General features: G+C 41.6%; 5 protein-coding genes across 7 annotated transcripts; 3 read left to right on the forward strand and 2 right to left on the reverse strand.

The window, feature by feature from the left end:
* Nucleotides 1–12,167: 12,167 nt before the first annotated feature.
* Nucleotides 12,168–35,452, reverse strand: CMC2 (C-X9-C motif containing 2). 2 transcript variants are annotated; one of them, XM_058155061.1, is made up of 4 exons: nt 35,321–35,452; nt 29,422–29,563; nt 15,098–15,169; nt 12,168–12,367 (listed from the first exon to the last, which is right to left on the reverse strand). In XM_058155061.1, the coding sequence occupies exons 2-4, from the start codon at nt 29,500–29,502 to the stop codon at nt 12,299–12,301; spliced, it is 222 nt and encodes a 73-aa protein (XP_058011044.1). In that variant the 5' UTR covers nt 29,503–29,563; nt 35,321–35,452; the 3' UTR covers nt 12,168–12,298. The 2 variants fall into 2 exon arrangements, with proteins under 2 accessions (XP_058011044.1, XP_058011045.1); XM_058155062.1 differs by having other exon boundaries at nt 29,422–29,523; nt 35,321–35,346.
* Nucleotides 35,453–35,508: 56 nt separating this feature from the next.
* CENPN (centromere protein N) lies at nt 35,509–49,874 on the forward strand. The gene is made up of 11 exons (XM_058155060.1): nt 35,509–35,707; nt 39,508–39,688; nt 40,408–40,453; nt 41,251–41,307; nt 42,973–43,052; nt 43,594–43,770; nt 43,969–44,070; nt 44,887–44,944; nt 45,545–45,657; nt 47,823–47,943; nt 48,652–49,874. Exons 1-11 carry the CDS (start codon nt 35,655–35,657, stop codon nt 48,774–48,776), a joined length of 1,113 nt encoding a protein of 370 aa, XP_058011043.1. The 5' UTR covers nt 35,509–35,654; the 3' UTR covers nt 48,777–49,874.
* A 1,567-nt stretch (nt 49,875–51,441) lies between these two features.
* Nucleotides 51,442–68,079, forward strand: ATMIN (ATM interactor). Of its 2 annotated transcripts, XM_058154927.1 has the most exons (5): nt 51,612–51,751; nt 60,436–60,552; nt 61,194–61,319; nt 62,027–62,226; nt 63,976–68,079. In XM_058154927.1, the coding sequence occupies exons 3-5, from the start codon at nt 61,215–61,217 to the stop codon at nt 65,807–65,809; spliced, it is 2,139 nt and encodes a 712-aa protein (XP_058010910.1). In that variant the 5' UTR covers nt 51,612–51,751; nt 60,436–60,552; nt 61,194–61,214; the 3' UTR covers nt 65,810–68,079. The 2 variants fall into 2 exon arrangements, with proteins under 2 accessions (XP_058010909.1, XP_058010910.1); XM_058154926.1 differs by lacking the exon at nt 60,436–60,552 and having other exon boundaries at nt 51,442–51,751.
* A 6,863-nt stretch (nt 68,080–74,942) lies between these two features.
* Nucleotides 74,943–102,488, reverse strand: C12H16orf46 (chromosome 12 C16orf46 homolog). Its single transcript, XM_058154928.1, has 3 exons — nt 101,770–102,488; nt 85,142–85,387; nt 74,943–78,457 (listed from the first exon to the last, which is right to left on the reverse strand). Exons 1-3 carry the CDS (start codon nt 102,265–102,267, stop codon nt 77,336–77,338), a joined length of 1,866 nt encoding a protein of 621 aa, XP_058010911.1. The 5' UTR covers nt 102,268–102,488; the 3' UTR covers nt 74,943–77,335.
* A 44-nt stretch (nt 102,489–102,532) lies between these two features.
* Nucleotides 102,533–108,869, forward strand: LOC131184031 (protein phosphatase 1 regulatory subunit 3E-like). The gene is made up of 2 exons (XM_058154930.1): nt 102,533–104,500; nt 104,631–108,869. Exon 1 carries the CDS (start codon nt 102,533–102,535, stop codon nt 103,574–103,576), a length of 1,044 nt encoding a protein of 347 aa, XP_058010913.1. The 3' UTR covers nt 103,577–104,500; nt 104,631–108,869.
* Nucleotides 108,870–133,763: the final 24,894 nt, after the last annotated feature.

The raw sequence follows: 133,763 nt of genomic DNA on the forward strand, positions 1-133,763 counted from the left end.
AAGCCTGAACATTTTCTTTGGCAGACAGATTTTTTTTCCAAGATATCCATACTTAGACTGCAAAAGTCCTCTTCAAATTAGGTTATGCTATTGCTGTGGGTATTGCTATTTTTATCCAAGGCCAAAAGGGTGACTTTTTAAGAGGTCCTTATGTCCCTAAAATATTGCAGCATTCAGCTGAGTTTGTTATCTAGGGCAGCTTTCCCAATTTCACTGCTTCAAATGTGATAGACTACAACATCCACAGTTCCCAGTTTCCATAATCCAACACAGCTGGAGGTTCTCAGTTTTGGGTGAGTCTGATCTAGGATACTTCATTTGCTGCAATGTGGGAAAAATACAGGATGACCTATTATTATGTCGTCTTCTTCCTCCTCCTCCTCCTCTTCCTCCTTTCTTCCTCTTCTTCTTCTTCTTCTTCTTCTTCTTCCTCTTCTTCTTCTTCTTCTTCTTCTTCTTCTTCTTCTTCTTCTTCTTCTTCTTCTTCTTCTTCTGCCATATCCATCATTGGATGTTGGCAATCATGTTGGCAATCCTATTTTTGTCAACAGTCGCATGAAAAAGCGCTGCTGAGTTTGGTCCAACCCAGTTCCTTAGGTTTTGAAGCCATGATGTTCTTCTTCTACCTGGGCCTTGTTTGCCTTCAATCTTTCCCTGGAGGAATGCATGAAATATGCCTCATTGTTCCAGGTGTCGCATCACATGTCCAAAATATTCTAAGTTTCACTTTTTAACGGCTTTGATGATTTTTCCTTGGCTTTCCCAGGCGGCTTATCACCTCCTCATTTGTGATTTTGTCAACCCAGCTTATCCCTAACAGCCATCTGTAAAAACATATTTCAAATGCTTGTAGTCTCTTCAAGTGGCTTTCTGTCAGAGATCAACTCTCCCCTCTGTAGATCAGGATAGAAAAGATGTAACATCTGACAAGCCTGATTTTCAGTCTTAGACTTATGTTATGACTGCAGACATAAGTTATGTTATAATAATAATAATAACAACAGAGTTGGAGGGGACCTTGGAGGCCTTCTAGTCCAACCCCCTGCCCAAGCAGGAAACCCTATACCATCTCAGACAGATGGTTATCCAACATTTTCTTAAAATTTTCTAGTGTGGGAGCATTTACAACTTCTGCAGGCAAGTTGTTCCACTTATTGATTGTTCTAACTGTCAGGAAATTTCTCCTTAGTTCTAAGTTGCTTCTCTCCTTGATTAGTTTCCACCCATTGTTTCTTGTTCTACCCTCAGGTGCTTTGGAGAATAGTTTGACTCCCTCTTCTTTGTGGCAGCCCCTGAGATATTGGAACACTGTTGGAACACTGGTCCTTCTTTTCATTAAATTAGACATACCCAGTTCCTGCAGCCGTTCTTCATATGTTTTAGCCTCCAGTCCCCTAATCATCTTTGTTGCTCTTCTCTGCACTCTTTCTAGAGTCTCAGTTAGTCATTGTTACGTCTATTCCTATTAATCCTCAAATCTCAGAGGGTGGCTGTTTCAATGGATTTCCAAGCGCCAAAGATAATTGATTATCTTCCCCAACCTGAGAAGATGGAATATTGTATACCAATACTACCCCTGATTCCTTTAGCTCTTCCATGAAAAGGTCAAATTTTAGAGGGAAATGAGCCCAGGGTCAAAGCTCAGAATACAGATATTTCAATCCACTTGCTATGAGAAAAAGACCAACGTTGAACTCTCTCCTAACCATTTTCGGGTTTTTTTTTCCCCAAACCTTTATTGTCTGAGTACATGTGTACTATGAGATTGGCTGTGCCTCCCTTCGTGCACCCCACCCCCAACACAATACAACTCCCAGTGAAAGACAAAAATTCCCTATCCCAGTGAATCCTGCTATCAAAGACCCGATCCTACCGTACCATGTGAACTTATTGCACGTTGCACCAGCCCCGCAAGTCAATCGTACTTTATTTTATTGTATTTATTTTTTCAATCATATATAACAGGGGTCTCCAACCTTGGTCTCTTTAAGACTTGTGGACTTCAACTCCCAGAGTTCCTCAGCCAGCTTGCTGGCTGAGGGACTCTGGGAGTTGAAGTCCACAAGTCTTAAAGGGACCAAGGTTGGAGACCCCTGATATATAAGATAACAGGCAAAAGTATAAACATAATTTGAATACATGAAAAGAGTAAGTAAAAAGGAATATTAGGACAGGGACGGTAGGCACGTTGGTGCTCTTATACATGCCCCTTCCTCTTAGGAATGGGGTGAGGTCAACAGTAGATAGTCTTTGGTTAAAGCTTTGGGGATTTTGGGAAGAGACTATAGAGTCAGGTAGTGCATTCCAGGCATTGACCACTCTGTTACTGAAGTCATATTTTCTGCAATCGAGTTTGGAGCGGTTTACCTTGAGTTTGCATCTATTATTTGCTCGTGTATTGTTGCGGTTGAAGCTGAAGTAGTCATTGACAGGTAGGATGTTGTGGTAGATAATTTTATGTACTACGCTTAGGTCAGGCTGAAGTCGGCATAGTTCTAAGTTGTCTAAGCCCAAAATTTGGAGTCTGGCAGCATAAGGTATTTTATTGTGAGCAAAGGAGTGGAGGAATCTTCTCGTGAAATATCTCTGGAGTCTCTCAATTGTATTTATGCCCGATATGCAGTGCGGGTTCCAGACAGATGAGCTGTATTCAAGAATTGGTCTAGCAAATGTTTTGTATGCTCTAGTTAGTAGTACGATATTACCAGAGAAGAAGCTACACAAGATTAGATTAACAACTCTTAGTGCCTTTTTGGCAATGTTGTTACAGTGGGCTCTGGCACTTAGATCTTTAGAAATGAGTACCGTATATACTCGAATATAAGCCGATCCGAGTATAAGCCGAGGTCCCCAATTTTACCCCAAAAAACTGGGGTAAACTGGGGACTCGAGTATAAGCCGAGGGAGGGAAATGAGGCAGCTACCGGTCAGGGAAAGCCTCCCTCCCTCAGCCGAGAAGGCTGGCGGCTCCCCCGCCCCGCCCTCTCACTGCACCGGCAGGGCTTCCCCGCGCTAATGCAAAAGCCCGCCAAGTTTGCACCATCCGGTATAATGTGAAAAAAAGAAGAAAAAAAAAAAACTCGAGTATAAGCCGTATATACTCGAGTATAAGCCGAGGGGACGTTTTTCAGCACAAAAAACGTGCTGAAAAACTCGGCTTATACTCGAGTATATACGGTACTATGTTGTTGTAGTTATTTCTCATTAAAGAGTCTTGACAGCCCACGGATAAAAACTGTTCTTCAGCCTATTTGTGCGGCTGGCTATACTTCTATATCTCCTTCTCCATGGTAGGAGAATAAAGGAGGGCTGACCGGGATGTGATTCATCCCTGAGGATTTTCCTCACTCTTCTAAGGCTCCATTGGAGCTTTACAACAAGGCTCCATCAGAGTTTAGGTGGCTTAAACCAGGAGTTGACGACTCATAGCTTTTGGGATAAATGCAGTCTTCAGCCTATTTCAAAAGCCCTATAGAAGCTTAGACTACTGCGAGGATTTGCCTCGCTTTCCCTGGGAGACCAGTATGTGGGAGTTAATAGTGAACAAAAAAGAACAAGAAATGAGATAGCAGCATGAAAAGAGAAAAGTCATAAAGACTTCCTAATCTGGTGCTACCTATGACTAGCTTTTATTTACATGGATTTGCATGTAGCCCTCAAAGCAGGAGTGGGCTGCTAGGGGTTCGCAGGGGTTCGGGAGAACCTCTAGCTAAGATCCTGTGCAGTTTGGAGCACCCCCAAATCCCACTTCTGGCTGGCCCCACCCCGCCCACTCCTCCCCTCCCAGGAGTCCCCATGTGGCTTGTTTTGGATGCAGGTAAGTGCAGAGTGCACAAGGAGGCTCTGGGAGGGCAAAACACGGGCCTACCGGAAGTTCGAGAAGGCCGGAAACCTCCAGAGGGCCTCCAGAGCCTGGGGAGGTCGTTTTTGCCCTCCCGGAGGCTCAAGGAAATTACTCGCCTTCTAATTTTGTACACCACCCAAAGTCCACCAAAGCACAATGGGCAGCCAAAAAATGTAAGCAAAGAAATACAAATAAATTTACAGCCTAGTTTGCTTGGGTGTGTGGCATGAATTCAGACAACATGGTTTGCCGGATGTGTTTTATGTGCCTATTTTATCTGAGTCTCCGAAGCTTGAGTCTCCGTACACTGTTTCAAAGAACAATAGTTCTGGGAGAAATGCTCCAATTATAAACAAACCAGGTTTTCTCTGGAGCTCTGTTCCTCCCTAATTAGATCAAGCTGAAACCCAAGCGACAAGAAAAGTAAGGGAACCCCAGTAGAGTTTCTCCTTTTTATGATTTTAATAGGCAGGGGAGTACGGGGAGTAAGGAACTAGGAACTAGTATTGCTAGTGGCAACGAGCAATAGATAATGGTCGATGTTAACAATTTTGGGAAAAATAAGAGGCAGGGGATGAATGCTAGAATGTCCCGAGATCACTGGTGAAATGCTCTGAAGTCTGCTACTGGTTTCCTGAACACGCACATGCACAGTGCACAGCAAACACGCGCTTTTGCACACAGGTGCATTGTAGGTGCTACCACGCAGTGCTGAAAAAAGAGGCTTAAGAAGGTAAGTAGAACAGCAAGGGGGAGGAACAGCTGTCATATGATTTAGATTCACTAGAAAGCAGGTAATCCTGCTTTCTAGTGAATATAAATCACGCAGCACAGCTGTTCGTCAGAAATACCAGCTCATTAGAACCAGTAGCATTTTTTTACTACTGGTTCGCTCGAACCAGTGCGAACCGGTAGCATTTCACCTCTGCCCTAGATCCTATGTTCCTAATCTATTCTCTCTTAGAGATTACATGGAGTAACAATCGGAGCACGGTCCCTTTTATGTATTGGAGCAAACTTTCTCTTTGGAGCATTCCCCTGCCCAGAAAATAGGTCTGTCTCCATCTACTCAATAAGCTTTCAGGTTGAAGTTTGAGCAAATTTCAGAATTTGTCGATAAACAATTAAAACAGGACCATACACCTGATTCTATTCAATTTATATCTTCAGAGCAATCCCAGGAGGTAGATTAAGACACTTCAACGGCTAGATAAGGATCTCAATGGATCTTCCAAATACTAACCGCATTGAAGCCAGTATTATCGGATTAAGGAAGTGGCTTATATGACCATTTAAAAGCATCACAAGGTGGAAAGCTTCCTGAAAGGTATAAGATTCTGCATTGCCGTTCCGAATAAGGATCGGCCAAGTTACCGCTCTGAAAAAAAATTATATTTCTATTTTTATTCATTTAAACAATTTCTGTGGCTGCTCTTCCCATAAAAGAAATTTCAGGAGGTGTACAAGGGTTAAAGGCTACAGCAATTTAACAACAGCCTTAATGCCGAAGGACACAAAGACAACCCAATTCATTCCAAGTAACATTAACCAAGATTATCATCAGAGCTCACCTAATCATCCAGCCCAAAGTCCACAAGTCTTTGAATGCTGCGTAAAAAGCTAATAGGACCGGAGTCATCTTCATTTTATGTATTTGTTTTATTTATATTTCCTCTTTCTAAACTGCCCATCATTTTCTGAGACTGAGGCTGTCCCGTAGGGCAGGCGCTGATCCAAAGAAGGATTAACTCTGTGTTCAATAAAATCACAACTTATGTACAGATAGTCCTCAACTTATGACCCTCCTTGAGCCCATAATTTTGATTGTAAGTCGTGACTTGTCATAAAGCAGATCATCACATGACCTATGTCCAATTTTACAACTTACAACAATCACTAAGCAAAGGTGGTGTCAAAAAAGCAAATCCATTGTTCCCTATGGAGTCTATTTAACAGGAAATCAGTAGTTATGGACCAGTTTCTGGGGGGAAAATGTCGTAAATTGTGGCCATGTGTGCGAAGGATGTTGCCAATCACCGTAAATGTTGGCTAGTTGCCAAGTGCCCAGAATGAGGTAATGTGATCGTGAGGAAGGCAGATGTCAGAACTTTGAATTTGGGTCGTAATTCCCTTATTTGGGGGTCCGTTGTAAATTTGAACATCTACTAAGCGAACCATCGTAGGACAAGGAGTGCTTGTACCTTCTTTAGATCATTAGAAATCTATTACAAATGGAAAGTAGTTATCATCTTTTGTGACATGTTTCTCAGGCCACTTTTTAAAAAAAACAAAATTGTAATGGTAAAAGCAACTTGATGCTTATCTTTCAGGTTTTCAAAATGTAAATAGCATAGGGTGGCAAGAAGAGAGGGCTAATCAAGTAGATTGGAGCATTTAATCCGATTAAGAATTTTCTCCCAATTTATGTATGACCTTCTGATAGAGCGGCATATAATGGCTTACAGCAGCGGTCACCAAATGGTAGTCCGTGGACCACAGTGGTCTCCTGCACTCCTGCAGGTCTTCCTTCTGCTTGGAAAGCCTATGCTCATATTCCTCAGTGAGGCGCTTCTGCTGAGCCTCCTTCTCGGTCAGATCCAATTTGAATTGAGCTGTTTTGCCAACTCTTTCTCTGGCTGCTTAGCTCCAACAACTGCTTCCTGTTGGGGCCCTAAGGAGCCCAGGCGGGGAGGCAAGGAGTTGGCCACGCCCACCCAGTCACATGACCATTTAGCCACGCCCACCCAGCCAGTCATTAGGCTGATCATATTAGTGGTCCGCGGGATTTAAAATTATGAATTTAGTGGTCCCTGAGGTCCAAAAGGTTGGTGACCCTTGGCTTAGAGACGGAGCTTATTGCCTCACAATCACAATAGGTAGCAGCAGGTATTTCTGTCTCTGGGTGCAAAGAGAAATATTTGCTGCGAACTCCACATAGGCGTCAGGAAGGGCATCCGGCCAGTAAATGCTCGGCTCCATTCAGTCACCCTGACTCCCCCCTGACCTAAGCTATTACACAGTCATTAAAAGAAAGAAAAATATGCATAGCCTTCTGATAACTCTTCGGATGCCTTCTTTCACCTTCAGGTTTGTTCAAGATTGAACTTTTTCCGTCTCGTTGGTGAAGATATTTGCAAAATTTGGTAAGTTCTTAACTGAAAATTTAGCCCAGTGTAATTTTCACCCACCAGTCTAAATCAGTTTGAGCAGCTGTTCCCAACACAGAAGATGGTATAACTGTCAATACTTCTTGGGTAACAAAAGCCAACAAGCTAATTCAGCCCCACAAAATATAGATGAACAACAAGAGCTTCAAGGCTGTCAAAAAAAACCAAAAACACTTTCAATTCCCTGTAGCTGGATGGGAGTTTTGCTTTCTGACACCATTTAAAAAGAAAAAAATCTCATGCTCTTTCTGTCTCAGGAAGAAATCTGTGGATTCTCACAAGTTCTAATCAGGAAAAGAATAAACAGAGTTCACATCTGTTTTCCCAATCTCACTCTGAGTTATACGTGTTCCCATTTTAAATAAGGCATGTGTCCAATGGTAGGACAAGTGTTTGCAAAATGAAAGCCTGATTGAATCAAAACGTTTATTGCTCCACAAGCTTTACTCAAAAGAAATATCTGCAGTAGAAATGGAGACAGAGGGAGGAGGAGGGAGAAGGAAGGAGGCAGGACTAGGAGAGGGAGAAGGGGCAGAGGGAGGAGGAGGAGGGAGGTGGGAGGAGGAGGAAAAGGAGGGGGGAAAGAAGAAGAGAAGGAGGAGGAAAATTAGGGGAGGGAAGAAGAAGAGAAGGAGGAGGAAAAGGAGGGGAAGGGAAGAAGAAATTAATTGATTTAAAATAAATTTAAAATAAATAAATTGACAAAGAAATTAAAGAAGAGGAGGAGGAGGAAAAGGAGGAGGAGGAAGAAGAGGAGGAAAAGGAGGGGGAGGGGAAGAAGAAGAGGTGGAGGAAGAAGAAGAGGAGGAGGAAAAGGAGGGGGAGGGGAAGAAGAGGAGGAGGAGAAGAGGAGAAGGAAGAGGGAGGAGGAGGAGGCGGGAGGAGGAGGAAAAGGAGGGGGGAAAGAAGAAGAGAAGGAGGAGGAAAATTAGGGGGAGGTGAAGAAGAAGAGAAGGAGGAGAAAAAGGAGGGGGAGGGGAAAAAGAGGAGGAGGAGAAGAGAAGGAAGAAGAAGAAGAGGAGGAAGAAGGAGAAAGAGAAGGAGAAGGAGAAGAGGAGGAGGTGGAGGTAGAGGAAGAGGAGAGGGGAGGGGAAGAAAAAGAGGAGGAGGAAGAAGAGGAGGAGGAGGAGGAGGGTTACACAGGCCACCTCGACTTTGTTGACGTCCTCCAACCTCTGATGCCCCTGACTCTTCATGATTCTCCCCCTCCCCCATTTTGGCTGCTTCCCATTTTACCTTCAATGAACTTTAACAGCCTCCACATAAGATAAATAATTTTTTATTATAATTATTATTTGAATGACTATGTTGTGTGCGCTTATGTCCTCTATTGGTGCCAATAATCGGCTTTTTACCCGAAATCTCGATTCCACCCCAATAAACTATTTTTTTAAAAAAATAGGACAGCGTTCCCCAAGTGATGTGAGTTACATGCTTGCATTGGAGGCGATGATGTAAAAAAGATGTGAATATCCAAGTTGTAACGTGTACACGGTGAGATCAATGGCACACAGCTTGTAATGTATTTTGCTCAACCAAATGTTAAATAAAAATACAGATATATAGAGGGCGCTAATTCAAACTACCTGCTATTGCATGCCATCTATAATAATGATTCCTTCTTACCATATTCCAGTTTTTTACTGTGCAGGTAGTCCTTCACTTACAACAGTTCGTTTAGTGACCGTTATAACATCACAGAAAAAAGTGACTTATGACCATTTTTTTTTAATACCAATGGCCGTAGTAGCATCCCCATCGTCACATGATCAAAATTCAGACACTTTTATTTATTTATTTATTTATTTATTTATTTATTTATTTGATTTGATTTTTATACCGCCCTTCTCCCGAAGGACTCAGGGCGGTGTACAGGCATAATAAAAAACCGACAATACAATATACAGATTTAAAATACGATTTAAAAAACTTATTTAAATTAGCTCAGTGATTAAAATTTACCATACTAAAACCCCGTTTAAAATTAATAAATTTAAGATTAAAGTCCCGATTTAAGCCAGCCCCGCGCGGATAAAAAGGTGAGTCTTGAGTTCGCGACGAAATGTCCGAAGGTCAGGTATTTGGCGTAAACCCGGGGGAAGCTCGGGAGTCCTTCGGGAGATAGGGCGGTATACAAATTTGAATAAATAAATAAATAAATAAATAAATAAATAAATAAATAAGCTCGTTCCAGAGTGTGGGAGCCCCCACAGAGAAGGCCCTTCCCCTGGGGGCCACCAGCCGACATTGTTTGGCGGACGGCACCCTGAGAAGTCATCTTGACATCTGACTCACATTTATGATGTTTGCAATGTCCCGGGGTCATGTGATCCCCTTTTTGTGACTTTCCAACCAACAAAATCAATGGGGGAAGCCCACTTCGCTTAACAACCAGGTTATCAATGGCAGCGGTTCACTTAATAACTGTGGCAAGAAAGGTCGTAAAATGAGCCAAAAGTCACTTAACAAATGTCTCACTTGACAACATAAAATTTTGGGCTCGATTGTGGTCGTATTGTCAGCCTCCGCTTGGTACTACTTTATTACTCTGTGTAATCTGTCTCCTGATTTTTGCATTTACTGCTCTGCTTGCTACGGCTGTCATGGTAACGGGGGGGGGAGGAGTTGTCTTTGCTTTGAATAGGGGGAAAGGAAGAGCGCTGGAGGAGATGCTGTGTAAGGGATTGAATTAGAAGAAGTTTCTCTTCAAACTTTCTTGGCAGTTGGGAGGCGGGCTGATAACAGCCAAGGTTAACCACCCGAACATACCAGAGGGATGGAACCATCTGAAGATGTACCCCACGTGTCCCTTTGAGGGAACGTGGATTGGACAATGCTGGCTGGACCAAAGGGAGGAGGGCTTCGGGGATCTTTCTTATATGCATGTCTCAGATCTTGCTTTCATTTTGGGCTTTCAGTTCATATCTCTAAAAACAATGGAGTTGGGGTTTTTCTTTCTTGAGTATTGAAAAGGAGGCACACCTGACACATACGTTAAGGAGCACTACCTCTGTGATTTTCCATTCCAGGTAGCACCTCCCAACTGCAACCCGATAGGAGAACATGCAAATGGCAACATAAAATGTCACTGCCTTGATTTAATGCGATCGTCTGGGGAGCACGATATTACAAGCGTCATAATTTGTCATGTCAAGCCCCCATCACTTAGCACAGCTCCCTTATGACAGGGTTTTTCGTGATCAGCAACGTTAGAATCAGAAGCGAGAAACAGAGAGGTGGTGAAACAGGGCCAGCAATCCAAAACTGCCAGAGCAAAGAACTCTTGTAATCGACCCACGAAATCAAATGAATTTGTTTTATTTGGACAAAAGAAAGGTAGAGCCGCAAATGGCATCTGATCGTCTCTACCCAGGAAATCCCCCAATGGAACATATAGAATAATAGAATTGGAAGGGACCTTGGAGATCTTCTAGTCCAACCCCACTCGAGCAACCCCCTATAATATTTTAGACAAACTGTCTCTTTTTGAAAGCCTCCAGCAATGGAACACCCACAACTTTTGGAGGCAAATGGTTCCATTGGTTAACTGTTCTCACCGTTAGGAAATTTCTCCTTAGTTCTAGGTTGCTTCTCTCCTTGGTTAGTTTCCATCCATTTTTTCTTGTCCTGCCTTCAGGTGCTTTGGAAAATACTTTGACCCCCCCTCATCTTCATAGGAGCTCCTCAAATATTGGAACACTGCTATCATGTCATCCCTGGTCCTTCTTTTCATTAGACCAATTCCTGTAACCATTCTTCATATGTTTTAGCCTCCGGCTCCCTGATCATTCTTGCTGCTCTTCTCTGCATTCTTTCCAGAGTCTCAAAGTCTTTTTTTTTTATTGTGGTTGATTAAGAAACCTTTAGAAACCTTTAGCTTGGGCATGTCGTGAGAATGGCTGATGGTCGGATTCCGAAAGATCTCCTGTATGGAGAATTAGTGCAGGGAAAACGCCTCAGAGGGAGACCACAGCTGCGATATAAGGATATCTACAAGCGGGACCTAAAGGCCCTGAGAATGGACATTAATAATTGGGAAATCTTGACCTCCGATCGCTCAACTGTACTGTTATTGCTTTAACTTTTTTACTTTATATTGTGGCTGTTTTATTGTACTTCTATTATATTGTTGATGGCTCTATTGTTCTTGTTAGCTGCTGAGCGGTATAAATCTGATAGCTCAATCTACCAGTATGTTGGAATCAAGCAGGTAGTTTGTCAAAAAGAATCTAGTCTAGAGCTCACGTCTTAAAGTAAAAAAATATATATAATTAAATCAAGGTTCTGCCACTGAAAAGACTTCCTTGTAATATTTCATATTCTGTTTAACCATAGCCATGAACTATATTGAACATACCGTGTTCAGGCACAAATCATAGTTTACAAACCACAACAGCTGGATGAAAACATAATTCCAATTTTTTGTTGTTGTTTTGGTTTAGCTGATGAACAAACCAGGCAAAGGTGGCCTCTCAACAACCAATGGTTAAGCCAACTATAGCTGAAAATGACCCTTTCTATCTATCAGTGGTTCATTGTTCTATGGCAAGTTAATCAAGATTTTGCATCCATGGTTTGCTTAACAAATTATAAATAACTCTTTAACAAAGTATACTAAACCATAGTTTGTAAGCCAGAACAGCTGCTTTTATGGCACACTAACTCTTGTTAGTAGGTTCAGTAGAAGCACCTCACTGAGGACTATGAGCATAGGCTTTCCAAGCAGAGGGAAGACCTACGGGAGTGCAAGGCCAGGTACCAGCACCTGGGGGTTCAGCAGGCTGAGATGGTTAGCCAGTTCCAGGCCACGATGCAGTCCCATTGGAACAAAGTCCTCCGGCTCTTTGCCACCAGTGGCACTTCCCTCCAGCTTTACCCAAAGCCCTGCACCAGGAGGCCGAAGCAGACTCCGTCAGAATTTCTGTCCCCCTCCAACCAACTCAAAAAGACGCTGAAGGGGGAGACTCTCTGCAACAACACAAACGTTCATTGCACGTACTGTATCTGTCCCAGGGGCCATAGTTTGGGGACCCCTGATTTAGTGCAATATCAAAAATGCAAATAATTTTTCTGTGGACCACCAAAATTTTCTTGTGGACCACCAGTTGGTGACCACTGATTTAGATCATTCTAAATAAATGGAAAACATCCTGATCTATTAGTTGCAAGGCATTTTTATTTCTGCAGGTTAAATACGTTTTCAGTGTCCAGGAGACAGTAGAAAAGGTACTTCTTCTATCGACCTCCTAGTGTCTGAATAACCACTTCACCAGTTCTAACCCTCTGCTCAAGTCTCCCTCAACCTCCGGTGCATCTCCTTTGCATGCTGGTGGCTCTTGGCTCGGTTGGCTTCATACTGGAAGGAAAGGAAATGAATCACAAATAAGCCATGGCACCACATTTGAAATGCAGCAAGCTTTCCTCATCATGCAGGAAAGAAAGACACGTGACTTGAAAGAAATCGTATACATGAACTGGCAAAACATAAGCAAGCAAAGAAAGATAAAAAATTTACACTTCGGTTATTATTTGATTTCCGCGATTCATTGTTTCACTCAGTTGAGGTCACTCTAAGCATCAAAAAAAAAACAGGCAATAAATTTGCTCCTTTCCAAAGCCTCCTTTGCTCCCCTAATGGTAGCACTTAGACTTATATACCGCTTCTCAGCCCTCTCTAAGCGGTTTACAGAGTCAACCTATTGCCCCCAACAATCTGGGTCCTCATTTTACCGACCTCGGAAGGATGGAAGGCTGAGTCAACCTGGAGCCGGTCAGGATTGAACTGCTGGCTGTGGGCAGAGTTAGCTGCAATAGTGCATTCTAAAAGAAAGGAAGGAAGGAAGGAAGGAAGGAAGGAAGGAAGGAAGGAAGGAAGGAAGGAAGGAAGGAAGGAAGGAAGGAAAATAGCATTTAAACATATACTGCTTCATAGTGCTTTACAGCCCTCTCTAAGCGGTTTACAGAGTCAGCCTATTGCCCCCAACAATCTGGGTCGACATTTTACCGACCTCGGAAGGTTGGAAGGCTGAGTCAACCTTGAGCCTGGTGAGATTTGAATTGCCAAACTGCAGGCAGCTGGCAGTCAGCAGGAGTAGCCTACAGTACTGCATTCTAACCACTGTGCCACTGTGGGTCTTCATGTGTAATGAATTCGTATGTTTTTAAACCAGAAGAACTAGGACTCTTCACTGCAAACTGAAGTATGCCAGATAAAATGCCAGAGGCAAAAACAGGAAACGTTTAAAGCTACCAGGTTACTAAAAATCATACCCAACTAATATTTGTAGAACCAAAATGTAACAGCAGGGTGAGAGGTTATCTCATTGTAGTCTTAGGCACAGGTGGCCCACAAATCCTCTCCCTAAATGATCCAAATTTTGGAAAAGGGGGGAAATGATTACAGGTAGTTCTCACTGTATGACAGTAATGGAGCCTGCCCATCATGGTCATAAATTGTGAGAGTTATAAATCAGGCCACCCACGTTACCAACCTGATTTTGCAATCTTTTTGCAGTGGCTGTTAAGTAAATGCTGCAATTGTAAGTCACCCCCAAGAAGTCTCTTAGAAGTCTAAACCATTGCTAAGTGACTGGTCATAAGTCAAGGACTGCCTTTATACATATGGGACAGAGTTCTAGTACCTATAACGAACAAATTAATTACATTTATATAAGTTGGCATTTATTGGAAAGTAAATAAATTGGAAAGGAGAGGTGTTGCGGTCCACCAGCAGCCTACGGAGCTGGCAACGGAGTCGGACAGCGATGAGGCTGAGGTGGGGCCAGGGTCATCGGGGAGTGAGGTGAGGACTCCAGAGCCTCCAGAGACTGATAGTAGTGAGGCAGAGGAACAGGAGGAGCCTGTTCCTAACGCACACATGAGGAGAACTGCCAGAAGGCAAAAGCAGCTCAAGCAAAGAGGACGACTTGGGAGTAGGGCCAAGAGATGATTGGCCCCTCCCATAAGGCTTAAAACAGACCAGCAACGGCGTTTGGGCTTTGCTGGAAAATAACGCTGGTAGCTTCGTCTTCTAGCATTTATTTTGTATCAGTGTCTTCTGAACGTTTGCCAAGAAAGGCCTTTGGCAGTTTGCCTAATTGGACCAAGGTCTGCAATAGGACTGAGGAATTTGTGTTGGGAGGAATTTGCTTTAATTTAGTTGAACTATGCTGAGAATGAAATAATTCTCAGGTGTTCAAATAAAGTTTTCTTGTTTTTTCACTGACTGGGTTTCCTACTACCTACCTGAGCCTGGGTCACAACAAGAGGAAACCACTTAAACATGACCCAGTCAGGTGCTGCAGCTGCCAAAAAAGCCACTGCAGTCCTGGGATGCATCAAGATCACGAAAAGTGATGGTGCACGATAGTGGACGAAAAATGCACTAGTGCACTTTCTAATGCACTAGTGAGGCCACTCATGGAATATTGTGTGTAGTGTGCAGAAAAGAGCAACAAAAACGACACAGAGGCTGGTAGCTAAATCGTATGATGAACAATTGAGGGAGCTAAGTATGCCTAGTGTATTGAAGAGGGGAAAATAGATGAAAGGCTTGTCAGTCATGTCCAAGGATGCTCATCCCTATTTCTTGGCCAAGGGAGCCAGCTTGTCTGAAGACAATTATCCATGGTCCTGTGGCCAGCATGGCTCTACGCCAAAGGTGCACGGAACGCTGTTACCTTCCCATCAAAGTGGTACCTATTTATCTGCTTGCATTTGCATGCTTTTGAATTGTTAAGTAGCCAGGAGCTAAGGCAAGGAATGGGAGCTCACCCCATAGCTCCAAGCTCGGGTCTCAAACCCAGGCTCTTCAACAGGATCCCTATTCCTACTGGATACCAACTGCAAAACAATAGCATCTAGAGGTCTGAGAGATCTGACCGACATCAGCTCAGTTGTCTGATACAAACTACAGGTCTATACTGCTGCTGTGCCAAATAATTACACAAGTTGCTTCATTTGGGTGACAACATCACAATGCCTATGATAACACCTGGCCCTCAGCAGATACACTTGTCAACTTGTCAACTGACAAGTTGACAAGATTATCAATATCCCTGTTCCCAAATTTTTAATAGTACCTTACCTCTTTCCTTAGGCATTTCCTCATTTCTCTGTCAATATCATTGCAATGGCCAAAAAATTTCAAGAAGGAATGCTGGAAGGGAAAAGAAAAACAATCACTTTGATATTGTTAAAAAGAAAAAAAAATCCAAAAAAGTATTCTAGAATTTCCAGTGTTACTACTCCCTATGCCAACGGGGTACTTTTTAAAGTCTTCAGTTATCAACCAACAAGAGAAGCAACATCCAACATTAAATTATTTACAACATATGTATTTTTTTCTTGCAAGAAAATAATAGCAATTGCTAAATTAAAAGGTCAATTGTTTCATCCTATTGTCTACAATGGTGGAATGTTGTTTTGTTATATGTTGAATTTTCGCTTTGGTGACATCAGCTGTCAAAGCTTATTCTTGAGCTGCTAAACTAAAGCCTTCAATTTCTTTCTTTAATATGCTTGATCTTAACCAGCTTCATGTGGGGTTTTTACTGGCTTTCCCTTCCATATCCTTCATGTATTTTATTATTATTATTTATTATAGTATTATTACTATACAGTATTATATTTTATTATAGTATTATTACTATACAGTATTATATTTTATTATACTTGTTGTTGTTAGTTGCGAAGTCGTGTCCGACCCATCGTGATCCCATGGACAACGTTCCTCCAGGATTTCCTATCCTCTACCATCCTCTGGAGTCCATTTAAGCTCACACCTACTTTTATTATTTATTTATTTATTATAGTATTATTACTATATTATACTTTATTGTAGTATTATTACTATATTACATTTTATTACAGTACGTGGAGGATGGGGAGTCTGGTGTGCTTTGGTCCATGGAGTTGCAAAGACTTGGACATGAGTTAGCGACTGAACAAAATTATAGTATAGTATACAGTATTACTACTACTACTACTATCACCACTGTTAATTTTATTATAGTATTTACTACTCCTAAAATTATTAGCCACCTCATTCCAAAAGATTCTGGGCAACTTACAAATTCCAATACACAATTAAAAAATCAAAACGTAGAACAGCCTGGGCAAAATCAAAATTACCAGGGCTCCATTCACCTTCAACACTGCCCTTCAAATCTGACTCTTGGCACGGATCTAATAATTAGCTGCATAATTTCCTTTCAGTACACCTGTAACTACCTGGAAGGGCCACGTGAAACTTGCAAATATGCTGCTTTTAGATGGAGGTGAATTCCTGCTGGAGCGCAAGTGATTCTCAGGTGATACTGAGCTGGAAATAGATGTACTCCAGATAAGCTGGAGAAACTATCCAATGCATGACAAATAAAAAATAGACATTATTCTTTTGGAAGACATACTGTCAGCGGTGGGATTCAGCACCACTTCGGGAGAACCGGTTGTTAACTTTCTGGAGTTTGGTGAACTGGTTGTTGGAAGAAATCATTAGGGCAGAGAACCGGTTGTTAAATTATTTGAATCCCACCACTGCATACTGGTCATTTTTAAGTCAAACAAAAAGTCGAGTTGGTTTTATCAGATTTGGGGAAAATAAAAGAACTGCAATTTATTTGCAAGTGGTAAACATTGCAAAGTACAGAGAAAATGCGACTCCTGTTCTACAGCGTAAAGACCCTTTTCCTCGCATTGTAATTTAAAATATGGCTGAGAAAGATGTTTAATCGAGGATCTACAACTGCACAAATAATTCCAGAGGCTCAGGAAGGATTTTGGGTTTTTTTGAATATTGCCTATCCACCCTCAAGTCAAAGGACCTTTAACTAAAGAGCCATTTTTAGCCAATACAATAGAGGAATTTGCTTTTTTAAAAAAAAAAAAATCTCAGTGAGAATTTGGGAGTTTCTGAAGTTCTGTTTGAATCCTTTGTTTGGTCCAGAAGACAGAAGTCATTGAAAAGACAGGAAGCGGTTGGCAATTCTATTGCCTTGTCTGAATAGGCTAACATTTATGCATGCATTTTCACAATGGAAGACACAATTCGTGGAAACAAAAGTTTTCGTTGGTTTCAACCAGCCCTAAAAAACCACTGGTACCAAGAACATAAAAGCCCGAGCAAAGCATTCCTGTTGAGAATGGGAAGTGTACAGAGGATAAAAAGTTTTTTTTTTTTTACGAAGGGAAAGACAAAGAAAAAATATTTTCCTACTCTCTTCTCCCTTGACCCTTCAAAAAATATTTTCACAAGTGCTGTGGGAGGTAGATTACATGTCATATTTCAAGCATACGCTCCTTTTTCAAAAGCCCAGTTCTGGGCGTATGTTAAGATAATGGAATGCTACGAGTCTTACTAGACCAGCCATTCCTCAAAAACTGATCCCAAATATGGTTAGAAAAAAATTGCCTTTGGTTCTTCTAATGCTGCCAGTGGAGAGGAAAGTAGCGGAAGAATTTCTACAGCAATCGGAAGAAATGTTAGGGGCTGGATCTGCCTTTCCACCCCGTGGAAACAAAGGACTCTTAAGACTCTACGCTCACTTCCGTTACGAAACGGAATCAAAGACTTCAAGGACTTCACAAGGGTGCCTCACCTCATGTGACTTCCTGGTAAACGTCTGGGGCAAATCTTGTTTATAAGCAACAATAAAAAGTCACACTGTTCAACTTCTATAAAGAAGTTGCAACAGGGGGAAGCTCTTTTTGTAAATTATGGAACGCAATTTACGTACAAAGGAATACAAATTTACAAAGGGAGCAATCTCTTTTTAATCACATTCACCTTTTTTTTCAGGAAACCCTAAGTAATAATAACTCTGTCTTCGTGTTTGTCTGTTGGTCTCTCGTCTGTCTGTCTGTCTCTTTATCTATCTATCTATCTATCTATCTATCTATCTATCTATCTATCTATCTATCTATCTATCTATCTATCCATCCAGCCAGCCAGCCAGCCAGCCATCTCTTATATCTCTCTCTATCTAGCAAGCTAGCTCTCTCTCTCTCTCTCTTTCTATCCATCTATCTATTTATCTATCTGTCCATCTATCTCTTATATCTAGCTCTCTATCTAGCAAGCTAGCTCTATCCCTCTATCTATATCTATCTCTCTATCTCTCTATTTCTATCTATCTATCCATCCATCCATCCATCCCTCCCTTATATCTATCTCTATCTACCTACCTACCTATCTACCTATTTCTTTCTATCTATCCATCCATCCATCTCTTATATCTATCTCTCTATCTAGCAAGCTAGCTCTATCTCTCTATCTCTATCTATCTATCTATCTATCTATCTATCTATCTATCTATCTATCTATCTATCTATCTATCATCTATCTATCCATCTATCTATTTATCTGTCCATCTATCTCTTATATCTAGCTCTCTGTCTATCTAGCAAGCTAGTTCGATCTATATCTATCTCTCTATTTCTATCTATTTATCCATTCATCCATCCATCCATCCATCTCTTATATCTATCTATCTAGCAAGCTAGCTCTCTCTCTCTCTCTCTTTCTATCTATCTCCCTATCTATCTATTTCTTTCTATCTATCCATCCATCCATCTCTTATATCTATCTCTCTATCTAGCAAGCTAGCTCTATCTATCTCTCTATATCTATCTATCTATCTATCTATCTATCTATCTATCTATCTATCTATCTATCTATTATCTATCTACTATCCATCTATCTATTTATCTGTCCATCTATCACTTATATCTAGCTCTCTGTCTATCTAGCAAGCTAGCTCTATTCCTCTATCTCTATCTCTATCTATCTATCTCTCTATTTCTATCTATCTATCCATCCATCCATCTCTTATATCTATCTCTCTATCTAGCAAGCTAGCTCTATCTCTCTATCTCTATCTATCTATCTATCTATCTATCTATCTATCTATCTATCTATCTATCTATCTATCTATCTATCTATTTATCTGTCCATCTATCACTTATATCTAGCTCTCTGTCTATCTAGCAAGCTAGCTCTCTCTCTCTCTCTCTTTCTATCCATCTATCTATTTATCTATCTGTCCATCTATCTCTTATATCTAGCTCTCTATCTAGCAAGCTAGCTCTATCCCTCTATCTATATCTATCTCTCTATCTCTCTATTTCTATCTATCTATCCATCCATCCATCCATCCCTCCCTTATATCTATCTCTATCTACCTACCTACCTATCTACCTATTTCTTTCTATCTATCCATCCATCCATCTCTTATATCTATCTCTCTATCTAGCAAGCTAGCTCTATCTCTCTATCTCTATCTATCTATCTATCTATCTATCTATCTATCTATCTATCTATCTATCTATCTATCATCTATCTATCCATCTATCTATTTATCTGTCCATCTATCTCTTATATCTAGCTCTCTGTCTATCTAGCAAGCTAGTTCGATCTATATCTATCTCTCTATTTCTATCTATTTATCCATTCATCCATCCATCCATCCATCTCTTATATCTATCTATCTAGCAAGCTAGCTCTCTCTCTCTCTCTCTTTCTATCTATCTCCCTATCTATCTATTTCTTTCTATCTATCCATCCATCCATCTCTTATATCTATCTCTCTATCTAGCAAGCTAGCTCTATCTATCTCTCTATATCTATCTATCTATCTATCTATCTATCTATCTATCTATCTATCTATCTATCATCTATCTACTATCCATCTATCTATTTATCTGTCCATCTATCACTTATATCTAGCTCTCTGTCTATCTAGCAAGCTAGCTCTATTCCTCTATCTCTATCTCTATCTATCTATCTCTCTATTTCTATCTATCTATCCATCCATCCATCTCTTATATCTATCTCTCTATCTAGCAAGCTAGCTCTATCTCTCTATCTCTATCTATCTATCTATCTATCTATCTATCTATCTATCTATCTATCTATTTATCTGTCCATCTATCACTTATATCTAGCTCTCTGTCTATCTAGCAAGCTAGCTCTCTCTCTCTCTTTCTATCCATCTATCTATTTATCTATCTGTCCATCTATCTCTTATATCTAGCTCTCTATCTAGCAAGCTAGCTCTATCCTCTATCTATATCTATCTATCTCTATCTATCTCTATCTATCCATCCATCCATCCATCCCTCCCTTATATCTATCTCTATCTACCTACCTACCTACCTACCTATTTCTTTCTATCTATCCATCCATCCATCTCTTATATCTATCTCTCTATCTAGCAAGCTAGCTCTATCTCTCTATCTCTATCTATCTATCTATCTATCTATCTATCTATCTATCTATCTATCATCTATCTATCCATCTATCTATTTATCTGTCCATCTATCTCTTATATCTAGCTCTCTGTCTATCTAGCAAGCTAGTTCGATCTATATCTATCTCTCTATTTCTATCTATTTATCCATTCATCCATCCATCCATCCATCTCTTATATCTATCTATCTAGCAAGCTAGCTCTCTCTCTCTCTCTCTTTCTATCTATCTCCCTATCTATCTATTTCTTTCTATCTATCCATCCATCCATCTCTTATATCTATCTCTCTATCTAGCAAGCTAGCTCTATCTATCTCTCTATATCTATCTATCTATCTATCTATCTATCTATCTATCTATCTATCTATCTATCTATCATCTATCTACTATCCATCTATCTATTTATCTGTCCATCTATCACTTATATCTAGCTCTCTGTCTATCTAGCAAGCTAGCTCTATTCCTCTATCTCTATCTCTATCTATCTATCTCTCTATTTCTATCTATCTATCCATCCATCCATCTCTTATATCTATCTCTCTATCTAGCAAGCTAGCTCTATCTCTCTATCTCTATCTATCTATCTATCTATCTATCTATCTATCTATCTATCTATCATCTATCTATCTATTTATCTGTCCATCTATCTCTTATATCTAGCTCTCTGTCTATCTAGCAAGCTAGTTCGATCTATATCTATCTCTCTATTTCTATCTATCTATCCATCCATCCATCCATCCATCCATCTCTTATATCTATCTCTCTATCTAGCAAGCTAGCTCTATCTATATCTATCTATCTATCTATCTATCTCTATCTATCTATCTATCTATCTATCCATCTATCTATTTATCTGTCCATCTATCACTTATATCTAGCTCTCTGTCTATCTAGCAAGCTAGCTCTATTCCTCTATCTCTATCTCTATCTCTCTATCTCTCTATTTCTATCTATCTATCCATCCATCCATCTCTTATATCTATCTCTCTATCTAGCAAGCTAGCTCTATCTCTCTCTCTCTCTATCTATCTATCTACCTATCTATCTATTTCTTTCTTTCTATCTATCCATCCATCCATCTCTTATATCTATCTCTCTATCTAACAAGCTAGCTCTATCTATCTCTCTATATCTATCATCTATCTATCCATCCATCCATCCATCCATCCATCCATCCATCTCTTATATCTAACTCTCTGTCTATTTAGAAGCTAACTCTATCTATCTATCAATCTATTAATCTATCTATCTACCTAGCTACCTATCTACCTACCTACCTACCTACCCACCAACATCCATAGCATATGAGTTGGAATGAATAATGTTAATATATTGTTGCCAGTGTGATATCACAGGCAGTCATTCTCTCTTTAACCAAACTGTTTTGTGTCCTTCTAACAAGCCAAAATACTATGTAATGAGGACCAATGTAAACCACTATCCTGGTTAGGTATAATTATGGCTAATATTGTACTTGTTGTACTTAGTCTCTGAATGCACGAAAGGATTGTGGCTGTGCATGAATATTAATTCATAGAAAGGTTCTCTCAGAATCAGGGACAGGCAAAGATGTTCCCACAGATGAAATCCTCCCAAGCTGGGGGGGGAAGGGGTGAGAAAGCTCTTAATTATTGACCAAGGCGTAATTAAGAAGACAGAAGAAGCATCTCATTGCTCAAAGAGAAAAGCTGCAATCAATGAGACTTGAAAGTGAGACAATGGCTTCAACAAGCATGTGAAAACAAATCTTTAGTGACAACTTTACCATATTTGAAAATTTGGATTAACAGGCAGAAAAGAAAAGGAAGACAATACTCTCATCGTTTGGAAATCTCTAAGGAGCTACAAGGGCATAAGAGTCATGCTACTAGGACTCAAGACTGAAAAAAATACTACTTCCCAATTCTCTCTATCTTAATTTTTAATTCTCTCTTAACTAAGGTTGAAGCAATGTTCAACTATCTAAACCAGGGGTCTCCAACTTAAAGTTGCCAAGGTTGGAGACCCATGATCTAAATCAGGGGTAGTCAACCTTTTTATACCTACCGCCCACTTTTGTATCTCTGTTAGTAGTAAAATTTTCTAACCACCCACCGGTTCCACAGTAATGCGCCGTGTATTGTCATTTGTGCATGCCTCTCACGTATCATGGATTGGGTTTTGGGGGGGGGGCGCCGGCTACCAGCTCTGCTTGTCTGTTACAGCTGGGTGGTGTGAGGGGAGATGCGCGAGCTATTCTGGGATGAGGCTCTTTTATTTGCGATTGCACTATAGCACCATTTGGGTTCACTTGCGTAACGTGAACTAAACTTATGCGCGGGCGATACAAATAGCATATTTTCAAAAATTCAAATTGTCATGGGGAATTTTATGAAAACCTAATGAAAATGTTTTTAAATAATGCTATGAATTTTTTAAAAAAAATTAATTAAATTAAAAAAAAGAAAAGTGTTTCAGTATCGGACAAAACCCCTACCGCTCACCATGAAAGCTGGAACGCCCACTAGTGGGCGGTAGAGAACAGGTTGACTACCACTGATCTAAACCATGGCTATCCAACCTTTTGGCTTGCCTGGGCCCCACTGAGTGAAAACAAATTGCCTTGGGCCACATATAAAATATATACTTAATGTACATAAACTATAAGCTTCCTTTATTCTTTAAATATTTTTATTTGTATACAGTATAAAGGTAATAAAAATATTAAATATTTAGTATCTTTATACCATGGGGCTGCAGTAGTAGCTGTCCAGAGTTGCATGCAGCCTCTGAGCTATGGGTTGGACACATCTAATCTAAACTCTGTATTGGCTGGGGATACAAAGAAGGGGAGACTGTATCATTAAAAAGTATTTTACTTTTCTTTTTTGCTGTTTTTAAACTTTAAATTTATCCATGGGCTGTCAGACTCCTGAACGCAAAATAACATCATAACTACGTAGTTATGCACAGAATTTAAGGGAAAATTTTTATAAGATGTTTTATAGATGGCACTTAGATCCCAAAAAATTATCATGTATGTATCCTAATATCCAAGCGAAATGTTGGAGGTGTGATTGTGATGATGCTACATATTTTCATATTTGGTGGACTTGCAAGAAAATTAAGGTCTTTTGGATAAGAATTTGGTGGATTATTCAAAATGTACTGAAGAAGAAGATAAAGTTCCTGCCACAATTTTTCCTTTTGGGAATTATAACGGATTGTACAGGGATTGAGACTAAATTGATTCTGAATTTAATAACAGCAGCAAGACTGTTGATTGGACAATACTGGAAGAAAGAAGAGATACCTACAATAGAAGAATGGATATTGAAAGTTATTAATTTGGCTGAGATGGCTAAAATCTCAGCGTTTTTAAAAGACAATACGCAGGAAAGATATCAGATTAAGATATCAGATTAAGAAATATCAGATTGCCTTTGAATAATTAGAAAGTTATTTTATGTAATGGGGAGGGGGTTGGGAGATGAAAAGCTTTGGATGTGGTTATTTGGATTGGAAGGGAAAATTTTATTCTATGTTTGGTTTATGTATAACAATACCTTGTGATTGACCCGGGAAGCCGGGGGGGGGGAGGGGGGAAGGGGTTTTTTTTTGTTTTGTTTTTTGGGAGGGAGGGGGAAAAAAGGGGGAAAAATGTTTTTGTTTTTTAAAACTCTTTCAATAAAAAAAAAAAAATAACTACGTAGTACAAGGGACTTGCACAGCTGGGCGCAATGTGTAACATGTTCACACTGGTGCAATAGGACTGGGTGTTTTGTTAATATGATTTATTGGGTTAGGGATTTTCTGTCTTCACTCTGAGTTGTATTGTGTTGGGGGAGGGGTTGCACTGAGGGAGCTCCACCAATTTCATTCTACATATGTTGTGCAGTGACAATAAAGGTTATTATTATTAAATTAGGTTTTTTTATTTTGCTCTTTTTTCCTACTTTGTATTTCAGTATTTTAATATAATGTATTTCAATATTTAATATAATTCCTCAGTCAAAAAAGAGGAACCAACTTCTTCCCTGGTCCAACACCTTAAAGCCACAGGATACAATATTGACTTTAAAAAGACCAGAACTATCGCCAAAACTGAACACTTTAACAACAGAATAATCAGAGAAGCCATCGAGATAGAAAAATGCCCACACAGCATGAACAAACGAGATGATACCTCCCGCCTACCAGCCATTTGGAAACCCGCCCTTATTGACAAATGAGTCCCTAACACGAGGAATGACACCAGACCCACACTCACGAGGTCCACACAGGATGTCACCACCACACATCCACCCAGAAAGCAGACCCAAACCCACACTGATCAGGAAGCACGACCAAGGACCAGAAGCCAGACCGCAGCTGCAACATTAGCCATTTCAAACCCCTCCAATCCATATACAGCAGACAGACACCCACTATGAAGATGTAGCACGACCACAAACACGAAGCCAAACAACAGCAATGCAGCTCACCAGCTCAAATCCCCCTGCAACTCAGACTAATCTGAGCACAACCAAGCCCCCACCAACACAGGACACACCCCCAGCCAATCAGAGCACAAAAAAAACCCCATCCAATCAGAGCACAGCCAAGCTCCCACCCAATCAGTTCAAACCCCCACTAGCAGTTAAAAAGGAAGAAACAGCTGCAATCACACATTGCTTCCAGAAGCACGAAGCTGAAGCCTGAAGATGACGAATGAGACTTCGCCGAAACGTCGCCAAGACACTTCCAATTTTACGCGGGAGAAAACCCGAATAACCAAAGACCTATACATATATATATATATATTTGTTTTCTGAGGTTTTCGCGGGTGTTTGTATGTAGATCTTCAGGTGCTTCTGGGAGCACGAAGCTGAAGCCTGAAGATGACGAATGAGACTTTGTCAAAACGTCGCCAAGACACTTCCAATTTTACATGGGAGAAAACCCGAATAACCAAAGACCTACATATATATATATGGTAATATAATCCTGGCCATAAACTGTTTCAACTCCTACCATCAAAAGGACGCTGTAGAGCACTGCACAACAGAACAACTAGACACAAGAACAGTTTTTTCCCGAAGGCCATCACTCTGCTAAACAAATAATTCCTTCAACACTGTCAAACTATTTACTAAGTCTGAACTACTATTAATCTTCTCATCGTTTTCATCACCAATCTCTTTCCATTTATGACTGTATGACTGTAACTTTTTGTTGCTATCATTAAGGGTTAAATTGCAACCTATGACCATTATTTGTGTTGTAAATGTTGTACCTTTGATGAAGGTATTTTTTTCTTTTTCTTTCTTTTATGTACACTGAGAGCATATGCAACAAGACAAATTTCTTGTGTGTCCAATCACACCTGGCCAATAAAATTCTATTCTATTCTATTCTATTCTATTCTATTCTATTCTATTCTATTCTATTCTATTCTATTCTATTCTATTCTATTCTAATATAATGTATGGGGAAGGAAGGAAGGGAGGGAGGGAGGGAGGAAGCAAGCAAGCAAGCAAGCAGAAGCAGTATTTAAATTTGAGAAGAAAAACTAAAAGCAGATATAACCGTCTCTAAACACAGGCAGTGTGTTCCACAAACACACAGACACACATATACACGTAAAGGTTATAATTCTTTTATAATCCACACCAGACAGGATTGAGAATAAAAGTTTTAAATTACTGAAAGGCTTTTTTTCCCCCCTCCCTTTCAGAAGAAAGATTTCTCAATGTTCCAGTCCAAGAACAATTTTGGCCATGCCCCTTAAGGGAAATAGAAACAGTTTTGTGTCTCCTCCTGCAATGCCAGTTTTTATATGACATTGAATTAATAACTCCTGACTCATAACCAGCCAAAGATCGGACAAGGGGCTCACTTGTTTCCTCTTAGCCGGCAGCTCAGCAAAGATTTCTTGAAGAGTTGTCAAATTTCTTGTGATGATTATGGCGGGAAGACAATTAATTGTTTAGCAATCATTTCTTTTTCCTCAAAACATTTATAATAAGAATCTGATCATCTATCTGTGCCCCGGCGCTTTTTCTGGTTTAATCTTTTTTTTTTTTTAATAGCTTCAGAAACTTCCTCTATTGTTACAGGTCCATTCACAATCTCTCTCTGCTCTCGATAAATTGTGTTTATTTAGATCTTCATCTATTTTCTCCACAGAGGTATCACTTGCTTTATACAAATTAGAATAAGATGATGAAAACGATTTTTCATGGCCACACTATCCATTACTACTGTGTCTCATAGTCTAGAAAAAAATTATTTTTTCTCCCTTTTGTCATTTATATGCCAAACATTTCCCTGGCTTCTTTGCAACCTCACAGAGGTTATCTGTTAACATAGATAACTGTTGTAAAAGCTTAATTTGGTAAGCAATATTTATCTTCCCTGGGAATTCCTTTAACACTTCCATTTTTCCTGTGTATTATCCACGATAGCTTGCTGTTTCTCTTGCCTCTTTTTAAAATCATTATTATGCTCTTTGAAATAACCTCTGATAAAAGCTTTACAGATAATCCTCGACTTGCAACAGTTCATTTTATTTATTTTATTTATTAATTAAATTTCTATACCGCCCTTCTCCCGAAGGACTCAGGGCGGTGTACAGCCTTATTTAAAACACATAAATACACAATATAAATCCCAGATTTAAAATGCATTTAAAACGAAATATTTAACAGGCCTAATTAACTAAAACTGTCATAGACCAATATAAAACCCTTAAAATTTAAAATTATAAATAAATACATTAAAATTAAGTTAAAATTAAGTTAAAACACTTAGGCTAGTCCCGCCCGATTGAATAATAGAGTCTTCAGTTCCCGCTTGAAGGTTCAGAGGTCGGGGAGTTGGCGTAGCCCTGGAGGTAACTCGTTCCACAGGGTCGGTGCTGCCACAGAGTGACATTTAGTGACTGTTCAAAGTTACAACAGCACTGAAAAATGTGACTGATGTCCATTTTTCACACTTCACACCACTGTGGCATCCCGGTGGTCATGTGATCAAAATTCAGACACTTGGCATGACTCATATTTATGATTGTTGCAATGTCCCGGGATCATGTGATCACCCTTTGAGACCGTCTGACAGGCAAAGTCAACGGGGAAGCCAGATTAACTTAACAACCGTGTTACTAATGTAACAACTACAATGATTCGCTTAACAACTGTGGCAAGAAAGGTGGCAAAATGGGGCAAAACTTACTTAACCAATGTCTCACTTTAACAACAGAAATTTTGGGCTCAGTTGTGGCCATAAGACGATGACTACCCATACTTTTACATCCCAAACCATTCTTAAATCAGTAGCTTTTTTCCCCCCCACAAAATAAATCTTTTAATTTCTTTTTCCAGTCCTCTATTACTACTTCAAAGACATAGTAAACAGCCATCACAACCAGTTACTGACAATCCAAGAACCCAGTGTGAATATAATCAGGCCCTTAAATGGAAGCCGTCATGTCTGACGGGAGCGCATTCTGGGCTTTAAATAAGCGCTACCTAAACAAATACCAGTTGCAATGTATGGCTGTGAAGGTTGGACCATAAGAAAGGCTGAGCGCCAAAGAATTGAGGCCTTTGAACTCTGGTGCTGGAGAAGACTCCTGCGAGTCCCTTGGACTGCAAGGCGAACAAACAAGACAGTTCTAGAGGAGATCAACACTGACTGCTCTTTAGAAGGCCAGATCCTGAAGAGGAAACTCAAATACTTTGGCCACCTAATGAGAAAGAAGAACTCACTGGAGAAGAGCCTAATGCTGGGAAAAATTGAGGGCAAAAGAAGAACAGGTCGACAGAGAACGAGGTGGCTGGATGGAGTCACTGAAGCAGTAGGCATGAGTTTAAATGGACTCCAGAGGATGGTAGAGGACAGGAAGGCCTGGAGGAACGTTGTCCATAGGGTCGCGATGGGTTGGATACAACTTCACAACTAACAACAACAAAACAAACCCTTCTTTTAACAGGCTTTAATTTTTCTGCACAGGGTTTCGAAAGGCAACCCCAAATTTGTACAATGGAAAAGTGGCGGGGGGGGGAGAGGGAGGTTTCCTTTTTGAGCCATGGTGGGGCAGTGGTTAGAATGCAGTACTTCAGGCTACTTCTGTTGATTGCTGGCTGCCTGTAATTTGGCAATTCGGATCTCACCAGGTTCAAGGTTGACTCAGCTTTCCATCCTTCCGAGGTAGGTAAAATGAGGATCCAGATTGTTGGGGGCAATAGGCTGACTCTGTAAATCACTTATAGAGTGCTGTAAAACGCTGTGAAGCGGTATATAAGTCTAAGTGCTATTGCTATTTTTATTTACTTTATTTATTTGCATCCCACCTTTATTATTTTTAGAAACAACTCAAGGTGGCGAACATATCCAACATACCTTCCTCTTCCTATTTTTCCCACAACAACTGAGGTGAGTTAGGCTGAGCCACTGGGCTGTCATGGTTGAGGTGAGACTAGAACTTGCTGCCTCCTAGGGATTAGCTGAAAATGACCCAGCAAACTTTCATGGCTAAGGCAGGACTAGAACTCACCGCCTCCTGCTTTCTAGCCCGGTGCCTTAACCACTAGACCAGCCCTGATTTTATAGACCTACTTATGCCCTCCGCCCACATTCATTTTAGAACGGTGTACATTTTCCTTGCACAAGGAAACCAAGTTAGCACCTAGACCCGTGATGGCGAACCTATGGCGTGTGTGTCCAAAGGGGCACGCGAAGTCATGTCGCCCGATACTCACAGCCTTGTCTATTTATCTTCTGGGTTTCGGGCGCACATGCGTGCACGATGATCAGCTGTCCTTCGTGCATGCCGAAAACTGGTGTGTGAAAGTGTGCCGGCCAGCGGATCGTTGGGTGCGCATGCACGCTAGAACCCAGAAGTTAGGCTTTTCTGGAGCGCGGCCGTGACGAGCATGCGCGCAACGTTTCTCCGCGACCATCACTGACCTAGGCATTCTGGTTTGTAATACAGGCAATGTGTAAAAAAAAAACACCACTTTGTTGTAAAGATATTCCTAGTAACATTCTGTGTGCTCTTGAGGGAGTAAGGGACAGGCAGAACTCTTTAGGAAAAATTATCTCTACTATGATATTACCAACAAGAGTCAGTCTTGTCTAAGAACAGGATCACAAGATAAGCCTCTTATCGGTGGAGATATCGCAGCATCCTCTTGAAGTCTTACCTCCTTGTGGCACTTTTGAAGTTGACGGATGATAACATTACACTCTTCAGTATGTAGGTGAGGTGACAGGTTCGGATGCATCACGAGTTAGGAACCGCTCATCCAAAAGGAAAAAAACAAAACAAAACATAGATTCTTCCTCCTGTCAATATTGTGATATAAATAATGCTTAACATCATGCTGTCTTATTCTGAACACGTTTGTTGAGAAAGAGCAATGTTATTGGAACCAAGACAGGACTGTAAAATAGTGGATGTCAAACTTGATTTCACTGAGGGCCCCATCAGGGTTGCGTTTGAACTTGGGGGGCCGGGGTGGGCATGGCCAGCTCAACATCACTCGTGTCAGGGGTGCCTGTGGAGGCCCGAGCGCTCTGCCAGCGAAAACGGGTTCCCGAGCTCCATTTTCGGCTGCAGCAGCCTCTTGCAACCCTCTGCCAGCAAAAACTGAGTTTGGGAATGCTGCCCATGGCCCTCGCAAACTCCGTTTTCAGCTGCAATGACTTCCTGCATCCCTCTGCCAGCGAAAATGGAGCTTGGGAGGGCCACTCACAGCCCTCTGGACCTCCGTTTTCGCTGGCAGAGGCACCACGGGTCGGTTCTTTGCTGTTTCCAGGGAGGCCTCAAGGGCCAAATCTAAGCACCTTGTGGGCCGGATCTGGCCCCCCAGGCCTTGAGTTTGACACCCCTGCTGTAAAGCATTTCTGCATGCAGTTGATCTGGACCCAACTGCATGTTCTACCAGCTTCCTGCCGTATGAAGGGTGCTCCTCAAGTTGATTCCAAAGCAGTGAAAAAAGTGGCCTATGAGCATTCAGGAAATAGAGACAGGTTTTCAAATGGGATTGATTTAAAGGGTGACCTAATCCAGCCAACCTTCTGGAAAGTCTCAAAAATTTGCTGAAACATCAGCTCTTCCTGGAGAAGTTCCAGCCAGAATTAACCACTATAGCAGTGGTCTCCAACCTTGGCAACTTGAAGTCCACAAGTCTTCAAGTTGCCAAGGTTGGAGACCCCTGCACTATAGTATACTGTATGGCAGGATCTGTCCAAGGTCCTGATAGTCTTCTTTTAAAGACCACATAACAAAGCCCTGCCCTTCCAATAAGTTTCTGTATTGTAGACTGTGTCCCTTGAGATATTTGAACCACCTAGTACAGAATACAGCTACAAAAGCCCACATCATGAGATTGGGGAACCTGTGTCCTCAGGGCCAGATTTGCTTGTAATCTTAGAAGCTTAAAGAGTTCCATAAAGAAAAGACTCCAAGTCTAGCTTGATAAACATGACAACAGTCTTCCAATATTTAAGGATCTACCACAAAAAAGAAGGGATCAACCTGTTTTCCAAAGCACCTGAAGGCAGAACAAGTAGCAATGGATGGAAACTAATCAAGGAGAGATCCAACCTAGAACTTCCCTGAGAGTGAGAATAATTAATTCCCCCCCAACTTGGCAGTAATATATGAATTTTTGAGGGGGGAAAATAGCTTGTTTCGACTGAGTGGGCTCTGTGACTATGAAATGCAGATAAAACAAATCAACTGAACCCATTATAGCTAAAAGTATGTTTTCTAATGGTCTTTGAGAAGCTGGTTTAAGTATTAGTTCTTTATGCAGGGATGTAAAGTTACTTATAGATTCCAGTGATTGTTTTAAGTGACATAGGCCATTCAGATGGCTGAAGTTCTATATGTGAACATAAACTAGGTTGTGGTGTGCGATTGTATTAATTTCTTCCTGCGCTATTTTACTATTTTGTATTACAGCTAGTTACCAGCTCATAAAAACTAAAATTGATAGTGTTGTTATTCCACGTTGCAAGCTTTGTTCTCCCTCATTACAGTTTTAAATAAGGAAATGATGCCTTGATTTACACTCAACCACTGAGCTGCTCTATTTCCCAGTGCCAGGTTCCATTGTCATGCCTGCTTGAAAGGAGAACAAAAAGTTGAAGGAACAAAACCGTCTTGTAAAAAGAAAACACAGATTATGTGTTTATGTTATGTATGGTTGTGTTGTGTTGTTGTAATAAAATCAATAAAAAATTTTAAAAAAAGAGAGAACAAAAAGTCAGCCTTGGAAAACTGACTTAAACTGATGATAGCCAACAACAGAGGGTTTCAAGATACTCTCCGCTTCCTTTCTCCCCGAACACTGATGTTGAACCAACCTAATGCAGGATGACCTTAAACAGCAATCATATCATTGTAGGGCTGAGCCATGCTTTGGATTCAGTTCCAAGCTGATGCTTTGCAGCCCGCAAGGGTGTGTGTGTGTGTGAATGTAACTCCTGTCTACAATGTACTTGAAAGCGGGTCCCACTTGCATTCTTAAATGGCAGCTGGATGCAGCCCAGAGCATTCATTTACAAATGGGCCCCCTGCCTGAAATAGAAAGCAAATCTTAGCTGGGATAATAGCATCCTGAATTGGGAGGGGTGGGAGCGGAGAACTGAGCTTAACTCCTAGTGATGACATACATATATCCGTTTGATTTTCTTGCCAACAGTACGGAAGAGGATTGCCATTACAGTCTTCTGATTTTTATTTTTATTTTTTTACTTCCAGTCTAGTCTGTGGCCTTGAAATTCTCTGATAATTTCCTGTCCATGCCCGGTTCTGTTTAGCTTTGAAGCCGAAAGGTTCTGCTGTCCATTAGGAGCAGCTTTGGGAAAATAGGAAGAGCAGTTCCCAACATGTCTGCTAAATCTATGGATTATGGCTGTTAAAATTATAGCACCTGCAGACATTGGGAGACATTGGGAGCATTCAAGCTGCTTTTGAACCAACTGGCAAGAGTCTTCCATCTGCTTTTAAGGCTGAGGAAATCATTTACCCCAGCAAAAGAAGTTCCTGTGAGCAAGAAAAAAGTTATAGCCATTCTCTGGGGAGAAAATTATTTCTGTGCATATTCATTTTTTTCTTATTGTCATCACACCTGGCCTGGAAGTTTATTCACCGTGGCTGAGCATTCCACTAACAAATTAATATACAAATAGCCACAAGGTGGCGAGGCAGCAAGCAGAACAGATTATCTACTGCCCTTTTCTTCTAAGTATTAGTATGTAAACCGTGTAAGAATAATAATTCTGTTTGAATAAGAAGCTTAAAATGCCAGTTGTCCTGTTTTATGCATAAATGCATTTTTGCCAGGATCCCTTACAAAGTGGTATCATATTAAGAAGTTTATGTTCAGTTATAGCATAAGGCTATTTATGACCTAAATTATGTGACAAAAATGACATTTTCACGGATGCTTCCCTACAGCATGCTGCACTGAGTAATCAGGCTTTTTTTTTCTGGGATATATGATTCCTTCAAGCTTTATTAGTAGTAAGCATCTTAGAGAAAAATGTCTTTCTAATTCACAATGGAAATATAACAAAGCGTTAATATGATTCAAATGATGCATGAAATCTTTCTCTGCATTTGGACAAACAGAGAATGAAAATAGAAAAAGTACGGAGTGCTTTTCCTTCAATTTATTTGGTGGTTAACACTACTTTTAGGATTCAATATTTCTGCTACAAAGTTGTATATTAATAATGGAAGAAATCTACTCAGAAATTTGAAATCTAAAGCTGCTTTTCTTAAGTTGTTAATTAAGAAGTGAGGAAATGGTGCTGCTTTAGGAATCTAACGTGGAAAGCCAAATTATCCTATTCCCAGACTTTTTAATTGTAGTAGTGGCTCTTCACAATATGGTCAGGCTCTTTCTAAAATCTACGGACTGCAGGACCGAGTTCAGAATTAGCTATAAGCAAAGCATGTAGGGGTCCTCTCTACCAAAAACTGTCTACTATTGACCTCACTCCATTCCTAAGAGGACTATAAGGGGCGTGCATAAGAGTACAAAAGTGCCTACCGTTCCTGTCCTATTGTTCTCTTCATTATAATATTATATGCATACTTTTACTTATACTTCTACTTATATATACTTTTCTCTCATGATGAGTTATTTTTATGTTGATGATTGTATATACTGTTGTGACAAAAATAAATAAAAAAAATGGCCAGTTGCTTAGTGACCCTTCAAATTACAATGGACACCAAAAGGTATCACCCCAATGGTCATTATGTCGCATTTCAAGTGCTTGGCAACTGGCTCTCCTTTACAGCCAGTTACAGCATTCTATTTTTACGTGACAACATTCCAGCAAAAACACCACAGAAATGCACTGATTCGTTTAACACCATGGCATTCCGCCACCAAAAAAGATTGTAAAATTGGGTCACTCATCATAGCTTATGATGGAAAATCTGGGCTCCATTACCATCACTAGTCAAGGACCAACTGTATATGTTATGAAAAACGGTTTCTCCTTCTGAGTAAATTTGAATAGGATTGCTATTACAAATCCGTCCGTGTTGGTGAATGACAAGCAAATTTAAAGTTCCTTCATCCCAACTTTATTCTCAGTTTAACATCTGCTGCCTGCCTGAAAGATACATTACATTATTAATATTACTAAAACAGATGAATATAATGACCAGCATGCTTTGTTCTGCAATTTTATATACAGTATCTTCAGTTGATTGATTTAGATTTCCACCTTTCATTTCAAGGGTGCCTCCTACAGTATCACAATACACTACACTTAAATGTCAAAACAATTGTTCTACTAATTCAGCTTTCAAAATATACAATGATCAACATAGCTTATGAATGGGTCCAAATCTCAGAGAACAGACGACTGCTTTTAAACTCATTTACACTCAATAGATTATTAAGAATCTGTGTTGTTAGGCTTGTGCCTGAATTTACAACCTTTTTGTTGTTAAGTGAATCAGAAGAGATCAGAATGACAGAGTTGGAAGGGACCTTGGAGGTCTTCTAGTCCAACCCCCTGCTCAGGCAGGAAATCCTATACCATTTCAGAAAAAAAAATGGTTGTCCAATCTCTTCTTAAAAATTTCCAGTGTTGGAGCATCCACAACTTCTGGAGGCAAGTCATTCCACTGGTTAATTGTTCTAGCTGTCAGGAAACTTCTCCTTAGTTCTAGGTTGCTTCTCTCTTTTAAATTTTAGAGTCTGGCTTTCAAAGTCTGTCTAAGCATCTGACATCCAGATACGATTGTCTGAAAATACAACAAAATACCCAGGACAGAGGAAGGGAAAATAATATCTTACTTAAGAGAAGAAAACCCACAAAGGCTACACTTATTTAAAATTTTACCTCCTGGTATTATTTAATACTGGTGGCTGCATGTAATCAGGTCCACCAAGGCTCAATGACAAATATGTCCAATTACCCAATTTTATCCATGTATTAATAGATTAATCACTAAAAACAAGAAAATCAGTAGTATCTAAATCCAGTTAGCACTTGACTGCATTGTTTCTCTTTTAGGAATGACTGTGATCCTTTAAAACAGCATTAATTTAAAAGAAATATCATTATCTTCCTGGGAGGCCATTCTCTCTATACAAAACTTTTCTTTTTCACTTTAATCAATGCAGGTATAAAGGGATCTTCAACTTTTTTCTGTTAAACTCTACATCCCCTAATATATATACATTGAGGATAAGCAACCTGATGCTCTCCAGGAATCCAGGACTACAAATCCCCAAATTCCTAGCTTGATTATGACTGGGGATGATGGGTGTCATAATGCAAAACTCTGGAGGAACAAGAGAAATTTTTAGAACATTTATTCAAATAGATTCGACGCACAAACATATAATTTGGTTGTATAACTTCATTTTATATGAAGTTTTATATATAGATATAAAACATTACTATTTTTCTTCCCCCTCACATTTATATCACTGTATAAATCAATACTATTTTTCCTCTCCCTCACATTTATCTCCCTCAATTGAACTTAAACTCCGGCTTTTCACCTCTAGTTAACAACTAGTAAAAAATTCCCTCACGCTGAAAGTTAAAATATCTTACCAGGAAGTGCATAACCCGGAAGCGAACCTTCACCCATCCGGAAGTTATTCTTGGTTAACCTTTCGTCACGTGCCGAGGTTCTCACTCCCCTCCCCGCCCCAAATCGGGCGCAAGCAGAACGGCGGAGGCAGAGGCTTCCAAGAGCTTCGCACCAACACGGAAGGTCGCCGGCTTGGGGAGGAGTCGCGTTGTGATTGGCTGATTGGGCGTGGCCTAGGCAGCCGATTGGCCAATTTGAAAGGGAGGGACCTTTCAGTCTGGAGGCGACGATTGGGTGATTCGAACGGACGTTCGGGCGGTAAATGTCCTGAGGAGAAAGAAGGGGGCGTCAAAAATGGCGCCGAAGAGGCGGCTGCGGAACAGCGGCGGGCAGGATCCCCCGTCGAAGTGAGTTGGGCGGGAGAGTAGCAATGTGAGGGAGGGCTACCGCCTATTCCGAAATGGCTGAAGTCTTTTTTTTTCCCGTGTACATTGCGGGTGGGGGTGAGGTTCTTCTCACGACGACCCTGCGAGGTCGACCGCTGCTGTTGTGAGAGAGGCCGGCCTGAGCCGCGACTGAGAATGAAGCGGCGATGGCGGTTCGTCTCTTTTTACGAGGGAGACAGACGTGGAAATGCAGGGGGCCTCATCCCGGCTCAGAAGGTTCTTTGCCTGGATGGAAGATCACCAGGAAATCCCAGTCTTTGACAGGGAATAATGTGTACATTTTTGCTAAGAAAATGGCCTTATTGTTTTCAAGTAGCCAGGAATAGGGCTTATCAGGAGCCTTTGATTCTATGTAGATTTGTTTGAGGGAGGTCTCTGTGTATATATATATATATATATATATATATATATGGAAGTATGGAAGAGAAGTGAGGAAGGGTAAGGAAGAAAAAAAACAGAAACGTTGACTTCCGACTCTCTCTGTTGCAGTAAAATAAGGCATTAACATCACATCACAATTTTTTGCTTTTTCGTAATAAAATGAACCAGCTATTTTGTCATTCCTCGTGTTAGGGACACGTTTGTCAATAAGGGCAGGTTTCCAAATGGCTGGTAGGCGGAGGTATCATCTCGTTTGTTCATGCTGTGTGGGCGTTTTCTATCTCGATGGCTTCACTGATTATTCTGTTGTTAAAGTGTTCAGTTTTGGCGATAGTTCTGGTCTTTTTAAAGTCAATATCGTGTCCTGTGACTTTAAAGTGTTGGACCAGGGAAGAAGTTGGTTCCTCTTTTTGAATGAGTTCTTGTGTTCTTCAATCGTGCACTTATTCTTCTGTTGGTTTGTCCAATGTATGTGGTGGGGCAGGCGGTGCATGGGATTTCATATACTCCTTGATTTTCTAACTCAAATTTGTCTTTGGGGTTTCTTAGGATGGTGGATATTTTTTGGTTTGTGCAGAATGCTGTCTTGATGTTATGTTTGTGGAGGATCTTGCTGATTCTGTCTGTGGTGCCTTTTATATATGGGAGGAGGGCTGTGCCATTTTCTTGCTCTCTGTCTTGGGTTTTAGTGGGGGGTTCTTTTTGGATTAGTTTGGTAATTTTATTTCTCTGGAATCCATTGGATGTTAGTACGTTTGTGAGAGTGTGTAGTTCGGTTTTTAGGTGTTGTTCGTCAGCTAAGCATTTTGTTCTAGAGATGAGTGTCTTGGCTACGGAGTTGATCTGTGCTGGGTGGTGGTGTGAGAGTGCATGCAGATATATATATATATATGTGTGTGTGTGTGTGTGTGTGTGTGTGTGTGTGTGTGTGTGTGTGTGTGTTTTCTGAGGTTTTCAGGACAATATATATATATTGTCACAACAGTATATATAAGCATAAGCATGAAAGTAACTATATAATATATAAGCATATATATATAAGTATAAGTATGTAATAACTATATTAATTGGATATAATGAAAGGAAACTATAGAACAGGAACGGTAGGCACGTTTTTTACTGAATTATAAAGTATTATAAAATACAAAAGAAGCAACTTAGAACTAAGGAGAAATTTCCTGACAGTTAGAACAATCAATAAGTGGAACAGCTTGCCTGCAGAATTTGTGGATGCTCCAACACCGGAAGTTTTTAAGAAGATGGTGGATTACCATTTGTCTAAAATGGTGTAGGGCTTCCTGCCTGGGCAGAGGGTTGGACTAGAAGACCTCCAAGGCCCCTTCCAACTCTGTTATTATGTTATGTAAAATTAAATAGAAAAGCAGTGTGGAAAAGAAGTGAGGAAGGGTAAGGAAGAAAAAAAAGAAACAGAAACGTTGACTTCCGACTCTCTCTGTTGCAGTAAAATAAGGCATTAACGTCACATCACAATTTTTTGCTTTTTCGTAATAAAATGAACCAGCCATTTCTGTAAAGCAGGGGTCTCCAACCTTGTCAACTTTAAGAATTGTGGACTTCAACTCCCAGAGTTCCTCAGCCAGCAAAGCAAAGCTGGCTGAGGAACTCTGGGAGTTGAAGTCCACAAGTCTTAAAGTTGCCAAGGTTGGAGACCCCTGCTGTAAAGATTTTTTATTTTATTTATTTTTTTATTTTAGTTGTCACAACATTATATATAAGCATAAGCATGAAATAACTATACGATATATAAGCATATATATAACCATAAGTATGTAATAACTATATGAAATTGTATACAATCAAAGGGAACATTAGGATAGGAACGGTGGGCATGTTGGTGCTCTTATGCACGGCCCTTACAGACCTCTTAGGATCTATCAATCTACTTGGTAAAACCAGCATTCTATGCAAGGATCAACCAGTTGGATATGCTAAAAACTCAACATTTGGATAGGATGCACATGCCATATTTTCGCCTATGTACTTAGTATCTGGTCTTCCAAAGTGCCTCTTTGCACAGCTGCTCTACGGGGTTTTGAAAATAAATTGAAAGAGTAGCTAGCCCTTGAGTTTCTTAAAGGAAAATCATGTTAATAATAAGGATATGGGTATACTTTATCAATAAGGGGCGTGGTGGCTCAGTGCTAAGATGCTGAGCTTGTTGATCGAAAGGTCGGCAGTTCAGCGGTTCGAATCCTTAGTGGTGAGCTCCCGTTACTTGTCCCAGCTTCTGCCAAAAGCACATAAAAAATGCAAGTAGAAAAATAGGGACCACCTTTGTTTGGGAAGGTAACAGCGTTCCATGCGCCTTTGGCGTTTAGTCATGTCGACCACATGACCACAGAGACGTCTTCGGACAGGCTGGCTCTTCGGCTTTGAAACGGAGATGTGCACCACCACCTAGTGTCAGGAACGACTAGCACATGTGCGAGGGGAACCTTTACCTTTATACTTTATCAATAGATGAATAATTCTAAAAGCACTTTAACTTCTGCAGGGTATTACATCCTGGTAATACAGGTAGCCCACAACTCAGGACCACTGCTGAGCCCAAAATTTATGTTGCTAAGTAAGAAACTTGTTAAGTGAGTTTTGCCCCACTTTACAACTTTTCTTGCCACATTTGTTAAGTGAATCACTGAAGTTGTTAAATTAGTAACACGGTTGTTAAGTGAATCTGGTTTCCCTATTGACTTTGCTTGTCAGAAGGTCGCAAAAAGTGATCACATGACCTGCAGCCATCATAAACGTGAGTCAGTTGTCAAGCAGTCAGATGTAAATCACTAACCACTGGGATGCTGCAATGGTCATAAGTGTGAAAAATGGTCATAAGTCACTTTTTTTCAGTGCCATTGTAATTTCAGATGGTCACTAAATGAACTGCTGTAAGTCGAGGACTACCTGTAAAGTATTAATGTGCTATTTTCTGAAGCAGAAAAATGCTGCAATTCCTTTTCCAAACCTTAAAAGGAATATACTTTGTAAAAAATTAATCCCAAAACTGAAATTGGTTGTGCTCACTTTATTAAACCAGTAAAATTTACTGTCTATCAGTATCTTAGAATTACTCATTCCATAATTGCATTCTGTAGTTTAAGTAGAAATGTACATACTTTGCTGTAACATTTATAACAGTATAGATGTCCTTTATTAGTGTTCACTGCTCTTGCTTTTAATACATATGTCTTTAAATTGTCTTGTAGATTATTTTAGGATGAGCTGTCCAAAGTCCTTATTATACAGCACAAGACTTTGTTAAGAACCCTTTATTTCTATTTTCATTGTCCACTATTCATTGTCCACAGTATATAAAACTAGAGTGTTTGTTCTCTGAACAAAATTCCTATCTTATTTTTTGGGAGGGTCTTTATCATGGATGAAACAGTAGCTGAATATATTAGAAGAACTGTGCTGCGAATACCACGTTCAGAAACATCAAAAATGCTGGCTTCATGGGGGTTTCTGTCCGAGACTCAACTTCAATCTTTAAAAATTCATCATTTCAAGGAAAAAGTATCTGAAGCAGTTGTTGAACTTTGTGAGGTAAGAGCAAAGTACAAATGCTTTTATGTCATCTCTTTGAAAATATATATAAATATATATTCTTATAACAAAGCTTCCCTTTTTATTGTGATAAAGATGAATTTTGGAAAACACAGAATTGCATATGTTTATAACTGCTCTTAATAAGATGTTCATAAGAGACACTGAACAATATTATTGTTAACCTCATTTTTGCCTAATATTTCTGCAAAGTCAACCTAAGTTATTTAGCTTATACTTTATTGTGTTGAGCAGGGTGGCTAAGAATTTTTAAAAGTTAAACACGTTTATTATTGGTGAGTTTTTTGTATAAATTATTTTCCATAAAAATAATAAACTAAATTCTAAACTGAGTGAATGAAAACAACTTTCTTGAAGTAGACAGGTAGTGATACAGTATCTTACAAACTTTTGAAGTCCACAAAGTACGATATGTAAAATGGAACCTCATTTTTAAGGAGTAATTGCAATGAATGGATTCCATTATTTGCAACATAGGTTGTAAGCATACTTTATTTCAGTGTCATTCACATAATGTCTAATACAATTCTGATTCATTTCACTCAAAAATTCATTAGATTGTGACAAGTTCAGTGACATTCCTTTATTATATAGTTAACCAGTTTAATGCCTTATAATGCTCAATATTGTTCCACTCTCAATAATATTGTATTACATACAATTGTAATATTGTTCATAAGTTACTTTTTGTGTTAAAGGAGAACCAGGCAACTATCAGTGATGCAGCAGAGCTAGACTTAATTTGTAAGTAGAGTCTTTTATTTAAAGAGAGGAAGAGTAAACAGTCTTTTTTTTCTTTGGTCTAAATCAATTATATTATAAACTAACTTCATTTGATGGAATTGATATGTATCCTTCTGTGATACAATTTAAAAGGAGTTTCACTTTTTTAAGAATAGAAAATTATTCTTGTTTCACTGCACAATATTCCATTGTTAAAGTAAACATTTTGGCAGAAGATGGAATAGACTCCTCCAACCCATTGTTGGTAATTAAATTTATCAAATAAACAATCCCAAAACAAATTGTTATTGCAATTTAAAATCCAAATTCTTAATAGATAAGAGGAATTGTTTTAATTACATCGTTTATTATTCATTGAGGTTTGTCTATTCCCATATAATAATAGTCAGGATTACAGTGGATTTGATACCTGCATTTTATATAGTTCATAGTCTAAATCTGGATTTTTAGCTAACTGAGGAGATAATTCCCTTGGATTTGATTTTGATTTACAGCTTGTTAACGTTTTCAAAAAATTGCACCATCTCTAATACTATTTTAGTCTTCTGTTGGATATTACCAAAACTTATTTATAAGAAAGCATGGACTGTTTATATCTTGAAAGACAATGACTAAAAAATAGAGATTAACTCAAATTAATGTGAAAATTAGTTAAATGTAAAAATAATAATACTGATATTCCTGAAATTCATTTTATAGAGGAAGGGCTTTGTCACAATATTCATGGAGTTTTTATTAAGTTACTATATTATTAAATTAATAGACACTCAGTTTGTGAGTTGTTGTTGTTTTTTTAGACAACTACACCTATCAAGACAAAAACACCTGGATTGTTTACCAAATGAGTAGAGAAGGTAAGTACCCACAACTTACCTTTATTCTAAAACTAATTGACTATATTGAAATGTCTTACGTTTTAAATTAATATAGTAGAACTTTCCATCATGTTATTTTGGAACCTTTACAGTTAGAACAAAAGTTTTTTCTTAACTGAAATAACCACATTTTCATTTGTAAGTTTGATTCATCAACCTTCTGTATTAATTTTCAGTTAAATTGATATTAAATGAGTTAAATGATAAAAATGGAGTGAATATCCTTCATTTACTTGAATACTTTCCTTTTAGTATTTCTACTGCTCCTGAGAACCAATGTAGTCTAGCGGTTAAGGTTTAGAATTAGGAGGACAAATTTCAATTTCTTCTTCAACCAGTCACATACACATAGTCCTTGATTTACAATCATAATTCAGCCCAAAATTTCAGTTGCTAATAGAGAAGAAGTGAGTTTTGCCACATTTTACTACTTTTGTTGCCACAGTTGTTAAGTGAATCACTACAGTTGTTACGTTAGTAATGTGGTTGTTAGGTGAATCTGACTTCCTCGTTCACTTTGCTTGTCAAAAGGTCGCAAAAAGTGATCACATGACCCTGGGCACTGCAACTATCAGAAATACGAGCCAGTTGCCATGCATCTGAATTTTGATCATGGGACCATGGGGGTGCTGCAATGGTTGTAAGTGTGAAAAACGGTCCTAGGTCACTTTTTTCAATGCCATTGTAACTTTGAACAGTCACTAAATGAATGGTTGTAAATTGAGATTATCTGTATTCTCAATCCAGCCTACTTGACAGGCTTCTGAAGCAGGGGTGAAATCTACTTACCTTCCTTACTGGTCTGGAAATGTGCGTGCATGTCACATGTGCACGCAGACCTGTGCATGCGCAAAACCTGCGCATGCGCAGAAGGTAAAAGAACACATTACTTCCTGGTTAAAAAACCAGAAAGTAATGATACCTGGGCAGGTGGGCGGAGCCTTGCTCCGCCATCACTACCGGATCGCCGAACTACCAGTCACGATCACAACCGGATTTCCGGGAGCATTTCACCCCTGTTGTGAAATTACAATGGATATTTTTGTTTTCCAAAACTTTTATCTTCTGGGAAGTAAGGGAATATAAATCAAATAAAGAAATAAATATTATTGTGATATTAAACTGAAAGAAAATGCATAGCACAAAAACCAATGCATTTGCCAAAACATAAAGTGAGATAAAAATACTCCACTTTAAATCAGGTTTTTTTTCCCCTATTAATAAAACTGCCTACAGACTTGTATTTAGTTTTCTGGCCAAAGAATAAAAAGCTTGCCCTGCAGTTGCCTTATCCCATGCAGTTTCAGCTGTGGCAGCCTGTTTGTTCTAAAGCAACATTAGCTGTTGTGTGATACTTCAAAGATTGAGTTATGTCATACATCAGCAGTCGTCTGCTTTGCAACCTCCTGATGTACTGACAGTTTTGGAGGCTCCTCAGAAATATGCAGTAGTCTAAAAACATCTAGAAATCATCAGGTTGGTGAAAGTTGGTTTCTATAAACATGAATGGTCTTGAATTGCCTTTATCATTGTTAAAAATAATGAAAAATTGCAGCCTTCAGTGTAAAAGTAACCCTTTACCTTATTTTGTATAAAATATATGTGTTAAATGATACCCATTTTAATATCTTTTATTATTTGCAGATGATGAAGATGCAGTCATTTTTAACTGGACAACTTTCCAAAAGAAATTTAAATGCACTCTGCTATCTGTTTTGAAAAATGTAAGACTAATCCATGAAAATATTTACTCTCTAAATTAAAAAAATTGTACTTAATCTAATCTAAATCGTTTAAATGTAAAAGAACTTGATATTAAAGGGAAAATACCTTCATTTTTATTTTGAAGTGATCCTTATCTTCTGAATTGGCTATTTCTGCAATGTAAGGAATAGGTTGACAAACTAAAATGAACTTGATCATAACATTCAGAAGCTAATCACCTATGAAATATAGCATATATCATTCTGTATGTGACCTAATAGAACTGATATTTTAAAAATAATTTTACTGTTCCCGATATCTGTGCTGGATACATTGCCTTAGCACTTCTTAAACAGTTGCATTAGCTATAAACAGGAGTGCATATATTATCTTAAACTAAAAGCAAAGCCACTATGCCTTTGTGTTCTGTGTAAGGTAGGCTGTTGTGTTTGTTTTGTCTGTGATGCATATGTGAGAAACAGTTTTGTCTTATTTATTTTTGCAATATTTTACTATGGTTTAAACAAGCCACTGTAATTTTTCCCTTTCTTTTTACATCAGGCAACTATTAGCTTTAAAGAATATGAAGACAATGCAGCGTGGATTCGAATCGCATGGGGAACTCAGTATACAAGGCCTAATCAATACAAGCCAACCTACGTAGTTTACCATTCACAAACCCCTTATGTCTTTATAACCAATTCTAGGGTTAAGAGAAATAACACTTTGCTTTTTCAGGTAATTATATTCTGCATTTAATTATTTATCTTGATTTTCTTTCAAGGTCATTTTTTTAACAAGGTTCAATTGATATTTTGGTTTTCTCAACTAATGTATAATGTATACATACTTAAATATCATAACTGTAAAATGGGCAGATGGGAAGAACAATACATTTCCGTTTCAATTAAAGATTGCCTCCATTTTTATTTGAAGGCTCTGTTGGCTGCTACCAGTTACAAAGACATCCATGAAATGGGTCTTCGAAGCCATTCCTTAGACTCTCTTAAAGTTATTTTGTTTAAAAGATTTTCCCAGGTGAGCTACTTCTCTTTTCTAAGCTGAAGTCGGGGTTGTGTTTTGTTTTGTTTTGTTTTGTTTTGTTTTGTTTTGTTTTGTTTTAGGCCTGTTTCTAAAAGTCCCAATGTGGTGAATGTGACTTCTTCAAAGACCACATTATAATCCTACAAAGCCAGATAGTCTCTCAACAAGGTAAATGTAACCCTGTGGATAGAACTAATGTTTCACCTTTTGCTTTTTGAAAAACCCTTAAACACTCAAATCAGTAGCATAACAATACATTAAATGTTTATACTACTATTATTCTTAATTTAGCAATTGACAAACATTACATTTTAGTTTTAGCTAGCACCACAACCTATGTACGCTTCACATACTATTCTTGAAGAGGGAATTCCAACATGTATATGCAATACAGAGCCATGTGTGCTTCCTTGTTTCTACCTTCTCCACTTCTGCCCTTTTTTTCTGCTAGTTAAAAAGTTCTTAGTAGCTTCTATGGGTATTCAGCTAAATGCATAAACATTTTTCTAAATTCAGAATTATATGTATCAGTGGAATAAGATTGGGTACTAAGAAAAAAATGGATTTGCAGGTACAAAACCAATGAGTGTGAGGGCACTCTACGGGTCTTGCACATTTTGAAATTCCGTATTTGGTCATGAGATACAGAGATTAATGGATAAACTTACAGTACAGTATTTCTGCACTAATGTTTCCTTTTTTTAAAAGGAAGTTGCTACACAGTTTTCTTAATATTTCTAAACATCACTCATGCAAGAAAATGTACTAACTTAACATTTTGGTATTATTTGTCCCTTATTTCTTTTTTAGAACTTTCAGACACATCTCCCTCGACCTCTGCAAGAAAAAAACAGTGCCCTGGAAAATGGTATTTAAGCTAACTTGTTAATTTGTTTTAAATCAAAATGATTACTTTAAATTAGAGGTTGATGGACCATGCTCAGTGCACAGCCATCCCTATGGAAGTATATCCCAAAATCTATGGAACAGATTTTATGAGTGGTTAGAGATAAGAGGTAGAAATTAGAGGAAGGAAGATTGTTATGTATGAATTAAAGATAAAGATGGTTTATAACCATAAATATGTCAACATATTTAACAGAATTATAAGTAAGCCAATATAAAGAGGTTTAGCTAGATTACACTGTTATATTATTACTGTTACCAATATGTGTTAATACTTTTTAGTGCCTTTTCTTTGTTTTTCTTTTGTAAATGATATACTCTGATAATACACTATTCAAAATGTTTATGAATAAAAAATTATATATATATATTAAAAAAGGAAGTTCCCTCGGCCCCACTGAGCATGTGCCTTAGGATGTCTAACAGAGGGTGGTTCAGTTATCCCATGGGCTGATTTCTTAACATTTTGGCAATTGGGAGCAAATGGAACGTAGAACAATATTGCAGTTTGTGCTAAGCATGTTTTCAGAACATTGATGTGTTTTTAACATTTTTTTTCCAGTTGATCCAAGGATAATTCTTGAAGATAAACATGAAAGGGAGAGAATTCAAAAAGTTAATCAGGAAACTTTTGGCGATGGTCCTCAACCAAAGTTAGAACACGCACAATACAAGGTTAATTTCTACTTTATTTACAATTTCTACAAGGGGCTGGGAAGTGGCTCACCAGGCTATTGCAGCCTGTTATTAACATACAGCTGCCTGCAATTACAATTACTGCAGGCTCCAGTCCCACCAGGCCCAAGGTTGACTCAGCCTTCCATCCTTTATAAGGTAGGTAAAATGAGGACCCAGATTGTTGGGGGGGCAATAAGTTGACTTTGTATATAAATATACAAATAGAATGAGACTATTGCCTAACACAATGTAAGTCGCCCTGAGTCTTCGGAGAAGGGCGGGATATAAATTCAAATAAAAAAAAAAACTTTACATAGACATTGGCAATGTTTCTTTTGGCCTCTTTACTTATATCCTGGAGATTCCATGATTGTTCTAATTTTCTATTAATTAAATTGATTTCCAGAGGCTCTGAGCCACTTACAGTGTTAATGTCAAAAGAGTAAAACAAAACTCAGGTAATACAACTATAACCAATCAGTCCAATGTACATGGTTGGCACATAACAGCTGATTATACAAAGGCCTTCATGGCCACAACCTCCACTTGCTGTTCAAACAGAAGCGGCAATCCCCTCAAATTGTAAGGGTTTATCCCTGAATTCATTCAGCTACTGAGCACATTGTGTTAGTAGGATTGAGTAGCTATTTCACACTATTTAGGCTCCAACTGCCTCCAATAACCAGGATGGGATCACCATTGCATCTCCTTCTCAGCCAAGGAAAAAGATACGTTGTTGGGTATTATTAGCATATTGATAGGAAAGAAAGGGACTCAGTGGCTAAGACGCTGAGCTTGTCGATCAGGAGGTTGGCAGTTCAGTGGTTTGAATCCCTAGTGCCACGTAACGTGCTGAGCTCCCATTACTTGTCCCAGCTTCTGCCAACCTAGCAGTTTCGAAAGCACGTAAAAATGCAAGTAGAAAAAATAGGGACCACCTTTGGTGGAAGGTAACAGTGTTCCGTGCGCCTTCAGCATTGAGTCATGCCGGCCACATGACCACGGAGACGTCTTCGGACAGCGCTGGCTCTTCGGCTTTGAAACGGAGACGAGCACCACCCCCTAGAGTCGGCAACGACTAGCACGTATGTGCGAGGGGAACCTTTACCTTTAAAAAAGAGACTGTCATGCTGAATCAATACACTGCAAGGTGAAAGCGTCTTCATTGAAGATTATGGACTGGAATCTACACCCAGTGTTTCTCAACCTCAGTAGCTTTAAGATGTATGGACTTCAATTCCCAGAATTCCCCAGCCACCAAGGTTGAGAAACACTAATCTATATGCTGCCAGTGTGAATTGCTACATATATGTCTATCTTCCCAAGTTTAGGACTTTTAATAAAATCAATAACAATGCTGAATAAATTAGTGTATTTAAATCAAAGTTCTGCTTGTTTTGGGTTGTGTATTAGAACTAGGTATTTTTTCCACAAGAGGGCCCCCTTTGGTTTTTCATGTGCATATTTCTTACAGTTGTATTTAATATTGTAATAATAAATTATTCTTGAATAAAATAGTTACAGCATATGAAAATGAAATCTGAATAGATGCCAAGGAGCTTTTGTTAATCAAATTAATTTTGCAATGATTGTTTTGAAGAGAAAAAAACATTGCAATTTTTGGGAATGTTGAGTAGAGTTATGTAAGAATACTACCGATACTTTTTAAAATGTCTTTATAATGAAGCAGCTAAGATATTTGAGTCAGGTCAGGAAGGTTAAGGTTCATGTTCCCATTCTGTCATAGAAATCACAAGTAATTTTGGGGTCATTTTTTTAAAGCTCATCCTAACTCACACAATTGCTGTGGGGATTAAATTGGGATAACCTAATACATTGGGCTCTCTTCCATATTGGGACAAGATGAAGGGAAGTAAATTTAGGGATTTGTGGCCTAAATGTGATTTATTGTATTGTATTGTTTTGTTTGTTAGTTATATGTATCTCTTAAATCTGTAGGGATTTTCCTGCATTTTATCTCCATGACAGCAACCATATGAATTAGTTTGGGCTTAGAATGGGGCCAGTCCAAAGTCATCCAATGACTTTTAATGGCTAGAAGAGGATTTGAATGTGAATCTCCCTGGTTTAGGCCAGAACCTTAACAGTCATACCACACTGATCTATTTACAGTTTCTGGATTTTGTTTGTTGTTATTACAGCTTGAAACAGTGTTTAAAAGTGAAGAAAGAAGCATCCTGAATACTGATGAGCCATTTAGATGTATGATCAAGTTTTCTAGTCCTCATCTTCTAGAAGCCCTTAAGTCTCTAGGGCCTTCTGGTAAGTATTGCAATTATGGTAAAACCTAAAAGCCACTATTATATAATATTTTTACAGAATAAAATTGCTATAAAATTAGTGATTCATAGGTCTTTCCATAATGATGCAAACTACTCTTTTGAGTTCCTTCCTTGCCAACCAATTTAAACTATTTTAAAAACTAATGTCAGAGTGGTTGGGCTCATCCTAATTAAGCATCTGATGAAATAAACTACTATATTCAAATACAGATATTTGAATTCTGTAGTAGTTGGTTCATTCTAATATGAATTAATAACGGAAAAGTCCCTCTTAGGCTGCTCACTATAGTAGCCTCTTTTAAATTTCTCATGTAAATGAGCAGCTTTAATGCATACAGAATTGTATTTTAATTCAGGATGGATATAGTACCTGAGTTTTCCCATTTTGATTTTGCATCTTGCCAAAATCTCCCAAGACTTAAACAGCTTTTAGGCAAGACGTCAAGCATAGTTTTGGACATAAAAATCATTTTAAAAAAATCATGAGCATGGTAGTTGAAAATGTCACGTTGCCAACCCTTGCCAACCCTTGCCTGAAACAGATTTTGATCCCAAGCCGTTGTGACATGCTGTTATATATGGATTAATGCAGTGCTATTAAAAGACATCAAATTCCTGAACTTCCAGGTTTACCCACACAACTGTAAGTGATCATATATTGATTTTTATTATGTTTTTTTTATACTAGGGATAGCAGACGCTCCGCTTTCACCACTACTCACCTGCATCACTCGAAAAGCCAGAAATTACTTTAAAATCAGAGAGAAAAAAGATGATCTTTCACAAACCAATAATACCTTTCAACTAAATTAAAGAACAAACAGAGACAAATATGGACTCCTCTCTGTCAAGCTTCCTGCGTCTTTAATATTACTGTATGGCTTGCAGAAAATAAACTTTATAACTTAAAAGGATGAGACACTCCCTGTATTACAACCAGTAACTCTTCATATGCATGCCACATTCTTCTGAAGCAAACCATACAAAAAAAGGTTTTAGAAATTGAACAATTCACGGTATTAACTTTGTGAGATTTTGTAAATAATTATCAGTGAAGTTTTGTATATTCTTACCATGTAATTAATAAAAGCACCACTGAAAATGACAATTTGATTTTAAATATTTTAGTTAACTGATGCATGTGAGATAAATAAGCCTATAGACTTATTTATAAAATTCTAATGACGGCATGTAATTTTCAGACAAGGATAGATAACAAAGTTGTTAAATTTAACTGATAGTCAGGATTACAGCATTCTCTGCTGAAGTCAGCCTCTTACAAAATAATATCCGTAGGAGATCCATAAGCAAAGGAGGAGGAAGAATCTTTTCATCCATCTTTCACTAATTCTTCATTCCACTCTGATCTGTTGAACATAAAATTTACTTTTCATACTATTTTGAAAGATGAGTAAATTGTATTCTGTTTGACATTAAGGGAAAGACACTGGCCCTTTTCCATGGCCAACATCAATATACAGGCTCACATGTTTTAAAAGTATTTGGGTTATTTTAGTAGGCTTATTTATACACCAGTGCAGATGTTAAAAATGCTCAATCAGTATTGTCTAAAAATTAAATGTTAATCTGGTGTATATAATCCAGTTATTGTAATTGCTTGTTTTGGAGAAATTGCTGTGAAGACAGAATGCACTCTCTAAAAACATTGACGATAAATGTTCAATTATACTAAGTTGAATTTTAAACTGAATATTTTAGCGAATCATGTATATATTTTAATAGTATGGCTTTATACGTACTTAGATGTCCATGACAAAAGGAATATATATTAGCCAGATACTTCAGAACACTGTTAACAAATGTCAGGGTTCTTTCTGACAATGCAGGTAGCTATTTTAAGAGGTTTTTGATTCTCATACTTGTAAAAAATAAACTATTTATAAAATCTCACTGTATTGCTGTTACTGTATTCCAAGTTTATTCTGCTGCTTGATAATAAGTGTGGCTTATTAGCCCCTTATCAGTTTTATAAGCACTTCACCTTAACCATAATTTAATCTGTAGTTGGCAGACATTTACACTAAATCTAATTAGTCCATGGTTTATTATATTCTGCAAGCCCCTATTTGAATTTAATTGAAGCCTAAATTACGTATAATTTTTAACCAATTATGCAACATCTGAACAATTAGTCAAATAAACTACTGGGTTTTTTGTTATTCTCTATAAATGGGAATAATCAAGCGTGGCTTGAAATGTTAGTGTTTATGCTTCATGAATGTTAAATTTATGATTCTATATACAAAACATGCTAGATAAAACTGGTTGCAGTTGCATTCCAGTTGACTTTGTAGTCGCCCTAACTACTCCAAATAGGGTCTGCAGGATCATAAAAAGGCAGGTTTGTATTTTGAAATACTTAATGTTTTCAGCTTCTATTACCCCTTTTGTTCTAAAATTAATAGGATTGTCAACTCCCAAGGGATTTTTTCTGTGTTTGGAAGGCATAGAATCATGGAACATCTAAGGGAGGGAGAGCTAAAATAATCGTCCTTGGAAAGAAAAGGCATACTTAATTTTGCAGAAAAGGGTTGCTAATTATTTTTTTAAAAGCAGGCAAGTAAACCTGTCAGCCGTCTTTTTTCTTAACATTTTATATACAGACTTATTATTTAATTTAATTATTTTATATACAGACTTATTATTTAAGTCTGTTAAACTAGATCTTAATAACTGAAATAATTTGGTATTTCTATTGTTTCTGGTTGAGCGACAGTGGCGCAGTGGTTAGAGGCTACTCAGTACTGCAGGCTATTTCTGCTGACTCCTAGCTGCAGTTCGGCAGTTCGAATCTCACCGGCTCAAGGTTGACTCAGCCTTCCATCCTTCTGAGGTGGGTAAAATGAGGACCCAGATTGTTGGGGGCAAGAGGCTGATTCTGTAAACCGCTTAGATAGGGCTGGAAAGCACAAGGAAGGGGCATAATTCCTTGTGTGTCCAATCACACTTGGCCAATAAAATTCTATTCTATTCTATTCTATTCTAAAAAATCTAAGCGCTATTGCTATAACTTTACTTTCGATTTGTAGCCGGGTTCTGGACTGGGCTACCTTATCTTGACGGGAAACCTGCCAGTCAGAAGACAAAATTTGCGAGTTTTGAGAAAATGACATGCGAGTCATTTCATGCCACTTTCGGAGGAGCCTTACAATCTGTTAGAAAGGCACATTTAAGTTCGTAATGTGCATTTAGTAACCTGCAATATCAAACGCCCCCGGCAAGTACCAGCCAAGCCGCCCTAAGTAAACGGGCGGCCGCATTAGACGCGCTTTCATTGATAAATCGACTGATGAATGACAGACTGAAATCCGGTCTGTCCCACGTGACATCAAGCCAGCCGCGGAGGGGGGCGGGGCTCCCGCTCGGCTCTTTTTTCCCACGCATCCCTCATGAATATGGAAGAACGGCGTCTCTAAATATTCATGAGTTTCTACTCCGCCCACCCACCCACCGGAAGTGCCCGACCGGTGGGTTGGGGAACGGCCGCGAGGAACATGGCGGCCGCTTTTCCTCAGCCGCAACGGCCGCCTCAGCGCGGGGGCCCCGGCTTGGGCCTGGGCTTGGGACTCGGCCGTCCCCGCCGCCCGACAACCCTCGACGTCGGCCAGAGGCCGTCTAGCCCTCGGGAGCTGGTGACGCCCTCGGTGACGGAGCTGTCTCGGGCCGTCCGAAGCAACATCTTGTGCACGGTGCCCGGCTGCGGCAAGGTGCTGCCTAACCCGCCGGCGCTGAGCATGCACCTCAGCAAGGCCCACCGCCTGCCGCAGGTAAGCCCCCTCCACACGGGGTCCTCCTCCTCCTCTTCCTCCTTTCCAATCACTGGAGCCCCAAATCCTCCCGCCCAGGTCTCTCTCTCTCTTTCCCACCCACCCCCCTTTTCCAGCTTCTGGTCAGTCTCCTTTGGGAGGGTCTTTGTCATGCTCCCCCCCTCGGCACCCCCCCACCCAGCCCTTTTTCAGCTTCACTTAATAACAGTAACAGAGTTGGAAGGGACCTTGGAGGTCATCTAGTCCAACCCCCCTGCTCACGCAGGAGACCTGTACCAGGGAGTGTCTTAGCCACTGAGCCACCTAGTCAGCTTCCCCCCCCCCTCACCTACCCCCCACCCCTTTTCCAGCTTCTGGCCAGTCTCCTTTGGGAGGGTCTTTGCCAGGCTTCCCCTCCCACCCCCTGCACCCACCCACCCCGCTTTTCCAGGTTCACTTAGTAACAGTGTTGGAAGGGATCTTGGAGGTCATCTAGTCCAACCCCCTGCTCACGCAGGAGACCTGTACTAGGGAGTGTCTTAGCCACTGAGCCACCTAGTCAGGCTTCCCACCATCACCCTGCCCACCCCGCACCTACTCCCACCCCTTTTCCAACTTCTGGTCAGTCTCCTTTGGGAGGGTCTTTGCCAGGCTTCCCCTCCCCCTGCACCCACCTACCCACCCACCCCTTTTTTAGGTTCACTTAATAACAGTAACAGAGTTGGAAGGGACCTTGGAGGTCATCTAGTCCAGGGGTTTCCAACCTTGTAAGACTTGTGGACTTCAACTCCCAGAATTACTCAGCCAGAATTCCTCAGCTTCGCTGGCTGAGGAATTCTGGGAGTTGAAGTCCACAAGTCTTAAAGTTGCCCTGATCTAATCCAATCCCCCCCCCTCCCGCTCATGCAGGAGACCTGTACTAGGGAGTGTCTTAGCCACTGAGCCACCTAGTGAGGCTTCCCACACCCACCGCACCCACACTCCCATCCCTTTTTTCAGCTTCTGGACAGTCCCTTTTGGGAGGGTCTTTTTTTTTTATTATTTACATTTATATCCCGCCCTTCTCCGAAGACTCAGGGCGGCTTACAGTGTATAAGGCAATAGTCTCATTCTATTTGTATATTTACAAAGTCAATTTATTGCCCCCCCCAACAATCTGGGTCCTCATTTTACCTACCTTATAAAGGATGGAAGGCTGAGTCAACCTCGGGCCGGGCTTGAACCTGCAGTAATTGCAGGCTGCTATGTTCTATTTTTTTTTTTTATTGAAAGAGTTTTAAAAAAAACAAAAACATTTTCCCCCTTTTTTCCCCCTCCCTCCCAAAAAAAAAAAACAAAACAAAACACCCCTCCTCCCCACCCCGGCTTCCCGGTCAATCACAAGGTAAAGTCCAATCCAAATAACCACATCCAAAGCTTTTAGTCTCCCAACCCCTCCCATTACATAAAATAACTTTCTAATTATTCAAAGGCAATCTGATATTTCTTAATCTGATATCTGTTTTGTAGATAATCAATCCATTTTTCCATTCAATTAAATATCTTTCCTGCGTATTGTCTTTTAAAACGCTGAGATTTTAGCCATCTCAGCCAAATTAATAACTTTCAATATCCATTCTTCTATTGTAGGTATCTCTTCTTTCTTCCAGTATTGTCCAATCAACAGTCTTGCTGCTGTTATTAAGTTCAAAATCAATTTAGTCTCAATCCCTGTACAATCCATTATAATTCCCAAAAGGAAAAATTGTGGCAGGAACTTTATCTTCTTCTTCAGTACATTTTGAATAATCCACCAAATTCTTATCCAAAAGACCTTAATTTTCTTGCAAGTCCACCAAATATGAAAATATGTAGCATCATCACAATCACACCTCCAACATTTCGCTTGGATATTAGGATACATACATGATAATTTTTTGGGATCTAAATGCCATCTATAAAACATCTTATAAAAATTTTCCTTAAATTCTGTGCTTGTGTAAACTTAACATTTCTAACCCAAATTTTCTCCCATGTTTCCAACATTATTGGTTCCTGAATATTCTGTGCCCATTTTATCATACAATCCTTTACCAAATCCTTTTCGAATCTATTTCAAGCAACACATTATACAATCTCTTTATATGCTCCTGGGTCTGATTTCTAATTTGCTTTATTAAATTTTCCTCCCTTTGCATTATACCAATTTTTGATCTTCTTTCCATCTAGCACTTATTTGCCCATATTGAAACCAAGTATAATTCCTCCTTCTTCATTTAATACCTGTAATGATTTTAATTGCAATCTACCTCCTTCAGCATACAAAAGTTCTTTATATGTAATCATTTCCTGTTTCTGTTCTATATTTATATTCTCTATTGCATGTCTAGGGCTCGCCCATATAGGAATCTTATAATCTAATTTATAGGAATATTTATTCCAGACCATAAAGAGCACTTCTCAACACATGATTCTTAAAAGCCCTATCCACTTTTTTCCATAAAATAAGTACGCATGCCATCCATATAACAAGTCATAACCTTCTATATTCAAAATTCTTTCCTCTGTTAAGTTAAACCAGTCACTTATTACTGAGAGGGTTACTGCTTCATAATATAGTTTAAAGTTAGGCATTCTTAAACCACCTCTTTCCCGTGAATCCTGTATTATTTTCATTTTAACCTCGCCTTTTACCCTGCCATATAAATTTATTAATCCCACTCTGCCAATCTTCCAAATTTTTATCCTTTTTAATTATAGGTATCATCTGGAACAGAAACAAAATCTAGGTAACACATTCATTTTAATAGCCGCAATCCTTCCCAATAGGGATAACTGCAATTTCTTCCAGCCATTCATATCATTCTGAACTTTTTGCCATAGCAAGTCATAATTATTCTTATAAAGTTTCTTGTTCGATGAGCTAATATAGACCCCTAAATATTTAACCTTTTTTACTACCTCAAATCCTGTCATTTCCTCTAGTTTTTGTTTCTGTTGTATAGACATATTTTTAATTATCACTTTTGTTTTTTTCTGATTTATTTTAAATCCTGATACCTTTCCATATTTATCAATTACTTCCAACAAATATCTACTTGAATTTATAGGATTCATTAACGTAACCACTACATCATCTGCAAAAGCTGTAACTTTGTACTCATATTGTCTAATCTTAATTCCTCTATTTTCATTAATTCTCGTATTTTATCTAATAATGGTTCCAGAGTCAAAACAAACAATAATGGTGATAAGGGACATCCCTGTCTTGTTCCTTTCGCAATCTTAATAACTTCTGTCAAACTACCATTTACTATAATCTGTGCTGTTTGCTCTCCATAAATCGCTTTAATTATTCTAATAAAACAGTCTCCAAATTGCATTTTCTCTATTAATTTAAATAAAAAATCCCAATGCAATCGATCAAAGGCTTTCTCTGCATCCAAAAAAATAAGTGCCGCTGAAGTATTCTTCTTTTCCAAATATTCCAATATATTAATAATCTGTCTAACATTATTCCTCATCTGCCTCCCTTTTATAAAACCAGATTGATCAGTATGAATTCTTTGTTGTAAAACTAACATTAATCTATTTGCTATTATTTTTACAAAAATCTTATAATCATTATTTAAAAGTGAAATCGGCCTATAGTTACCAGGTGTAGAGCAGTCTTGCTCCTCTTTCGTATCAGTGAAATAAAAGATGTTTTCCATGACGGGGTATTCCACTCCTAATTGTATCTGATTAAATAATTCTTTAAGTGGGCCTAATATTTCATCCTGTGTTTTTTATAATAAGTTGCTGTAAGACCATCTGTACCAGGGTTTTCCCATTTTAATTGTTTAATTGCCTCCACTATTTCTCCAGTAGCTATCGGCCGGTTCAGCTCCTCCTCTGTTCTAATGTTAGAATATTCACCTTATAATCTTTCAAATAATCATAAATGTCCCTATCCAATATTTTGTCTTTTGCATATAGTGCAGTATAAAATTCTGAGAATGCCTTTTAATTTTATCCTGTTGATATCTCTTTACCTTTATATTCTATTTTTGTATGACACGTGCTTTCTGTTTCTTCCTTAAATTATATGCCAACCATCTCCCAGGTTTATTTGCATTACAAAAGGTATTATGTTTAGCATATTGTATATTCGTTGCCACCTGGTCTGCCATTAACATATTAAATTGACTCTGTAATATTTTTATAGCCTCTTTAAGTTTATGATCTTGTGGGTTTTGAATTAATAACTGTTGCTTCCTTTGAATTTCTTCTTCCAAATATCTACGCTGCTTTTGTTTATTATTCCTTTCCCTGTTGTCCAAATAAAATCAATATCCTCTAATAAACGCTTTGCTCGCTTCCCACACAGTTCCTATAGGTGTCCCTTTGTACATATTAAAATCAAAAAATTCTTTTAACTGTTTCTTACAATAAGTTACATTATCCTCATATCTAAACAGATTTTCATTCAACCTCCATGTTCTACCACCTTTTTTCCCTTGTAATAATTCCATCCATACTGGGCTATGGTCAGTTAAACACCTCGAAAATATCTTCGTTTTCTTCACCCTAGAAAGCAAGTCATTAGAAATTAAAATAAAATCAATGCGTGAAAAAGATTGATGCCTATCAGAAAAAAAAAGTAAAATCTCTCTCATCTGGATTCCATAACCTCCATATATCTCTAAACTCAAAGTCTTCCATCATTTCAAAAAGGATTTTGGTAATTTTGCATGTATAGGTATCTTCTTGGAGGAAGTTCTCTTATCCCTTCTTGTATCAATTACTCCATTCCAGTCTCCTAATAAAATAAACGAACTATAATCCCAGAGGGTCAACCTCTCATGTAACATTTTGTAAAACTTTTCTTGTTGCTGATTAGGTGCGTAAATACCTATCAACAAAGTCTTTTGCATCTATCACCAGTCCAATAGCAATAAATCTTCCTTGAATATCTGCCTCAATTAGCTTAGCTGGTATATCCTTCCTGATATATACAACAATTCCATGCTTCTTTTCCAAAGCTGATGCAACAAAATGGTTACCCAATTTTGAATTAATTAAATATTTTTGGTCTGATAATTTTATATGTGTGTCTTGGAAACAAATCACATCATTTTTAATTGTTTCAAGTAGTGAAATATTTTCCTTCTTTTCTGAGCTGAATTCAAGCCATTAACATTCCATGACAAGATTCTATTTGCCATTACTGGCCTCCTGAAGCTTTGAAGCAGACAACGGAAGCTCCTCCTCCGGTATCTTCCGTCTAGCTCCTCCCACAGCTTCCATAATGGGATCCTGACTTTTACTTTGAGACTGTTGCTCTTCTTTACGCTTAAGGGCTCCTCTTGTCACCCTTTGCTCTTGTGGTTCCTCTAATACTGGCAGCAATAAAGGCTCTTGGGTCACCACGCCTTCTTGAGTCTCTTGAAATTTTTCTATCACTTCTATTTCGACTTTCAAAACTGTAGAAAGAAAATCCTTTGCCTTTAAAACCGTGTCAATTCTATATCTCCTTCCTTGATAGAATAGTGTCAGTCCAACTGGCACCTCCCATCTGAATTGAATCTGATGTTTTTTAAGTTCTTGTGTAAAAAAAGCAAATTGCTTCCTGTCTCTTAACATCTTTGAAGGAATCTCTTTCAACACCTTCAACTCCTGTTCTCCAATTTTTAAAGTTGTCTGATATGAAACTTGCAGAATTTGATTTCTCATAGTCCTTTTCACAAAATAAACCACAATGTCCCGAGGAAGCTTTCTCTGTCTTGCAATCCAAGAATTAACTCTATATATTTTATCAATTTGGTAAGCTACCTCTTGGGGGTCCGCTTCAATAAATTCAGCCAATGCTTCTGATATAATTTTTCTTAAGTCTTCCACGCTCTTCTGCATACCACGAATTCTAAGAGCTCCTTCCATAAGTTTATATTGTAATATCACAACCTGATCTTCATTTTGATCCACTTTTTCTGAACACCTTTCATTTCATCTTCTAAATACTTATTTGACTGAGAGATCTGTTGCATTTCCACTTCCAATCCTTCAATTTTTTACTCAGTCCTTGAACTGCCATAAGAATATCTTCTCTTATTTTTGCATTAAAATTCTCCATCATCTCTTTTGCCTATCTTCAGAAAGTTTTAATTGTTCTTTCAATATTTCCTCAAGACTTGGTTCAGATCCCTTCTTCCAGAAGGCTTTAAAGGTTTAGCTGCCATTCTGTCTTCAAAAGAATCAGGAATTCAAACTTAATAACTCTCCTTCCCTCCTTTCAGTATAAAAACTCCGTTTGTAACAATCCACAAGTAACGCTGCTTCATCGTACTAAAAATTTTACTTTCACTTTTAGACGCCATTTTAAAAGTCAATTAATCAAAGACAAAGAAAGGTTTCAAATTTCAAAAGGAGTCGGTACTTGCCGTGCTGATTCTACATCAAAGTTCGAACGCTTGTGAAATTCCCGTCTGCTTGGAATATCAATCAATTTAATAAGTTCTCTAGAGCAGAAGCAACATTCCTCTCCTTTTCCCTGATAAAAACAGGGGCGTGCTGAAGTTGGAAGGAGTGGAATTCGGTGGGGTCATAAATCCAGGAAAATTCGCTCTTAAGAGCAAACCCCCTGTCAGACCTGCCACTCTTCCACAATTCTGATAATCTCTTTCACCCAGAGATTATGCTAAGCTCAGTGAACAGTGATTTATTTTCTGTTTCACTGACTTTTACAATCTTCTAACACGGAGTGCTCTGTTTGAGCACCCAGCAGGAGGGTGATGTCACTGGAGCCAGGCTGCTATGTTCTAATAACAGGCTTCTTACAGCCTGAGCTACCACGGCCCTGGTCTTTGCCAGGCTTCCCCCCCCATCTCCCTCCCTTCAGAGTGAGGGTGTCTTAAAACTTTTTCCCCCCTTCTCGACCACCCTTCCCACCTTTAACAATTAGGGAGGATCTTCCCTCCCCCCCCAAAGACTTTTTTGTTTCTATGGGTTTGTTTATTTAGGTTTGTTTATCTGTTTAGCATATGGCATGTTTGATGAACGTATCTTTTCTTTTATGTACACTGAGAGCATCTGCACCAAGACAAATTCCTTGTGTGTCCAATCACACTTGGCCAATAAAAAATTCTATTCTATTCTATTCTATTCTATTCTATTCTATTCTATTCTATTCTATTCTATTCTATTCTATTCTATTCTATTCTATTCTATTCTATGGGTTCTTACATGTTAATGTTCCTTGTATTTAACCAGGAAAATGGATGCGCTCTCATGCCGCCTTTTAGGATGATGGTGGTGGTCTGAGGGGATTTTAAATGCAGGTAGCCCTTGATTTATGATCACAGTTGAGTCCAAACCTTCTGTTGCTAAGCGAGTCAGTTGCCCAACTGAGCTTTGCCCCATTTTATGGCCACGGTTGTTAAGTGAATTGCTGCAGTTGTTTATTAATGTGGTCATTGAATCTGGCTTCCCCTGTTAACTTGGCTTGTCAGAAGGTTCAATCAATCATAATAGAGCTGGAAGGGACCTTGAAGGTCTTCTAGTCCAACCTGCTGCTCAAGCAGGAAACCCTATACCATTTCAGACAGGGGCAGTCCAGTCTTTTGACCATGGGGCACTGCAACCGTCATGAATGTGAGCCGGTTGCCAAGCATCTGAATTTTGCTCATGTGACCATGCAGATGCTGCAGCAGTCATAGATCACTTTTTTTAGTGCTGTTGTAACTTCAAATGATCACTAAATGGATTCTTATGAGTCAAAGACTACCTGTATGGTTTCATTTTGGGCTGGCCAGTGATTTTGATTTTGAGAACTCCCTAAGGTGGACTTTGGGGAACTCCATGGTCCTAAGACCACACTTTAAGAAATTCTTCTGACCTGGGCTTCCCCAAAAAGCACGAAGCAGAATCCTGGTCCCGACAAAACTCCTTTTATTAAGCGAATGTGAATTCCTTTCATTCACCTTCAGCAAAGTCTTTCAAGGGAGAATTTACAGTCACAGACCTTAAGTATCACCCAAAACAACATTTCTGTTGCTAGCAGCAGAAGGAGCTGCCAGGCCAAGGAGTCTCGGAGAGTCACAAACCTATTAAGCAAACTACCGTAACTGTCTCCTGCAAACTCCACTCCCCTTTCTCTACTTTTTTATTCCCTCTGGGAGGAGCCATTCATCATCCACCTGTGGCCTGACTCCCAAGTCGACCCTTGTTCTTTAGCTGTTCCCTTTGTCTGGCAATTCTGCGCACGTGCACACTGAGAACAGCTGTTTGTCTGCCTCACTGATGTCTGACTCCGAATACAGCTGATAATTGGCATCCAGCCCTGGCCCCCTCTCTGCCTCTGACGCAGAGCACTCATCAGAGCCTTCCCCAGACTCCAGGACTGGCCCATGTTCCTCCCCAACCTCTTCACTGTCCAAATCTGCTGCTAGCAACAGAAATGTTGTTTTGGGTGATACTTTCCTTGCCTCTAATAGGTTGTCTTGGAGACCCTTCCAGGGCTTTCTTTCAGAAATCTGTTTCTCCAATGATCTATCAGGGAGAATCTTTCCTTCTTCGCCTTTCCAGGTCCAGAGTTTCCTGGGAGGCCCCCTTCACCATGGTAGGAGCTGAATAGCTGTCATAAAATGGGTAAAAGGGGTTATTCTGGCTGCTGGGGTTTTTTATTTACAGAAATAGAAAGGATGGGCCTTCAGCAAATGTTTCTCTGCCTTCCTCCCTTCATCCTCCAGTGAACTCTTAGGGAACACCTTGACACCTGCGGTTGATCACTACCAGATCTCTCTCAATCAGCTAAAGAATGCCACTGGGACAATAATGGATTGCAACATCAGACATTTTTTCCCCTGGTTTGTAATTACTTCATCCTGCTTCAGAGTATTAATAGAATCAAAAATTTGCAACAGTTGAAAAAAAAATTAAAACCTTTGTTGACTTGGGAATCATGCTTTTGTCACTGCCTCCAGGGCTTTTTTTCGCTAATGTATTTATTTTGGACCGTCCCATTAATTCTTCTTACTGTTGGCTTTATTGATTTTAGGCTTCAATAAATAAATCTTTATTGAATAAATCTTTATTGAACATTTTAGGCTTCCCTTAACAAAACTACTGTGTTGGGCATGGATCAAAAGGACGGTGTGGTGTCTTGAATGTTCATACAGTTCATGGTAATGTGATGTGTTTCCAAACAGCGGCATAAGAATTAAATTTGTTGAGGCATCTTCAGAAGATTTGGCAGATAGGACTTTTTATTTATACTACAAGCCCTCCTCTGCAGGGATTTGTCTTTCTCAAAATTGGGGTTTAAGCATGCTGTCAATAATTCCTCCTTCATAAGTGTGAAAAACAGTCAAGTCTTTTTTTACAGTGCTGTTGTAACTAAATGAGCTGTTGCAAATTAAGGATTTCCTTTAACCCAAAATCTAGCTTACCTTCCAGCTGCTTCTTAATTCTAAAACGTATTTCTTTTTAATAATGTGTGCCACTTCAGGATGGAAAAATATATCCTGCAATGAGGAAAGATTTGAAAACACCACAGAAATACTATTGCTGCCCAATTGAAGGTTGTCCTAGAGGACCTGAAAGGCCGTTTTCACAGTTTTCTCTCGTAAGGCAGGTATGGAACATAACTACATTATTTAAAGATAAATTAATGGCAATTGCAGTGGGTGGAATGTCATCTCAAAGAGTTATGCATTTTTTTTCTGAATTACAGGTTTTATGTAAAAACATTCATATGTATAACAAATCTGCATGCCAATGCAAGATCTAATTGTAAATTAAGTCCTTACTGTGGGATTAACATGTGAAATAGGAAAGAACTTGATTCAAATAAATGAACAAGCAGCAGAGGCATGAATAGTCCAGAAAGTTAATTTTCTCAACTGTAGCATCTTTTGAAATCTAAAGTTAAAGAGTGGCAGTGAGGAAACTTTGTGTTAAATAAATAACACATTTTTCTTTGGTTATCCTGAATCTAAATAACACAAATAGCTTTGTTCTATTCCAATTATTTTGTGGCATTTAAGTAAAACTGTTAAATCCTAAAGTATCTCTTCTGCGTCATTCAAAATGAACACTGAATTATAGTAAACAAGTATGCCTCTTAGGAAATAGGCCTAATCAAAGTTGGAGGATCCGATTGGCAAGCTCTACTTAGTCTCCATCACCTCCAGGTAGGGTCTAGAAAGATTTCAGTCTAAAACTGAAAAAAAATCTAGTAGTTTGAGAATGCTAAAAAAAATTGATGTGACTGATAATCTAATTGGTTCTAAGTTGCTTCTCCATATCACTGCAATTTCCCTAACGGTTTGGTTGTTTCAGCACTTCATGAAAATGCATGCTGAAAAGAAGCATAAATGCGATAAATGTACCAATTCGTACGGCACTATATGGGATTTGAAGCGCCATATTGTGGACTGTGGCAAGACTTTCCAGTGTACCTGTGGGTGTCCCTATGCTAGTAGGACAGCATTGTTATCTCATATTTATCGGACACAGCATGAGATCCCGGTTGAACACAGGTATGGCAGCATTTTCCAAATATCTCTTGCACATCATCATCATTATTTAACGACCCCATAATCCCTTGCAGGGTGGAGTCTGGGCAACTGAATGGAGCTAGCAGAGTGTTTAATTGCCGGATACCCTTCCTGTCGCCAATGCGGAGCTGTATTCAGCAGATATATTCTCATATATATAGAGAGAAATATGTGCCTCTACCTAGGATCAAACTCACAGCCTCCTGATTGTGAGGCGAGAGATCCACTTCTAGGCCACCGCACCACTCTAAATATCTCCTGCACATGCACATATTAATTTGGGAGGTTCAGAAGTTGGGGGAGAGTTCTGGTGTTGATAACTGGTAGCAATGGCTCCTCTTTCTCTGCTCTTGGTTTCGTTTCTGCTCATAACTCTGTATTTTTCTTGGTCTTACATCCAAGCATCCCTTATCAGATAGGCTGCCACTAACAACATCTTTGATGGGACGCGGTTGCTCAGGGGCTAGGACGTTGAGCTTGTCAATCGAAAGGTCGGCAGCTCAGCGGTTCAAATCCCTAGTGCTGCCGTGTAACGGGGTGAGCTCCCGTTACTTGTCCCAGCTTCTGCCAACCTAGCAGTTTCGAAAGCACATAAAAATGCAAGTAGAAAAAATAGGGGCCACCTTTGGTGGGAAGGTAACAGTGTTCCATGCGCCTTTGGTGTTGAGTCATGCCGGCCACATGACCATGGAGACGTCTTCGGACAGCGCTGGCTCTTCGGCTTTGAAACGAAGATGAGCACCGCCCCCTAGAGTTGGCAACGACTAGCACGTATGTGCGAGGGGAACCTTTACCTTTTTAACAACATCTTTACTTTCTCTAATGCTGCACAATGCTGTGTGTTGTTCCCGTTTCCTAGAAGTGCAAATACAACCATCGCTTATTTCACCCAAATAGTTGGCACCGTGGGCTTTTGAATGTTGCATGAATTAGAGCATGCGGTTGAAGAGCACAGCACCAACATTGTATTACATTAATGTTATTGGTCTGCAGTTCATTTCATAAATGATGAGGACGTGATGCGGTAAGCCACCCACAGTCTTTGGCTGTGAGATGGGTGGTAAAAAAGATCATAATAAAATGATCAAAGACTGAAATAAAATTGAATGAATGAAATGTCGTGTTTATTCATTCAATTGTCTAGTCACATTTTTGAGTAGGAGGAAATGCACACTGACTACCAGTCAATGTGAACAAAAGCATAAGTTTATGCTCTGTCCATTGCATAATGTTTAATCTCAACTCCTCACCATTTCATTTTAGAGATCAGAGTTATGGGTTGGGAATGATTTTTGTAATGAAGTTCTGCTTCTGTTCTTTGTCAGTTGGCTCTAACCTCTGGCAGTGATTGTAAAGGAGCACTAGATCCTCTGGTCACGAACACTTCTGACCAAGACCAAATTGTGTTCCAACCAACAAATTCACTTTTTTTTTTCATGGCCAATTTCCCCTTCTGTGCCATTTTTTTTTTTTTTTGTAAGCACCAAATTTCCAAAATTAAGTTCAGGTCGCGACCAAATCGGATTGCGACCAGAGTTACGGAGCGGTCGTGACCAGAGGTTCTACTCGGGTGAAATCCGACCAGTTTGCATGAACCGGTAGCGAACATTTGACCTGGGTCACAGAACTGGTAGTTGGCTGGCCATGCCCCCAAACCGGTCACCGCTCCCTCGCCCCACCCAGACTCTGCTCTGTGCAACCACATATCTAACAATTTATTAATGTTTACAGGGATCCGCCCAGCAAGAAAAGGAAAACTGAAATTTCACTGTCTACCTGCCCACTGGAAGAAAAAACAACAAACAGGACGTCCGCCAACATCCACGGCAGATGTGCCAGCACTGAGGATTTGGAGACCCCTGAGATCAAGTTGACAGCTTCCTTTGATGATCCCAGCCAATCTTATTTTACTCAGCAAACTCAAGCACAGCCCAAAAATGCACCAAAGTTTCTTTTGCCTAAGCCGAAAATGGGTTTGGTTAAGCTCCCTGTAATGCAACTGACTCAGTTGCCTATCTTGGTGCCATCACCGAACTCTTCTGTGAAGCCCGTTGTGCTGACCATGGACGAGAAAGGTTCTGTTATGAGTACTGTTCACTTAATGCCTGTGCCAGTCGGAATTATGATACCCGCCCTGGAGACTGAAGCCCTTGCATTGAAAACTCCGTCAGCCCTTTCCAGAACCAAAGCTGCCGAAGGTACTAAGCCAGTTAGTACAGGCATTCAGGTGAATTTAGACAAAGCTGCACCCCATAATCCAGTCCAGGATCTAGAAGCTCTGTGCTATAAAAACGGAATCTGTTCCACAAATGTTCAAACTGACCTATCTTACTTTTCCCAGAACTTTGTGCCTTCTGCAGCTTGGCCTCCCGATTCCTCGGTGTCCTCCTGTTCTCAGACAGACCTGACTTTCAGCTCCCAGACCTTGCTTCCGGTTAGCGTAGAGACACAAACCCTGTTGCCCAGCTCAAAGCTGACTTCCTCCATAGCTGCCCAGACGGATGTGCTCATTCAAGCTTGCTTCCAACCCTGCGGAATTTCCCGGGAGACTCAGACTGGCAAGTCACAAAACGGTATCAACGTGAACATACACATGGACCAGACTGTTGCATGCAGCAATCTTTTCAGCAGTGTTAATTCGGCGTTTCCTGATTCAAACCCCATGACTCATCCTGGTGTCCCCTTGATGGCAACCAACCTGGATCACAATATGCTACCGCAAGAAAACTGCAAAACTTTGAGCCCGGACACAAAGTGTGAGCCAATGATCGGCTTCAACTCTCCAACAAACAGTATTCTTCCCCAGCAAATTATGACCGACAATCAGACGCAAACCATGGAGCTACTGAATGACCTGGAAACAATTTTGTCAAATAACTCCACGGGCCACTCGTTGGATAACCGCAGTCTTTTAACAGATACTCACTCCAACCCTGGCCTTCCCTTAAGCTCCGTCTCTACCCAGAACGCAGGAATAGATTTTGACATCGAGGAATTCTTTACGGCCTCCAATATCCAAACTCAAACAGAAGAGGCTGAATTGAGCAACTTGAACTCCGTGCCGGCCTTGGAGTTCCTAGACATTGAAACCCAAACAGATTTATTTTCAGACCACACCACCCAATCCTATACCTCTCGAGGCAATTCTAATTTCTTAGGCTTAGAAATGTTTGATACGCAGACCCAGACAGACTTAAACTTCTTCCTGGACACTCCGTACCTGCCTCTGGGGAACATCTTGAAGCCGCCTGCTTTTCTGATGAGCGCAGACTCTTCCAACACAGAAACCCAAACGGAAATGAGATGCCCAGACGGCGAGATCTCCGATCATATGTCAGACAGCAAAGTCCAGCTGAGCAGTGCTGAAACGCAGACCATAGACAGCTGTCTTGATACCCTGGGCAGTTTATTTCTCACCAGCAACGAAACTCAGACCGTGATGGATGATTTCCTTTTGGCTGACTTGGCCTGGAATACCATGGAGTCGCAGTTTAGTTCTGTAGAGACACAAACCTGTGCAGAATTGTGCTCTTTGCTTCAAGGCTCCAACAAAGCAAGCTGTTAAGTGTGGCATTCCCACACTATAGCATTTTGAGGGTTAAGTTATAGGGGAAAAGAAAATGCAGCTGGGGTTAGCCCTACTGAGTGTTACTATAAAGCCTTGGTTTACAGATCTTGTCAGATTGCAAAGTACTTTCACTGTTGTGTATTGTGACTAATTTAAACCCTTATTGCGTATGGCTACAGTTGTACGTTATATTTGGACACTTTATAAGGCATCTTCTGCTTGCCTCTGCTATCCTGAATGTATGTTCACAAATCCACAGTTCTCCGCACATCGGTTTTAATCATGTCTGCCATCTGACCTTCATATTGCTGCTAAAACTGCATTCTTTGAGAATTAACAATAGGACTTCTGAGTTAATATAATGTCCCAAGTTTTAACGCTGTAACTTTTCCTTTTTCTTGTTTTTCTGCATAAGCCAATGTTGGTTGCCCCTGTTTATAAGACGTTTATCTCTTAAGAGGTCTCCAGCCTGTGAATTCAGTCTTCAGCGTATTGATCTGTTACAGTTGACCAGTTCTGCAGCCGTGTCAGTTCTAATGTTATTAAATGTAATTTTCTAAGAAAAGGAGCCACAAAGTCTATGAACCAGATTTTCTTTGACTTTTGCCTGTGTATTTTTCACTGTCAGGAAGTGAATAACGTTGTCTTACAGGCCCTGGGCCGACAAGATGTCACACAGTTTATGTTTGGAGTAGGTACAGCTTGCTACTAAGAAAAAAATGAGTACCTTGTAGCCAGATTTTTTTAAAAAAATAAAAACACTCCTGTGTAATCTCAGTTGATATCACAGTTTTGGAGCTGAACTCAATAGTTCCAAAACTTCTACCAAGTACAGAAAATAAGCAGAGGAACACATGCAGAAATGGAAAAGGAATCGCCTAAAGAGACGCTGCAAAATTCCTTTTCAAAATGCATTCTGAATTTAACAAGTCTTCAAAGTTTCTGGTTTAAGCATAATGTTCTGGGTTGTCCAGTATTGTTTCTTGTTCACCCTTATTTCTGCTGGACTTAATTGTTTCCACTGTTTAGAAATCTGTACCGTTTCTAGAGACAGAGATGTCAGCTAATATTAAAATAGCTGCTTCCAGAATACTGATTTAAGACAATTGTTTAGAAAGCCAAGAACAGGTTTACAGTTCAACCAAGTCATTTGATACATCTACAGATACTGCAGGAGGACAGTGTGATCAAAGGCCAAGTGACTTACAATCATTTTTACCAAAGATCTCAACATACTATTGGAGTGCATTGGTGAGGGTGAGTAAATTCTTTGATTTTTCTTTGGAGCACTGGATTCTCTGAGCACCATTGTCGTTTCCCAGAAGCCGAAAGGGTGTTGATTTTATTGATTGTAGCTCTTCCAATAATTGGGCAAAATGAAAAGAACTGGTCAGTGTGTTTCCGTTGGGAGTCTGCACAAAGTTTAGTTTAGGATCAAGATTTTATTAAAGATAGATATATCATTAAATTTCTTCAGGCCTTATTCTCTCTAAAGTTTCCATAGTTAGTAAGATTGCTTATCTCTTTGACAGTCTACCTTGGAAGAGGGTTACGGGCTGTTGAACTGCTTATCTAATGATTTAAGCTAAAGAATGGTAGCTTAGTAAAAAGCCCATGTACCATAATTTAGAACGATGTGGCTCACTCTCCATAGTATGTTTTACATGTGGTGGGAAATGAAGGATTCAAATGAGACTTAAGATTTTGTCAAAATGTATCAGTGACCACTTCAGTCCGTAAACACTATATTTGTGTTTGTACACAAGTATGCTATACAAGATGCTTTTATCAAAGAGTAATTGCCTGTACAAGGAAGTGTTGGTTTAGCTTCATATTTCATAAGGAAGAAGCATCTATGTTTTTACTGTAGATTTGGGAGAACATTTAGGATGTACAAGAACATTTCTAATCCTGCTAAAGCATCAGGCAGTGACACTTGTGCCTACAAGCTAGTGCAGTCCGCTTACAGAAGTATATAGCCCAGTAGCTAGAATTCAGAATGCAATGCCCTTGCTGTACATTTGATAGAAATCCTCACAGCCTCCCTGGATCTGCCTAATGTGTCTGTGTTTCAATATAGCCAAACATTTGTGCATTAATCTAAGTGCGTTTACAAAGGTTTTGCTCAAATAGCTATCCTGTTATTTAAAAGTAGCAGCACCGATTCAGTGGAAGTCATGTTGATATACAAGCTGTTCCTTGATGGTGGATTTAAGGAACTATTTATAGAAATAAACTTTTTTTTTCTGGTACTGACCAGGTTATTGCCTTCTGTGCCCTCGTGGATCCTTTCCAACTGCTGTGTCAAAATCAACCCGTGTGTTTATCCTTAAAGTTGGGGAAAAGGGAAACTTTCATTCTTCTGGGTTCATTGTGCTAGACTTGAAATCTATGTCTATATAGAACTGAAGGGAGTAGAATAAGCTTTGGAGATCATACATTATCAATACAGGTACCTCTTATATAAGGGTTCTAGAAAGAGCTATCGAGTTTGTTCCAAAAATGGATATCTTCCATCACTTTACATGGTCTGTTGTTCGAATAGGGGTTATCTTATACAAGAACATCATCCTTACGTGTGACTTATAACTAGTTTATCAAAGGGAGTTTGGTATCTTAACGTCTGCTACAGCCTTTAATTTTGTAGTTGTAGGATGATTTCTAGCCATGTGCTGGTCTTAACTGCCAGTGAGAAATATCCAAATTTTTATAAGATCATGACGGCTGTACAGGCATTTAGTAAGATCCAGGCATGATTAACTTTGCTTAGTGGTATATTATCAGGATAGTTTTAGAAAGATAAATGTCTGCAACTACAAGTCACTTGTCCTGAAGTTTTGATATCACGGGTAATTGTCATTTTTTCTGAGCTGTTTTTCAAACAAACTACCAAGCCCTTAAAAAAAATTGTGTTCAATATATTGTTGACAAAAGCAAGCTACCTAAATTTAAATTTTAAGGGATCTAGTCCTGTTTCAATGCAGCATTAGAATTAATGAGGGCCAAAACTTTGATTCCATCTTTAGACATTAAAATATGAATGCAGTCCTACAGGTTGCTCTCCACATAAGGCCCTAATAAATAACAGTTGCAAGTAACTACTTGTGAAATATTTGCATGAGAAATTTTGGTATTTCTTTCTCATAGGAAGGGTGTGTAAATGTTCCTTTGCCAGAGGTCTATCTCATATGTTTTAAGTATCTGAAGACAGATAACTTCACAGTTGTATTTAAAATGTTGCAGGGCAAGAGATGGTTAAAAGATAGGAGGTGAAGACAACGCCTCTGCAACTATTGAAAGTTGTGGAAAGCAGTTTTTGGAAAGGGTAGGAGAAGTGAAGTTGAGCAAGAAATAAAAATCAGCATCCTAATGTGTAGAAAGTAACTAGATAATATTTCGACGTAAGAAAAATAATGCTGTGGTGTCCTTTGAAAGAAATCCTTTGAAAAAGAGAAGCAACCTGGAATTAAGGAGAAACTTCCTAACAGGGAGGACAATTAACCAGTGGAACAGCTTGCCACCAGAACTTGTGGGAACTCCCATCACTGGAGGTTTTAAGAAGAGAATGGACTGTCACTTGTGTGAGATGGTATAGGTTCTGCTTGAGCAGGGGTCTGGACCAAAAGACCTCCAAGGTTCCTTCCAACTCTATTCTATTCTTATTCTAAATTACTGCAAGATGTAGGATGAAATTCATTACTGTTGCGTCCACTCAGAAAGGGCCTATGGGGTCTTTTCGTTGCTTTGAAAAGTTGCCAGAAGAGTTTTATTTATTATCATTATTTATTTATTTATTAAATGTTTATGCTGCCCATCTCCCCTACAAGGTGACTCCGGGTGTCTCCCAAGTTATAAAAGAGGTAAAACGCATTTAAAATATTAAAGCTACACAAATTAAAATATTCTTTAAAAGTGTACGAAAACCGCAACTGAAAGAGCTAAGAGATGGACGGGACAGGAACGAGGTCATCTTGCCGCATCTTGCCACCTCCAGCAAGTGAGCCAGTTTTAAGGGTCAGCTATAGCCTCTGTTTTGATTCTACACCTGAAAGGCATATTCAATTGAACCTCCTCCTATAGTCCTCTGGTTTTATGAAAATTGACTAGGATGTGATTCTGAAGAAGCAGATTGGGCTCTGGAAGAAGTAGTGCAGATGTTCATGTCTGAATGCATTTCTACAAAGGCACCATCAGTTTAGAAAGCTGGTTTGTTGGAAAACGAGTTTAACAACTAGCTTTCCATAGACAGGGAGTTATTTAGAGGGAGGAAGATTTACTCACTGGGAGCACCCCTCTGGAATCTGAAATTACAGTCTAATCAGACACCCTGTTGCGTAATGCTGTGAACTCTGCATTCCCACCCATTGTTATTTGCCGGGCCAGGAAGTGAAATTTATACTATCAGCCAGTATTTTTTTTTTTTTTTGGAGCGGGGAGAGGTATAAGAAAACACTATGGCTTCATCACACAGAAGTGGAGGAAGGGAGAAGGTGATAGAAACAATGAAAATAAAAATTGTGACTTCTTCCTTTTATGGAAAGTTTTGAGCTCTCGCTGACAGTTGATAGAGGTTACTACATTTTTTCCTCCCACTTTTCAATGCTGCTTCCTTTCTGCCAAGTTTGCGGCTAATTTTCCTTTGGGGAAAACTTTAGGAAAAAAGTTTTACTTTTCCGCTTTGACTTTGTGGTCGGTTTCCCGAAGATCAGATAGGATTGTTAACTGTTGCATCTGTTAAAATTGCACAAGCTTCTGGTCGGTTTTTGGCTTTTTGTACCTCGATAAAGGCACACTCACCTGAAGGCAACTAAATATGAATTGCAAAGAGGAAACAAACATTCATTACTGAAGAGTCGAGGTGGCACAGTGGTTAGAGTGCAGCACTGCAGGCTATGTCAGCTGACTGCTAGCTGCATTTTGACAGTTCAAATCTTACCAGGCTCAAAATTGACTCAGCCTTCCATCCTTCCGAGGTGGGTAAAATGAGAACCCAGATTGTTGGGGGCATTAAGCTGACTCTGTAAACCCCTTAGGGCTGTAAAAACACTGTGAAGGGGTATATAATTGCTATTCACACAGATGTCTGATATTTTAATGCCAAGAGCAGAGCTTCCCCGCTACTCCCAGTAGTTAGAATGCAGTACTGCAGGCTACTTTTGCTGGTTGCTGAAAGTTCAATTCTCACCAGCTCAAGGTTGACTCAGCCTCTCATCCTTCCAAGATCGGTAAAATGAGGGCCCAGGTTGTTGGGGGCAAATATGCCGATTCTGTAAACCGCTTAGAGAGGGTTGAAAAGTACTGTGAAACACTATATAAATCTAAGTGCTATTGCTATTGCTATTCTGGGAGTTGAAGTCCATAGATCTTAAAAGTTACCAAGGTTGGACACCCCTATAATACATGATATTTTAGAAGTTATGGCTATATAAATGGGGATTTTCTTGGTTTAAATAATGGAATGTAATCATAGTCACACTAGCACATTGTGTTCTACTACTTTGGAATTCACCAGTTAGTTACATGTTTGAGAGATACACTCCCAATACATCTAGAAAATACCACATTAAATAAGGCTATTTAAATACCACAAGGAAGTACTAACCATGTAGATAAATATTGACGATGTTTGTGAGAAACGATCATTATGTTCTTCAGTAAAAATGTTTTTGGATCCAGGTCTTCATATAAATAAAAATGACCAAACAAAGCATCACTAAGACGTTTAATTTCCTAGTTTATTATTCAAAGATAGTGTGCACTGTAAACCAGCTTTATTTTCCTCCTTTAATTTAGGAGGAAGAAGCACAAATGCTTGGGATATTTTATCAGCGGCACACTTACCACCTCCATAAGTATTTCATGTATTCTTATCACCTATTTTTATATTGTGTTAATTATGTAATCTAGACCCAAATATTTTTATACCATTGTAAGAGGACTTGGTTGATCTGTTAAGCAAAAATGTCAGAAGCATTTACAAATCTGTACATTTAAATTAAATAAATTTGTTAAATATTTTAGATGATCTACAAATGTAGCATTTTAAAATACCATTATTTTTTTTGTTTTTGTTTACATTTATACCCCGCCCTTCTCCGAAGACTCAGGGCGGCTTACAGTGTATAAGGCAATAGTCTCATTCTATTTGTATATTTTTACAAAGTCAACTTATTGCCCCCCCAACAATCTGGGTCCTCATTTTACCTACCTTTTCATTTGGTGGGGCTGAAAATTATCAGGTAATAGTTGTGAGGTCATGAGTATTACAGATATATATGTCATTTATACAAATGCCATTGATCTGTATATTGGGAACGGAATAAATAAATCTAAAATTTTAATAAGCCCCGAATGTTAGAGAAATCTCTGTTGTCCTTCACAATAAGCAGGAAGGAACAACCGAAAACTGTATGTCAAACAATTCTTATACCAAGGCTCCCTATTACCATAAAAAAATCTGATCATGACATGTTCCAGCATGCCACATTATGGGCTTAGCAGTGTAATTACGATCCCAATTCTGCAAAAACACTTGAGGTTGAAAAGTTATTCTACAATACCTGTAATGGCTTATTCGTTTGGACTCAAGATTTCAGGACGATAGTATATTGTAAAGCCCTCTCCTATTTCTCCCCAGTACCATACCTAACTGAATTGCACAATTCTGCATCAGTTAATCTTTTTAAGGTGTCCCTCCCTTGCAAAAACAACTTAAATTCCACTTTCAATGTAGCTAAGAGCCTTAACGATCCTGTGGTAATGTCTGATCTGCTGTATTCCATAATTTAGTCTTGAATTTCTTAGCATGCTATAGATATGGGAGATTGGCTGTTTCTTGACAAGGTTTAGTATAATCCAAACTGAGTTACCGGATTACCCAAACTGTATCCATCGATGGTGAGCTGGAGAAAAGGTGTATTGGGGGTCGCCATTGTCTTTCTGAAAGGATTCGTGATTCATTGAGACCTCATGTCTTGAGGCACATTATCTTACAAACTGCTTCCATAGAGGGAGAGGCGGTGCCGTAACTCTTTGTGTCTTGAAGAATCTTAAATTCTTAAAGGGGAACTTTTCGAGGGACATAAGAATCTGAAAAGTTGCAAAGCCCAAGAACGCAAGTATATAATGTCCTACAGCCCTTCGGATTCTCTGATTAAAATTACTCCCTTGTGAATAATTCTACCCATTAAAGGTGGGCACATACTACCGATGCCACCGTCCATGTAAATAACCTTTGTGTTTCTGAGGATAGACAATAAAAGGGAACCTATATGGTTTAAGCCAAAGCAATAGCTTTGTAGTTTTTTGTTTTCTGTGCCGTGCAAAGAAAGGACAAAACAGAACACTCGTGCATCCTGGACAAATCAGAGAGCGGTACATGATTTTTGTATTTGCTTTTTCACCATATGATCTATATCTACTTTGTTTTGATTCTTTTCTTTGGCTTCTTTTGCAGCATAGCTGCAAGAGACGACGCGAGTTGAAGCGCCATGCCCCTTGCCTGATCTCTTGACCACAGCTGCTTTTGGTTTAGGAGGGGGCTCCAGGTGCAGGTTGATGACACCCGCTTCTGGCTGGAAGACTAACAGAGCATTTAAAGTGATGCAGCCCACACTGCTGGGAGGGTGGCCATGGCTCGCTTTTGGCATGCTCAGGACCTCCTGTTCCGCCTGCTGAGAATACTTGATTTCATACTCCTTTATCGGCAGAGTCCTTTTCTCACCTAGGAACGTCTGAATGGAGTCTAATTTTCCTCTTACTCTTTCTCCCTCCGGGTTGGCATTCATCGTTGGAATGTAGGTGTAAGGCTTGAAGCAGGAAACGCCAGCCTTTCTGCTGCTGGCGATGGGTTCTCCTTTGGTAAATCTGCAATCCAGGCTTGGTTGTTGGTTGCTTCCCCGAAACATGTTTTTCTTAAGAGACTGTGACATATTCTGGTGAGGTAGACTTGAGGTTGGTTGAATTATCTTTGACTTCTTGGGCCGCTTTGGGGTCTCACAGCATATGAAAGGAGTAACTTTTTCCCAGCTTGGTTCCTAGTGGGGCGAAAAAAGATGGAACCTTCTTTTTATTAGTGTACAGAAACCTTGCGGCTATACCAAAAGTACCGTGTTTCCCCAAAAATAAAACCCTGTCTTATATTTTTTTTGAATCCTGAAATAAGCGCTTAGCCTTATTGCTATGTGCTCAAAAGCCCGACTGGGCTTATTATCAGGGGATGTCTTATTTTGGAGAAAACAGGGTATGACTTTTCCAGACCTCAGTTTGATTGAATTTGGGTAAACTTTAAATTGGAGAAGCTTTCTCATGGTGTCTTAAGGCACTCTCCCATGCCAGAGAGATTTCACTTGAATATTGCAACCTTCCCTATTAAACTGGAGCTCTGTATTAAGTTAATGGATCTCAAGGAACTGGGAAATGAATAAGGACCTCTTAGTATGGCCCCCAAAATTAAGTACACTAACAGAAAGGGCATACATGAGTCATTTGTGTGATCGACGGTGCATTTAAAATATATCTTTTTGTGTACAAGGATTTTCCCGCCTTCGGAAAAGCTGTGTTCTAGGCCATACTACAAATTTATATGGACATTTTATAATTTAGTGCTGGTATGTTTATTTATATCAAATACCGAAATCTGTTTGTTTCTCTCCCCCCCCCCCCAGTTAGCACATTGTCAGGAAAAACAAGTCCTCATCTTTACATAACTGGTTTCCATCTATAGTGGTTTCAAATTTGTTAATATATCTAAAGAGGAGCCCTGTATTTTGCCATTCTGCATATTGCAGGGTTTTCTCCCTTTTTGCATGCCTACAGATTCCTTAAAAAAATGGCCAATAGAAACGCATTTGCTATGTTAGAAGTCATGGTGGCACGGTGGTTAGAATGCAGTATTGCAGGCTAACTCTGCCCACAACATGAAGTTTGATTCTGACGGCGCTCAGGGTTGACTCAGCCTTCCATCCTTCCGAGGTCAGGAAAATGAGGAGCCAGATCGTTAGGGGCAATATGCTGATTCTGTAAAACAGAGAGGGCTCTAAAGCACTAAGAAGCAGTATATAAGTCTAAGTGCTATTGCTATTGTTATGTAAAAAACTAGTTAATTTTTAGGAGAATTAAAAACTGTGTGTGTGTGAGAGAGAGAGAGAGAGAGAGAATGCTACTAAAAGTGTTTGTTATGTATTATATGTGTAGATTTTAAATAAATATTTAATTTTAAAACCTAATTAGTTCTGTAGTACCATAAATTGTAACAGTTCTTTTTGGTGAGCAGAAAAAGATTATTTCGGGCTCCAATTAAACAGTGTTTGTTTGTTTGTTCCATTCAATCATGTCTGATTCTCAGAAACTACATGGATAAGTTCCTGCAGTTTTTTTGACAAAGTTTTTCAGAAGTAATTGCCCATTGCCTCTTTCCTACGGCTGAGAGAAACCGACTGGCCCAATTTCACCCACTAAGGTGGGACTAGAACTCATATTCTCCCAGTTTCTAGTCTGCAGTTTAACCACTACACTAAACTGGCTCTCAAACAGTGTTAAATACCTGTAGTTCCCACTACCTCCGAAGTCATAGTAAATGTAAGTTTATTTAGGAACTACTCAAATTGAGTGAAGTTATACAGCAAACAAGACAGTAGTAAACTGCCAAACCAAAGAAATGGGACATCTAAGCTAATCCTAAACATGCTTTTATCTAAGAGTAAGTTCCGCTTTAAATATTCTTTTTGTCAGATCTTTAATGATATTTTTTATTTTTGATACAAAAAACTATAAACTGTTAAGCATGGTTTCCTAATTTAACTTTATTACATACATGTGTCAAACAAAACCATTTTTCTTTCTATTTTATTTTTCTTTTCTTATCCATGTCAGTTCAGTTATAATTTCTGACCTTTCCCCCCCAAAATTGATAGTGATGCCATTCTCATACCCATTGCAATTAATATAAGGTTTATTTGTAAGTATAGATTTCCTCAGTCTTGGGACTATTATGGCCAGTTTTGTAACAAACCAGGGGCAGGCCTGGATTTTCCTACTCAAATGTAACGTAGGATTTTACTGTTCATGGACACAAATAGTAAGCATTGCAGTAGATTCTAGAATAATTGAAGCCTGCATGTTTTCTATATCATTTTCTTGGGGTATAACCATGCAACTTTCAAATTATTTGGGTATGAGCCCTCCAAGTGCACGTTTCCAGGAATATATTTCCTTAAAACCAAGAAAAGAATTGTCTTGGCAAAATCTTTCCAAAAATTACTTGGGAGGCTTTCTGACAGCTAACTGAATCTAAGCAGATTACCTCAATCAAGATTATAAAATGAGATTAGAGTCTCTTGCAATTTGATGCCCAGAACTGTTGTTACCTTCCTGTTCTTCAAACTACATCAGGTAACTTGTAAGGTAACATCAGGTGAGTTATTGACAGGAAAATATCTTGAACTAAAATATTGAGGAACCTATCAGAGTGCATTCAGAAAAGAATTTATTGAAGATATCTAGATGGTAAAACAAAATAAGTTATCTAATTTGGCATGGTAAGAAAAGTCCTAAGCGAGATATAGAAGTCAAAATTACATACAAACCAGAAAACAAAGACAAAACCCCCAAACAAGTAAACATCTCCTTCACATATTGACTTATCTATAAATTGTTTAAACATTTAAACCAAAAGGCAAGTTCAAAACTAAATTCTCAACAGCATCTAAAAGTGGCTTAAAGGTTCCACCTAAAGATGAGAGGGCATTTTTTTTCTACCTTTGGTGAAGTATTGTCCAAATTGTGATCTGTCAAGATGAATAGAGCTCATAAAGCGCATCTGGTTAAATTTACAAACTGCATTTTTTTTCGAGAGTCTCTTAAGTGTACAACTTTAAAACAAGGCAAGATTTTGAGTCAAAGGCACCTAGGAGAGACCAAGCATGCGATCCTGTTCGTTCTGCAATGCTCCTCTCCACCTATTCGGCCCAACGACTACAGTATAATCTGAATCGTTTTATAGTTGCACATCAGAGATTGGCAGGGCTAAAACCCCATTCTCAGCACCTTCGGTGAGCTAGGTGGGTACACTTTTAACCATGACAAAAATATTGTCGTAAGCTTTCTCCTGAAAAGCAAAGCAACATCAAGGCTTTTTTTTTTAAAGCAGGGGTGTTCAACCTTGCCAACTTTTAAGATCTGTGGATTTTAACTCCCAGAAGTTTCCCAGTCGGCCATGCCAGCTGGGGAATTCGGGAAGTTGAAATCCACAGTCTTAAATTTGCCAAGGTTAAATTTGCCGTGGCTTAAGAGTCATTAACTTGAACAACATGCATTTGAAGTGCCACGGAAATTAATTGTTTTAGAGTAGCTGACCAGCAGTCAGTCAGTTTTTCTACAGAAGGAGAGGTTGCCTCTGAACATGGATGATAATAACAACAATCCAGTCTGCTTAATAGGGAACCTTCTTCCGTATTTGTTCTCGTACAGAGCGAGCCAACCATATCTATTAACGTCTCAACACTAAACTACACATTAAGAAAGTCAGGTCAGCCTAGAAGGCAATGCTGTTAACCCAATCCGGCTGACCGTTAAGGAAGGGAACAGTCCAGAAAGCAGTGGGATGTCCAGAGATTTGGCCTGACTTCCTTCCTGTTTGCTTCCATTGTAACTCCTGCTCCTAATTTCATTGGCTTTGCCGGCGTGGGTTCCTTTCACGTGCAGGGAATGGCTGCTGTGGAGATGCCCGTGTCTTCTCAGTTGAACTGAACTGCTCAAGGTTAGACTTTTCCTCTCCGGCAAAAAACCACAGTGCCAGTAGCCCCGATCCAAACGCCTCGAGAGGAGGGAAGTCTTGGCAAGCCTCGGTACAAAAGCGGAGGCTATCTCGTGCATTTTTATCTGCTCCTTCACCGCATTGTACACGGCGTCTATCCTCGTCTCGCCCTTGAGCTGCTTGGGTTTTACAAACTGAGGGCAGGACACCGTCTCTGCAAAAGCATGGAAGGTTTTCTCACTGGCCTGGGAATTAACTACCTTACTTTTCTTTGGAGAGTTATCCAAGCTGTGTTTGAGCGCTGCATCCTTCAGGGGCGGCAGGACCAATGATGACTTAGTAGTGATTTCAGTGCCCGACTGATTCCACAGAAGAGGCTCGTGGTTCCTTATCTCTTTGGCCTTGACTGTTTCTAGATTTTGGGGCTTTCCCGGTGACAGAATGTTATATTCCTTTATTGGCACCGGTTTCTTTTCCGCTGGGAACAGCAGATTCTCTTTCAGGAGAAACAGCTTTTTTTCACTCAGGGAAGCTTGGGCTTCTCTTAAGACCATTCTTTTCTTTTCTCCTTGGGACATCTGAAGAGAGTGCAATTTGCTATCATCCGTTTCTTTCTTGGGCTCATCTGTTGCAGAAGTAGTCGTAGCAGTAGTTGTGACTGAATTAGAGTAAGGCAAAGTCTGGTTTTCTGGAGGGCTGCCCTTGGCAGCGCTTAGGTTGAGTTTGAAATCAGACTTGACTTGGACAATATTTTTGGGCTCCGGGTCCACACCTTGCGTCAAATCTAAGCAGTAGAGGCATCTGTTGAGGGACTCACTTGTCTTGGACTTTCGGGCTCTCTTTTGTAATTGAAGGTAAGCAAACGGGGCGGTTTTGCTCCAGCTTTGCACCTGAAGACACGAAAGGAGGAAAAACAGTATTCAGCAAAAAAGGCCTGGGGATGGTAGCAATAGCACTTAGACTTATATACCCTGTTTCCCCCTTGATAATAAGCCCAATCAGGCTTTTGAGTGCATGGCAATAAGGCCAAGCGCTTATTTCAGGGTTAAAAAAAATATAAGACAGGATCTTACTTTCGGGAAAATATGGTATCACTTCACAGTGCTTTTACAGCCCTTACTAAGTGGTTTTACAGAGTCGGTCTATTGCCCCCAACAATCTGGATCCTCATTTTACCCATCTCGGAAAGATGGGTAAACCTTGAGCCTGGTGGGACTTGAACTGCCAAACTGCTAGCAGTCAGCAGAAGTAGCTTGCAGTACCGTACTCTAACCACTGCACCACCACGACTGTTATGAGCAAACCTTGTGAGGAAATGGCATGTCGTGAATGAAACTACAATTTTCAAGGATAAAATGATTAGACCTTCTAGTGAAAGCCCTTTGTTCTGTCCCCCGCACCTCAGTCCGGGAGACACGTGAACTGACTCAATTAGCCAGCAATTTAGTCCACGGCAGCTATCAGCTCTGGCAGCAAACCAGTGATCGTCTGCCAAGGTTTTCTTTATCTTCCCTGATGCCGGTGTCACAGAAGCTCGTTACTGGAGTAACCAGGAAGTCAGGAACAAACAGCAATCCAGGCCAAATGCTCAGTCAAATAGTTCAGCTCAAGCTTTCTCCAGTCAGTTTGTTTTGTCCGTCACGAAGTAGTAGTGCGCCCCTCCTACTTTTATATCCTGTGGGGTGTGGCTCCGTGACTCAGCACTCTCTAGGCCTGCCCCACCCCTTCTTTTGTTGTTCCCGCCTCTCGTCTACGAAACCTGGGATCTAACCAGGACTGATTGTCCACAGCTGGGTCTGGAAGCATTGCCTGGGCGGGGGGAGATAAAGGAGACAGAGGCCTCGTCACTTCCTCCACCTGGCCTGCCTCTGGCTCCTGCAGCCCTGCAGAGGGGAGCCCTGACGGCCCTTCCCCCTCACTCTCTGAGTCACTTTCTGGCAGGGGGCCAGGTCTGGGGGTGGGGCTGGAGCCACAACACACTTACAGGTAGTCCTCGGCTTATAACCTATTCATTTAGTGGCAGGACTTTTCGTGCCCGTATAGGCCTTACCAGCCACATCATGGACAGCCCACAACCTGTTAGATGTCAAGGTCCACTTCAAACACAATGGACGAACATCATTCATTTAGTGGCCATTCAAAGTTACAACAGCACGAAAAAAGGAACTTCTGACCGCTTTTCACACTTAGAACCATGGCAGCAGCCCCATTGGTTACGTGATCAGAATTCAGATGTTTGCCAACTGGTTCATATTTCTGACGGTTGCTGTGTCCCAGGGTCACGCGATCATCTTTGCCACCTTCTGACAAGCAGAGTCAATGGGGAAGCCAGATTCACTTATCAACCATGGTAGTAACACAACCCCTGCAGTGATTCACTTAACGGTGGCAACAAAGGTCGTAAAATGGGGCAAAAACTGGACAAATATCTCAATTAGCCACAGAAACGTTGGGTTCAGTTGTGGTCGTAAGGACTGGCTGCGTAAGTTTAAAATTCAAGTTGAGTCTTTATCTGGAACGATGCAGTACGAATGACGTTTTCAGGCCATTCAGAAGCACTTCTCTTTATCCAGTGAAGCATTTAACAACCCATTTGGCAGCTCTGGAATGAATCACAGGATTTAACGGTGGCTCCAAAATAGGCCTCTCGTGGCTTTTGTTCTCCCTCTTTCTGTTTAAAATCACACGCATCGGCATCTTGCACCAAAACCTGAGCCGCCTCCTGGGAGGAAGGGAAGCACTGTGTCCTTGGAACATACCCTAAAAGACTATGCCAGACACCCAAAGCATATGAAGAATGGTTGCAGGAACTGGGTATGTCTAGTTTAATGAAAAGAAGGACTAGGGGAACACATGATAGCAGTGTTCCAATATCTCAGGGGCTGCCACAAAGAAGAGGGAGTCAAACTATTCTCCAAAGCACCTGAGGGTAGAACAAGAAGCAGTGGGTGGAAACTAATCAAGGAGAGAAGCAACTTAGAACTAAGGAGAAATTTCCTGACAGAACAATTAATGAGCGGAACAACTTGCCTGCAGAAGTTGTGGATGCTCCAACACTGGAAATTTTTAAGAAGATCTTGGATAACCATTTGTCTGAAGTGGTGTAGAGTTTCCTGCCTGGGCAGGGAGTTGGACTAGAAGACCTCCAAGGTCCCTTCCAACTCTGTTATTATAATATTATTATTATTACCTCACCCAAACAACTTGATTTCTCTGGATCGCCATCAATTGCTTTGCCCAGTGGTCTCCCTTCCATGTTCAACTAGAGGAATCTGGAATTGTCCACTAAAACAGGGCCCCCCCAAACCCTGGTCCATGGACCGGCAACCGGGTCACAGCATGCCAGAAACTGGGCTGCGTAAACAAGCAAAGCACCATCCACGGGATGCAGGCAGCGTGCGAAACCACGCCCCCTCCGATCTGCGGAAAAATATCTCCACGGAACTGGTCCCTGGAGCCCAAAAAGTTGGGGCCGCTACACTATAATATAAAGACTGCTTTCTATTGCAGACTGCTTCTATTTATAGTTTTCTTTCTTTCTTACTCTTAGAATATTTTTATCCCATTTTTCAATGGGTGAAGCCACTAGCAAAGAACCCACATCAAAAAGAATTTTTAAAAAGTGCAGCCTCCATAGAAGACACTTCTAGCAATAGCAAAGGTCAACGTACATCATTCATTACAAGTCCATTGGAACAGTCCTGATGTATGTATTGGGCGGGGGAGTTTTCAGAATACAGGTCTGACATATATTCATAGAAATAATATTCTTTTATTATTCTAATAATATTAGAATATTATTATTAGAATAATAATATTATATTATTAGAATAATAATATCCTAATATTATTCTATCCCTATGTTCACCCTCATACCTTCTGAAGTAGAGGCATCTGGAAACAAATCTTTTAGTTAATGGTGTAATGTTTTTTTGCAAGATTACAGATTTTGTAACACTACAAACTTTGCAGTCAGAAACTATGGAAGGTGGGAGGGAAGAGTGCAATCTTAATTACACATCACCAGTTATGCTGAAGTTACGGGCTAGACACAGAATAGCTGTCATAAGGTCCTAGCTATATATATAGACGACAGAAAACTTATTTAATACATTGTATGCAAGGGACAGACCAGAGTGAAATGCTCCTGGTTTGAACCAGATCAGCAGATCCGGTAGTGATGGCGGCAGGTGGTTCGGAGAACCGGTAGCAAAAATCTCTGCCCTCCCGCCCATGCCTACCCAATGCCCAGTCGCCCGCTTGCCATTTCTTTTAAAAGGTTAAAAAAAAAGGCTCTGATAATTGGCCAAATAGGTTATAAAAAAATACTTTTAAAAGTAAAAAAAAAAAAGATCACGCGCAACAGCTGATCACCACCAACTCCGCGTGCTGTTCTACTTACCCTAAGTCTCCTTTTGGCATGCACTGCCCACACACGCACACCTTGCATTTGGTGCATAGTGCGCACTGCACATGCGCACACACAGCCAGCATGCGCAGCCAGCAAACCGGTAGTAAACCGGTTCAAATTTCACCACTGGGACAGACTAATGGCGTATAGGAAAGACCTTGGGAGGCTGGGAAAAGAGATGCTGCCAAAGAAAGTGTCAAATAGATGGATGGATGGATGGATGGATGGATGGATGGATAGATAGATAGATAGATAGATAGATAGATAGATAGATAGATAGATAGATAGATAGATAGATAGATAAAAGAAAGAGAAAGAGAGAGAGAGAGAGAGAAAGAAAAAGAAAGAAAGAAAGAAAGAAAGAAAGAAAAAGAAAATGGTAGTTTCATCCTTGCAAGATTCTGTCAATCTAACTTTACAATAAAGTAGAAATAGCTCATCTGATTGTGATTCCTATCTGGTTTAACCCACGACACCAACATCAATTTTGCAAGTCTGAAAGTACATTTCCTGCCCCCCTCCCCCTGTTGCCCTTTACAGGCCAAGAAACTGGGGGGAGGGTGTCTCTTCTGAGTCTCTTATCCCACCCACAATCTAGCTGTGGCTATGTTGTCTCTTATTTGACAGTTCTTTTCACCTAGATTTCCAAGGGCTTCTTTACATATTATTACAAGCGTAAAACCTCATATTTTATTCTCCCAAATAGCAGAAACCCAACACGGATTTCACGGAGGACAAGCTAATTAATCTTAAAAAAAAAAAAGATTTTCACATTGCTTCCATCTTCCACATTATTAGAGCATTCCCCCACAAATGAATTACTCAGATTATTCAGAATCAGAAAAGAGCTGGAAGTGACCTTGGAGGTCTACTAGTCCAGCCCCTTGCTCAAGCAAGAGATCCTATACCCATGATGGCGAACCTATGGCACACGTGCCAGAGGTGGCATGCAGAGACCTCTCTGGGCACACGCACCGCCCAGCTGCTCTCTTCCAGGTTCCGGTGTTCCGGCACACACACACTCCAGGTTCGGCACTTGGTGCCGAAAAGGTTAGCCGTCACTGTCCTATATCATTTCAGGCAAGTGGCTGTCCAGTCTCTTCTTGAAAACCTCCAGTGATGGAGCACCTACAATATCTGAAGGCAAGCTGTTCCACTGGTTAATTGTCCTCACTGCTAGGAAGCTTTTCCTTAATTTCAGGTTGCTTCTTTCCTTGATTAGTTTCCATCCATTGTCCTGCCATCTGGTGTTTTGGAAATGTTGTGACCCAGGCCCAAGGAGGTAGTAATAAACTTAGTCTGTGGAAAAGCAAACTTTATTCGAACAGCTGGGAATTACTTCATTCCCAGCGTCAAAATAAAACAAATCCTCCCAACACAAATTCCTCAGTTATCTTGCAGACTTTGGTCCAATTAGGCAAACTGCCAAAGGCCCTTCCTGGCAAACGTCCAGAAGCCACAAAAACAAAGACGTAGACAAAGCAGAAGACGCAGCAGAAGACGCAGCTACAACGTTGTTTTCCGGCAAAGCTGAAACACTGGTCTGTTTTAAGCCTTATGGGAGAGGCCAATCATCTCTTGGCCCTACTCTTGAGTTGTCCTCTCTGCTTGAGCTGCTCTTGCCTTCTGGCAGCTCTTCTCATGCGTGCATTAGGAACAGGCTCCTCCTGTTCCTCTGCCTCACTACTGTCAGTCTCTGGAGGCTCTGGAGTTTGCACCTCACTACCCGATGGCCCTGGACTCACCTCAGCCTCATCGCTGTCCGACTCTGTTGCCAGCTCTGTAGGCTGCTGGCGGACCACAACAGGAAATATTCTTGTAGCTTTACATCCATTCATGCCTCTACTAAACCAGGTCCATTCTCCCCATCTCTCTCTGTCCTGGAAATCTCTTCTCTCCATGCACGCACATGTGGAAGCACCCCAATACCCATTCTCTTCCTAGATACACCCATGCACCTTCCCCTTGTTTGCCTCCCTCCTTCCAAGACCCTTTCTTGCTTCTTCCAGCCCAGCTGTCCCGCAAGCTGAATCCTCGGCTGCTCTTTCTGCACCCCAAAGTTTCAAAGCGCCTCGCCAGGAGCTGCATGGTCTTCCTTAGTCCTCCCCTCTCACCAGTTTAACAGATGGCCACTTATTATTATTTTTTCTGTAGGTGATAAGCCATGATGATATATTTCTGTAGGGTGATATATTATGTCGCTAAGTGAAGGCTTAGCAACTTTAAAATGTGTGGACTTCAACTCTCAGACTTCCCCAGCCCGCAAGTTGCCAAGGTTGAGAATCCCTAAGGTAAAGGTAAAGGTTCCTTTCACACATATGTGCTAGTCTTTCCCAAGTCTAGGGGGCGGTGCTCATCTCCATTTCAAAGCCGAAGAGCCAGCGCTGTCTGAAGACGTCTCCGTGGTCATGTGGCCGGCATGACTCAACGTCAAAAGGCGCACGGAACACTGTGACCTTCCCACCAAAGGTGGTCCCTATTTTTCTACTTGTATTTTTTACATGCTTTCAAACTGCTAGGTTGGCCGAAGCTGGGACAAGTAACAGGAGCTCACCCCATTACGTGGCACTAGGGATTCGAACCGCTGAACTGCTGACCTTTCGATCGACAAGCTCAGTGTCTTAGCCAATGAGCCACCACATCCCTTTAAGAATAGGGTAAGGTAATAACTGAAACAATTAATAGAATTGGTGGTGTATAGTGATAGACTACAGGTCCTCCTGAATTGATGACTGTAATTGAGACCAAAATATTTTGTTGTTAAGCAGGACAGTTGTTATGTGAGCTTTGCCCCATTTTACAACTTTTCTTGCCACAGCTGTTAAGTGAATCAATCACAGTTGTTAAATTGCTAACACAGTTGTTGAGTGAATCTGGCTTCCTCATTGATTTTGCTGGTCAAAAGGTCACAAAAGGTGAGATTACATGACCCCGGGAGACTGCGACCGTCATAAATAGGAGCCGGTTGCCCAGCGTCCAAATTTTGATCACTGGGAATCAAGTGTGAAAAACAGTCCTATGTCACTTTTTTCAGTGCCGTCATAACTTTGAACGGTCACTAAAGGGTAAGTCAAGGACTACCAGTGCTGTACATTATTTTTGCACATTTTTTTAAAAAAAAAAGAAATTACTGTTAATTAAGAGCAAGAATTGATTCACTTACTGCTTCCTCCCATCCCGTTCCATACGCACACTCCAAGGGCCTTTCCTCTTGCTCATTTGCACTATTGCTGATGCTCAAAAGGGTGTAAATCTGATTCCTCTCCCGCCTCTCATTAGGATAGATGCAGCGAGTCTCCGTTTCCGCATTTCTCGGCTTGGTCGCGGCTTTGTCAGAGTTGATTTCACTTTGGTTCTGTCCAGAGGAATTCATAACAGTTGCTGTCACTGCTGGTTGCGCGCCTTCTGCCTGCAGGTGGATGATGACGGATTTTTACATCAGCATAAATGAAAAGTCCCAACGGGTATAAAAAAAAATGCTCAGTGTTTTAATTGACTGGGTTTCTTTGATGCGGTAATGCATGGATAATCCGCTAACCTTTGTCGGGAGCGATTCACTCCAACTTAATAGCCTTATGAGCTCATCCATGTGTTAAATAAGGTTTATTTAACACAGGCTTTTCTACTCTTGTGTTTCATCTCAAGAAAAATGCACTTAGCAGAGTTCATCTTCCTAGAGGGCTGTGAAAATATCTACAGACCCTTCACATCCTGGACAGTGTTGGCGAACCTTTTCGGCAGCGAGTGCCGAAACGGGAGCGTGCACATGCATGCGGGGGAGCACCAGAAACCGGAAGAGCAGTTCCCCGGCACGCACACACAGGAACGCCGGAAACCGGAAGAGTAGTTGAGCTGAGCTTCCAGTTTCCAGCGTGCACATGCGCGCCAGTTACCTGGTCTTCCGGTTTCTGATCGCAAGCGTGCTGAAAGACCAGCTGGCCAACACACATGTGTGCGCCGGAACCCAGAAGAGCAACAGGCGATGGCTGGCGTGCCCGGAGAGATGGCTCTACATGCCACTTCCGGCATGCGTGCTATAGGTTTGCCATCATAGTTATTGCACACCAGAACAACTAGACACAAGAACAGTGTTTTTCCCCCATGCCATCACTCTGTTAAACAACTAATTCCCACAACTCTGTCAAACTAATTACTAAGACTGTATTACTATTCTTCTTCTCATCCTTCCTATTATCTATTTCCTTTTCTACTTATGACTATAACTTTGTTGCTTTTATCTTTACGATTTATATTATTTTATTTAGTTTCCCAGTATGATTTATGTTGATTGCTTATTTAGTATCCTACGACTACCACTAAGTGTTGTATCTCATGATTCATGATGAGTGTATTTATGATGACTATGATCATGATTTATCACTTGTACACTGAGAGCTTATGCACCAAAGACAAATTCCTTGTGTGTTCAATCACACTTGGCCAATAAAGAATTCTATTTTGTTCTGTTCTGTTCTGTTCTATTCTACACACACGATAAAAGTCAAATCTTCCACCCACTTTCAGTGTGGATGTGAATCTGGATTGATTCTCAAGAGACAAACAAGGATGCTCACACAAGCCCAAAGCTTTGGACTGGTTGGATCTAGTTCAATTTCCTGTTTTGCTTCTCTTTCCTCATTTTTCCTGCTAGCTCAGCAATCCCCCCAATGTTTGCTTACTTTATTTGTTTGTGTCCCGTCTTTATTAGGGGTGACATGATAGCAGTGTTCCAATATTTGAGGGGCTACCACAAAGATGAGAGAATCAAGCTATTCTCCAAGAAGGAGAATAGGCAAGACAAAAAGCAATGGATAGAAAATGATCAACGGGAGAGCAACCTAGAACTGAGGAGGAACTTTCTGACAGTGAGAAAAATCAACCAATGGAACAGCTTGCCTTCGGAAGTTGTGGGAGGTTCATCACTTGAGACTTTCAAGAAAAGATTGGACTGCCATTTGTCAGAAATGGTATAGGGTCTCCTGCCTGAGCAGTTTCCTGAAGTTAGAACAATTAATCAGTGGAACAACTTGCCTCCAGAAGTTGTGAATGCTCCAACACTGGAAGTTTTTAAGAAGAGACTAGACAGCCACTCCTCTGAAACGGCCCCTTCCAACTCTGTTATTCTACTCCATTCTATTATTTTTACAACTAACAACTCTTCAGCTTTTTAGCCTGGTGCCTTAACAACCTGACCCAACTGGCTCTCTCTTATGCCCTCTCCTTTATGGGTGGGGGGGACTCAATCCTTCTTTGACCATCCAAATATGTACCTTGCCTTCAACATCCCACGCCTTGTTATGGCACGGGTACAAACAGCAACTCCTTGAATGTATGGTCCTGCTAGTTAGCACTGGGGAAGCCTGCGGAGGTCCACTGAAGTTTGAGAGTACCGGGGTCAGAAGATGTGGAGGGGCCCACAACCCACCCACCCACCCTTCCGTTTTTTGCCAAGGTGGCCAGAGCCACCTTTGCCTTTGAAACTCGGGGTCTCTTTAACTCCCCACCACGCTGCAGTGAAGGCACTCTGCACCTGCTCAGGAGCTTCTGGCAGCCTTTCCTCTCGGCTTTCCACCCAAGCCATTGCCGGGCAGGGTGGGGTCAGGGCCGCCGTTCCCTTGGCGGCACTCTTCCCCTGCTCAGGAACATCTCGTCCCCGGCTGCTTTCAGTGGAAAGAAGGGGCTTCGCGCGCGGCCGGGATAACCGTTACCTTGGCGGCTTTCCGCCCGTGTTCTGGAGCCTTTGAACTCCGGGAGCCAGACTAGGCTGGGTCGGTCTTCGCAGGAAGCCGGCCCGGCCCTCTGCACCCGCTCAGGAACCCGCTCGCCCGCCTGCCTGCCTGCCTCCCCGCACTCACCCCATAATCCCGCGTGCCGTCCGGCCGATCCTCGGGCTCCTTCCCTTTCCTTCCTTCTCTCCCTCCCCGCCCGCAACGCCCGTGTCCCGCCGCCTCCGAGAGCTCCGACGCCGTTCAGCCGCTCCGGGGGGAGGCGAGGAGGACGCCGCGGCCGCCGAGGAGTAGGACGGGCTCGGCTGGCGTCGCGCTGCCGGGGGAGATGGAGCCGCCGATGCGATCACAGTCCCCGCGCCGCCCCCCGCCTCTGTCCTCGTCGCCCGGGACCCCGCCGTTGCCGAGCGACCGGAGCAGGCGGCGGGGAGGAGGAGGGGGCCAGCGGAGGGAGGGGGCTGCGGAGACGAAGAGGAGGAGGAGGTCTCGCCTTCCTCAGCCCTGTCCTGGGTCCCGAGCATCTTCAGAGGGCAGCCCAGGTTTACGGAGCCTCTCTGTGCAACCCGGGAGCCTGGGAGCTCCGGGTAGAATTAAGGGAGACGTAAGGCTTCCTTTTATCCACGTACTTGTGTCTGCCAAATATGTATTGTCTTTTGAAAAAGTTTTAGTTCTCTCTGTTTTAGTTTCTCTCTCTCATTGATTTGTATGCATCCTTCTTTTTCTTAGCTTTTGCATAGGGAGGGAGGGAAAAGATGGATGGATGGATGGATGGATGGATGGATGGATGGATGGATGGATGGAAGGAAGGAAGAAGGAAATGAGGGAGGAAAGGAAGAGAGGGAGGGAGGGAGATGGCAATGAGAAGAAAGGAAGGAAGTAGGTAGGAATGAAAAATAAGAAAGAGAGGGAGATGGGGATGAGAAGAAAGGAAGGAAGGAGATGAGAATGAAAAGGAAGGGAGAGAGGGAGATGGGAATAAGAAGGAAGGAAAGAAGGAGATGGGGATGAGAAGAAAGGAAGGAAGAAGATGGGAATGAAAAGGAAGGGAGGGAGGGAGATGGGAATGAAAAGGAAAGGAAGGAAGGCTTTTCTAAGCTGCAGTCACTTCATCAGGTGGACAAAGTAAGTTCTGGTGATGAAATGAGCTGCCGCCCGGGAAAGCTTCTGCCTTTTAATAATATGGATTAAAAAGGAAATGGGGGCTACTAGACTCCTGATACTTGGCAAACTTGAAGTCTTATTACTATTGTTGTTGTTATGCCAGCATAATGCCCTAATACTGTGATTAAATGGAGGGCTGTCCCTGGAGGCACCCATGTTCAGGTTGAACTCTCCTTCGGGCCAGGCATGCGCCATGCCAACCTGCCTCTGGGGGATGAGTTGCTGGGCTAAAGAAAAGGCAGATGTAACTCCCATAATGGAAGAATGATTGACAATCCCTGTTTCTCCTCTAACTTTCAAATGGAAAATGAGCTGGATTAGAAAAACTGACCCGGATGAACTAATTTTGTTTTCCAAGGGCTTGTTTCTCTAAAGAAAATACGCACCTACACAAGTCCACCCAAGTCTCATTGCCTGTTTATCTCAAAGTGCCTCCTGCTCAGGTCACTGGGCCTTAATCTTAGTGTAGTGTTCATAGCTCATAGCTGCCTCTTTTTTAAAAAAAACTTTCTTGGCTTTTTTCTTTGAAAATGTTTCATTTCTCATCCAACAAGCTTCTTCAGTTCATCAGTTTGGTTCTCCAGAACTGAAGAAGCTTCTTAAATGAGAAGTGACATGTTTTCAAAGGGAAAAAACCCCAACCTGTTTCTCTTTTCAAAAAGAGAGAAGTGCTAAAGATATCATTAAATTAAACTAGATATCAGATGTAGGGTCAGTCAGTTATTGTCATGTTGGACAAGATTCAAGAAGATAATTGATCTCACCCCCCCATCGAACCCTAGATTATTTCTTCCATTTCCTTGCAACATCCCAAAAAGAATTAGGGTTTGTTAAGTTCGGGAAGTAACGAGGCTGGAGACCAGGGTAGTGACAACAGCTCTTTAATATAGGGTGAACCCAGCAACAGGCTGGGGGAAAAACCTCTCCTTTTATACAGTTCTGCTGGAGGCTTCGTCCAATCAGCAACGTGCTGATTTCCCGCTCAAATATTTAAAGGTACAACCATGAATACATAACACTCCTCCCCTCCCAGAAAACACTTTGCCTCTATTTACATATTTATTTACATGTTATTTTTCGACGTAGTCACGCAAATAACCTGGGCGTCTCCTAGTTCTTTCTGACCTGCGCGGTTCAGTTCTGGGTGGTGTTTTGAGCTGGTCGGAGGGGCTGTTTTCTCCTCCCAGCTCTTTCTCTGGGCCAACGGGCTCCGGATTATTGGCCGACTCTTTTCTTGGCCATCGGCCTTGGATTAATTTTGGAATTTTCCCTGCTGCTTCCCTCGGGGACCTGATGGCGTCGCTGGAACTCTGGGACCTCAGCTAAGTCTTGCGCCTCCCCCGGGTCATTGTCAGCTGTGGATTCAAAGTGGTATTGGTCATTATCTGTCTCTTTTGGTTCGGTTTGGTCAGTTATTCGTTTCCTTAACTGATCTATGTGGCGCCGCCACACTCGGTTGTCTGGTAGCTCTACCACGTACGATTTTGGCCCTGTTACTTTCGTTACTTGTCCGGCGACCCAACTCGGGCCGTCCCCATAGTTTCGGGCCCACACTCGGTCGCCTATGCTCATTTCTCTTGTTTTTTCTAGCTCCCCCTTGTAACCCTCGGGTGTGTAATGGGGGTTCAAACGGTCAAGTGGGCACCGGAGTTTCCGTCCCATTAGCAATTCGGCTGGGCTTTTTCCCGTGGCTGAGCTTGGGGTTCTGTGCTGGACGGCTAGGAAAAAGTCTATTTTCGTTTGCCAGTCACCTGGCTTGAGCCTGGACAATGCCTCCTTAGCGCTCCGGACGGAACGCTCTGCAAGGCCATTCGACGCAGGGTGGAAAGGTGCAGAGAGGGCATGTCGGATGCCTTCCTCTGCCAGGTACTCTTCAAACTGGGCTGCCGTGAATTGGGGCCCATTGTCGGACACCAGAGTGTCCGGCAACCCGTGAGTTGCGAATAGGTGGCGCAGGGTTGCGATTACTGCTTCGGCTGTGGTGGACTTCATAAGTATGATCTCTAACCATTTGGAAAATGCGTCCACCACCACTAGGAACGTTTGGCCGTGAAAGGGCCGGCAAAGGCAGTGTGGATTCTTGACCAGGGCCCTTGGGGCTTTTCCCATTCTCTGACTGGGGCCGTTGGGGGTAGCGGTCTGGACTCTTGGCAAGCTTGGCATTTCCCTACCCTCTCGGCAATCTCTGCGTCCATGAGTGGCCACCATACATAGCTTCTAGCTAACCCCTTCATCCTTACGATGCCTGGGTGACCTCGTGGAGGAGGTCCAATACCTTGCCCTTAACTTAACAGGAATTATTACACGATCACCCCATAACAGGCACCCCTTGAGCCGAGAGCTCATCACGTTTCTTAACAAATTCTTTGAACCGTTCGCCCGGGCAGCGGCCACCCTCTCTGTACCCAACCGAGTACAGTCCTTAACACAATGTCGGTATGATGCCCGAGCCACTTCCTTTGATGTGACTGGGCCAGAGTCCAACGAGTCAATAAGGAGGATGGGTGTCCCGGAGTGGGGTCTTCGGTCGCCCCTGGCAGTGGGCATCGGCTCAATGCGTCTGCATGCCCCACTTCTTTCCCCGGTCGATGCTGCAGCTTGTATGAGTAAGCGGCTAAAAATATAGTCCATCGAGTCAAACGTGGCGAAAGTGCCACAGGCGTTGGCCGGTCGCCAGCCAGTAATCCCAGTAACGGTCTGTGGTCAGTCACGATTTCAAAATTCCGCCCAAAGACATACTCATGGAATTTTTTGACCCCTGATACAATGGCTAATGCTTCTTTGTCTAATTGGCTGTAGTTCCTCTCTGGGGAGGACATCGTTCTAGAGTAGAACGCTATAGGGGCTTCTGTGCCGTTTGGAAGTCTATGGCTGAGTACAGCCCCCACCCCATAAAGGGGACGCATCGCAAACCAGCACTAGGGGTAGTGAGTCGTGATATTGGATGAGCAGGCTATCACTTGAGAGCAGGTTCTTTACTGCTTCAAAAGCCCTATTTTCTGACTTTCCCCAAGACCAAACAGTATTTTTCCTAAGAGCCTATGCAGCGGTTCCATAGCACGGTTGCTTTGTTCTTTAAAAGACCGCGTAAAAATTAACCAATCCCAGGAATGCCTGCAGCTCTGCTTTGTTTTTGGGCGCTGGAGCCTTCCTAATTGCCTTAACCTTGCTCTCAGTAGGGTGAATTCCTTTCTTGTCTATCCGGTAGCCCAAGAAATCGACCGATTCGACCCCTATCTGACATTTATTTGTCTTGACTTTTAATCCGCTGTCCGGAAAATGCTCAAGACCTTTCTTAACCGCTCCCCAATTCCTCCATGTTTTCCCTGAAATTAGGACATCATCGAGTAGGAACTACCCTGGGAGCCCTTGCAGTAGTCGTTCCATCAGGTTTTGGAACAGCCCTGGTGCCACACTAACCCCAAATTGCAATCGGGTGCACTTGAATGCCCCCTGTGCGTCTGTCGTTTGGGCTTGACTGTGCGGGCGTCTACTGGCAGTTGTTGGTAGGCTTGGGCCAAGTCTAACTTTGCAAAGACTTGCCCTTGCCCCAAGGAGTGCAATAAATGTTGCACCACGGAACCGGTGCAGCTTTTCTGTAAGGCTTTGTTAAGCGTCGCCTTGTAGTCAGCGCAAATTCTAATTGACCCGTCCGATTTGATGGGGTGACGATTGGCGTCTCCCACTTTGCGTGATCGACTGGCACCAAAATCCCTGATTTATGAGCTTGTCCAGCTCCTTATCAATTTTGGTTTTAGGGCAAAGGACTCTCCTCGCCTTAAGCCTAATGGGGCTACCTGGGGTCTAAGTTGAAGGAAATAGGGGTCCCTTGTACTTGCCCAGGCAGTCCTTGAAGACATCTTCGAACTCGTTAAAGAGAATGTCTTTCAAATTGCAGTCACTTCTGTAGATGCCAGTCACTCCCATGCCCAGGGCACGAAACCAGTCTAGTCCCAACAGACTGGGCAGAGTTCCTTCGACGATCGTGATGGGCAGGGTCTTTTGTGAGGGCCGACTCGACTCGGACGGAGGTGGTCCTCTAACAGGGATGCGATTCCCTGGTAGTCGTGCACTCGTAGCCGCTGTGCTTGCAGATGGCGCATGACGGACGGCAGCGACTTCACCAGGGTGTCCCAGGACATGATGGTGATCGCTGATCCCGTGTCCACTTCAAGCCTGCACCGTACTCCCTCGATCTTGGGCTTTGTGAAAATCTTCTTTTCCACTTTGGTTGAGGCGCGGCCTATAATGACAGTCGTTTGGTTAGACTTCGCCTTTCTTGTTTGAACCAATCGCGGGCCGCCTTTCCGGTTCCGCTTTGATTGGCCGATTTGAATTTTCGGCGGGAAGGTTGGGCCGCTCTGCAAACCTGAGCTAAGTGTCCTTTCTTCCCACACCGCCGCATGTTGCGTCTTTAAACCTGCAGCGTTGGCGCTGATGCTGCCCTCCGCAGCTTCCGTGACTCACACGGTCCTCCGTGTCGCTTCTCGGTCCGCAGACCCTTCCTCATCCTCGCCTCACCTTCGGATTCGGACTGAATCTCCTCCTGGTGTACTGGCGTTGGCCTTGCGCTCGCCTTGGATTGAAGAGGCTTTTGCAGAGTCTCTGCTGCTTTAGTAGACATTTCGTGTGCTCTGGCCTCGTCCAGAGCGTGGCTAGTGTCAGGTTGCTCTGGCTAGCAGTCGCCGCCAGAGGCGGATGTCCTTGACCCCTCGGATGAGTTGCTCGAGTAGCACTTCGTCTAAGTCTCGGTATCCGCAGTCCTTGACGCCTTAAAGCGGCCATGTAGTCACCGATGGACTCGCCTCCATCTGTCTCGTTCTCCGAATTCAAACCGCTGCACGTATTTGGACGGCGGGTGCGAAATGGTTCTTCAGCAAAGTCTGCAGAGTCGGCCACGATACCGATTGTATCGGCGTTGGCTCTGCCAGGGCTTCCGCAATCTCGATGACCTCCGCCCGCAATGGCTTAGGAAGTAAGCCGCTTGCGGTTATCAGGGATCCTGTAGTTCGTTGGCTTCTAGAAAGCTTTCAAACGGGTCATATGTTCCCATTTCTCCTTGCCGGGTTGTACGGTGCGGGTGGCGTGTTTGCCATTTCCGCGTTTCTGCCCTGAGTTTGCTGGGTTCGGAACTAGCGTGCTTCAGCTCGGTTCTGGTTCTCCTTAGCCTCGAGATCCCACCTCCGCCAATGTTAAGTTCGGAAGTAACGAGGCTGGAGACCAGGGTAGTGACAACAGCTCTTTAATATAGGGTGAACCCAGCAACAGGCTGGGGGAAAAACCTCTCCTTTTATACAGTTCTGCTGGAGGCTTCGTCCAATCAGCAACGTGCTGATTTCCCGCTCAAATATTTAAAGGTACAACCATGAATACATAACAGGGTTCCTAATTCTATCTAATGACATAGATAATGCTTATCAATGTTAAGGCAAAACACCCTAGATTGTAGATTAGATTAGATTGTAGTTATAAAAGATATGATAAATCAACTGCAGACAGAGTAATAATAATCTATAATTTTTTTCTGTAAAAATTCTTGTTTGCCAACATTTATTTATTTATTTGCCTTGAGCTTATAACTATTAAAAATATGGACAACCTACATCCAACATGAGGGCTTTGTTTGTTTTTTTATTTTTAATCAATCAGTCAAATGTTTATTACAGTACAATTAAAAACACTCAAAAGAGTATCCAGTTAAATATTATAGAACAGAATAATAACAAATAAAATTAATGTTAAAATCATAATTTGGCACCCTATGTGTCAGCTACACATAAACAAAAATACAGCTGAAGCTATAATATATCATTATTAGGAATTATTAGGCATTTAGTCATTAGATACTAAAATGCAACAAGGCGGTAGTGCCAAAAGATTTGGTGCATTAATTATGTAAAATAGCTGTAATGACTTATTCATCAGGTTCTGACCAATCTTTAGTGCTACCGCACATGATCTAGTTACCTGCACTATGACTACAATCCATTCGTCTTTAAGCAGCCACTGAAGGCAAACAGTATCTGAACGGCTAAATTCTTTTGTCCCCCCGCCCCCCATTCTTCCTGCTTCTTCCTATAGTGCACTAAATCCAATTACTGGGATATCATTTTAAATTTTTTTCCTTTGTGATCATAAACTCACCAGCTTTTTACTTTGGTTCACTTATCTCAGGTCTGTGATTCAACATTTTATGGATTTCTTTCCCACCTTATTATTTTTATAAATAACCCAAGATGGCAAAACTATCCAACACATCTTCCTCCTCCTATTTTCACCACAACAATGATCTTGTGCTTGGTTGGGCTGAGAAAGAGAGAGCAACTAATCCGAAGTCATGCAGCCAATTTTTCATGCCTACAGTTGGATTAGAACTCACAGTAGCCTTGGTGCCTTTACCACCAAACAAAACTGGTTTAATTAAGGGTTTTATTAAAGAAGCCTAGATAAATATTGAGATTTTATTACAAACATTCATTTATTTAGAAAATGCAATTAAGCAGATGTGCATCCTTTGGAATCCAGTATATCTGAAAATCCGTTTTACAAAAGCACCGAATTTAACAGTAATTACAAATTGGCTATGCGTCATGAAAATAGTGTCACCTAGGAGATGCTAGCTCAGCTTTATGTTGGATCGTGAGCATAGAACATTTTCTTTGAAGGCAGAAAAGGATTTTGAATGTCTCATTAAAACACTCAGCCTATGTAAGAGTAGGAGTATGATCAAGGTAAAGTTTCTACTAATCTCTACTCCTTCTCCTGTATGAGCAAGTATTTAATTACTCCGTGACATTCATGATGAGCGAAACGCAAAATTTTGAGTCACAAAAGAGCTTCTTTGACAAGCAATAAACAATAGTAGTTTTTGTAGCCAAAATTGATTGCAATGATTCATTATGTTTCCTGATTGCTTATTTGTACCCTATGACTATCATTAAGTGTTGTACCTTAGAATTCTTGCTGAAGGTAACTTGTCTTTTTATGTACACTGAGAGCATATGCACCAAGACAAATTCCTTGTGTGTCCAATCACCCTTGGCCAATAAAAAATTCTATTCTATTCTATTCTATTCTATTCTATTCTATTCTATTCTATTCTATTCTATTCTAAAAAGTTTGTAAATTTCTCTTCAACAAAGGTAACAAAGAGCTGGTTTATCCTAACTTGCAACACAAAACAGCTTTGTTTTCCTTCTCATACAATGTAAAGTGGCATCTGTACATATGTATTAGCTAATCAAATCAAAGATTTAAAAAAAATAAAAAGCGCAGCTATAAATTCTGCTTCCTGGCCCCTTCTGAATATTCACAAAAACCTTTCTCAAAATAGTAGATAATTATTTCATATGCACATATGTATATATGTGTGCACACCCGCATACTCCAGCAGATCAAAATATAATTTAATGTCTACTTTAAATAATTTTAGTTCAGTTTGGCGGTCACAAACTCTTAATTCAGCATTACCATCGTGCCTATAAAGCAAGACAAATGGAGCAGTTTCATTGCCATCACAGTAACATTCTATAACCATCTCAAATCTTTCCAAAGCCTTGGACATAGCTTCTTTTAGAACTTTTCTCTTCCTTAAGTTTTCTGCACGTCAGAAATGAGCCTCTCTGGGAGAAAAAAATCTGGAACTCCACCTAAAGGCTCAACTGGCCTAAAAATGTAGTGGCTCATCATCTGATCCTTGGGAATGAAAGCTTTGTGTCTGCCTGCTTAGTTATTGCTAGTGGGACAAAATCAGAGGTGGGTTTCAGCAGGTTCTGACCAGTTTTGGAGAAGCGGTAGTGGAAATTTTGAGTAGTTCAGAGAACCAATAGTAAAAATTCTGACTGGCCCCGCCCCCATCTATTCTCTGCCTCCCAAATCCCAGCTGATCGGGAGGAAATGGGGATTTTGCAGTAACCTTCCCCTGGATTGGGGAGGGAATGGAGATTTTACAGTATCCTTCCCCTGCCACGCCCACCAAGCCATGCCCACCAAGCCACACCACGCCCACAGAACCGGTAGTAAAAAAAAAATTGAAACCCACCACTGGAAAAAATAGTCACAAGGTGAGGAATACACAATTGTTAATGCAGATAGTTTTCGCCTTACGACCATTCATATATACGACTGTTCAAAACTACAAACGGCACTGATAAAAAGTGACATGATAAAAGTGACTTTCACACAGCCGCTTCAGCATCTCCAGGATCACATGATCAAAATTCCGATGCTCGGCAACCGACTCGTATTTATGTCGGTTGCAGTGTCCCAGGGTCACATGATCCCCTTTTGCGACCTTCTGATAAGCAAAGCCAATGAGGAAGCCAGATTCATGTAACAGCCATGTTATTTACCTTCACAACTGCTGTGATTCACTTAACAACGGAGGCATGATTGTGAAATCATGCAAAAATTCACTTAACTGTCTTGGTAAGCACCAGAAATTTTGGGCTCAGTCATAACTCGAGGACTATTTGTAAGGATATGTAATGTCTATTGTCAATCACTGCCTGCCCGAAATGGCTTCGCTCATAAATGATGCACTAGCTCTCTTTGACTTCATTTCCCCCCATCAATACACTGAACTGCAGCAGGAAGAATTCATGTTGGGAAAAGGCCAGTCTGAGATCTTAATAAGTCCTATAGGCCCACTGCTGTTTATATTCCGCACGGAGGGTTTTCCAGCCTGGCTCCCCATTTTAGGAAGAGAGCTGGCAGCAAGCTGTCCCCACAGTTGCTTTGATTTTATGGCCACCTGGTTGAACTTCTTCCCTCCAGTCAGCCAGGCTGATGAACAACAGATTGTGAAGCTTAGCCTGGAGCAGGGGTCTCCAACCTTGGCAACTTGAAGACTTATGGACTCCAACTCCCAGAATTCCTCAGCCAGCTTTGCTTGAAGTCCACAAGACTTCAAGTAATAGGGCCATAATAGCTCAGGCTGTTAGAAGCCTGTTATTAGAACACAGCAGCCTGCAATTACTGCAGGTTCAAGCCTGGCCCGAGGTTGACTCAGCCTTCCATCCTTTATAAGGTAGGTAAAATGAGGACCCAGATTGTTGGGGGGGCAATAAGTTGACTTTGTAAATATAAAATAGAATGAGACTATTGCTTACACACTGTAAGCCGCCCTGAGTCTTCGGAGAAGGGCGGGATATAAATGTAAATAAAAAAAAAAAGTGGCCAAGGTTGGAGACCCCTGGCCTGGAGGACATCCAACTGCCCATCATCAGCTGACAGCCCTACATTTGGTGAGGATTGTTCCAGGGCAACGTTTCTGAACCTCAGCAACTTTAAGCAAGAGGTGTGGACTTCAAACTCCCAGAATGCTGGCTGTGGAATTCTGGGAGTTGAAGTCCACGCCTATTAAAAGCGGCTGAGGTTAAGAAACAGACACGGCCTCTCTTTTAAAGGTGCAGCACTGGTTTACGGAAGGTGTAAATCTTCTATCAAGAAAGATCATTTTTGATTCTGCTGTACTGCTACTATAGAATGCCTGTTTTGGTGACTGCTAGTCATTTATTACACACACACAAAACTGCATTTTTTGGCTTAGCTTGGGTTTCCTAGAAACCACTCCACGTTATTGGAAATCATTAATCAGCTGGAAGGTGTTTCTTGGGGTGGGGGTGGGGGAGAAACAAAACAATGCCAACCGCTTACATGCTGTTGCTAAGTAAATAATATGCCCAGAAAATTCCCAAGAGCAAAGCACAGTTTGTAAGAGGCTTTATGTTTGGTCTCTGGTGACTTAGAGCAGCACCAGACATGGCTAACGTGACAAAAAGCATGTACTCGTCCCTGCAATCTCGGTACAGTTAACGATCGAATAGCTCTAGTGGAGATCCCATCTCAGTTCCTGAATGAGGATGGCACAGCAGTATTACTGCAATGGCACGTTCTCTGGATCCCCACTGCAAATAGATAGTATCTTGATATGACGGGACTTGGTCTAGACTAGGGCTCTCCAAACTTGGCAACTTTAAGACTCATTTGCAGGCTGGGGAATTCTGGGAGTTGACATCCACAAGTCTTAAAAGTTGCCACATTTGAGGCTCCTGGATATAAAAGATAAAGTGGGCTTTTAAAAAAAAAAGGAAGGAAGGAAGGAAAACAAGAGAAAGAAAGAAAGAGAAAGAAAGAAAGAAAGAAAGAAAGAAAGAAAGAAAGAAAGAAAGAAAGAAAGAAAGAAAGAAAGAACTGTGCTTTCTTCCTCTCCAACAGACTGTTAATCTGAGGGTCCGTGTATTAAAATCAAGGGTTTATCGCATACGTTATTTATGTCAGTTGCATAAAGATGAAAAGGGTGGAGGTTGGTGCAAATGACAGAAATTTAGATTTCTCCAACAATTTGCTCTCCCCCCACCACTCTGTTTATATCTTCCAGAACAGGGGTCTCCAATCTTGTCAACTTTTAAGACTTTGCTGGCTGAGGAATTCTGGGAGTTGAAGTCCACAAGTCTTAAAGTTGACAAGGTTGGGGACCCCTGTTCCAGAAGACCTTCCTTGGCAAGGCATAGTTTGCAGGTGTTGAAAATATCTAAAGATCTGGCTTTGCCACCTCGCTTGAATATGCAACCATGGATCTGGTTAACACCCTGAACTCCTGTCTTATAATTAACTTTTAATGTAAACTTTAACTATCCTGGCCTCCATTTTAAATTTTATATTCAGATTTTATGTTTTTAATGTTTTATTCGAACACCACCCAGAGTCCTCTGTGAGGCAGATCCGTGGTGCCTAAATCTACTTATTTATTCGCGTCAGAAGCATTGTTATTAAAATTCCGTGCATAGGTATGAATGCAAACATAACAACATAAACTTTAACATGTATAAAAGCCTAATTTGGGTGGTGCTTGCCCAGAAGTATGCAACATTGATTGCATTCTGTTGCGCTGTCATAAGGCCCTCAAGAGGACATGGGGCAGAAGGCAAGTGTACAAGTGTGTGGTGCTTTGCAGATCTCCACATTCACAGTAGGCAGAAGTCACCATGTATCCCCATTAATTCAAGGTATCTCTTGATCTTGCTGTTCCTAAAGATGATAGGTAGGTAGGTAGGCAGATTGGTAGGCAGGTAGGTAGGTAGGTAGGAAGACAGGCAGGTAGGTAGGTAGATAGGCAGGCAGGTAGATACGGAGATAAATTAGATCGGATAGATAGATAGATAGATAGATAGATAGATAGATAGATAGATAGATAGATAGATAGATAGATAGATAGATAGATAGATAGATAGATAGGCAGGCAGGCAGGCAGGCAGGCAGGCAGGCAGGCAGGCAGGCAGGCTAGCTACTTGGCTGGCAGATAAGCAGGCAGGCAGCAAGGCTGGCAGGCAGGTAGTAAGATAAAAATAGTTAGTGCTGGAGAGAAATATGGTGCTGGGGAAGATTCTTGAAAGTCCCTTGGACAGCAAGGATATCAGATCAATCAAACCTAAAGGAAATTAATTCTGAACTCTGTTCTTTGGAAGGACAGATCCTGAAACTGAAGCTCAAAAACTTGGACCAAAAAAGGAGGAGGGGATGGCAGAGGATGAAATGGTTAGGTAGCATCATGGATGCCATGAACATAAATTTGGAGGAAATGTCAGAGACGATGGAGCACAAGGGAGCCTGGCGTACTATAGTCCATGGGGTCGTGAAGGGTCGGACATGACTTAGCGATTGAACGAAGGAGAGAAAAAAACTCGATAGCTTCACCTGCAGGAAGGAGAGAAGGTCCTCTATCACGGCCAAAGGCTGAAGGCTGCTTTAGCATCTTTTGAGAGCAGTCCTCCAAAATCAGCCATCTGTATCAGAGCTACAAGCATCCCTGCCCCTAACAGATATTCCTCCAAAGACAAATCCATTCATGAGAAAGATTGCACCCCAATGGTGCATTCATCACACCTGAATGTCCATTTTATCTGAATCTACCAGTGAAAAATCACGAGCTGTTGAAATGATCTCGATACGTGAAACTGGCTCGCAGGATTTCCTGTCATTGAGGAATATATATATCGATTTTATCTTTATACTGTATCAATATTATCTGTATTGATATTCTCTTTCTCATCTTTCCTACTACCTTCTCTTATTGGTATTGATGATTTATCCCTTGCTGTTGTATCTTATGATTAACGATTGTAACTATGACTTACTGCATCAATATCTTGTTTGTATATACACGGAGAACTTAAGTCCCTAAGGGAAATTTCCTGTGTGTCCAATCACATTTGGCCAATAAAGAATTCTATTATTCACTTCTCAAGAATGAGAAAGCAGAATAATTAAGTATTAATTTTCAGGAACTCATCTACTCTTTCCTCACCCCCCCCCAAGGTCTATCTAGCTACCATGTTTCCCCAAAAATCAGACCCAACTGGAAAATAAGTCCTAGCATAATTTTTCAGGATGCTCGTAATATAAGCCTTACCCCCAAAATAAGCCCCGGTTAAGATTGTCAGCCAAATGGATGCATTTAGTACCGTATTTCCCCCCAAATAAGACCTAACCAGAAAATAAGCCTTAATGCATCTTTTGGAGCAAAAATTAATATAAGACCGGGTCTTATTTTCGGGGAAACGCGGTACCTATAACTTTCTGGATGAGACTCCTATAAAAATCATAGCGCTGGAATAAATGTCCAGATGGGAAATGACTCAGGGAAGTTAGAAGGGAGGCAGCTTTGCCGAAGCCTCTTTTCTTTCAGATGGAAGTCACGTTTTCACTCCCACCAACCGCCCAGATTTTCCTCCCGTTTCCCCACGTCACCGTCCTTCAGCGAAAGCCTCAAGAAATGCAACCATCCGGGCGGGTTGGATTTGCACGACTTCCGCCACCCTACCATAAAACGGCCGGCGTTCTTCTTCTGCCTGTCCCGCGAAGCAAGGCGCCCTTCGCCCTACGACGCCTTCGCTCCTCTTACCGCAAAAAGGGGGAACCGCGCCGCTTTGTTCACCCAACTTTGCCGGCCAACTGCAGGCAAGGAGGAATTTCCCTCTTTCGCGGAGGTCGCATCGCTGCCAACCCGAATCGGCCGCTGCGGTCGAAACCGTCTGGGTCTCCTTCCACCACTTCTTGCCCAAAGAAACCGGTCCCGAATCGCGGGTCGCCGGGACCGCCGAGGCTGAAGCCGGAGAGCCACAACCGGCGACTGGGCGCCCGAAGCGACACCGGCTCGCCCCGTGGAGGAAGACCGTGGGTCGCTGCCACCCGCCGAGCCACGTAGGCCCGGCCGGCTTGGAGCGAGGGCGCTGTTCCTGCGGGGGATTCCCACGCGCCGCCCTCGCCCGCATCCCCCCGCCTGAAGGACGCGGGGAGGGCAGGCAGGCGGAGGACGAGCGGCCCGAGCCAGCGAGCGCGGGAGGCGGGGGCAGGAGGCAGAGCCGAAGGGGCGGCGAGGCAGACCCGCGGCCCGGCGCATCTCTAGCTGACTGCAGGGTTCCCGCGACGTCAGTAGCCGCAGAGGCACAAGCAGCGGCGGAGCACCGGCAGTTGCAGCGCTTCCGCCGCGGGGATTAGCTGCAGCAGCAGTTCCAAGCCCAGCGCCGGGTTTCCCCGGGACCCTAGTGGCGCGGAAGAGGCTCCAAGACCGGCAATGAGCAGCCGAGGAGAGCCGGCAGGAGCCGCCGACTGACACACACACACACACATACACACACACGGAGAAGCCGGTGCCGCGCGGCAGGATGGAGAAGGCCGGCTCCCTGCACGCCTCGGTGCCCACGCCGCCGCCGCGCCTCTACCTCCCGCGGAACTTCAGCTGCAGCGCCTGCCTCTACGGCAGCCTGGCCGAGCAATGCAAGGGCGGCTGCAGCCCCGAGATCGAGGCGGTGGAGGCGCTACCCGCGCCCCCCTCGCCGCCCGTCACCCGCGAAGCCGAGGCCGCCCGGTCGCCCCCACCGCTGCCTCTGCCGCCGCCGCCTCGCTCCCCTTCGCCGCCGCTCGCGTCGCCGCCGCCGGCCACCCGCGGCAGAGAGCCCACGCTCCCGCCCGTGCCGCCGAGCCCGACCCTCCGCCGCCGCGCAAAGTCCCTGCCCACGCCGGGCGACCGGGGGCTCCGGCCGGCTTTGCAACAGAGCCCGTCGCGGCGCAAGACGGTGCGCTTCGCCGACTCGCTGGGGCTGGAGCTGACCGCCGTGCGCCACTTCTGCCAAGCCGACGTGCCGCAGGTGCCGCCGCCGCCGCCCGCTCCGCTGGCCGCCTCGCCTCTCCCGCGCGGCGCGGATCTGCTCAAGACGCGCAAACCGCCGGCCCTGGGCGAGCTGGAGCCGGTGCTGTTCGGGCCGCCGGCGCCCGTGCTGGAGCCCCTCTTCCCGCCGCAGCCCGGCGCCGGTGCGGGCTTCGCGGAGCGCGTGAGGCAGCACAAAGTCAAGCTGGAGTGGGTGCGCCCCGAGGCGGCCGGGCTGCGCGGCGCCGTGCGCGTCCTCAACCTGGCTTACGAGAAGAGCGTCTCGGTGCGCTACACGCTCAACCGCTGGGCCAGCTGCAACGAGGTGCCCGCCGCTTACCTGCCGCCGCCCGCCGCCGCCCACGACGCCCAGACCGACCGCTTCGCCTTCCACCTGCCAGTGGGCGCCGGTACCACGCTGCTCGAGTTCGCCGTCCGCTACCGCGTGGCCGACACCGAGTATTGGGACAACAACGACGGCCACAACTACAAACTGCGTGGTAGGCAGCGGCCCGGCGGCCAGGAACCCGACGGCGGCGGCGCTTGGATCCACTTCATCTGAACCGGCCTTGGCTCCGGTTTCTCCGGGACTCCCCCGGCGGGAAAGCGGCCGCCTTCCTTCCTTCCTTCCTTCCTTCCTTCGACTGGGAAAGGGCAGGAGCACCCCTTGGAGATGGGACGGGGAGGAGGATCGAGGGGAGCCCACCCACCCCTATTTTTATTTAAGTGCTAAAGTGGGAAATCGCCCTTCGGATGGCAACTGTGCAGAAGAATGGTTCGCCCGAGGGGCTTGACGTGGGCAGCTCCCTATGTCTCCTTGTCCGGGCTTGGAAACTAATCGGTGCTTGATCTGGTTAGAGCTTGAACGGGAGACCACTGAGAAATCCCACCAACTAGACTAGTCGAGTATATTGTACATCAAGGCAATTCAAGTCATTGAGTCAAGCTTGATTCCAAGATGACGTCTTTACTTCCCTTGTTGGGGGTGCATTTTTTCCAAGAGGTCAGGAAAGGCTGGGATTATTTCTTTGTACTTGCCCCATAATTAACCTGCCCGAAACCTCTTCTTTTTGCCAGCTCATAGACCTGCCATTCCAGAGTAAATCCCATTAAATGTCTGACTTCTTGCAATGCCTAATCTGTACTATTTAGAATTGCTGGAGGAAGCCAAAACAGCTAGTGCTGTCTCTTTGGAAGAAAACAAAATTCCTCCATCATGGAAACAGTTAGAATGAAGACAAGCCTTTCTGCATCCTCCCACACAGGTCACTTTTCTACTGGGGTGGGGGAGGATTTCAAGAAGGGAGATGGTCCCACTGCATAAGCCTTTTTCTGCATCCGAGATGGTCCAGGCATAAGTTGCCCAGGTGATTCGAAATGCAAGTTTCTGGCAAAAGTTACCCCATTGGTTTATCCTTAAATGAAACAATCTTCTAAATAAAAAAAATCAGGGACGACCATATCTGGGGAAGGAAGAGAGTCATAAGTTGACTTTGTAAATATATACAAATAGAATGAGACTATTGCCCTATACATTGTAAGCCGCCCTGAGTCTTCGGAGAAGGGCGGGGTATAAATGTAAACAAAAAAAAAAAAAAAAAAAAAAAAAAAAATAGAGTGCCTCCCTCAGATTGGCTGGACGCTGGTGAGGTCACCACCCATTTTCACTTCCTCCCTAAAAACAGCTTTTTCAGCCTCCGGACAAATCTACTGTACCTTCTTTCCCCCTCCCCCCTCAAAAAAAAAAAGGGAACAAATGAAAGTTTGTTTAGCTGAACCATGCAGAGGCAACACACATCCTTCCTCAGTTGTGCTCCTCAGAGCTGTTGGACTTCACATAATTCAAGGGCATCCAGGCGTCCTTGGAGAGTCCAACATCTGGCACTTCTGAAGAACTCCGGAATGAGGAAGATGGATGGGACAGATATTTTTTTTTTAAATGCGGCCAGCAATGGAAAAAAGAAGTGGGGGGGGATCGTAAAAAGCCCTGGATGGGAACTGCTTGGGAAAGCATCCCAAAGGTTGAGAAAAGGGCAAAAAAGTTTTCCCGTTTTGCATGCCTGCCTGCCTGCTCTTTCTTGCGACATTTGTCTAACCATGTAGATGATCTCAACTAACCATTCCAAAGCTGTATTGGGAGCAGTCTTATCCGTGTCTGATTGTGCTCCGGTTTGACGGATCTCGGGCTTGTACTTCTGTTCCATCAAAAGGCTCTCTGCACCTTCGTGCCTGAAAGGTTATCACTGAGATTTTTCAACATCTGGGAACCTCTGACTTTATTCAAAATTCCCACAGCCTTCCTTCACTCTCTTTCTCTCTCTTTCTCTCAAGCTGGTCTGGACCATAAGACCTTTGTCTAGCGTTCTCACGGGTATATTTTTCTCTGCCAATTCTTCCCTTGCTGTCGCTGAGTTGTGATGCTCCCAATTTATACTCATGTCGCCAGAGGTTTATTTTTGAAAAGTGTGTGTTTCCCGAGTTAAATACAGATGGTCTATATTTTATATTTTGAGAGTTATAATTGGGGGAAGGGGAGGGGAGGAAGAGAAGCTGCTTTAGGCTTCCTTCAGAGAAGGAACTAATAGTTGAATGCAACACATTCAGAAACATGTGTTGTAATGACTGGAAAGCATTACCAGTCTGGTGGTATTGTTTCTTATGGTATCCGTTTCCTCTTTTTTTTTTCCCCCTTCCTTGATTGTTACAAAACCTGAAGATCTTAGGCCAAGTTGTAAGGGAGTGAAAATGAGTTAATACTGTTGTTGAGGTGGTGTCTGGAGCAGACTTGGAAAAATCTAACTTCCGTTCCTGAGCATTTCTAGGTATAACAACCAATCTTTCAGTCATCAGTACATTTTTTTGGTTTTAAGGAGTTGAAAAATTACAGCAAAGAAGTTGGGTTGCCAAGCAACTGGAAGTAAGGTAATTCTGTTTGATAAATCTTCTAGATTGGGGAAAATGTGGAATATCAGAAGAGATGTTACCATACACCAGAATGTCAGCCCTTGAATGTCAGACCATGTCAAGAAATAAATACTGCAGACATACAGGAAAGGTTAAAGTTATTGTTGCAGGGCAGAAAAACACAATCTTGAAAGCCTAAATCATTTTTTATTTACCCTGTCTTATACTGAAGAAAATCAAGGAAGAGTTACCATAATGGGACAGAGCCCTCTTATCTGAATCTCCCACCTTAACGGGTTGCTCATTCTGAAGCCCAGTTTTACAATCCTTCACCCAGAGCTAAATCTGCTTTTCTGGCTCTTCCCGCATCACATTCCATGGATGTTTGTTCCAAATTAAATGCTCTTGCAGAACAAATGCGGAGACATAAGAGTGCATAGGATTGTAGCCTTTGGTTTCCATAACCAACCCTGTTCCAAACAGAAGATAAGCCTATTCAAACCAGAGGTCTACCTTTCTTTTCCCTGCTATGTTCAGGTGGCGGCTGACAACCACCTGATCAGGGATGTTTGAATACTCGGACTACGGTAGCAGGAAATTAGAGGCCTTTGTGGCACCTTCCTGCTGTCGGATTCTGTTTTATTTTATATCTGGTCATCTAGTTGGACACATGGCTCAGTCAGAAGGGCAAGACAGTATATTAGCCACGTATTTGTGCATGACCCCAGTCTCTTCCTGGACAAAATATGCATTAGCCATAACTAATAAGTCTGTGCAAAGTGTTTGGAGGGGCTTCGGCCATCCAAAAGCTGCTGGTTGGAGCATCAAGGTGCCCACATCCCTCAAAAGCTCAGCCACTTGAGGTCTCACCTTGAATTTCTGAGCACATACCTATGCCGCTGAGATCTTTAGTGGCCATGCCAGTATAAGCATCTTCAACAACGGAGAGAGATGCTTTGGTTGCCCTGCAACCTTCTCCACTCCCCCGCTCCCCCAAATACAATGCACAGGCCATTGACTAGTAGTCACTGATAGCCTTATTCACGTTGAATTTTTAATCTTTTTAAACTGAATGAATCAGGTTCTAGCATTGGAAACGTGGGAAAGTGAAGATACTTTTTCTTATTTGCTGTCTCTTCAATCAAGCATATTTTAAGGTGGGAGGGTTGGACATGAATAGCTAAAGAAGCTGTGCGGGATCTAATGTCTCACTTAGATTCTCGATGCTGGAACCTAAGGAACTGAATATTCGAAACATATTCTTTTTTGCAGCCTTCCCTGCAGGATTTGTACATAGGAAGTCCCTTTGAGGCTTAAATTTTTCACTCTGTGAATACATCGCTGTTTTTCTTCGGCAATATGCACATTGGCACTCTTTGTGGGCATTCTGGGTTTTTGTTTTTGTTTTGCAAATGTGTCTGCATAATTTGACTGCTGTTATTTATTACGACTGCAGAATCTGTGCCCTGTAAAACACCATTTAATTATGTGGGAAAGGTGCACAAGCACATAAATCAGAGAAATACGGACATTTGGATGTTAGGAGGGAAAAATATGGAATTAGAATTTCTAATTGGTTTCCTATCGGATGCCAAGCAGAAATCTTTTTGTTTTAAATTCTTGATAGTGGAGGAACACTGAGAAAGAAGGATGACTTTTGCTATCTCTTTTGAATAGAAATTTAGTAAAGATATCATGCAGATTGTTTAGCATAACAAAGTCCCGTGTCATCAGGAGATGTGATTAAATTGAATCCCAAAGGCTCAAGTTAAGTGCCCTTTTCATCTTGTGAATTATAAACCAAAATGAATAAGGAAAAAAATCCTAGCCTTGTTGAAGTTGTCTGTCTTGTTCAGTGGATTTCTGTTTCACTGGCTAAATCGGGGGTCAAACTCGATTTCATTGAGGGCCGCATCAGAGTTGTGTTTGACCTCGTGGAGGCCGGGAGGGGCGTGGCCAGCTTGACATCACTCGTGGGGGGGTGCGACCCCTGTGGTGGCCTGAGAACTCTGCCAGTGAAAACGGGCTGCTCTGTTTTCGGCTGTGACAGCCTCCTGCAACCTTCTGCCAGCGAAAATGGAGCTTGGGAGGGCCATGTGCGGCTCTCCTGAGCTCTGTTTTCACTGGCAGAGGCACCGCGGACCGGTCCTTTGCTGTTTCCAGGGTGGCCCCACAGGCCAGATCTAAGCACCCCATGGGCCAAATCCAGCCCGTGGGCCTTGAGTTCGACACCCCTGGGCTAATACTTCTCTTTTAGAAAACCCCTCCCTCGAGTGAAAAACCAAAGAGATAAGAGCACGAAGCATCAATGCCCTTATTTTGAATTGTTGGTGATGTCCAAGAACCCCTTCATTCAAAAGTCTTAGAGAAAACTTTCAGTTAATTGTATCCAAGAGGTTTTTTGTTTTGTTTTGTTTTTGATAAAGAAATCCAATAATTGTTGCAGTGGCTTATAGCTTAAATACAAAAAAAAGAGCAGCATAGTTTAGCACAAGCTTCTGATAGCTGCCAACCATTCTGCAATTTATCTTCGTCACCATTTAGGCTGCCATCTTCTAGCTTTGCTGGCTGGGGAATTCTGGAAGTTGAAGTCCGCCAGGCTTAAAGTTGTGAAGGTTGGAGACCCCTGCTCTAGCCTGTTCCTAATGGCATAATCACAAACTGGCAAACCACACTACATGGCTTGTCAAGCATAACTAATGTCTGCCTTAAGGGAAGGTGTCTGCACCTGAGCTACAAGTTTTGTTCTTGTCTAATTGTTGCGTGGACGTTGACAACTTATTCAGCTGTAAGCTATTTGGACTACTGCCCATTCTATTCGGGACCAGCTTATATTTAGATAGGGAAGGTGTTTATTTTTCTATAACAGAGTTTTAATAATTATCAGCTATCAGCTCTGAAAGACAACATGTATATAGGTACAATGATGTATATAGACTTACCTTCATATATATATATATATATATATATATATATATATATATATATATATATATATATATATATATATATATATATATATATATATATATATATATCCAAATGCTATATAGAGCTTGGTCAGTGTGACCCAAACTGCATACTCAAAGTTCTTCATGATCCAAGCTAGCTAATGTATCTCTTCTCTTGTAATCCAGATGTCTTAATACGTGCTTGCCTATCAAATAGTACAGCGATAATATTGCACTAGCTGCTTAATAACCAGCAAAGAGTATTTATGATTTATTGCTGCTGTCTCCACTACTTCCTGATGTTCTAGAATGTGCTTTCAATACTTTGGAGTTAATTCCTTTTGGTTTGCAGTCTGTCAAGCTTTCCTCGCTGGCCCTTAATCCTGGCATAGATTTATCCTGGCATGGCGGATTATCAGAAAAGTGAAGATGAGGGCTACAGGGAGCCACAAACATTAAAACAGGTAGAATTTCTATTGTATCATTGAACTTCTGATTTTTTCTGGCACCTTGCTTTTTTCAGCCATGTCCTCATGATGTTGGCTACATCATGTCTACAGCCCATGAACAAGGCAATTGTAATTTGTCTTTACGACCTGGTGCTAAAATGCTGGCTTGGTCCCTCTAGGTGTGAAACCAAAAAAGTTGCATGATTGGAAGTGATGGGGCCCAGGGGCGGGAATAATAATCTAGTGCCTGTATAGATTGATTTCTTTTTGCCAATTGAAGGATGACTAGAGATTGTTTTGACTTGGCTGCAGAGAAAGGGCCTGAGTCTCTACAGGCAGATGGCCCAGAAGGAATGGACTGAGCTAATACAGAGACTGCTGGTGTTAGCAGGAGGGGCTTCTCCCAAATTAAGTGCCCTTATTTCCACCTCTTTGCCCATACTGCCAAGGCCCATCTCACATACATTTGATTCTGAACCTTATAGTCTCCCCCAAAAAACAAGGTTTTGGGGTTACTGACCATAATTGGAACCAGAACTAAGCAATCAGTCATTAAATAAATCATCCTGTGACTTATGCCTGATTTTATTTTATATATATATATATATTAGGGACACAGTGGCTCAGTAGCTAAGACAGCTGAGCTTGTTGATCGAAAGGTCGGCAGTTCGGCAGTTCAAATCCCTAGTGCTGCCGTGTAACAGGGTGAGCTCCTGTTACTAGTCCCAGCTTCTGCCAACCTAGCAGTTTCGAAAGCACGTAAAAATGCAAGTAGAAAAAATAGGGACCACCTTTGGTGGGAAGGGAACAGCATTCCGTGCGCCTAATGCAGTCTGTTAGTAAGAGCAGCTGCTTGCAATTACTGCAGGTTCAAGTCCCACCAGGCCCAAGGTTGACTCAGCCTTCCATCCTTTATAAGGTAGGTAAAATGAGGACCCAGATTGTTGGGGGCAATAAGTTGACTTTGTATATAATATACAAATGGATGAAGACTATTGCTTGACATAGTGTAAACCGCCCTGAGTCTTCAGAGAAGGGCAGGATATAAATGCAAATTAAAAAAAAAAAAAGTCATGCCGGCCACATGATCACGGGGACATCTTCGGACAGCGCTGGTTCTTCGGCTTTGAAATGGAGATGAGCATCACCCCCTAGAGTCGGCAACGACTAGCACGTATGTGCGAGGGGAACCTTTACCTTATGATATATATATATATTGTCACAATTGTTAAGCAAATCTGACTTCCCCCATAGAGTTTGCTTGTTGGAAGCCAGCTAACAAGGTCAAAAATGATGATCAAGTGACCCTGGGATGCTAAATCCATGCCAGTTGCCAAGCAACCAAATCATGATCACATGACCACAGGGATACTGTGATGGCTGTAAGCACGAAGACCAATCGTCAGTCACTTTTCTCAGCACTGCCGTTACTTTGAACAGTTACTAAACGAATGGCTGTAAGTCGGGAACCACTTGTATTTCCTTCATCCTATTGAATCAGTCATGTGGCAGATCTAAACCAGAAGCCAGGAAGAATGAGATAAGAAGGATCCAAATCCTGGCCATGGAAGTAATGATGGAAAAATGTTCCCAGGTCAATTCCTGCATAATGTGTCAAAGGCAGAAGAGAAGATAATGGGAATAGCCTGATGCTCAGGTCTTGGCATTGGCCATGTTTCTGAAACAGAAGTGTCTGATCTTGACAACTATAAAACCTGTGGCCTTCAACTCCCAGCATTCCCCAGCCAGCCATGCTGGTTGAAGTCAACAAGTCTTAAAGTTTGGAGATAAGTCAACCAGTTGCCAAGTTTGACAAAACAAGTCAACCAGTTGCCAAGCTTGGAGACCCCTGTCTAAAAGATGCCAATTGACTTTTGTTCAGGTGAAATCTTGTAGAGCAAGGGTAGAGCTAGATATTTTGGGGAAAGCTGTGGCTTCTGATCTGATAGGTGTTTAAGCTTCTGTTTTAATTGCATTGAGAAATGTTGGTATCTTTCCCCCATCCCTCCTCTCTCCCCCCCCCCCCATTTCTTCCCATTAGCAGCTGAAGAATGTTCTGGTCCCTTAACAATCACTTATTCTAGATCCTGATCTTATGGGGAATCATTCCATAGTAAGATAATTCATAGGATTGCGGATGACACCATCTGTTCTTTCTCAACTTTATTTATCAACTTTCTTGAAGCTAATTCTGTAAATCATGATTATTTTTTTACAGAGACAGTGAAATGTACTCATAACATTGCTAGGTAGAGTTTATGCGGTTTTCCTAAGTACAGAATTGCTCGCTTCAGATGGACTCAAACAGTCGAGCAGGAAGCAAAAGAATCGCTCGTGAAAACTCAGGATCGTTGAGCAGCATTTTAGAATCAAACGCAGAGTTTGATGAGCCAACATTGGGGGAAAAAGAAGCACTTTCCCAAATGAGTTTTGCTAAATGTGTCACCCAATGTAATCCAACATTAGCTGAACTCTCTGCCTTGCCGCAGCCAAATATTTCATACCTTAAGGACTTTCTTTAAAGAGCAAGATCTGTGTGTGATTTATTGGCTCAAACCCACATGAAGGACACAGAAGCAAGGACTTTTTTTCTTCTGAACCAAAGTTGTGTTGTACTAACATAAATCAAATTCTCTTTTTTTCACTCTCTTTCTCTCTACTCCCCTCTTGATGGGAGCGTGGGTATTTTTTAAATGCTATATATTTTTAGAAAAACGATGTGTTCTAGTGTGCCCTTATCTGTGTGTAAACCAGCAGATTCGTTTTTAGCAAGCTTAGAATGACTCCCCCCCCCCGCAAAGCAATAATTAAAGCGGTGGATTGCTTGGATTAACATGTATAAAATGCAACTGTGGCATACATGTTTGTGGCTTAGCATGTGGAGTCAAATTGTCTGGTTCAGGTGGCCACACCTTCTGGGTTTGTGATGCCGTATGCTCCTCAGTGACTCTTCAATGACATATCTTGATCTGTAAAGGTACTTTAGGTTCCTAAAAACAAGAAGTTTACTAGGGATTCTTCAGTAGGAAAATGAGTACATAGGCAGGTTGTCTTACGATGTTGTCTCATATAGTACAGTTGGACTACAGTTGCTGGAACTGGGTATGTCTAATCTGATGAAAAGAAGGACTAGAGGAGACATGATAGCAGTCTTCCAATATCTCAGGGGCTGCCACAAAGAAGACGGTGTCAAGCTATTCTCCAAAGCACCTGAGGGTAGAACAAGAAGCAAAGGGTGGGAACTAATCAAGGAGAGAAGCAACTTAGAACTAAGGAGAAATTTCCTGACAGTTAGAACAATTAATCAGTGGAACAACTTGCCTCCAGAAGTTGTGAATGCTCCAGTACTGGAGGTTTTTAAGAAGAGTTTGGAAACCATTTATCTGAATTGGTTAGAGTTTCCTGCCTAAGCAGGGGATCAGATTAGAAGACCTCCAAGATCCCTTCCAATTCTGCTATTCTATTCTATTCTATTCTATTCTATTCTATTCTATTCTATTCTATTCTATTCTATTCTATTCTATTCTATTCTAATAGTACAATCTGTAATGTGTTTCAGGTAGTCCTTGACCTATGACTGTAATGGATCCTCCCCATTATGATTATAAATCACGACAGTTGTAAAGCGGGTCATCGTATGACCAACCCAATTTTATGACTTTTTTTGCAATGGTCATTAAGTGAATTACGTGGATATTGAGTGAATATGCAGTCGTTCAGTGAATGCCACAGTCATTAAGTAAATCCATTATTCACTATGGGTCATTTTTGCCAAAACCCAGAAGTAAACACCAAGTTTTAGCAAAAACGTTGAAAAATCACAGTTTGTGTGACCACAAACGGCTGTAAATGCCGGCCAGTTACTGAAAGCCCAATATGCAGTCATGTGACCGCAGGCGAACAACTGTCAGAACTTTGGAACCAGATTCTAAGTACCTTTTGGAAGTTAATTATAGCTTTGAATATCCATTAAGTAACCAGTTGTACGTTGAGAACTACCTGTACACTTTTACCTGTAAGATCTGCACTTGGAAAATTATTGCTCGGATGGCTAACCATAGCTTTAAAAAGTTTCACCCAAATGCCACCCCGTGATTCTAACAGACTTTCCTGGTTAGGTGCCACCCTCCCCCACCCACCCACCCCCGAATTTCCACTATAATTAGAGTGGCTGAACTCTATTTTCCCGCTTTATCCAAATTTGAGAACAGAGCATTATCCAACTGGTCGGTGTTTTTCAACCTTGACAACTTGAAGATGTGTGGACTTCAACTCCCAAAATTCTGTTAGCCACACATCTTCAAGTTGTCATGGTTGAGAAAAACTTGCCAGCAAAAATCTGAGAAGCATAGATGTGTCCAAAGACATTCTAAATTTGAATCTTTAGGTGCTTTCCAAGGATAATCATTGTTTCTAACACTGGATAGTGGATCTGTTCTTTAAACAGTTCCTTTAAATCAGAGATTGTTTCTGCACTGTGAATATCTCCTTCCAAAACACTAAAATGAAACCCATCACTTCTTAGCTACTTCTTTCCCTCTGTGTGTTCAAAGTACCTAACACGTTGTTAAAATGTTCATGTTATCACAGTAATGAGTTGTAGGGATAACCGTTTATGCTCCGCCTATCCATTCACGATGAACTTGGGTTAGGAAAAAAAATACAGTCAATATAATATTATTATATAAATTCTATTCTTTAAGGTTTTTCTTTTTTGCAGAGTTTATTTTATGACAGTGTTTAGTCTTCTGTTGCATTGGCACCCTCAGTTGAGTTTCTCTCTTGCACATGTTGAAGTATTTAAAAAAAAAAAAATTCGCCGAAGGACATGGCTTCTCCATTTTTGCACGGCTCTTTAGCAAAACTTGAATAATCGTGTTGTATGTTTGTCTTGTGGGGGGGGCCCTGTTTGTGGGAAAGTGTGGATTTTAGGGCACTCAGCTTGTACCTCATTACAAATGCGATAGCCTTGGCAATCTATTTGTGAATCCTTTCAGAGCCCTTTCGATTTTATTGTTAGAGTCACTTTTTTTTAAACTTTCACTCTGTAAAAGCATTGAAGTATTGTCTTCTCACTGGCCAAGCAAGCAAGCAAGCAAGCATGCAAAACAAATCTATTTAGAGGAAAATATAACTAGCACTTCCAAAGAGCATTTCTTTCTCGTTTTCATCATTTTTATTTTTATTTTGGTGACTAGAAACATAGTAAAGCTTGGCCTTTATTTGCTTTAGAAACTACCCCAGAATACTTTCCATTTTTGACTAAAAACCTGTTCGTCCCAGGAATTTCTCTATGCAATAAAAGCTGTCCATTTCTTTTGCATGTATTTTAGGCTTTGGTTTAAAGAAGACAAACAAGAAAACATTATGCAAATGAGCACTTTATGAGGCTGCAAGCCTGTATAGGAGGATAAACCCCAATGAGCTTGGGCAAAAGATTGTTACTTGTTAACTCTTTAAATAAGTGTACGAGTTTATTGTGACTTCTGTTGGGAGGACTGGCGAATTTGCGTCGTTTCTGTTTTGAGCCACTGTGCAGCAAATGAAATGCAAACATTAAGAGCAGTGCAATCGGTGTTTATACCAGGTGGAATCAGTTTAGGTTCCCCTGGAAGAACCAGAAATGTTGAGCAAAAATGGATCAACATTTATGTAACAAAAATCCATTGACGTTTAGAGTAAAGAGTGAAGTTATACAGGTAGACCTCAACTAATGACTGCAATTGAGCCCAAGATTTCTGTTGCTAAGCTAGACAGTGGCTAAGTGAGTTTTGCTCCATTTTACGACCTTTCTTGCCATAATTGTTCAGTGAACCGCTGCAGTTGTTAAGTTAGTCCCACGGTTGTTAAGTGGATCTGATTTTCCCCATTGACTTTGCTTGTCAGAAGGTGGCAAAAGGGGATCACATGACCCTGGACCACTGCAGCCGTCATAAATATGAACTTTGATCACAGGTCCATGGGATGCTGCAACGTAAGCATCATAAGTGTGAATTAACAGTCATAAGTTCTTTTTCACTGCAGTTGTAACCTGAATAACCAAAAATATATTTAATAATGATTAACAGTATCTGACTCATTTATATGGAATAAAGGCGTTTCCGTTAAAAAAAATAGTAAAGAAAAAATTCTTTGATGCTAGGAATCTGTTCAGTGAAGACAAATTACTTATTACTAATTTGTCTGGTTAATATTGCAATCCTGTCTTTAATCTCACAGCTAAACCCTATTGATTCAATGAAGGCAAGATTGATTAGACATGATCTGCATATTCCATTACAAATTGAAGTCACGTTCAGCCTTTTGAAATGGTTTAAACCAGGGGTCTCCAACCTTGGTCCCTTTAAGACTTGTGGACTTCAACTCCCAGAGTCCCTCAGCCAGCTTTGCTTTGCTGGCTGAGGGACTCTGGGAGTTGAAGTCCACAAGTCTTAAAGGGACCAAGGTTGGAGACCCCTGGTTTAAACTTTAAAGGTACATTTCCACCCACTGTATTTTATTTCTCACTAATCGCCAAGGACCGCAATTTACGCATTTTAGAGGGACTTGCATGGGAAATATTGTGTGGATTGTACCCATGCTTGCTAGCCCTCAGAGAACTCTTAAAAACACATCCATGTTGTGAAAATGTAACTTGGTTATTTATTTCCACTCATCATATTCAGCATTATCTCTTAGCTGCTAAGTGTCTTGATTCCATAATGTTTAGATTTCAAGCATTGGTTGATAGGGTTTTTTTTTCCTGATCTGTTTCTTTGTAAAAAAAAAATTTGTGCCATTTTATATTAATGTCTTTTACTTTTTCTGAAGCCAGTGAATATCAGTGTGATATCTTGCCTTATGACAATATTACATGTCTTGTCTAAAAATGTTATTCAGGTTGTCCTAGTACACTGAAAAATATATTTGTAAGTATTTAATTACTAAATGTCATTAAAAACTGGTGCAAAATAGAGTATGGTGAATTTTTATACATTGTGCAGGCAGCTTGAAGGAAAATCTGTGCTCCAATCGCAGAGCCATGGGTTAAAATTGTCATAATTGGCCAAAATTTTCAAAAATTATTGTCAGTGGAGAATCTAGTGGTAAATTTCTGATTTTTCCCATTAGTGCAAATAATTAAGCAACCACAAAGCTATACTGATGTGCTTCACTGGGAATCTGAATAAGGATTTGGATATGTTTGTCACTTTTCCTAAACCCATTCCTTTTCTTATTTCCCCATTTCCTGGCTTGATTCAGAGCCCAACTGAGATAGAGTAGAAAACACTGTCATTCCCCAGTCTGGAAAATGAGTGTGTATCATTTTGAATTTGCACCAGCAGTGAACCTCAATATCCAGTTCATGCAAATGCATCGCTTAATGCAACTAGCAAAAATGATAGCTCTATATTTATGTATTAACCACTGGCAAACATAAAAAACAATAAATGAGCAGAAAGAAACTTGAATAAGAGGGAAGAGAGCAGACATCTTAAGGTTGCCTATATCAGCTGGAAAGCTGACAGCCCATGTTCGAGACCCGAGCGCTAAGTGACGGGGTGAACTCCCATTCTTGCCTCAGCTCCTGCCAATCTAGCAGTCTGAAAGCCTGCAAATGCAAGTAGATTAATAGGTACCACTTTGGTGAGAAGGTAACAGCTCCATGCCCCTTTGGCATATAGCTATGCTGGCTACATGATTGTGGAAATTGTCTTCGGGCACAGGTGGCTTCCCTCGGCCAAGAAACAGAGATGAGTACTGTGTCCTAAAGAGGAACATGAGTGACAGGGAAATATTTACCTTTTAGTATTTAATTGTTTAACATTTTTTTATGCTGGCCATTTCCCTTGAAAGGTGACATTAGGCAGTTTACAGATTATAAAAAGACAGAACAATGATGAAAACATTAAAACTATGCAAATTAAAAATTTAAAGCTATACAAAAAAACAGGACCGAGAGATGGATGGACTGGAGATGAGGTCTTTTATCAACCATCTGCAGCAACACTATTCCAGAACTTTGCTAGAGCCACCAGAAATAACGCCATGGATAATTAGTGTGGACCGTCTCAAAGGAATAGGCCCTTTGTTACTGCAGCTGCAACCCTTTTAAGTCCATGGCAGCCTCAGAGCAGAGATGGAAAACAAGGCATCCGTCCATCCCATTAGCCTGCACCATGCAAGCAACTGCATTCCAAAATGATAAGTCACTGAAACTTTTGCTTTATCACGAGAAGCAAACCAGGTCATTTCCCTCCTGGGGTAGCCAACAATGACTGACTAGGGAATAGTCCTAAAATGGAAAGATTGCTCTCTGCAGCAGAAGGCTTGCCAAATGTATAATTCAGATCTCCTTTACAGCCTTGTGCCAAGGCTGCACGGAGCTGTCTTTCTTGGAGCGATGCATGCTAAAACCCTTGTTTTGTGGAAAAGAACAGACAAGCAAGAAGCCAATCAAACACAGCTGCTTTAAATTATTGAATTATCGCCTTTATTATGTAAGTCCAGTTTGCAATCAACTTGAAATGGGGGTGTATGAGTTTCAAGATAGTCTTTCTTGTTGGTTTCTTTAGTGTCCCCTGCTCCTGCCGTAAGTCACCGAGTGTGTCCAGTGCAAATGTACAAGGGACACGAACCTGTTAGACATTTCAGCAGTTCTTCCAAATTAGGGGCTATAAGCAAACTGCAGCCCGTATCTGCTTTCTCTTTGTTCAAATGTGATCTCTGGAGGTCTCGGACTACAGATCAACAATTGGGGCATCCATTCAGGTATCTGAGCAAATCACGTTTAACATGCAAGTGCCGGCTCCAAATTCTTTAACCATAAATACTTATGCTATGTTGATTCATTAAGTGCATAAAACCATGGTAGAAGGTTCCTTAACCATGGGCATGAGTTGTACAATTCCTTAATCATCAGAAGTAGGCATCTTAATCCCAAAGGTGCTTTTTTCAAGAGGCAACTGGACCTGTCTAGTTTCTCTTTGAAGACATTTTGCTTGTCATCCAAGAAGCTTCTTCAGCTTCTTCTTCTCTTGGATGAGAACATCTTCAGAGGAAAACCAGAAAACCCAGTTGCCTCTTGAAAAAAACCACCTTGGGACAACCATGACCTGGATGACTGAGACGCTCCATAGACATATGTATCCTAATGACTTGTCTATTCAAGGAGCTTTGTAACACCTGAACCAATGTGTGAGTACTTAAGAGAGCATTTTTAACATTCCCAGCAAGTACTTCACTGGCCCCCATCAGGAAGATGGAACCTCCTCAAGAGAAAATCAAAGTAGTAGATACTTCATGATCTGAGGGAATTTGCCACTCACTTTTTATTTATTTATTTATTTTGTCACAACAATATATATAAGTATCATACAAAAAGATTATATAGTATATAAACATATATATGAGTAAATATTAGGACGTATAACCATATATATATATAAGAAGAAGAAAAAGAAAAACAATAGGACAGGAACGGTAGGCACGTTTGTGCTCTTATGCACGCCCCTTATGGTCCTCTTAGGAATGGGGTGAGGTCAATATTAGAAAGTTTTTGGTTAAAGGTTTTGGGATTATAGGAAGAGACCACAGAGTCAGGTAAAGTGTTCCAAGCACTGATGATTCTGTTACAGAAGTCATATTTTCTGCAATCTAGATTAAAGCGGTTAACATTAAGTTTAAAGTTGCTCTTGTATTATTGCAATTAAAGCTGAAGTAGTCTTTAACAGGAAGGACATTACAATAGATGATTCTATGAGTTAAACTTAGGTCTTGTCGAAGGCGACGGAGTTCCAAGTTTTCTAAGCCTAGGATTTCAAGTCTGGTGGGATAAGGTATTTTGTTGTTTTCAGAGGAATGAAGAACTCTTCTTGTAAAATATTTCTGGACATGTTCAATTGTATTGATGTCAGAAATGTGGTGAGGGTTCCAGACAGGCGAGCTGTATTCTAGAATTGGTCTAGCAAATGTTTTATATGCTCTGTTTAGTAGTGTAGTGTTTTTGGAAAAAAAGCTACGCAAGATTAGGTTTACAAATCTTAGAGCCTTTTTTGCTATGTAGTTGCAGTGGGCTTTGGCACTTAGATCATTTGATATGAAAACTCCAAGGTCTTTAACAGGGTGGGGGTCATCTGTAAGGTAATGTCCATCAAGTATGTACTTAGTGTTTGGGTTCTTTTTTCCAATATGTAAGACTGAGCATTTGCTGGTTGAGATTTAGAGTTGCCAAGTTTTAGACCAAGCGGTTAGATGATCAAGGTCTTTTTGAATGGTAGATGTATTGTCTGTGGTGTTAAATAGTTTGACATCGTCAGCAAAGAGAACACAATTACTTGACAATACCCCAGATAGACTTCTAACGTGCACTTCACAATCAAAGCCCAGGGCAGGAACACCTCAATCTACATATCTAAACATCAAAGACTCTTGTCATGATAAATACTGTTACATATCCAGATTAGGGAGTGAAGCCAGTGAATAAAGGCTTCATTCATGTCCGCCAGTGGGTGGGAATAGGAAATAGTTTGTTCCTATTGGCTGAGCCGGCTGACAGCTCCCTTTAAAAGGTGAACTGTCAACCAAACTTGTTGCTGGATTTTTCTTGTTGCTAATAAAGAACTTTTGCTGAAGATCACTGTCTGTCTCTTCCATCTTAACCCCAAACTAAACAAATACCTACTTGTACATCCTTACCATGTGGTTCACCCCAAAGTGAAGTGAACCTCTTTGATTTTAGGAATGACTACTTTATCTCCTTTCCACACAGCTTGTCTGGATTTCATTCTGATTTCTTCTTGCACAACCCTGACAGAAATTATTTTTTTGATACTGTAATGCAGCTTTCCCCACAAAGATGGAAAAAGATAAAAGTCATCCCAAACCCCTTGATAAAGTTTGCTACTCTGATCAGTACTCCAAGCAAGAAACATAGAAACACATGGAATAATGAAGTTGGAAGGGGCCTTGGAGGTCCGCTAATCCAACCCCCTGCTTGAGCAGCAGACCCTTGTTTTTGTTGTTAGTTGCGAAGTTCCTTGCGACCCCATGGACAATGTTCCTCCAGGCCTTCCTGTCCTCTCCCATCCTCTGGAGTCCATTTAAGCTCACGCCGACTGCTTCAGTGACTCCATCCAGCCACCTCGTTCTCTGTCGTCCCCTTCTTCTTTGGCCCTCAATCTTCCCCAGCATTAAGCTCTTCTCCAGGGAGTCCTTCCTTCTCATTAGGTGGTCAAAGTATTTGAGTTTGAGAAATATTATTCCATGTATTTGAGAAATACATGGAATAATAGAGTTGGAAGGGATCATGGAGGTCCACTAGTCCAACCCCCTGCTTGAGCAGGAGACCCTATAACATTTCAAATTATTATTATTATTTATTCGATTTTTATACCGCCCTCCTCCCGAAGGACTCAGGGCGGTGTACAGCCAAGGTAAAACAAACAGTGCAATATACAATTAAAATACGAATTAAAAAACTTATTACATAATTGGCCTAAAATTTTGGAACATATAAAACTAAAACCCATTAAAAATTAATAATAAAAATTTAAAACCAATAAAATTTAAGCCAGCCCCGCGCGAATAAATAAATGTGTTTTCAATTCGCAGCGGAAGGTCCGAAGGTCAGGTATTTGGCGTAAACCCGGGGGAAGTTCGTTCCAGAGGGTAGGAGCCCCCACAGAGAAGGATCTTCCCCTGGGGGCCGCCAGCCGACATTGCTTGGCGGACGGCACCCTGAGAAGTCCCTCTCTGTGTGAGCATACGGGTCGGTGGGAGGCATGAGGTAACAGCAGGCGGTCCCGTAAGTACCCAGGCTCTAAACCATGGAGCGCTTTAAAGGTAGTAACCAAAACCTTAAAGTGCACCCGAAAGACCACAGGTAGCCAGTGCAGTCTGCGCAGGAGTGGTGTTACATGGGAGCTACATGAAGCTCCCTCTATCACCCGCGCAGCTGCATTCTGGACTAACTGAAGCCTCCGGGTGCACCTCAAGGGGAGCCCCATGTAGAGACCATTACAATAATCCAAGCGGGAGGTAACGAGCGCATGAGTGACTGTGCACAAGGCATCCCGATCAAGGAAGGGGCGCAACTGACGAACCAGACGAACCTGGTGGAAGGCCCTCCTGGAGACGGCCGTCAAATGATCTTCAAATGACAGCCGTTCATCTAGGAGAACACCCAAGTTGCGCACCCTATCCTTTGGGGTCAATAACTCGCCTCCACCAGTCAGCTGCGGCTGCAGCTGACTGAATCGGGGTGCCGGCATCCACAGCCACTCCGTCTTGGAGGGATTAAGCTTGAGCCTGTTCCTCCCCATCCAGACCCGTACGGCTTCCAAACACCGGGACAGCACTTCAACAGCTTCGTTGGGGTGGCCTGGGGTGGAAAAGTACAGCTGAGTATCGTCAGCGTACAGCTGGTATCTCACCCCAAAGCCACTGATGATCTCACCCAGCGGCTTCATATAGATGTTGAACAGAAATAAATGGTTGTCCAGTCTCTTTTTGAAAGCCTCCAACGATGGAGCACCCACAACCTCTGAAGGCAAGCCGTTCCACTGGTTAATTGCTCTCACCGTTAGAAAATGTCTCCTTAGTTCTAGGCTGCTTCTCAACGTAGAAGGTTGGAGGTGCAGTGGTTAAGCCAGCTGAACCTATTTATTTATTTATTTATTTATTTTATTTGTCACAACAGTATATATAAGCATAAGCATGAAAATAACTATATAATATGTAAGCATATACATGAGCATAAGTATGTAATAACTATATTAATTGGATATAATGAAAGGAATCAATAGGACAGGAACAGTAGGCATGTTTGTGCTCTTATGCACTCCCCTTATAGACCTCTTAGGAATGGGGTGAGGTCAATAGTAGAGAGTTTTTGGTCTACCATTCATCCTCTGCAATAAAACGAGGTTCTTTCAAGGTTTTTATTATAAATATTATTAATTGTTCCAGCAGCTCTTCGTCCAGATCGCGGTACTGCAATGCTTGGAGGCTTGTCTCAGGGCTGCCATGTAGTCGCTGATAGACTCGCCTTCTTGTTGCCTCGCTCCCCAAACTCGTGCCGTCGAACGTATTTGGACGGGGCTGGTGCGTAGTGATTCTTCAGGAGGGTCTGAAGGGTCTGCCACGATACGGAGTGTAGCGGTGTTGGCTCCGCTAGGGCTTCTGCGACGGCGATGACTGCGGACCCACAGTGGCTTATGAAGTAAGCCCGTTTACGGTTGTCGGAGACTCCCTGTAGCTCGTTGGCCTCCAGGAAACTCTCGAAACGGGTCATGTATATTCCCCATGTCTCCTGGGCAGGGTCAAACGGAGTGGGTGGCGTGTAGCCGGTCATCGCTGCATTCGCCGTCACCTTGCTGGGTTTGAGTCTCGTAGTGAGTTCAGCTCTGTTCTGGTGCTCTGCCTCAAAATCCCATCCTCGTCGCCAATGTTAGGTTTGGGTATTGACGAGGCAGGAGACCAGGTTAGTGACAACAGCTCTTTAATATAGTGTGACCCAGCAAAACTCTGGAGAAAAACCTCTCCTTATATACACTTCAGCCTGAGGCTGCATCCAATCAGAGACGAGATATTTCCCGCCTAAAACTCCCGCCAAAACTTACAGTAATACATTACACAAACACATCCATGAGATGAAAGCAGTTTCCCGGTTAGGGTGAGCTGTTTGCACCCAAAATGAAGGACGTCTATTCCCCCCCTCCCCCATTGCTGTGCTCAGGCTTTATGGGTGAGACTTTGCACTCTCTTTTCAAGGCTTAAGAAGGGTTTGGAGGCAGCCTCCCTTAAACTAAGGGCCGCGGTGTGGCTCAGGCTGTAAGATAGCCTGTTATTAAAACACAGCTGCCTGCAATTACTGCAGTCTCGAGTCCCACCAGGCCCAAGGTTGACTCAGCCTTCCATCCTTTATAAGGTAGGTAAAATGAGGACCCAGATTGTTGGGGGGGGGGGCAATAAGTTGACTTTGTAAATATACAAATAGAATGAGACTATTGCCTTACACAATGTAAGCCGCCCTGAGTCTTCGGAGAAGGGCGGGATATAAATGTAAATAAATAAATAAAAAAAACTTGAATTAGAACCATCCTTCCTGTTTGGGTTTTATAGCCTATCCAAATGGAGCTTCTGTGCATGGGGTTGTGCTTTTTCCTCTGCCTGCTTTTAAAGCTCCCTTTGTGGCTAAAGAATGAGATTTAAGAAGGGGGAAGAAAAACCCCAAGGGTCAACGTGGGAAGCAAATCGTTTCCCCTCCCTCCATAGGAGTCTGTGTTTGTGCATGTGTACCCCATTTCTACATTGGGAGACAATATTTTTGGTTAAGGTCCAAGCAGGCCTTTGTGATTTCTTTTTTATGCAGTGATAAATATCCCTTCCAGTTCCTGCTGACTCGTGGATGCATCTATTTAGGCTTACTGGCAGCAAGACAGAAGCAGTTTTCAACTGCCTTCTTCTTAACCTTGCTTCTAATACTGGGATATGTTCGCAGACCTGACCCTGATTAAATTAGCCGGGTCCAAACCCCTGCCTTGATCTGGAGGTTGGACTAGAAGATCTCAAAGATCCATTCCAGCCCTATGATCCTATGTTGTAGCAATAGCACCTAGACTTATATACCTCTTCACAGTGCTTTAAAGCCCTCTCTAAATGGTTTTATAGCCAGCCTATCGCCCCCCAGCAATCTGGGTCCTCATTTTACCGATCTTGGAAGGATTGAAGGTTGAGTCAACCTTGAGCCCATCAGGATTGAACTGCTGGCAGTCGGCAGAGTTAGCCTGCAATACTGCATTCTAGCCACCGCGCCACCAGTCAGTATACTTTCACTCATCAAATAATAGGTGTGTGTGTGTGTGTGTGTATACACGCACATACACACACACATACACACACAGTATGTCACAGAAGTGAGTACACTCCCTCACATTTTGTAAATATTTAAGTATATTTTTACATGTGACAACACTGAAGAAATGACACTTGGCTGCAATGTAAAGTAGTGAGTATACAGCTTGTATAACAATGTAAATGTGCTGTCCCTTCAAAATAATGCAACACACAGCCATTAATGTCTAAACTGCTGGCAACAAAAGTGAGTATTTGTGACCGTTGCAACATCCTAAAACATATGAACATCCTAAAACATATGAAGAACGGTTGCAGGAATTCGGTATGCCTAGTTTAATGAAAAGAAGGACCAGGGAGACATGATAGCAGTAATCCAATATCTCAGGGGTTGCCACAAAGAAGAGGGAGTCAAACTAATCTCCAAAGCACCTGAGGGCAGAACAAGAAGCAATGGGTGGAAACTAATCAAGGAGAGAAGCAACTGAGAACTAAGGAGAAATTTCCTGACAGTTAGAACAATTAATCAGTGGAACAACTTGCCTCCAGAAGTTGTGAATGCTCCAACACTGGAAGTTTTTGAGAGGATGTTGGAGAACCATTTGTCTGAAGCGGTGTAGAGTTTCCTGCCTAAGCAGGGGGTTGGACTAGAAGACCTCCAAGGTCCCTTCCAACTCTGTTATTCTATTATATTCTATTATATTCTATCCTGGGGTTATGGAATGGCTACTTTTGAGCCTAACTGCAACCTGCTTCTAACAAGCATAGTTAATGGGGGAAGCCGGATTCACTTAACAACCACAATTCACTTAACAACTGTGGCCAAAAAGGTGGGGCATGACTTAGGGTTAACAACCACTTTGTTTAGTATTAGAAATTCTGATCACAATTCTGGTCCTAAGTTGAGGGCTACATATATAGGAGGAGATTCCTTGCACTTAGTGATAGTTTGTTTTCAACCAATCTTTACGGCTTTAATTTTGAAATAGCAAGAGCCCCCCCCCCCAAAAAAAGCTGCTTTTCTTGTTTTTGTCTTTCATAAACCCCCTGCAGTGGCTGTCGTCAGACTGCATTCCCTGCCGACTGATTTCCTATTCTGGAAAATATCCATTGCCATTAAAAGAACAGTTAATTTTTTTTTTCTAACGGCACCGATTCCCATTAAAGGATGCCTTAGACAAAAATTAATAGTAATAATCAGATTACCCAAATGACTAACAATATTTTAAAGTGTCTGCTACAGTCCATTGCTGAAAAGCCTAACCCATAAGCAAAAATAACAAATGTATTTACTCAGGAAAAACAACTACTGTTTTGTAATTCACCCGCCAATTCCTCCAAATAAATAATTCCCCTCCCATGCCGTAATGTGGAGATTAAACTATTGCATTTACCCCCAACAGATCTGGGGTTTAAATCCCAAGTATTGTACTAAGTTCTTGTATAAATTGTTGGAAGAAATATCCATCTGGTTCAATTCCAGTCCGGGAGTAAGACACTGGAAACATGGAGGCTGATTGGAAAAATGATTTAATGATGAAGCAGAACCACCAGGCATATGTGATTCTGGGTAGCTGACCACATGGAGTTGAGAGTGAGGGGTTTTTATATGTTTTCTTGGGCTTTGAACTTGAGCTTCCTGTTCCTGTGCAAAAACATGTATTCTATTGGCTGTTGTCAGACTCCCATGGGGCTATGTAGGGGTCATAGCTGGCTCTATAGGTTGCCTGAGCTAAGTTTGGTTGAAGTTTGGAGGGTGATGCAATGCCCTTAGGAGATTGTGCAACGTAGTGAGCTCTGTGTCTTAGTAGGTTAATCCTACTATGTCCTGAAGGGTCATGTCTTAATCCCTTCACCATGGAGCTGAAGGTCTTTTGTTTTGTAGATAGGCTGGCCCAGTCTTTCTACTGGGTAAGGCCCCACTTGGAATACTGCATTCAGTTTTGGTTGCCACAACGTAAAAAAGATGTTGAGAATCTAGAAAGAGTGCAGAGAAGAGTAACAAGGATGATGAGGGGACTGGAGGCTAAAACATATGAAGAAAGGTTGCAGGAACTGATGAAGGACCATAACCATTTGTCTGAAGTGGTGTAGGTTTCCTGCCTAAGCAGGAGTGTCGTGTCCCCCTCCCCCTCCGACGACCGGGTCTGGGAAGTCTGTATCAAGCGTGGCCACGAAGCCTCTGCAGCTTTGCCAAATTCCTTTCAGATTTCTCAGGGCAGGCAGGAATCCAAGGTGTGACTTCAGCAAACCAGATGAGACTTTGCTTGACTCAAAGTTACTTGACTCAAGCTGGTCCTTTATATAGGCCATGGGTGTGGCTCCATGACTCAGCACTTATCCAGGCCTGCCCCTCCCTTCCTTCTGCTGATGTTGCCTCTCAGATCTCCGGAAGCGAGGATCCTCCCACTTTAGAGTGTCTTCTGCTGTTTGAGAAAGGGAGGGGTCAGAAGGAGCAGGCCCAGGCAATTCCAATCCGTGGCTGACTTCCTCTGATGGCTGCATGTGAGTGAGGTTTGTTTGTTCATTCCTGACATTCTGTCCGGGCATGGTGCCAGGGCTGGGGGCTGGAGGTATGCCAGGCCGCTCCTTTTCATTATCAGACTCTGGATCTGATAGCAGGCCCGGGAGGAGGCGGGAGGGGCCCAGCTGAGGAGAGGAGGGAGGGCGAGGCACAACACGGAGGTTGGACTAGAAGACCTCCAAAGTCCCTTCCAACTCTGTTATTCTCTTGTCAGTCTTAATGGGCACAAAATATCTGCTGCGGGGAGGGAGCTGGGGCTCTTAGTTTCTATCTCCCTTAAGATTTTTTATTTCTCTTTTAGGGGAACTATTTTATCCTGCCATTGTAGAATATTCCTCAAAATATTTCATTCTTCTAGGAGCGGGGTGGGTGCTAACTTTCTACAAAACCATGGTCCTTGGAGAGTCACAGTCTAAATTTATTCATTGCATTGAAGTATGGTTTTTGTTAACCGGTTGGCCAAATAACCCACAATGTATTCGATTCTCCTATTGTGCTGCGAAACAAATTATTGTTTACAAACCAACATAGGTAGGATCCCTCCCTTAGCCAAATCCAAGCCATACTGGGTCTTAGTTCAATGTTACGAGTGACCTCAGCCGCTATCTCTGAGCTTTGATTCCAAAGCTTTTGTTCAGCGTTTTCTATTTCAGGATATTTAAGAATCAATAAAAAAGCTAAGAGACTTAAAACAGCCTACAACGTTAATGGATAAATTAAAACACTGAAAGCACTAAAGAGCATCACTGCCAACATTGGATATGTTGTGTCTTGCCCGCCCTCAGAGCAGCCGGGGCCTTCTTACCTGCTCCCGAACACTGAGGAATGTATGCCTCCCGATCCCAGCCCTGGCTCCATGCCCAAGCAGGCTGCAGAGGAGGGAGCATCCCCCGGCCCCAGCCCTGACTCCATGCCCAGGCAAACGGAGCAGCTAGACCCCTCCCCCTCCTCCACAGCATGTGAGCCTGAGGAAAGTTTATTTCCAACAGCTGCTGATTGGAGTGACCCTCGCATCAGAAGGCTGGATAGGCGGAGGCAACAGAAGGGAGGGAGGGGCAGGCCTTAATGAGTGCTGAGTCATGGAGCCACACCCCATGGCCTATATAAAGGAGCTACTTTCTGGCAGTCTCTGAGTCAGGCAAAAGTCAAACTTATCTTGCTGAAGTCACTTACTGGTCTCCTGCCTGCTCTGAGGACTTTGCTAGGACTTTGGGCAGAGCTGCAGAGGCAAGCCTGATTCGGATTTCCCTGACCCGGCCGTCAGCGGAGGAGTGGGACACAACAGGATAGTTGCGGAGGGTGTGACTCCTTCTCCAAGCAGTAAAGCTAAGCATTTAGGAGTATTTTCTTCTGTCTCCTTCAGTCACTACCATCTAGGATGGTAGCCCACCTTGGAGAATGCCAGATGGAAGAGACCTCCAATAATCAACTTTCTGCTTGGTTTTCTAGCAAGGAATCGGGTAGTCCTTGAACTTACGACCACGATCGAGCCCAAAATTTCTGTTGCTAAGCGAGACATCTGTTAAGTGAGTTTTGCCCCGTTTTACTTCTTGCCACAGTTGTTAAGTGAATCACTGCAGTTATTAAATGATTCAACAATGTGGTTGTTAAGTGAATCTGGCTTCCCCGTTGGCTTTGGTTGTCAGAGGGTTGCAAAAAATGATCACATGACCCCGGGACACGGCGACCGTCATAAATATGAAACAGTTGCCAAACTGTTATGAATTATGGGGACGCTGCATGACTAGAGAGATACTGCAATGGTTATAAGTGTAAAAAACACTGTCATAAGTCACTTTTTTCAGTACCATTGTAACTTTGAATGGTCACTAAATGAATTATTGCAAGTCAAGGACTACTTATATACTCAAAGTATTATTTTCCTATTAAGGGTCAATGAGTTGGAGTATAAAACCCAGCAACGTCATGGAAAGAAGATTAGCTAGGCAGGTGATGGCTAACCTTTTCCAGACTGAGTGTTGTGACTCAGGCCCAGATAGGTAGTAGTAAACTCAGTCAGTTCAAAAACAAACAAACTTTATTAGAACAGCTGAGAATTAACTCATTCTCAGCATCTTCTAAACTAAATCAAAGCAAATTCTTCATAACACAATTCTTCAGTCTTATCACCAACCTTGGTCTAATTAGGCAAACTGCCAAAGGCTTTTCTTGGCAAAAGTTCAAAAGCAGAAGATGCCGACAAGAAATAAATGCAGCAAGATAAGGCTATCAATGTTGTTTTCCGGAAAAGAGCCCAAACGCCGATGAAGGTCTTTTAAGCCTTATGGGAGGGGCCAATCATCTCTTGGCCCTACTCCCGAGTCGTCCTTTTTGCTTGAGCTGCTCTTGCCTTCTGGCAGCTCTTCTCATGCGTGCAGTAGGAATAGGCTCCTCCTGTTCCTCTGCCTCACTACTGTCAGCCTCTGGAGGCTCCGGAGTCTGCACATCACTCCCAAATGGCCCTGGCCCACCTCTGCCTCTGATACAGAGCCTTCCCCAGCCTCCAGGACTGGCCCATGTTCTTCCCCAGCTCATCGCTGTCCAACTCCGTTGCCAGCTCCGCAGGCTGCTGGCGGACCACAACACTGAGTGCCCAAAGCGCGCATACCCGAACCCCCAAAATGCAATGTGCATGCGGCCCCTGTGCACATGCTCCGACCTCCATGCATTTGAGCGTGGCCCCTGCATGCAACCTGCCCCCACGGATGCGCACGTGGCCCCGCACATGCTCTCTGCCCTCCACGCATATGCACACGCCCCCCTGCATGTGCCCCGCCCCCCACGCATGTGCAGCAGAGGCCCAAAGACCAGCTGGCCAGTGGGAGGCATGCGCAAATGCCAGAGAGCTGAACTGGGGCAACAGCTCAGGTGCCCTCAGAGACAGGGCTGCGTGCCACCTCTGGCACGTGTGCCATAGGTTCGCCACCACAAAGCTAGGCTTTCTCACTATAGGCACCCGTGGTGAATTGATGAAGGTACAGATAATCCTTGCTTAATAACAGTAATTGGGGCCAGAATTTGCATAACTAAGTCACATGGTTATAAAACCTCACCAAACCTGACCATGCCATTTAGCAACAGCTGTTCTTGCAGTGCCGGTTGCCATTGTTTTAAGTTGTTAAGTTGTTGTTAAGTGAAAACCTAATATGATTGGGACTTCTGACTTCTCACCAGTTTTTCCATGGACTTCGCTTGTCGGAAACCAGCAGGGAAGAGATTGCAAATCACGATTATCGGATTGTGGGATGTCGCAGCTGTCAGAAATCTGGGCCAGTTGTTCAATCTCCCAGATCACAATCACCTGATCCCAGGGGCGCTGGATGACCAGAACTTTGAGGATCGGACATAAGTACTGCTCATTCAGCACAGCTGCAAGTTAAAACGGTCATGGAACAAGTGGTCATTAAATGAGGACCACCCCTATTGGGTTGGAAATGAAGCAACAACAATTGCCTGGATTACTGCAATGCTCTCTACATGGGGCTCCCCTTGAAGGGCATCCGGAGGCTGCAGTTAGTCCAGAATGCAGCTGCGCGGGTGATAGATGGAGCCCCTCGTGGCTCCCGTATAACACCCATCCTGCGCAGGCTGCACTGGCTACCTGTGGCCTTCCGGGTGCGCTTCAAGGTCTTGGTGACCACCTTTAAAGCGCTCCATGGCATTGGGCCGGGTTATTTACGGGACCGCCTTCTGCTACCGAATACCTCTCACCGACCCGTGCGCTCTCACAGAGAGGGTCTCCTCAGGGTGCCGTCAGCGAGGCAATGTCGTCTGGCGGCGCCCAGGAAGGCTTTCTCTGTGGGGCTCCCACCCTTTGGAACGAACTACCCCGGACTCCGTCAGCTTCGGACCTTGGACCTTCCCTTAAAACACACTTATTTAATTGTGCAGGATTGAGCTAGATTTTAAATTTCTGGGTTTTAATTGGGTTTTATTTGTATATTTTAATTAACGGGCTTTAAAATAAGTTTTTTAATTGTTTTTATTCTGTATTTATATGTTTTTAAGCGCCTGTGAACCGCCCTGAGTCCTTCGGGAGATAGGGCGGTATATAAATATGATTAAATAAATAAATAAATAAATAAATAAATAAACAAGTTAAAATCCCTCTTCAGCCAAAGAAGATCCTGGGAGACTTTGATCCAGTCCCTCCCCTCAGTCCAATAGCTTAGAGCAATCATAGAAACATAGGACTGGAAGGGACACCCTGTTCAAGGCAGGAGACCCTATACCATGCCAGACAAATGATTGTCCAATCTCTTCTTGAAAACCTCCAGCGATGGAGCACCCACAACTTCTAAGCTGTTCCACGGATGAATTGTTCTCACTATCAGCAAATTCCTCCTTGGTTCTAGGTTGGATCTCCCTCTCACAGGTTTCCATCCATGGCTTCTTACTTTGTCTTGTCCTCAGGTACTTTGGCATGAGCAGGAAATAAATTGTGCATTACACCTCCCTCACTGGATGAAAAGGTTAGGAAAGTCAACTCTCTTCACAAATCCAAATACTCCATACCAGGGAAGAAATGCTCCCGGTTTGGAGCGGATCACCCAAACCAGTAGCGATGGCGGCGGGTGGTTCGGAGAACCGGTAGCAAAAATACCTGCCCCCTCCCCCAATACCCAGCTGAGCCGCGCAATCATCAGAGGTTCTTGGTTTTTTTTAACTTTTAAAAGCATTTTTTCTTCGGCCAAAAAAATGCTTTTAAAAATTAAAAAAAAAGCCTCTGATGATCGCACGGCTCAGCTGGGATCGTCAGAGGCTTTTAAAAGCATTTTTTTACAACCTCTTTGGCTGAAGAGGTTGTAGAAAAAATGCTTTTTAAAGGCTCTGGCAATCCCAGCTGAGTTGCCAGATCGTCAGAGGCTTTTTTTTCTTTTTAAGGGAAAAAAAAAGCTTTTAAAATTAAAAAAAGCCTCTGATGATCGCTCTTTTAAAAGCATTTTTTTACAACCTCTTTGGCTGAAGAGGTTGTAGAAAAAATGCTTTTTAAAGGCTCTGGCAATCCCAGCTGAGTTGCCAGATCGTCAGAGGCTTTTTTTTTCTTTTAAAGGCAAAAAAAAATGCTTTTAAAAGAAAACAAAAGCTTCTGACAGTTAGGCAACTCAGCTGGGATCACCAGAACCTTTTAAAAGCATTTTTTTACAACCTATATAGTATTTGGCTTTAGATGAAATCCCACAAAATACTGTTTCCCCTTTTTAAACAATAAAATAATGCAAGATTAAGGCTAAGAATTCGTTGCTCTTTTCCAAACTTCCTGAGAAGGCCATCTTCTTTGTCTAATGACAAAGAAAAATACCAATCAAGATGATGGATCAGAAATATAGACAAGAGAAGAACAAAAAACAAAATTAAAAAATACACTGTCCAAAATTGTACACCATCCAAAGTTGCTTCTTGTGAGATGGGTGACCATATAAATTAGATAAATATAAATAAATAGGGAAGGGATATTTTTTGTCCTGCTTGGCTTATTCCACCCGCCTTTTCCTGTTTTTTAAAAAAGAAATCTTATTCTTGCTCGATTCATAAATCAAAAGTTCTGCTTAATTATTTTATTCTCTTACTGATTTGCTTTGAGACTCTTCTTGGAAGCCTCTTTTGAACAAGCAATAAACCAGAGCCATCAATTTTAATTCACTTAGATTATATATATATATATAGAGAGAGAGAGATTTTCTCCATCAGTTTTAACTCACTTAGATTTTCTTTTCTCCTGCCGTTATACGATCTAAGCGAGTTAAAATTGAAGGCTCTGATTTATTGCTTATTCAAAAGAAACTTCCAGGAAAGAAGAGCCTCAAAGCAGATCGGTAAGAGAATGTGGTAATTAAGCAGAACTTTTGATTTATGAATCGGGCTATCTGTGTTTTTAATGAAGGTGCAGATGCAGAAGGAGAAACCTTGCGTTCCAGCTCCTTGGAGGAACTGATGCAATTATTTCAGGCTGCTAAAATAATTACCTTGGTGGTGTGTTAATTCTGTAGTGGAGGCCTTCTGCTTCTGAAGTACATCTTAAAATAGGAGAATGGCTAGCAGAAGCAGACAATGTGAAAAAAGATTTAGCTTTAAATTCAGAGTAACTCTCACATAAAACCTTGTTTTTGCTTTGCCGGCTGAGGGAGTTGAAGTCCACAAGTCTTAAAGGGACCAAGGTTGGAGACTCCTGCTCTACTAGATAAACTTTTGCTATCACAAACACTTCCAAGAAATGTAGACTGTGCTCTGATTCTTTTAATAGAATAGAATAGAATAGAATAGAATAGAATAGAATAGAATAGAATAGAATAGAATAGAATAGAATTTATTGGCCAAGTGTGATTGGATACACAAGGAATTTGTCTTGGTGCATATGCTCTCAGTGTACATAAAAGAAAAAATGCCTTCATCAAGGTACAACATTTACAACACAAATGATGGTCATAGGGTACAATTTAACCCTTAATGATAGCAACAAAAAGTCATACAGTCATACAGTCATAAGTAGAAAGAGATTGGTGATGAGAAGATTAATAGTAGTGTAGATTTAGTAAATAGTTTGACAGTGTTGAGGGAATTATTTGTTTAGCAGAGTGATGGCCTTCACGAAAAAACTGTTCTTGTGTCTAGTTGTTCTGGTGTGCAGTGCTCTATAACGTCGTTTTGATGGTAGGAGTTGAAACAGTTTACCACTTATATTCACCAAGGAATAAAAGGAAACAGGTAAGGTTTTGTTTCCCTTGTAGTCATTCTGGACTACAAAAATCTTAACTGCCAGATGGCAGCAAAGAGGCAGAGTTTCCTAGATCTCTTTGCTGCCATCTAATGGTCTTCTGGGTCTTTGCGAGCCAAATTTAATACCCATAAGCAATGTCTTTAAAAAATTAACATAAGTGATGTTCTTTCTGATATTTGCAGTTTGGGAGCCACAAAGATGCCACACAGACAAGAAAGGTTTATTTTAACTGAAGGAGGCATTGCCTTCGAGCTAAGGACTTTCAAGAGATGGAAGGAGACTTACTGTCGCTACTTACCTCACCCATTTGTGGGATCAGGTCCCCTCCTGACAGTTTAGACTTCAGCTCCCATCCAATGCAGGGCCTG

This window comes from Ahaetulla prasina, chromosome 12 (assembly GCF_028640845.1).
Source record: "Ahaetulla prasina isolate Xishuangbanna chromosome 12, ASM2864084v1, whole genome shotgun sequence".
In the NCBI taxonomy this organism is placed as follows: domain Eukaryota; kingdom Metazoa; phylum Chordata; class Lepidosauria; order Squamata; family Colubridae; genus Ahaetulla; species Ahaetulla prasina.

What these genes read in the sequence shown, in the direction of transcription:
- CMC2 (XM_058155061.1), bottom strand. Translation starts at nt 29,502, where the DNA reads ATGCATCCGAACCTGTCACCTCACCTACATACTGAAGAGTGTAATGTT. An exon ending in TTCAAAAGTGCCACAAGGAG is followed by an intron (nt 15,170 to 29,421) that starts GTAAGACTTCAA and finishes TTTCCCTTCCAG; the next exon opens with CATTCCTTCTTGAAATTTTT. An exon ending in GGAAATGCCTAAGGAAAGAG is followed by an intron (nt 12,368 to 15,097) that starts GTAAGGTACTAT and finishes CTTTCCTTCCAG; the next exon opens with TATGAAGCCAACCGAGCCAA.
- CENPN (XM_058155060.1), top strand. Translation starts at nt 35,655, where the DNA reads ATGGCGCCGAAGAGGCGGCTGCGGAACAGCGGCGGGCAGGATCCCCCG. An exon ending in AGCAGAGCTAGACTTAATTT is followed by an intron (nt 40,454 to 41,250) that starts GTAAGTAGAGTC and finishes TTGTTTTTTTAG; the next exon opens with ACAACTACACCTATCAAGAC. An exon ending in AAACAGTGCCCTGGAAAATG is followed by an intron (nt 44,945 to 45,544) that starts GTATTTAAGCTA and finishes TTTTTTTTCCAG; the next exon opens with TTGATCCAAGGATAATTCTT.
- ATMIN (XM_058154926.1), top strand. Translation starts at nt 51,479, where the DNA reads ATGGCGGCCGCTTTTCCTCAGCCGCAACGGCCGCCTCAGCGCGGGGGC. An exon ending in AGGCCCACCGCCTGCCGCAG is followed by an intron (nt 51,752 to 61,193) that starts GTAAGCCCCCTC and finishes GTGCCACTTCAG; the next exon opens with GATGGAAAAATATATCCTGC. An exon ending in AGTTTTCTCTCGTAAGGCAG is followed by an intron (nt 61,320 to 62,026) that starts GTATGGAACATA and finishes TGGTTGTTTCAG; the next exon opens with CACTTCATGAAAATGCATGC.
- C12H16orf46 (XM_058154928.1), bottom strand. Translation starts at nt 102,267, where the DNA reads ATGCGCCGGGCCGCGGGTCTGCCTCGCCGCCCCTTCGGCTCTGCCTCC. An exon ending in CGCGGTTCCCCCTTTTTGCG is followed by an intron (nt 85,388 to 101,769) that starts GTAAGAGGAGCG and finishes ATCCACCTGCAG; the next exon opens with GCAGAAGGCGCGCAACCAGC. An exon ending in GAACGGGATGGGAGGAAGCA is followed by an intron (nt 78,458 to 85,141) that starts GTAAGTGAATCA and finishes TCGTGTCTTCAG; the next exon opens with GTGCAAAGCTGGAGCAAAAC.
- LOC131184031 (XM_058154930.1), top strand. Translation starts at nt 102,533, where the DNA reads ATGGAGAAGGCCGGCTCCCTGCACGCCTCGGTGCCCACGCCGCCGCCG.